This window comes from Nyctereutes procyonoides, unplaced genomic scaffold, assembly GCF_905146905.1.
Source record: "Nyctereutes procyonoides isolate TBG_1078 unplaced genomic scaffold, NYPRO_anot_genome, whole genome shotgun sequence".
NCBI lineage: Eukaryota > Metazoa > Chordata > Mammalia > Carnivora > Canidae > Nyctereutes > Nyctereutes procyonoides.
In genome coordinates, this window is record NW_026575024.1 from 29,683,331 (window position 1) to 29,798,764 (window position 115,434).

At 49.2% G+C, this 115,434-nt stretch overlaps 6 protein-coding genes across 16 annotated transcripts; 1 reads left to right on the forward strand and 5 right to left on the reverse strand.

The window, feature by feature from the left end:
- Positions 1-536: 536 nt before the first annotated feature.
- Positions 537-40,893, reverse strand: UBOX5 (U-box domain containing 5). Of its 4 annotated transcripts, none has more exons than XM_055303643.1 (5): positions 40,794-40,893; positions 9,697-9,791; positions 6,718-7,918; positions 4,228-4,389; positions 537-1,257 (listed from the first exon to the last, which is right to left on the reverse strand). In XM_055303643.1, the coding sequence occupies exons 2-5, from the start codon at positions 9,748-9,750 to the stop codon at positions 1,136-1,138; spliced, it is 1,539 nt and encodes a 512-aa protein (XP_055159618.1). In that variant the 5' UTR covers positions 9,751-9,791; positions 40,794-40,893; the 3' UTR covers positions 537-1,135. The 4 variants fall into 4 exon arrangements, with proteins under 4 accessions (XP_055159618.1, XP_055159599.1, XP_055159608.1 ...); XM_055303624.1 differs by having other exon boundaries at positions 537-1,262; XM_055303633.1 differs by lacking the exon at positions 40,794-40,893 and adding an exon at positions 40,372-40,451 and having other exon boundaries at positions 537-1,262.
- Positions 27,938-40,900, reverse strand: FASTKD5 (FAST kinase domains 5). Of its 2 annotated transcripts, none has more exons than XM_055303607.1 (2): positions 40,794-40,900; positions 27,938-32,402 (listed from the first exon to the last, which is right to left on the reverse strand). In XM_055303607.1, the coding sequence occupies exon 2, from the start codon at positions 32,363-32,365 to the stop codon at positions 29,936-29,938; it is 2,430 nt and encodes an 809-aa protein (XP_055159582.1). In that variant the 5' UTR covers positions 32,366-32,402; positions 40,794-40,900; the 3' UTR covers positions 27,938-29,935. The 2 variants fall into 2 exon arrangements, with proteins under 2 accessions (XP_055159582.1, XP_055159587.1); XM_055303612.1 differs by lacking the exon at positions 40,794-40,900 and adding an exon at positions 40,372-40,430.
- Positions 40,901-42,824: 1,924 nt separating this feature from the next.
- Positions 42,825-52,788, reverse strand: LZTS3 (leucine zipper tumor suppressor family member 3). Of its 5 annotated transcripts, none has more exons than XM_055307677.1 (5): positions 52,677-52,775; positions 47,922-48,106; positions 46,903-47,379; positions 45,721-46,584; positions 42,825-45,383 (listed from the first exon to the last, which is right to left on the reverse strand). In XM_055307677.1, the coding sequence occupies exons 3-5, from the start codon at positions 47,359-47,361 to the stop codon at positions 44,685-44,687; spliced, it is 2,022 nt and encodes a 673-aa protein (XP_055163652.1). In that variant the 5' UTR covers positions 47,362-47,379; positions 47,922-48,106; positions 52,677-52,775; the 3' UTR covers positions 42,825-44,684. The 5 variants fall into 5 exon arrangements, with proteins under 5 accessions (XP_055163652.1, XP_055163673.1, XP_055163646.1 ...); XM_055307698.1 differs by having other exon boundaries at positions 45,784-46,584; positions 47,881-48,106; XM_055307671.1 differs by having other exon boundaries at positions 47,881-48,106.
- A 15,353-nt stretch (positions 52,789-68,141) lies between these two features.
- On the reverse strand, positions 68,142-79,448 carry DDRGK1 (DDRGK domain containing 1). The gene is made up of 9 exons (XM_055306812.1): positions 79,304-79,448; positions 77,924-78,130; positions 76,145-76,257; positions 75,815-75,916; positions 72,714-72,836; positions 72,387-72,425; positions 69,748-69,804; positions 68,988-69,036; positions 68,142-68,615 (listed from the first exon to the last, which is right to left on the reverse strand). The coding sequence occupies exons 1-9, from the start codon at positions 79,392-79,394 to the stop codon at positions 68,449-68,451; spliced, it is 948 nt and encodes a 315-aa protein (XP_055162787.1). The 5' UTR covers positions 79,395-79,448; the 3' UTR covers positions 68,142-68,448.
- Positions 79,449-83,602: 4,154 nt separating this feature from the next.
- ITPA (inosine triphosphatase) lies at positions 83,603-94,585 on the forward strand. 2 transcript variants are annotated; one of them, XM_055306354.1, is made up of 8 exons: positions 83,603-83,710; positions 86,340-86,397; positions 86,489-86,553; positions 87,171-87,244; positions 88,061-88,092; positions 88,666-88,781; positions 92,875-92,951; positions 94,110-94,585. In XM_055306354.1, the coding sequence occupies exons 1-8, from the start codon at positions 83,645-83,647 to the stop codon at positions 94,249-94,251; spliced, it is 630 nt and encodes a 209-aa protein (XP_055162329.1). In that variant the 5' UTR covers positions 83,603-83,644; the 3' UTR covers positions 94,252-94,585. The 2 variants fall into 2 exon arrangements, with proteins under 2 accessions (XP_055162329.1, XP_055162337.1); XM_055306362.1 differs by lacking the exon at positions 87,171-87,244 and having other exon boundaries at positions 83,603-83,760.
- Positions 94,586-97,168: 2,583 nt separating this feature from the next.
- On the reverse strand, positions 97,169-108,396 carry SLC4A11 (solute carrier family 4 member 11). 2 transcript variants are annotated; one of them, XM_055306249.1, is made up of 20 exons: positions 108,255-108,396; positions 106,666-106,713; positions 104,323-104,475; positions 104,151-104,200; positions 103,625-103,856; positions 103,460-103,541; positions 103,163-103,286; positions 100,944-101,159; positions 100,767-100,860; positions 100,532-100,657; positions 100,342-100,455; positions 100,118-100,250; positions 99,809-99,882; positions 99,137-99,395; positions 98,954-99,060; positions 98,687-98,855; positions 98,416-98,589; positions 98,034-98,229; positions 97,780-97,949; positions 97,169-97,618 (listed from the first exon to the last, which is right to left on the reverse strand). In XM_055306249.1, the coding sequence occupies exons 1-20, from the start codon at positions 108,295-108,297 to the stop codon at positions 97,555-97,557; spliced, it is 2,628 nt and encodes an 875-aa protein (XP_055162224.1). In that variant the 5' UTR covers positions 108,298-108,396; the 3' UTR covers positions 97,169-97,554. The 2 variants fall into 2 exon arrangements, with proteins under 2 accessions (XP_055162224.1, XP_055162215.1); XM_055306240.1 differs by having other exon boundaries at positions 99,137-99,482.
- Between the last annotated feature and the right edge of the window lie 7,038 nt (positions 108,397-115,434).

Genomic DNA, 115,434 nt, shown 5'->3' on the forward strand with positions numbered 1-115,434 from the left:
ACAGGTGCTGGTCCCTGCCTGACCTACTCACAAGGGAGCGGGGAAGATCCCGGTGTGCTTTCTCACATGAGGACATTCTTCCAGTGACTAGAATCTTTTCCACACAGTAAACAGTTGTAGGAATAGTTTCTCTCTGGGACTCCATAAACTAAATTCTGAATGAAAAGAATGCAGCCTACTTGTTTAAGTACTCCTCCTGAAACAGGCTGGGTGGGGAAAGCTCTGTCCCCGTCAGAGGGCAGCGCAGCTGCAGCCGGCTGGGCTGAATGCAGTGCAGCCCCAGCCTCATGTGAGCTGGCCTCAGGGAGGACACTCAGGCCACCCCACTCACATGCACGCCCACATGCAAACCCTCATGCGGCAGATGCATCCGGAAATGTGACTTCTCATCCCTTCAGGCCACTGACCTCAATTGTCGCCTGATAGGGTTGTCGTGGCCACTTAAGGTTGCCCTGTGACAGCCCCGCATTGTGTGGGTGCCGGTGGGGGACAGCAGTATGACACAGACAGGCACTTTGTCAGGAGGAAGCCCACAGTAGACGTCAACCATCGCTTTATTAAGGCTCAGAGTGGCCTGCCAGTAGGGAACTGAGTCATTCACTCCACAGCCCCGCCATGGAGCCCTCATGGATGACACTGAAGGCAGAGGCGGTCTTTGAGATCCCGAGCCATGGTCTGTGGTGCTCCACTTGCATCTGCCCTGCAGGACTGGGGTGGGTGCCAGCAGGGTGGGGCCGGCTCTAACAGGCCCTGGGCTCTGGTGGGGCGGGGCGGGGGAGGCAGGGAGGCCTGGGAGGGCAGGAATATGTCCTCCATCCCTCCTGGCCCAGACTATGGCTTTGTTATCCTAGTGCCACTTGAGCAGGAGTGGAGTGCCCCCTCCTACCCCGACTCAGGCCCATGTGCTACACTGTGGAAGGAGACAGAGGGAAAAAGCCCGTGGGAAGAAAGGGCCCCTCTGTGCTTGGGATCTGGCCAGCCCTCAGGGGACCCTGACCCCCCACTCCCTCCGCTACTCCCCTCAATGGGTCTTCTCGGGTTGAGGCTGGTCACTCAGAAGTGGACCCGCAGTACGTCCTGGCTGGCGAATGGCCGCTGGCAAGCTGTGCAGGCCACGGGCAGGGAGCGCTGCTTCTCACCCAGGCAGGGCCGGCATAGCAGGTGGCCACAGGGAAGCTGGTACACAGGCTCCTTTTTGAAGTACGGAGAGAACACTCTTTTGCAGGAGGCGCATTCGGGGCCTGGGATGCTCCCAGGCTGCTCTGGTAAATCAGGGAGGAAAATAGGCCAAGGTTAGGGAAAGCTGCCCCCCAGTGCAGGCTCTGTCCTGATGGCAGGGCCTATGCCTGGAGTGGGACAACAAGCTTCCCTACCCTCCATCCCTGCAGCAGCCTGGCTTTATCTCTCCTGAGGCCCCTTCTGGCTGATCTGGAAGTATGGAGACCTAGGAGGCCTCCCCTCGATTATCAAATCTTGGTGCTCCAATGAGTGCTCAAGAAACGCTGGCTTCTGAGGGCAGGTGGGCCACACTGAGCCCTCCCTCCTGGTCTCTGAGCAGGACTTACTTTCCACTGGGACAGGCTGGCAGGGTCAGAGTGGGGCAAAAGCCCATCCTGACAACAAACTACAAGAAAGGCGAGGTGCCACAAGAAAAGGCAAAAGCTGAGAGTGGAGGCAGCCCGGGTGGCTCAGTGGTTTAGCGCCACCATCAGCCCAAGGCCTGATCCTGGAGACCCGGGATCGAGTTCCACGTCGGGCTCCCTGCATGGAGCCTGCTTCTCCCTCTGCCTGTGTCTCTGCGCTCTCTCTCTCTCTCTCTCTGGTGAATAAATAAATAAACTCTTAAAAAAAAAAAAAAGCTGAGAGTGGTCAAGTGCAGCAGGGTTGGGTAGGTCAGCAGAGGAAGGAGGGCACCAGAGGTTGGGGCAAGGCTGAGGTCTGCCTGCAGCAGACCTGCACGCTGAGCCCGGCACCTGCTTCTCTTCAGCCCGGCAGCCTTCCTCCTGACCTGCCAATCCCCTTCCCATGCCACTGGCACTCTCGTTCCCTGCTTCACGCTGGGCTCCCTGGATGAGGGCCACAGTGGCCAAGACCTGCCACCACCTTCCCAAGCTGTACCTGCTGTACTTCCTTCTCTTGGGGCCTCTTTTCCCCAGTCCACACCCCTCTGGAAAGGGCAAGGGTGGCCTCCTGGGAGGAAGAAAGAGACCAGCCATGCGGAAAGAAAGGGACAGCGAGTACAAAGAATTGGTCCAGAACTAAACCAAACCAAACCAAGAGAATGGCTGGTCCATTAAAGAAAGACAGGAAACAGAGGTGTGACATATGAGACTGGCTTCTCAGGTGAGACTACAAAGGGGGGGCAGGCTGGGGCATGCCACAGGACTTCATAGCAGCGGGAGTTTAGATTTTATTCCAAGTTCAATCAATGCCCTAGGAGGCATCTAAGAAGTGCAGTGCCACAAGCTGGTTGATAGCATAAGAAGATCCCTCTGGCCCCTGTGAGTGACTGGCAAGGGTGGCTGCCAGGGGGCAGCAGGACTGCTCCAAGAGGCCAGGGACACAGCTCAGGAGCTGGGGCCAGGTGGCAGCAGAGAAGAGCACTCTGAGGTCCACTCTGGAGGAGCACCAGCAGGACGTGAGGGTGAACGGATATCAGGAATGCTGAAGCCAGGAATGCTGGATCAGGGCGTGATCACAGAGTCCTGGGTTCGAGTCCCACACTGAGCTCCCTGTGAGGAGCCTGATTCTCCCTCTGCCTATGTCTCTGCCTCTCTCTCTGTTCCTCATGAATAAATAAAATCTTTTTTTTTAATAAATAAAATCTTTAAAAAAAAAAAGGAATGTTGAAGGAAATCAAAGATGATATACACTTTAGAGGCCTGACCAGAGGATAGAAGATGCTGTTCTTTATCCGCAATGGCATTATGGGAGATGGGGAAAATCTCTGGAAGGTGTTTGTAGTTCTGAGTTAGAATTTTTTTTTAGATTTTATTTATTTATTCATGAGAGACACAGAGAGAGGCAGAGACATAGGCAGAGGGAGAAGCAGACGCCCTGCAGGTAGCCGGATGTGGGACTCGATCCCAAGACCCCAGGATCATGACCTGAGCCAGAGGCAGATGCTCAATTGCTGAGCCACCCAGGCGTTCCTAAATTAGAATTTCACTTAAGATACATCCATGGGTTTCTCACGTGGGGGTAGCCAGGCAGCTGTCAGGGAAGTTGGGATCTGAGCTCCCAGGAGAAGGAGTTACAGGTGAGCATGGATAGTCACTGTCCGATAGGCTCTTGCTAGGATAACAGAGGACAGAGAAGAGGGTCCAGGACCAGAGTCTGGAACAGAAGAAAGAGTCAGCAGTGAAAACTGCAAAGGGATGGTGAAAATATACAGAAAAAGAATGTACCCTCTGGAAGGCCAAGAGGGAAGGCCTTTCGGGAAGGATTGCTGGCTAGATGCATCAGATACTGCTGAGAGGGTGAGCGACTACTGGGCTTGGAGTCCATGGAAACCACTGGTCACCTGAACAAGAAGGTTCTTGGGGCTTGCCAGGGTGGAAACATAATCAGAGAGCTAGGGAGGTGGGGATGAGAAGCAGAAGAGGTAAGATGGCCTGGGATCCAGATAAGAGAACAGCCTGGCTTTGGATGGGCAACAGGAACGGAGCATACACCTTATCATGAGCTCTTTCAGGCTTCATTTTGTAAAAACTGCCCCAGCATTCCAGTAGGTTCTCTCTGCATCTTAATTGATTCTATCGTCTAATGTAGTCCCAGATTCAAGGGAGACAAAAACTGGCTCAGTAAGCTGCCCCAGTTCTTTGCCGAAACACCAGTAACAATGTTGACAGGAAGGGATGAAGAGGACAACCCCAGTTATATAAAATAAACAACCCAAGTGTCAGATGGGAGACAGACTAGATCTGAAAACTAAACGAAGGAGAAACAACCAAAAGTTCTCAGGACAGAACAATTAGATCTTACCAGAAACACCACAGAGCTGCCAAGCTCTAAGTCTACAGAATTACTAAGACTTAACTAAAGAAAGTCCTTCTTGTGAAGTGACAGGAACCCCTCAACTCTCCCTGGAGAAGGAAAGAGACTGGTTCTCCCCAAGGCCCGGATGCTGGGGCAGAGGAGGCTGGGCATGGCGGTCCGCAGAACCCTGGATGCGTGGCCCAGCCTCCCGTTCCAGGGCTCCCAGGAGACAGAGGGGGCCCTGGTTACCCGAGCCAGTGGCTGGCCTCCAGGAGGTGCAGCTTTCTCTCGTGCCCAGGTGCTGGAGCTGTCCCCTGGTCAGCCGAGCTGTGAAAGAGGGCATGGAGCCGAGGGTCGACGTCAAGGCAACTTCCAAGCTTTGTGACAGCTTCTGCTCATGGGACACTGGATCTGATAAGAGATGCACAGACCACAATATCCAGAGAGGTTCAGCAAAAGAGAAGACCAAGCCATATGTCCTTGGAGGACTGCGAGAACAGCACTTCCAGCTCTAAATGGACAAGTGTACAGAAACTCCTCCCTAACGTCCACTAGTGGATTGTGATGACAGAACACCAGCAGTGAAGGCTCTGGAGACCCATCCACACGGCTCTCAGGGCTCCTGCGCCCTGCTCTTGCTTTCCTGCTCCTGGACAGTTTGCCGAGCAGGCTTGGGCCACCTGGTGGCTAGCCTGCAGAACTGCACCCTACTTTAGGCAGGTCCTGCAGGCCAAGGAAATGATTGGGCCTACGCCCAGCTTTGAGCCCTTGCTCCCTATCCACTCCCTCACCAGCAACTTCTCCCCACCTTCTCCCTTCTGGGCTCCCCCCACCTCGCAAAGCTGCTGGCCTGCACCTCTGGGCCTCTGTGTGCTCTCTCTCTCCTGCTGAGTAAAGCAAAGTGGTCGTTACTGAGTGAGTAGCAAAGACCGCACCCCGCCTATTCCAGGACCTAAGTAAGGGACCTTCTCTGTGTGGTCCACAGAAAGCCGAGCAGTGGGCTGAAGGTGAAGGCAATGGGGGAGGGGGGAGGCTGTCCCAGAAAAAACCCAGAGACCTGCCTGGTAGCAAGGCTCACCAAACTGCCCCAAAGGAGGGAGTGTCTACAGTTTGTACGACTTGCTCTGGGCCTCGAAGCACAGGACAGCACAGTCCTATGTCACCAACAAATCTGCCAAGGCCAACACCACCGGAGACCTCCCAGACATCAGGGTCTAAGGACCCTTTCCTTGTCTCACCCCAAGGCATCTCAGTTGCTTCCAGAAGTTTCCAAGGGTCATGTTAACGAAAACTTATACTCAAAACCACATGTAACCTTTAAGCATACTATTTGTATAGGGTTTTTACAGTATGAGAGGAAATTAAAAGAATGATAAAACTGAAAAACTAATTTTCATAAAAGAAAAGAAAGTGTCAAAGAGTTACCTCCACAAAGCACCAGGCTTGGACAATCATGGGTAAATTCTACCAAATATTTAAGAGAGTAAATGATTCTAATACTATTGTTCTAAAATTTAGTTAAGGAAAATTTCCTAATTCTTCTTATGGAGCAAATAAATCTTTGATAACAAAACATGACCAAAGGGATCCCTGGGTGGCGCAGCAGTTTGGCGCCTGCCTTTGGCCCAGGGCGCGATTCTGGAGACCCTGGATCGAATCCCACATCGGGCTCCCGGTGCATGGAGCCTGCTTCTCCCTCTGCCTATGTCTCTGCCTCTTTCTCTCTCTCTCTCTGTGACTATCATAAAATAAATAAAAATTAAAAAAATAAATTAAAAAAAAAAAAAACATGACCAAAGATGGCATCTGCCCATGTATACATGCATACATACACATATACATACATACACAACAGTCCAAATTATCCAGAATAAAATGCCATAAACAGAGCCAAGCTGAATACTAAAAGAAGCATAACCAAATGGAGTTTCTTCCAGGAATGTTAAGACTGGCTCAATATTAAGAAGCCTACTAATGTATTTTTTCACATTAAAAGATCTAAGGATGAAAAATCATAGTATCACCTCCACTGACACTGAAAAGGCATGAGACAAAATTAAACCACCTATCCTAGACAAAAACAAATACAAAAACCACCACTAAATAAAATAAGAATCAATGGTGTGGGAGTGTCTGAAATGGCTCCCCATGGGACCCATCTCCAGATACCCATGCCTTGGGTCCCCCCTCCCCTAGGGTATAGGCTGGACTCAGTGACTTGCTTCTAATAGAATATAGCAAAAATGATGGATGTCACCTCCACAAGTGGGTTATACAAGACCGTGACTTCTACCTTGCTTGCACACACCCTGGTGTACACAGCTACCATGTTATGTGCTGCCCTCAAGAGGTCCACACAGCAAGGAGCTGAGGACACACTCTGGCCACCAGCCAACAAGGAAGAGAGACCCTCAGCATGACAATTCAGCCAGGAACTGAATCCTGTAACAACCACAGGAGTGAGCTAGCAAGTGAATCCTTCTCCAGGCAAGGTGTAAGGGGGCTGCGGGCCCAGCCACACTGAGTGTGGCTGCGGAAGACCCAGAAGCAGGTGACCCAGCCAAACCATGCCTGCGTTCCTGACCAGAGAAGCTATGAGAGCATGCATGTATGGTGCTCTAAGCCAGTATATTTGGGGGTAATTTAAGGTGGCAAAGCATAAAGCACAGGGCAACAGTGCCAACTGTCGCCTGGGAAGCTTAGGGATGACATAGGACATGGACGTAGGAAGTGGAATACCTGTTGAGCAGTCCATATGCGTCAGCCCAAGCTCGCTGGCAGCTTTCATTTTCTTGGCGGTGTGCTCTGAGGTAGGGGGTGAGACCAGAAGACTCGTGGTAGAAAAACCGGAAGCACTGATACCAAGGCTACCATCTGGGAGGTGTTCAGGCTGCTCCATCTTCCTTTTCCGAGACGGCAGAGCAATGGAAGAAGGCGTCACTGCCAATGCAGTCTGTGCTCTCCCGAGCAGATGGCAGCCAGGAACAGAGTGCTGGAGCAGGAAATGGTCGATCCGGGCCTTCAGGGAAGGGTGAGGCAGGGGCTGGGAGTGCGGAGTAAAGGCGACCCCCGTGAAAGGGTCGCTGGGCACTCGGCCCCAAGTGGCTTCGCTGCGGTTACACTTCTCCAATGTGCTCTGGTCAATGACCTTGCCCGAGGGCAGCAGCATTGGGCAAGGCATGATCTCTAGGGTGATGGGGTCCAGGAACTCCTCGGGCACATCTTGAATTACCTCAGCCAGCTCCTGCAGGCTGGTGGGGGCCTGCTGGTGCTCAGGCAGGCCCCCAGAATCGCAGTCACTCTCCATGGGCAAGGCAGGAGCCTGCAGAGCCAAGTCCTGAGGGAGGCTCTCAGAGGCAACCAGCATGACACTATCTATCACCTCCTGAGAGCAGGTTTTAGCTGGCTGACCCCACACTTCCAATCGTTTGATGCAAGGGATACCACTGCCTGTCACGTGGGTGATACAGATCTTGAGATGGGCCACGTGGCTGAGGGAAAGAGCCCCTTTATTCCAGAGCTCCTGGGCCACAACCGCAGGAGAGGGCAGTGTGGCTTCCATTGGGCCAAAAGGTGGCCTGGCCTTGAAGCCCCTGTGACTAAACACCACCTGGCTCTGGTTTTTCAGTAAGACTTTGCCTACCAAGGTGAATGCCTCCTTGTCCGGGATGGCCGGCTCAGCTGGGCCCAGGGTTCGGCACTCGGAGGCATTCCAAGATGCTCTGCTGGATAAGGCAGATGTGTACATTTCCAGGCCAGTGACATTCTGGCCTCCCCCAGCTGTGAGGTCTATGTTAATTCTACAGATTTCCACACTGAAGGGAAAGGAAACTGTCACATAAACCGGTGGCTTAATGAAATACTCTGTCCTAAAACCATGACTTCTCTTTGTGAGGTCTTCAGAGATGAGATTTTCTACTTCATAACCATCAGCTGATATCTAGAGTTAATGACAAATAGGAGATGCATTCATTTGATGAGATCCAAATGAAGACAACTAGTTTTCAGGAACTTGCCACTTCTAAGAAAATTATTTAAATAAAGTCTTAAGTTCCTCATTTAAAATGTCCTCTATTACATCAAATTCTCTTGGTTTTTTTTTTTTTTTTTTTTGAAGGGTAGGCACTCAAGATCAGGTCAAAGCAACTTGTTCCCAAGTATGACCCATCCTTAAAAAATATAAGCAACAAAACTCTGCTCAACCCAACCAAAAATCCCTTCAAAATAATGACTCTGAGAAAAAAGGGCAGATATACTAGTGGTTTTTTATTTCAGAGGATGAAACCATAGAGATTTAGGGGAAAACAAAGGTGCCCCTTAAAGTTCTTAATTTGGGGGCACCTGGGCAGCTCAATTGGTTAGGCATCTGCCTTCAGCTCAGGTCATGATCCTACAGTCCTGGGATAGAGTCCTGCATCAGGATCCCTGCTCAGCGGAGAGTCTGCTCCCCCTTCTCCCTCTGCCCCTCCCCCTGCTTGTCCTCTCTCTCTCAAATAAATAAATAATTTTTTAAATAAAATATTTAAAAAAGATAAAGTTCTTAACTTTGTATTTGGACTCTATAAATTGTAACAGGTTCCCTAGCAAGGCCAATGAACAATCTTCTTGTAAATCTATGAGTGACAGATCTTGGTTAAAAAAAAAAAGTGTGTTCAGAAACAAGGACCACAAAAGACTGGAAAATCTAGAATAGTGATTATACTATGGAGTGGGAATGTAACTTTTTCCTCTTGTAATATTTCTTTTTTGAGGGAGGGGGATCATAACTTGATCATGGGATCATGACCTGGAATCATGACCTGAGCTGAAGGCAGATGCTTAACTGAGTAAGCCACCCAGGCACACCCCTCCAATATTTCTAATATCTGTTATAACTTGTAGAGATTTTAAGATACAGGTACTCCCCACCCCATCTGAAAGTTCACATCACATCACTTTGCTTTTACCGAAGACCTATATTAGTACTTGTTTTTGCTAACCAAAAGAAATCCAAAGAGAATTTTTACCTTTACAGAAAAAAGTCATTATCAAACTAACCACTAATGTAGGTCTTTCATAAAAGCAAAGTGGCCTAATGTGAACTTTCAGAAGGCAGGGGATACTCTTCATTTCATGCCATTTCACCTTACAAAAGGTTTCATGGGAATATTCTTTTCACATAGCCAGGTGTGGAGGGCACTTGTGTCTCTGTTGACAGAAATTAGTTTCACAATCTAAGAACTTGATGTAGTATGCTGAATGCAGAAGGTCCAAATTAGGGGAGGGTTCAGTTCTCCCCTTGCAGTTTCCTTACTCATTGCTCCGAGCTGTGCAAAGATAACCTCCTTTGCACAAAAGGGGAAGCAGTTTAATTAAAATAATAAAGAAGGAATCCAAATAACAAATACAAGCTATTATTTCTAGTGAGAAGGGGAAGAACAGCAGGGAAAGAATCTCTACCTTCACTGACTTTGAGTGGAATTAAATTTTATCATCAGAGAGAAGAGCACAATGAGTAAGACCCTCCAGAAAATGAGCCACAGCTCACCTTCTAACAGCGCTGTATGATTCTAGAGGTGTGGCCTGACCCATACTTACCTACGTATCACCTGGTGGGATCTAAAACAGAGAAGGTAAAAGCACATTATGTCCAAAGTAAGTCCACATACCCAGGCAGGAATGGGGAAAAATGTGAAAACTAGCCATTGTATATTTATGTGCATATACTTTTTTGTTTACCTTGTTGCAATAAATTCTTGGTCTGAACTGTGGGAGGCAAAGATTGATGACCATCTTTGTGGCTGAAAGGGTAGCTTCCAAGCATCAGAAATAGCCTTCAATAAAAAACAAAACTTGGTATTAGACAAGTTACAGCTCAATTCTAAAACTTTTAGGAGCTGATTTTTAAGCGAAGAGAATCAAACAGGGTAACAAAGACTTCTATGCACATGACCATGGTCTACATACAGTCTCATCATATTGTACATGTACGTGATGTTGGGGAAGAATGAAAATTGCAGAGGAACTTTTTAAAAAATTTTTATTTATTTAAGTCATCTCTACCCTCAACATGGGGCTCAAAATCACAACCCTGCGATCAAAAGTCCCATGCTCCCCAGATTGAGCCAGCCAGGTGCCCCAACAGAGGAGCTTTCTCTTGCAGCCTGAGCTGTTTGGCCAGGACTGCTGGTTCTCCTGCTGATATCTGAACCCAGTGAAGGCAAGAGCCTGTTAGCTCTGCAAGGGGCTCCCCATGGGAAAGAGAGGGTCAAAAGTGGCAGGGCTCAGAGAACAGAACTACTCAGCCAGAGGTTCTGAAAAGAACAAGTCACAGAAAATAATCATAGTGCTAGGCATTTTTGTCATTTAACACCTACCAATACAATTGCATCTTCTGTCTTTTTAAAATTTATTTATTTATGTATGTACGTATGTATGTATGTATGTATGTGAGAAAGCTCAGAAAGAGGGAAAGAAGCAGACTCCCGCTGAGCAGAGAGCCTGATGCAGGGTTCGATCCCAGGACCCTGAGATAATGACCCGAGTCGAAGGTAGACGCTTAACCAACTGAGCCACCCAGGGGCCCCGCAATTGCATTTTCTTTAAGATTTTATTTATTTTTTCATGAGAGACACACAGAGAGAGGCAGAGACATAGGCAGAGAGAGAAGCAGACCCCATGCAGGGAGCCTGATGTGGAACTCCCCCAGGACTCCAGGATCATGCCCTGGGCTGAAGGCAGGCACTCAACCGCTGAGCCACCCAGACATCCCTGCATTTTCTTATTAAAACGAAAACAATTAGAAGAATCCAAAACACTGTCATTCAGAAACAGAAAATCTAGACTTAGAAAGCACCTTAAAAGGACATATAATCCCAACAGCAATTCAATGACCTATGTCCAGGCTGGGGGAAATGGGTGAAGATGGTCAAAAGGTACCAGTATGTTCTGACGACATAGTGTACAGCATGGTTTACAACACCGTATTGTATATTTGAAGGCTGCTGAAAGTAGACTTAAAAGATCTCATCACAAAAAAATAAAAATTTAAAATTTAAAAAAAAAAATCTCATCACAAGAAAAAAAGCTATTAACTGTGAGGTAATGGATATTTTAAACTTACCATGATAAGCACTTTGTATTATATACAAATATTGAAATCATTATGTGGTACTTAAATGTATTCAACATGATATGTCAACTAATAGCACAATAAAACTGGAAGAAAAACAAAGATCAATGTCCAACAGCCTTTGGTACTCTGTACAGAAGCAGGGAAGACACAGAAATATCCCTCCTAGTGGCAGTCCTTGCCAATGGTTCTGAACTCCTTGGATAAGGTCAGCCAGCCATTCTATGTTTTTTCCATCCGGCAGACAAGACAACAAAAACTGTTAGCCCAAAAGGGACAGGGCCACCCTCTGAGGTCTGTATTATAATGATCAGTAGGTACCCACTTGCAGAGGCTAGGTTTGGGCATCCTATAATATATTTTTTAAAAGATTCATGTATTTATTTCAGAGAAAGAGAGAATGAGCAGGGGGAGGGGCAGAGGGAGGAGACCCTCTTATGATCTCATGACCCATGAGATCACAACCTGAGCCAAACCCTAAAAAGCCTAAAGTTTCCTATTCTTTGTGAACCTGTGTTGAAACTCTTAATACTTCATTTTTGAGGCATCTATGTCATCTCTCTGTCAGAATATTCTAAAATCTGGCCTGGAATCAACATGGACTAGCTTAAAGAATTATTTTTCTTCCCCCAGGGAAGACTGTGTTAACAATGTCTCTGGCTTCTGACATTTTCCTTGTTCACCACAACTCAGAAGTGAGTGTATGAGGAATTGCGTCTGCAAATATTCTCAGGGCCCTTGTATGGCCTCTCTTGGTCAGGAAATCAGAGCACATTCAGAGTAGCACTGCCCTCAATTCTCCTGCCCAATTAGGGCCGTGGCTTCTTGTTATTTTGTTTTGTTTTGTTTTAAATGCATAATTAAGCCAATAACTTTAATTGAACATAGTAGAAGTAAAATGAATATAAAGCCCAGAACAAGGAAACAAAACATTTCTCCTGGAAAAAGCCAGCCTAAAATACCAAAGAAAAACAGATGATAGTGACACAGACGGTGACATAATAGATGTGCAAGTGCAGAACTGGGCTAGCCCTGAGCAAATGGTGAGGTCAGGCACTGCAGCAGGCAGTCCTCTCCTCCCAGCTTTTGTCCTGATGGGACAAAGCTTTGGTAAGAACAACCAAAGAGACAGAAGCTGTGTTGTAACATCAAAATAATGAGAGGTGGTTGAGATTAGTCAGATAAAAGGGCTCTTAGTCCGCAACTGCCTCCACCCCGCTGTCCATTTTTTTTTTAAAGATTTATTTATTTATTCATGAGAGACACAGACTGAGAGAGAGACAGAGACACAGGCAGAGGGAGAAGCAGGCTCCATGCAGGGAGCCCGGCGTGGGACCCGATCCTGGATTCCGGGATCACGGCCCGAGCCGAAGGCAGGCGCCCAACCACTGAGCCAGCCAGGCGTCCCCCGCTGTCCACTTCTTAGGCCTGTTCTCTCCCCAACTTTTAGGGACAAAAACAAACCTACAGGCAAATACTGTCAGTCCCCTTGAAGTGCTGACTTGATTTCCCAGTAGGAGGCACTGACTTCACTAACCCTTATCTTCTTCCTATCTTCTTGGCACATTTCACATGGTGGGCTTCTAACTTTCATTTATTCTACAGATCACAAGTTAATTTCTCTGAGAACTTAAACGCCAGGATCAGAACAAGTCCGGCAGGGGTCGTCCTCTTGAAGGCATGATAAAGGGCTCCCTGTGAGTAGGAAGCCAAAGGGAAAAGCCTTCAAAATTATCTGAGGACCCAACTCAGTTGTAAATGGCAGCGTGAAATGAAGTTGCCCAGAAGTGACCACCCTGAGGACCACCCTGCCTTTTGCCTTTCACCCTGGCTCAGTTCTCACCAGACACCTGTTCCCATGTTCGGACTGGAGAGGTGACCAGGATGAGGGCAAGCCAAAGGGCTTCCAACCTTCAGCTATCTCGTAACTTTAAAAAATCCCTCTTAGACACCTGAGAGGGGAGAATCTGACTGTCCCTCCAATTGGCTTGACAATTTTCAAGGTTTAATCTGCACTTTGTCTCAGCCAACACAAACAACTCCTAGTGAGTTATGACACAAGGACCCTCTAGTAGCAAAACACAACTCCAGCTAGAAAGGCACATACAACTCTGGCTAGAGGAGATCCCCACGGGTTTTATTCAGTTTTAATCATACTAACTGGTTAGCCTTCAAGTGGATACTAATACCCTTAGTTTGCAGATGAAGACACTGTGGCTTAAAGAGAGTAAAGCCAGCTTCTTTTTTTTTTTTTTTAAAGATTTTTTTTATTTATTCAGAGAGAGTGAGAGACAGAGGCAGAGGGAGAAGCAGGCTCCACGCAGGGAGCCCGATGTGGGACTCGATCCCGAGTCTCCAGGGTCACGCCCTGGGCCAAAGGCGGCACCAAACCACCGAGCCACCACCGGGGCTGCCCATAAAGCCAGCTTCTAAACCTTCCAAACCATTCTGGTTACTATCTACCTGGATACTATTTATCTTGAAGGATTTACCAGGAACTTACCTTTTTTCAAAGATTTTTAAAATTTATTTGAGACAAAGGAGAGACAAAGGAGAGAATACTCAAGTGGAGGGGCAGGAGAGAAGAAGAGAATCTTTAAGCAGATTCCTCAAGGAGCATGTACATCATGAACACTATCTAAAAATCATTATGGAACAAAATAGAGTAAAATTAACAAACCATTCTTTTTGGTAAACATTTAGTCTGCTGGCAACTTTTTACTATTATAATATTAAGATAAAAATCTTGGGCACCTGAGTGGCTCAGTCAATTAAGTGTCTCCCTTTGGCTCAGGTCATGATCCCAGGTTCCTAGGATGGAGCCCAGCTCAGCAGGAAGTCTACTTATCCCTGTCCCACTGCCTCAACAACCCCCCAACCCACTCATGCTCTCTTAATCACTTTCTCAAATAAATAAAATCTTTAAAAAAAAGATATAACAATTTTAAGTCAATTTTTTAAAAAAGATTTTATTCATTTATTCATGAGAGACAGAGAAAGTAGAGACATAGGTAGAGGGAGAAGCAGGCTCCCCACGGGGAGCCTGATGTGGAACTTGATCCCAAGACCCAGGGAACCAACCTGAGCCAAAGGCAGATGCTTAACCACTGAGCCACCCAGGTGCCCCAAGTCGATTTTTGTCTTAGTACAATTTTGACTTTTTTCTTAAGATATCCAACATATTTCTTGTTAAGGTGGCTATTTATTAATAGGATCCTTTTATCCCATTAATTTTTCTAACCAGTTTTGCTATATAGAGGAAACTTTTTCACTTGTGTACCTATGATGTGTTCAGTTGTCTTATTAACCCAATTGATTTTAATAGATTTTCAGGGTTTTTTTTTGCGGGGGGGGGGGGTTCTATAATCTCAATAATAATTAGAGTCTCTTTCTCAAAATGGTAATCCTTCTCTCATCTTACATCATTAGCTAGAACTTCCAGAATTATATGAAATAATAATAGAGTTGCCATACTTGTTTTGTTCCATTAGAAAATGCTTCCAGTGTATCATCTTTGAAATAATGCTAATTGAAATATTCTTTTTATGTTAATAAAGCATTCTAACTTTCAGAGTTTTTTTTTGAAAATCAGGGATATGCTTTGAATTGATTTTCTCTATATATTGAGTTTTATTATTTTTCTTATCTGACAGACTAATGAGAGATAGCACATGTTTCTAATTTTAAACCATCCTTTTATTCCTAGGATAGGCTCTATTTGGTTGTGGGAGATTGTTCTTCAAATGTTTTTCAAATTCTACTGAATTTGATTGCTCATATCTAATTTTAGATGAGATATTATTGCACATTCATATAACATTTATAAGCCCCATGCTAGGCACTGGAATATAGAGATAAAAATGAAAGGGTCAGGTGGTGAAACTATTCTGTATGATATTGTAATGGTAGGTAGATATGTGACATTAGGTATTTGTCAAAATCCACAGAATCAACAACACAGTGATCCTTGATGTAAATTATGAACTTCAGTTAATAATAATGTATTAAGAGGATCCCTGGGTGGCTCAGTGGATTAGCGTCTGCCTTCGGCCCAGGGCGTGATCCTGGCGTCCCGGGGTTGAGTCCCTGCATGGGGCTCCCTGCATGGAGCCTGCTTCTGCCTCTGCCTTTGTCTCTGCCTCTCTCTCTCTCTGTCTCCCATGAATAAATAAATAAAATCTTTAAAATAATAATAATAATGTATTAATATTGGCTCACCCATTATAACAAATGTACCACACTAATGCAAGATGTTAGTAATAGAAGAAATGACATGCAAGCAAGAGAAAGTATATGAGAATTCTTCATATTATCTGCTCACTTTCTCTGTAAACCGGAAACCATTCTAAAAAATAAAGGTTTTTTTTTTTTTCATTTTAAATCTTTTTTTTTTTTTAACATTTTATTTAAGTAATCTCCACGCTCAATGCAGGGCTTGAACTCACATGCCCAAGATCAATAGTCACTTGCTCTACCAATTGAGCCAGCCAGGTGCCCCTAAAAAAAAAAGCCTATTAATAATAAGAATGGGAAAAAAAAAAAAGAATGGGGAGAAAAGTGACTGAAACAAATAAAAAACTGGAGACCAAATTGAAACAAATGAGTGTGCCATGTAAATGACAGACTATTTTAAAACACATTACAAATGATAGTATCTGTTTCTTTGACAAATCGTGATATCCAAGCACTATAGGATTCTATAGACTCTGGTTGCCATCAAGGTCTTTCTGTGATCTTATCACCTCTGATTCCAACACCCCTGATCTTTTAAGGTCAAGTTCCTCCTGCCTTAATGCTTAATCCGGAAAAAAAGAATGGTTCAACATATGAAAATGCAGACAGCCTCACCCAGGAAGACTCTCCTCAGCCCTGCCTGAGAAATGGCCGTTTACCTGAACTCTTGCAAATACTTACAGTACTTACTTATACATTTACTCTAGTAAATATGTACAAATGAGAGCTTCTTTTCCAAATTTGGCATCTAAGTAAAAGAGAGACTGCATCTGAGTATCAATTGAAGGCCATGGATCATGGCTAAAGTGCCCTGCAGTTCAGACAAGTAGCCTGGAGCCAGATAATTAAAGCATTAAAAGACAACAAGATAATACAGGTTTATAAACAGATAAGACACAAGTCAATTTGCATTACAAAGATTTTTTTTCCTTTTTAAAACAAAATATTTCAGATAAAAAAGAATATAGTAAACACTCCTATATCCACTACCTAGATTTAGCAGATATAAACACTGCCACATTTGCTTCTCATTTCAGTATTAAGGACAAAACCAACAAAAATCATCACTATTCCCATTTCCTTTCCTTTTTTACCAAGAGGTGAACTCTAATCTGAAGTTGGTGTCTCTCATTCAAATCAGTATTGGTAAGTGTGTATCTATAAACAATATGCAGTAGTCTTATGTATATTTTTTAAGATTTTATTTATTTATCTGAGAGAGAGAGAGAGAGAGAGGCAGAGACACAGGCAGAAGGGGAAGCAGGCTCCATGCAGGGAGCCCAATGCGGGACTTGATCCCAGGACTCCAGAATCATGCCCTTGGCCAAAGGCAGGCGCTAAACCACTGAGCCACCCAGGGATCCCCCAGTCTTACGTATTTTTAATGTACCTTAAGGATATACCATGCACATCATCTTACAACTGGCTTTTCAATTCAGCATTATCATTCTAAGGTTTTCAATTCAGCATTATCATTCTATCATTATCATGTTTAAATGTGGGTATCTGGTTTATTCATTTGAAATTTTTCGTAGTATTTTTTTTTCAAATTTTATTTATTTGAGACACACACAGAGAGAGAGAACATTAGTGGCAGGAGAGGGGCAGAAGGAGAGGAAGAGCAAGAAGCAGGCTCCCCATTCAGTAGGGAGTCTGATGCAGGGCTTGATCCCAGGACCTCAGGATCATGACCTGAGCAGAAGGCAGATGCTCAACCAACTAAGGTACCCAGGTGCCCCCTTCGTAGTATTCAGTTACATGACTAAAACAGTTTATTTTTTCATTGCTGTTTTATGTACGTTTATAATTTTTTACTATGAAAAAAATGCTGTAATAAATATTCTCTACAAGTTTTCTTGTGAAAAAAAAAAGAAGAAAAGGAAAAGAAAAAATAAATGAAATGAAATGGTCTTGTCCTCAAGTCTTGAGGCATGATGGACCTCTTTTCAACAGTGACTATGGAATATAAGTTTGTAACAGAGCTTTCTGCAAATGACTTTCAGTGTAGGAAAGGATGGCCTAAGTGAATGTTATCAATTTGTGGTTTTGAAATCAAGTTATGGGTTGAAGAAAAGAAATATTAACTGGAAGAGAAGATAAAATATCGAAGTGCATATAATATGGAAAACATATGAAATTTTTTCTTAGGATTTCAAGTAATCGCTACACCCAACATGGGCCTTGAACTCACAACCTCGAGATCGAGTAGTATGTTCCACCAACTGAACCAGCCAGGAGCCCCTATTTTATGAAACTTTTGCTTTAGTTTTATACAAATACATATAAGAAATTGTATACTAGGTTCAATATAAAATTTCTTAATGTGGCTCCTCATGAGAAAAATGGATAAACACTGGCCAAAAGTATACCCAGAATTTAGGGAAGAATTCACAGGAGTAATGTTTGAACTGGAGACAACAAAGAACATGTCTGACCTCATGGACAACTCTGAAATGGGACAGTTACTACATACTAATGAACAATGGACAATATGCACTTGACATGGGAGTCAGGAGGCAGAACAGGAGCAGAGGAAGGACACTAAGACAGGAACCAGTAACAGCCAAAGCACAGAGATGGGACAGTGATGTTGGTTTAGGAAATGCTGAATATACCACTTAGCTTCTTAGAAGGGGAGGAGGAGGCAGGGCCAGAAAAGCAGATGCAGTCAGATGAGGAAGGCAGTGAATCTTACACCAAGGGGCTTCAGGCTACTTTACCTGTGGTCTGAGGTAGTATTTTTCTCCCAAACTGCAGATCAAGAATCAAGAACTCACATTACTGAGACATACCAGAATTTTTTGTTTTTTAATGAAGTAGAATAGAGTCGGAGGGCACCATACGTAAGGATGGGCAGTGTTTTGTGAAACTTTTGTTTCAGTATAATTGAAACTATATTTCTAGGGTACCTGGGTGGCTTTGTTGATTAAGGTCCAAAGCTTGGTCTAGGCTCAGGTCAGGATCTCAGAGTCCTGGGACTCCATACTCAGCAGGGAGTCTGCTCATGGTTTCTCTCTCCCTCTCCCTCTGCCCCTCACTCTCCTCTCATGTGCATGCATGCTTTCTCTAAAATAAATACTTTTTTTTTTTAAAAGGGAACTATATTTCTATTATTCTGATTTTTAAAGTAATCTCTACACCCCACATGGGGCTCAAACTCACAGCCCCCAAATCAAGAGTCACATGCTCTATCACATGAAACAGCACCATTAGTCTGGGTTTTGATGTAAAAAGCATGTCTTTCTTTCATTTTTGTATATTTTTTAAATTGGAGTTCAATTTGCCAATATATAGCATAACACCCAGTGCTCATCCCGTCAAGTGCCCCCCCCCCCCCAGTGCCTGTCACCCAGTCACCCCATCCCCCCCGCCCACCTCCCCTTCCACTACCCCTTGTTCGTTTCCCAGAGTTAGGAGTCTCTCATGTTCAGTCACCCTCTCTGATATTTCCCACTCATTTTCTCTCCTTTCCCCTTTAATCCCTTTCACTATTATAAAAAGCATTTCTTACTGAGGACTGTGATTTAAAAAAAAAGTTTGAAAGCTACTGGACAGAAGGAAGTCACAGAAGGCTTATAACCAGGGAAAGAAATGACACTAATGAAAAGCCTGCCATTAACCTCCTAGATGACAAAGCAATTCTGAACCACTTAGAGGCAATTCACCCTTCAAGGAGTTCCCACTATCTTTTTGTTCTACATGAGGGGCTATCTTTGCAAATGGCTTCCTGAAGGCATCAAAGTATACAGTACCAAGAAATACACTAGCAATCTCAGTTTCTCCCTGGGCATTTTCTTCCTTTAATATTTTTCTTTTTGAGGTAAAGGTGTCTAAAGAGGAAGAAGGAGGAAAATGAACTATGTATAACATATTATTGTCTCTCAAAGGTACCTTCTTCAAGGAAAGAAAATTTTTTAAAGTAAACTATCTCCGATGTGGGGTTCAAACTCATGATCTTGAGATTAAGAGTCGTGTTCTCTACCAACTGAGCCAGCCAGCCAGCCTGAAAAAATATTTTACTTTTCAAGATTTTAATTAGACTTTTTATTTTGGCAGCCCTGGTGGCGTAGCGGTTTATCGCCGCCTGCAGCCCAGGGCATGATCCTGGAGACCCTGGATGGAGTCCCACGTCGGGCTCTCTGTATGATGCCAGTTCTCTCTCTGCCTGTGTCTCTGCCTCTCTCTCTATCTCTATGAATAAATAAATAAAATCTTTTAAAAAAAATAAACTTTTTATTTTAAGATCATTGTAGATTGGGATCCCTGGGTGGCGCAGCGGTTTGGCGCCTGCCTTTGGCCCAGGGCGCGATCCTGGAGACCCGGGATCGAATCCCACATCGGGCTCCCGGTGCATGGAGCCTGCTTCTCCCTCTGCCTGTGTCTCTGCCTCTCTCTCTCTCTGTGTGACTATCATAAATTAATTAATTAATTAATTAAAAAAAAAGATCATTGTAGATTCATGTGCAGCTGTAAGAAACAATGCAGAGATCCCATGTACCCTTTAACCAGTGTTGGTTACCAGTAACCACACTTTAACCAGTAATTGCATAGCTACAACACAGTGTGTCACAAGCAGGAAGCTGACAATGACACAATCCATGATCTTACTCAATTTCCCAAGTTTACATGTACTTAGTTAGGCATGTGCGCCTATATGGATTCAGTTCTATGCAATGTTAATACATGTAGAGACGTGTAATCACCACCACAGTCAAGACAGAGAACAGTTCCATCACAAGGATCCCTAGTATTGTCCTCTAAGAAGCCTTTTATTTTATTTTAAAGATTTTTTTTTAAGATTATTTATTTATTCAGAGAGAGAGAGAGAGATGGAGAGAGAGAGAGAGAGAGAGAGAGAGAGAGAGAGGCAGAGACACGCAGAGGGAGAAGCAGGCTCCATGCAGGGGGCCTGACGTGGGACTCGATCCCGGGTCTCCAGGATCACACCCTGGGCTGAAGGCGGTGCTAAACTGCTGAGCCACCGGGGCTGCCATAAAGATTTTATTTTTAAGTATTCTCTACATCCAATGTGGGATTTGAACTTACAATCTCAAGATCAAGAGTCACATGTTCTACTCACTGAGCCCCTAAATTCAACTCTATTATCACAGAAGTCTTAAAGTTCTTTACCCAGAACCTAAGGCCAGAGCTAGGTTCCTGAGGCCAACTCAAGAGTCCAGGGAATCCGTCTACCCACCTTGTGTCACTTCAGTGACACATTTATTCTTGGTATACCTGATACTTAAATGATAGATATGACTATGTAGAAAAACTGTAAAAGTATATATAAAATTTAAAAAAGAACACAAAATAGTATAAGTATTATGATCACATATCTGTTAAAAATCTATATCTAAGGGTGTGCCTCGGTGGCTCAGTTGATTGAATGTCTGACTCTGATTTCAGCTCAGGTCACGATCTCAGGGTCCTGGGATCAGACCCATGTGGGGCTCTACTCCAAGCTGGGAGTCTGCTTGAGGATACTCTCTCCTCTCCCTCTGCCCGTCTCCTCCTAAATAAATAAATCTCTTTAAAAATCTATCATATAGGGATCCCTGGGTGGCGCAGCAGTTTAGCGCCTGCCTTTGGCCCAGGGCACGATCCTGGAGACCCGGGATCGAATCCTACATCGGGCTCCCGGTGCATGGAGCCTGCTTCTCCCTCTGCCTGTGTCTCTGCCTCTCTCTCTCTCTGTGACTATCATAAATAAATTTAAAAAAAAGAATTGTAAAAAAAAAATCTATCATATACATGAATAGTTTGGGAGCAATGGTGCCCATGCAGAAATTTAAAATAGGCAACAGATTTAGAGTGATGGGCCACACTGTTTTTCCTTTTGTGTGTTTAAAGTACATGTAAGTAGTTAAACAATCGGGCTAGGTTCCTGGGGTTGCAGGATGATACCAGAGAGGACTGAGCGTATAGATATAATGCTCTAAAAAAAAAAATGCTCAGAGTATTTCTTGCACTGACAGTTCCTACAGGTCTGGATGGCCAGATAGGGACAGACCTTTCTCCTTTGCCTCCCTGTATGCAGGCTGAATAAGGGAAAGTTCAAGGGAAGGGTTGAGAAGGGATACAGAGGTAGGGTGATCAATCTTCTGGTCTATCCAGGATTGAGGGTTTTTCCAGAATGTGGAACTTTCTGTGCTAATACCAGAAAAGTCCCAGGCAAACTGGAATAAGTTGGTCATCTTTTCTGGAAGGTTTCTATCTGTGCTTCCTTGTAGCTTGAAGCAGCTAAGTAAGCCTTTTTGTGGTTGAGGATCCAGAACATGGGGGTAAGGAGTGTGGGGGGATGATTTAGAAGAGAATAAGGTGACCATGACACTTTCTGAACACCTGAGCATCCATTTTCCTTTGGCCTAAAAAGAAGTTGCCACAGCTGAGTTATACAACCGGATTTCTGAGTCTCACAAAAATGTAATGGCAAGTAATTCTGGCAGATACACATATTTTAAAGACTAGGCTCAAACAGGTTACAGAGGAAAAAAAAGAAGAAAAGATTACCTGTCAAATAAGAGAAAAGCATTTAACCTCAAAGAGTGGGTGGAATACCAATGCACTGAGCAATTTTATAAATTGGGCACTTCAGCTTTTAAAGAAGAACAATACTTCTTATAATTTCTAAATTGAGTTACTTGTCCATCCATGAAAAAAATGTGACTTGTGTTCATTTTTCTTCGAGCTGGTTAAAATGAAAGACAGCTGTCCTAGCACATCCCACAGAGTCATCCATCATGAGAGGTGCACAGAAGACCAGAACAGAGGTGTGCACCCAGAAGCAACTTGCAATCCTATATAGTTGGAGCCCATTTACCCTTCAATGGCCTAATATGTGCAAGGCTCTCTGCTAGGCACAGGTAGACACAATTTTTACTCTTAAGAAATCATAGGCTTGGGGTGCCTGGGTGGCTCAGTGGGTTAAGCATCTGCCTTTGGCTCAAGTCATGATCCCAGGGTCCTGGGATGGAGCCCCACATCAGGTTCCTTGCTCAGTGGGGGGGCTCCTTCTCCCTCTCCCTTTGATCCTACCCCTCTTCTCATGCTTGCTCTCTCTCCCTAATAAATAAATAAAATCTTAAAAAAAAAAAAACCCGCATAAACTCAAATCAAGGCACAAATGGGTCTCTTAATTTTAAGAGACTCACAGTCTCAAAACAAAGAGATAAAGGATTTTGTTGTTTGTTTTTTTAAAGATTTTATTTATTCATGATAGACATAGGGAGAGAGAGAGAGAGAAAGAGACACAGGCAGAGGGAGAAGCAGGTTCCATGCAGGGAGCCCAACGTGGGACTCGATCCTGGGACCCCAGGACCATGCCCTGGGCCAAAGGCAGGTGCTGAACTGCTGAGCCACCCAGGGATCCCCTAAACTAAGGGTTCTTTTTTTTTTTTTTTTTTTTAAATTTTTTTTATTTATTTATGATAGTCATCATACACAGAGAGAGAGAGAGAGAGAGAGAGAGAGAGACAGAGGCAGAGACATAGGCAGAGGGAGAAGCAGGCTCCATGCACCGGGAGCCCGACATGGGATTCGATCCCGGGTCTCCAGGATCACGCCCTGGGCCAAAGGCAGGCGCCAAACCGCTGCGCCACCCAGGGATCCCTAAACTAAGGGTTCTAATACCATTTACTCACCACCTTAATAGTAGAGTCAGCAAAATTCTATGGGACGCCAGGTGGAGTAGCCATGTTCTTCATATATAAATGTGACCATTGGACCTTATTCCATCTGTTCTCACCTCTCTCCTGAATGCTTATCTCTGACTACTGCTGGACCCTCCTCAACATGTAAGTCTCTTCTGCCCTCAACAGCCTCCTCAAAAAAACCTTGCCTTGGTGCTGAGTTTTTCTTAGTGTTGCCAACTTGGCAAATAAAAATAAAAACTGCCCACTTAAATCTGGAAATCAGATGAACAATAGATTTTTTTCTTTAAGAATGTCCTATGGAGCAGCCCCGGTGGCTTAGCAGTTTAGTGCCGCCTTCAGCCCAGGGTGTGATCCTGGAGACCCAGGATCGAGTCCCAGCATGGAGCCTGCTTCTCCCTCTGCCTGTCTCTCTCTCTCTCTCTGTATCTCAAATAAATAAATAAATAATAAATAAATAAATAATAAATAAATAAATAATAAATCTTTTTTAAAATTTTATTTATTTATTAATGTGAGACACACACGGAGGGGGAGAGAGAGAGAGACAGAGAGACAGAGACACAGGCAGAGGGAGAAGCAGGCTCCATGCAGGGAGCCTGATGTGGGACTCGATCCCGGGTCTCCAGGACCACGCCCCAGGCTGCAGGCGGCGCTAAACCAGAGCCACCAGGGCTGCCCTAAATAAATAAATCTTAAAAAAAAAAAAAAAAAAAAGAATGTCCTATGTACTATCTATGACATATGCTAAAAAATTATTTATTGCACATTCAGAAAACTAAGAACAGAAAGGAACTTCCTTAACATGATAAGGGTATTCATGCAAAACCCACAGCTAATATATTCAATGGTGAAAGACTGAAAGAATCCTCCAGAAGATCGGAACAAGAGAAGGATGCCCACTTTTACCACTTCTATTCAATTTCATATAAGAAGCTCTAGCCAGAGAAAGTAGGCAAGAAAAAGAAATAAAAACGTCTCCAAAGCAGAAAGAAAGAAGGAAAACTACCTTTATCCACAAATTATATGATCCTGTATATAGAAAATTCTAAAGAATCAACACATACACAAAAACTCTTATAGCTCATAAAAGAATTAGGCAAAAATGCAGGACAAATCATTCATATTTCTAACCACTTGTAACAAGCAATTCATAGAGATGTTAAAACATGGGTGCCTGGGTGGTTCAGTTGGTTAAGTGTCTGTCTTTAGCTCAGGTCATGATCCCACAGTCCTAGGACCGAGCCCCACATCTGGTTGCCTGTTTAGTGGGGAGCTTGCTTCTCCCTTGCCCTCTGCCTGCTGCTTCTTGCCTGTGTTCTCTCTCACTCTCTCTTCCCCAGTCAAATAAATAAAATCTTAAAAAAATAAAAGAAAAAAAGTGAAAATAAAAATTCCATTTATAGTAGCATTAAAAATAAAAATACTGGGATGCCTGGGTGGCTCAGTAGTTGAGCGTCTGCCTTAGGCCCAGGGTGTGATCCTGGAGTCCTGGGACTGAGTCCCACATCGGACTCCCTGCAGGGAGCCTGCCTCTCTCTCTCTCTCTCTCTGTGTCTCTCATGAATAAGTAAATAAAATCTTTAAAAAAAAATAAAAATACTAATGAATAAATGTAACTATGGGAGAGCAAGAATTATACACCAAAAACTATAAAATGCTGCTGAAGGGGATCCCTGGGTGGCTCAGCAGTTTAGCACCTGCCTTTGGCACAGGGTGTAATCCTGGAGTCCCTGGATCGAGTCCCACATCGGGCTCCTTGCATGGAGCCTGCTTCTCCCTCTGACTGTGTCTCTGCCTCTCTCTCTCTCTGTGTCTCTCATGAATAAATAAATTAAATCTTTAAAATAAAAAAAAATAAAATGCTGCTGAAAAAAATTTTAAAAAGACCTAAATAAATAGAAAGACATCTCCTGTTCATGGATTAAAGACTCAGTATTGTTAAGATTGAAAGATGCTTAGGAAAAAAAAAAAAAAAGAAAGATGCTAAGGGTGCCAGTTGGTGCAGTGAATAGAGCATGCAACTCTTGATCACAGGGTCATGAGTTCAAGCCCCACACGGGGTGTGGAGTCTACTTAAAAAGAGAGACGGAGAAAGAAAAGAAAGATACTAAGCACTATTAGTCATCAGGGAAATATGAATCAAAACCACAATGAGATACCACTTCACACTCATTAGAACAGCTATTTAAAACACACACACACACACACACACACACACACACACACACACAAAATAACAAGTGTTAGCAAAGATGTGGAGAAAGTGGAACCCTAATACATTGCTGTTAGAAACGTAAAATGGTATTGCCACTGTGGAAAAGTCTGGCAGTTCTTCAGTAGGTTAAATATCAAATTAACATATAACCCAACAATTTCATTTGTAGGTATATATCCAGAGTACTAGAAACAGGCATTCAAAAAAATATGCCACATGAATGTTCATAACAGCACCAGTCACAATAGTCAAAAAAGTGGAAAAATGCAGTGTCAATCAACTGATGAATGGATAAACAATATAGGGTATGTCCAAACAGTGGACTATTATTCAGCTACACGTAATGATGTTCTGGCACATGCATAACATGGGTGAATTTTAGTAACATTATACTAAGTATAAGAAGCCACATACTGTAGGATTCCACTTTTTGGAAATATCTAGAATAGGTAAATCCACAGAAATGGAAAGCAGATAGATAGTTGCCAGGGTCTGGGGAGAGGGGTACACGTGGAATCTTTGCTAAATGGGCATGGAGTTTTTTTGGGGGGTGAAAAAAAATGTTCTTGAACTAGACAGTGCTGATTGGTTGCACATCATCAATGTACTGTCACTGAATTACACACTTGAAAAAAATGGCCAATTTTATCCGTATTTTACCACAAAACATTATTACTTATCTGAAATTCAATTTTTTTTAAGATTTTATTTATTCATGACAGAGAGGCAGAGACACAGGCAGAAGGAGAAGCAGGCTTCACGCAAAGAGCCCAATGTGGGACTCAATCCTGGGACTCCAGGATCACGCACTGAGCCGAAGGCAGGCCCTAAACGGCTGAGCCACCCAGGTGTCCCCAAAATTCAAATTTAACCAGGCATTCTGTATTATTTTTTTTTTAAAGGTGGGGTACATTTTTTTTATTTATTTATGATAGTCACAGAGAGAGAGAGAGGCAGAGACACAGGCAGAGGGAGAAGCAGGCTCCATGCACCGGGAGCCCGACGTGGGATTTGATCCCGGGTCTCCAGGATTGCACCCTGGGCCAAAGGCAGGCCGCTAAACCGCTGCGCCACCCAGGGATCCCGGCATTCTGTATTATATTGGCAATCCTACTCCCACTCTGTATCCTGCTCAAGGTTTCCCTTCTCTTCAAAGATTCTCAAGGAATTGCCTCAACATTTGCAACCCATTCCTTAATTCTCAATATTCAACAGGTGTGCAGTCTGGTTTTTGCTCTGACAATCCAATTCAAACTGCTATTGTTAATGTCATCAGTGATGACCAAGTTGCAAATTTACTGGAGATTTTTGGTTCTTGCCCTCACTGCTCTCTCCCTAGCAACTGACATGGTGCAAATCCTCTCCTTTCCTATTGGCTTCTGTGCAATGAAAGGTTAACTCAGCAGGTTTGGCGGCATGGGGGGGGGGGGGTTGAAACCCTGCACATTCCCAAAAAACTGGCCCTTTACTAGCTCCTTGGAGATCATCTCTAAGCCCTTGGAATATCCTTCCTGTTAAGACTGTCTGCATACATCTGAGACCTTGAGCTGCATCAGACAGCTTACACTACCAATGTGAATTATGGTGGGGGCTTGGGCATGTCAGTTGGACCTCTGAAGGGGGTGGGGACTGAATAACTAAGGCCAGCCACGTGGGCACTCCATGCCTACATGACTCTCCCCCCCCCCCCATAAAAACCCTGCACAGGCTCAGGTGAGCTACCCTGATTAGTAATATGGATAAATGTTGGCAAATATCACTGTTGGGATGAAATTAAGACCTACCCATGTGACTGCACTGGAAAAGGACAACTGAAAGCTTGTACCTGGTCTCTCCTAAACTCTGCATTATGTGTCTTTTTCCTTTGCTGATTTGAATCTGTATCCTTTCACTGTAATAAACCATAACTGTGAGTATAACAGCTTTTACAAGTTCTGTGAATCCTTTTTGTGAGGGTAGCTTGAGGACCCTTGACAAACTTGTATGTTACCATTTTCCCTAAGTGTAGTTATTTCTTCTTTTTTTATCTTTATCACTGGGTCCCCTTCGCTTTGCTCTCCCTATAAATGCTGGTATTCTATTCTTGGTTATCTTTTCTTCCCTGATCCCCAAACTGCAATAACATCCTATCCACCTGTCCAGGCGATTTCACTCACTTGTGGTTCTGACTGCCACCTGCCCAGATCCCCATCTGAGACCTCAGCCTGGCTATTTCTGCCTGGAAGCTCATCTTAGCATGACCAGGTGAGATTAACTAACCCTCTACCCAAACACCTTTCCTGCTTTGGTTCCAATTTTAGTTGCTGACTCCATATCAATGTGGTCAGCACTAAAATCCCCATTCCCTAATCCAACCAATTAGCAAGTCTTGCCTTTCTCCTTCCAATCACCTCTGAAACTCAGACTTTCCATTCCCATAGTTCTGGCCCTCATTATGTCTCACCTGAGCTCTTATACTCATTTGTGAAATATTCTCCCTAATACATCTCATATACCCTTCCTCAATCTCATTCTATCCTTTTTACCTAACAGTTCTAAAACATGAATCTGCCCAATTATTCCTACTTAAGACTCCCTTAGAAGCACCCAGCCCCTATATACTTAGGCTCTTTAGTAACGCTGTAAACTGTGACCCAGATCTGCTCTACCTCTCTACCCCCACCCTCTGCCTTCTTTCCACCTCAACTCCCCAGCAATGCCTAACCACTCTAAATTCCCAGACCATATTCACTAAACATTATCATCTCTGTGCTGCAACCCACTACATGCACTGGAGATTAATTAGTTAACAAAACACAGTTAACTCAAAGGGCTATTGTTAATTTTTTTTTTAATTAAGATTTTATTTATTTATTCATGAGAGACAGAGAGAGGCAGAGACACAGGCAGAGGGAGAAGCAGGCTCCTTGCAGGAGCCCAATGTGGGACTCGATCCATGAACTGGGATCATGCCCTGAGCCAAAGGCAGACACTCCACTGCTGAGCCACCCCAGTGTCCCCAGAATAATTTCTGATACTGCTAAGTGCAGTGAGGAAAATGAAGCTGAAGATGACAGAGCATGATCAAAAGGCAACCAAGGTACTGTTTTGCATGGGAAGGGAAGTGACCTTTGAGAGGAAATCTGAATAAGGGTGGGAGGGATCTTTTTTAAAATTCTCACCCCTAAATGTTTACAAAGGTTACTTGTATTAAGTTGCTTACACATATATAGGATCCATATACATAGGATCTCTTTATATATAACCTCTTTATGTTTATGGTGCTAATACAACCAAACCTGAAGCCCACTAGACTTCTTATGGAAGGTAATGCATTTCCTTCTTGTTTGAACCACTTCTCATGAAAAACATTCTACCTGGTCATTGGATTTGGGAATCATTGACCCAACAGACATCCATTTAATTCCACTCTTCTATGTCCAATTTTAGGGAAAAAATATTTGGAGGGAAAGGTAGGGGGAAGAATTTATGCAAGAGAAGTAGAAATGCAGTAGAGGGGGCTTGAGGACATTAAGCTCACTAATTCTGAAATGGCTCTTGAAAGCAGGAAGAACCATCAACTAAGGACAACCAACAAAATCTAAATAAGAATGAGACTTTAAAGGATGTGAAGAAAATATGCATGGGGGGAAAATCATGAAATGTAAATGAAGTTGTAAAGATTCTTATTTTATTTATTTTTTAAGTATGCTCCACACCCAATGTGGGGCTTGAACTCACAATCCTGAGATCGAGTCACATGCTTCACCAACTGACCCAGTTAGGTGCCCCAAAAGATTTTTTTTTTAATATTTTTTCTTTATTTATTTATGATAGTCAGAGAGAGAGAGAGAGAGAGAGAGGCAGAGACACAGGCAGAGGGAGAAGCAGGCTCCATCCACCGGGAGCCTGACGTGGGATTCGATCCCGGGTCTCCAGGATCGCGCCCTGGGCCAAAGGCAGGCGCCAAACCGCTGCGCCACCCAGGGAACCCTGTTTTTTTTTTTTTTTTTTTTTAAGATTTTATTTATTTATTTGACAAGAGAACATAAGCAGGTGGAGAGGCAGGGAGGGTGACTCCCTTATGATCAGGGAGTCCGATGCAAGGCTCGATCCCAGAAGTCTGGGATCATGCCCTGAGCTGAAGGCAGACACTAAGCTGATTGAGCCAACAAGGCAACTCAAAAAAGATTCTTATTTTAAAATTAAGTATAGGGGATCCCTGGGTGGCTTAGCGGTTTAGCGTCTGCCTTCAGCCCAGGGCATGATCCCAGAGTCCTGGAATCAGGCCTAATGTCTGACTCCCTGCTCAGCAGGGAATCTGCTTCTCCCTCTCCCTAACCCCCTGCTTGTGCGCTCTGTCAAATAAATAAATAAAAATCTTTAAAAAAATAAAGTACATGAAAACCACTTTTAAAAAATTGGCTTTGACAATGTCTGGCTACACTTTTATCTTTAAAAATCAAAATCATGATGAAGTAAGGCCAGTAAAGAGAGGAAGAAAAATATGATAGGAATTACTTGAAAATAGGGCATATTAAGAGGTTTATTCATTACCTGCACAAATTAGCAACAACTTGTACAACTGGACCAGGTTACAATTAATTCATGGTAACACACAGTAACTTCACTTTGCCATAGATAAGAACACAGCTAAGTCTCCTCAACAGATGATTTTATTACCAAACCTATATTCTAGCTTTTATAACTGTTTCTGTACAGTGTACCTCTAGGGCATTTATGAGTAACAGTGTCCCTTAAAGCCATTCAGAGAGTAGAGGTGAACACCTTCTCATGGAGGAACATCAGCTTTTCTAAGCGAGTTCGTTTCAGTAGTGGGAGCCACTCCCAGTGGAATAACTCTACCACACGGTACCCAAGCTGATTCAATTGCCGCCTCTTCATATTGTGCAGTCCAAGCAGATCTCTGGAAGCATAGCAATATTGGTTTTTGTTTGTCAACTGAATGGCCAGCTTCACCTGTGGGGCCTGCATGCAGGCTAATCTGTCTGCCCCTAATCTGTCTGCCACACTGCAAGGGGAGCTCCCCAAATGTATGGCTGTCTTCTCTAATTCTCTTGCCCGTGGCTCAGTTTCTGACTCAGTTTCTCCCTGGGTATGTTTTCTTGATTTTCCTTGGAGTAGCTGATTCATCAAATCATCTGTAAGGCTGACTCCCACATGCTTAAGCTTTAATGTGGCTTCTTCTTCAACTGGTATGGCTTCTATATTAAATGGCAATGGCTTCATGTTAACATCAAGCTGGACCTCTAAGTCAGAAGATCGGGTATGAGGCAAAATCATATGGTGTTTGATGTATTGAGACCCACCCAACATGGTCTCAAGTAAAAAGAGAGCTTCTAGGAATTCAGGCTTTGAGCACATATCCTTCCTTGCTAAATTCCACAGCATTTCTGACCCTTCTTGCTGAAGATGAGCACTAAGACGATTGCCTCTGTAATCTAGACACTCAGTGCCAACTATACCATCAAGAGTATACAGCTCCTTAGTGAGTTCAAACTTACTTCTCGACTGAGCTAACTTGACGAACTCTGGACTCAAAGCGAAGTTGATGAGCTCAAATGGAAAGTACTCAGAAAATGCCAGGCCCAACAGGCAGGTGAGCAGGTGCTCTGGGTATCGATTGAACTCAGGCATCTTTCTGTGAATCTCATTTATCAGGGCAGAATAAAACTCTTCTGTATTGGGTGGCTTATAATTCAGAGTTCCAAATGACCACAGGATCTTGGCTATATCTTTACTTCGACAGTATGCCACCCTCGTAGGCAAAGAAGCAGCCACAGCATTCATTAGCCCTTCATCCAGGACACGTAGGGCTGAGCAAGCAAGAGTCAGATGCATGACACCCTGAACTCCAAGAAAAGGAATTCGTTGAGGAGCAATCTGGCCAAAATGCTTCATGAAATTTACGTGATCCACGTGCGTGAAACGGAACATTTTTAGAATATTCACTAAGGCATAATTACTCAGATGCTGCATGTCAGCACAAGCCAAGTCTCCAATTTTCCGCATGACATATTCAGAGAGACTACTACTTGATTTAAAGAATCCCAAACAGATTGTACCAATCTCCTCTAAATTGATCAAATCTATGTATTTGAGAACCAACGATTCCAATTTTTGCATGAGGTCTTGGGGTACCTGACGACTCTCACCTATAATATAAATTAAGTGAATCAGCTGGGACAAGGATAGATCTTTCCAGTGTAAATTAAGATAACTAAAGAAGATTTTTAAAAACCGAGGTACTCTGCGGCCCAAGTAACGCCAGAGGTCAGCCACCAAGAGAAGTTGATCCACACTCATCTCCCACACCTTATTGCAAAATCTGGTTTCATACACACCTAGCATTGAATGGGATGGAGGGATTCCTAGATTGACAAAGGCTTTCAAAATATTGATCAGATCTGGGACATCAAAGAGTTGTATATTTTTCACACTTAGCTGGCAGAGCAAAGCAAAGCTGGTACTAGACAGCACAACATGATGCTGCTCTGCAGGCAGAGAGCTCAGCTTACAGAAATACTCAGCAATGACTTGAGGCTGGAGATTACCTTGATAAACTGTGACTTTGTGCAAAATTAATTCACCTTCTGAAACAGAAAGGGGCTGACAAGTCTCAGATCTGTTATAGCTGTGAAGCTGGTACTCTGGCCTTAGCTGTAGGAAACCTCGGGGGTCTTCAAAGGAATCAAAAATTTCTATATCCTCTTCAACAACTCCTGCAGCCCTGGGTGAGCCCGACTTTAACGTGCTGGCCTGAGAGGCAGGAGCCCTGCTGGTTTCCGAACCTGGGAGGGCACTGCTGGTTGTCAGAAGTCTCTGAGAAGAGGAAGTGCTATTAATGTTCTCAACTTTTTTGGCAGGATGGCAGAGGCTGCTGTGTTCTGGAGGGTCCTGTTCCGTCTGCCATGTGCAGCTTCCCACATTCCAGTATGTCACACTTTGGGTAGCACTGTAGGCAAAAGGGTTGCAAAACGCTTGATATCCTAAAGGTTTTAACAACTTGAGGGTGGCTGCCATTCTGGCGTCAGTACGGATCATTCTGCCAGTCAGAACACAGTCCTCACAGGTCTGTCCAGGCAATTTCTTGTTTATATGGTGCTTGATTAGAGCTGGACGGGGAGGCGTTCCACAGAAACTGCCTGGAAATCTTCGGCATATCGCAAGAGCCATGGGTCACAAATGACTGGGCCAGAATTGGTGCCAGATACTGAAAAAAGGGTAGATGAAGAATAAGTGGCTTCTACCTATCACAGTACCAAAATGTACACATTATAAGAAATGGATTAAGCTACACTGCTCTCCACTCAAATAAGTGCCATGCTGGTGAATGGCCAAACCACAAGACAGCACACATCTAGGATAAACTCCCTTTCTTTGATATCACGGCAGAAAGGGGCCCACTTGGAGAATAAGAAAGTCGGTAAAAGTTATTGTGCTAAAACCAAAAGTAGAAAGTGGGATCTGGTGTAAAAGTTAAATTAATTATACCCACGATAACCCTCCCTGTTCCTAAAGTATGAAGCTTTTGACTATGGGATTGTCTTCTGATGCTGCTCCTACACCTTCTAGAAGGTGCCTGTTCTCTCCAGGTAGCTTATCAGATACTGAATCACTACCACAGAGTAGTCAGGCAATTGGAATGTATACTCAAAAACGCATTTTGGTGGGAGAAGGCAGAAGGCGGATGTGCTCTGCTGTCAATTCACGGATGGGAAGCAAAAAGCATCTCAAAGTCGGGCTCACGGTTCAGGGAACACCAATTCACATGCCTGCCCTGCTGACGTGCAAGAGGAGCAGCACAGCTTTCCTCTGGAGGCTGCTGATGAGCAATGTCGCCAATGAGTCGCCAATATTGACCACCCTGCTTCTGAGCTGTGCAGGACCCACTGTCCCCCACAGTAGAAACCATGAGAGGCTGTGACACTGACTCTGCTATACTCCTGCTTTCTCTAAAGGCTTTTAGTTTTCCTTCCACTTGAGAAATCCCAAAGCCTGAATGCAAAACCCAGTGAGCCTTGAGCTGCCACAATGTGGACCAGATGAGGTTGTTGCGACACATAATCCCTTGTAGGTTCTGAGGGTGCCACAGGGACTTTCAGAAATCCCTGCCTAACTCCCCTGGCAGCCCCTTCCCTCCAGAGCCCACAGGAGGAAAACCAGGTGGCCACAGGGCAGGCCAGTAGCTTTGTTCAGGTAGTCCAGCTATGTAGGCTTCTCTAGATGGCAGGAATGTATGCTCTAATTTCTTTGTAAACCAGAGCAGAATTCTATCACATTAAATCTTTATACACTAAATTCTTTACTGTGGACTATGGACCATTTTGTCTACTAAGTTTCAATCTATGGGCCCAGATACTACAGACCAGGTGTCATAAAACTATGGTTCAGGGGTCCAAATCCACCCCTCCACCTATTTTTTAGGTAAAGTTTTATCTGAAAATAGCCAGGCCACACATTACATGTTGTTTCTGCCTGCTTTCTCAGTACAAGAGCAGAACTGAATAACCATAGAAAAAAATATAATATTTACTATATGGCCCTTTACAGAAAAACTTTGCTATAAACCATTAGTTTAGTCCTATGGATTCAGATAGCCAATCTTTTTTTTTTTTAAAGATTTTATTTATTTATTTATTTGAGAGACAGAGAGAGAGTGATGGGCAGCAATAGAAAGAGTGAAAGAGCACAAGAGTGAGAAGAGAGAGATGCAGGTTCCCACTGAGCAGGGAGTCCGATGTAGGGCTCAATACCAGGACCTCATGACCTGAGCTGAAGGCACTTAACCGACAGCCACCCAGGTCCAGGTGCCCCCAGATGCCAACTTTTTAAAAATTAGAAAACATGAGGAAAATAGTACTAAAATAACTCTTCCTTTAATAGTTAGAGATAATTAAAGATTTTTGCCTCAACCAATCTTGCACCACAGGTATGGTAGGAACAAAACAGAAGTAATGAAACTCTCCAGTTGATAGAATAGGGCTTCAAAAAATTTTTTATTTATTTATTTATTTATTCATGAGATACGGAGAGAGAGGCAGAGACATAGGCAGAGGGAGAAGCAGGCTTCCTGCAAAGAGCCCGATATGGGATTTCGATCCAGGACCCCAGGATCATGCCCTGAGCTGAAGGCAGACACTCAGCTGCTGAGCCACCCAGGCATCCCCCACTTAAAAAAAAAAAAAAAAAGATTTGTCTTTCTTTTTTGGGGGAGAGAGAAAAAGAGAGAGAACATGAGTAGGGGGTGGGGCAAATGGAGAGGGAAAGGCAGCGAATCTCTAGCAGGGTCCACACTGAGCGAGGAACCTGATGTGGGGCTCGATCTCACAACCTTAGCTGAAACCAAGAGTCCAAGACTTAACCAACTGAGCCATCAGGGTGCCACGACAGAATAGGGGTTTTAAGAAGACCTGCTTTAGAACCTGGAATCTATATTTGGCTCAACACAATCTGCAACTAAAGCCTAAACTATTCAAATCTATAGACCTTCATCTCATCTTGGAAACAAGTTTGGAAAAACTGGAAGGAAAAAAAAACTTTTGTTTTTTTAACAAAGTAACTGCTCTAAAGAAAAACTGGGACACCTGGCTGGCTCAATTGGTAGAATGTGTGACTCTTGATCTTGAGGGCTTTAAGTTGAGCCCCACATTGGGTGTACATCACTTAAAAATAAAATCTTAAAACCAAACAAACAAAAACCCTGAAAACAATCCAAATGTCCATCCGGAAGGAGGGGGCTTGGTTTACAGGATAAGCGTGTGGCAGGCATCAATATGAGAAAAAGTACATACAAACATTCACTGAAACAAAGAGAACACAAATGAGTGCCATCACCTAAAATACTTGTATAAAAGGAAAGTAACTAGCTTTTTGGTGGAGAGACTTTCTGCTATATCTTTGATAAACTTTTTTCCCCTTTCAACTGGCATTGGAACTGTTAACAACAGAAGAGTATATGAATTAAACAAATATCTTTATAAATAATTTTAAAAGTACATTAAATAACTTAAATTACTTCAATAAATACTACCTAAGAGTACTTAATGAACTTATTGTGCATGGTCCCCAGATGAACAAAAGAACCATTTCCTCGAACATCAATGTTTGAGTGGTACTGACTCTGTATTTTGAATTAATGTGGCCCTTTTTTGATTTGCAAAAATACAGGTTAAATTCCAAGATAGAAGAAACAACAGCTACAATTATCTTAGAGCCTTCTCTGTGCCAAGCCTAGTATGCACATGTTAAATCTGCATTAGCTCCAATCCTTACAATCTCTATAAGGTAGGTCTTATTTTCTCTACATTGTGGATGAGGAAAAGGAACTTCACAAGACTAAGAAACCTGCTGAAGGCTACACAGCTAAGGGATGAAGTGGAGTTTGGTATCAAAGATTGTCTGATTCCAAAATCCACATTGCTGGTGTATTATAGAGAAGAAGAGGAGTGAGATTCCAGACAAAGGAGTAGGGAGGACCCTAAACAATCTACAGGATTTCCAGATACCAGGGAGCTGGAGGGTTAAAACTGAGTGAACTCAAAAGCCCCTCTCATCTCTAACACCGGCACTTCTGAGGTGTGCTCAGTGTTATTCAGTTCCAGACCACTGCAATAAAGTAAGGGTAGCGATAAAGAGAGTCAAAGAATTTTCTGGTTTCCCAGTGCATGGAAAAGTTATGTTTACACCATACTATAGTCTGTCACATGCGCAATAGCATTATACCTAAAACACAATATACGTATCTTTTTTTTTTTCAATGTATGTATCTTAATTATAAAATACTTTATTGCTACAAAATGCTAACCATCATCTGAGCTTTCAGCAAGTCATAATCACTGATCACAGACCACCCTAACAAACACAATAGTAACAAAAACATGTGAAATATTCTAAGAATTACCAAAATGTGACACAAAGATAAGTGACCAAATGCTGTCGGAAGAATGGTACCAACAGGCTTGTTTGACACAGGGTTGCCCCAAATCTTCAATCTGTAAAAACCATGCTCTCTGTGAAGTACAATAAAGTGCAAAATGAGCTATGTCTGTAGTCTAAGACTTGAGCTATCACTATAGCTAGTTTATAGTACTCACAAAAAAGAACAAAGAGAAGACCTCAAAGACCAAAATCTACAGGAAGGATGGAAGATATTCCATCATCAAGGTAAGGAGATGTACCATAACTGAAGACCTAGAAGTTGGCAGGAGACATAAGGTCTCCTGAATTTAAGGTTCAACTGAGCAGGAGAGAAGCAAAAGGAAACCCCAGGATAATGAAGATCCCAAGACTAGAACTGTGAGCAGACATAGAGAACAACCAGTTCATGCCAGAGGAAGTAAATATTACCAAGGAGGGGAGATGTATACTTCTGAGGAATAATCTGGGGACAGACAAGCAATAGGTAAACAAAAAACCAAGCCCATAACAGTGACAAAAATTATTAACTCCAGGAAAACAAAAAGGTTGTATAAGACAAGAAAATGTTATATTATACTCCCTGCTCAGCTATGAATATTTACATAATTTATAGATATAAACCTTGAATATCAGCTTAACTTAAAAGTTTGAGCAAATTGGGACACCTGGGTGGCTCAGTGGTTGAGCATCTGCTTTTGGCCCACGGCGTGATCCTGGAGTACCAGGATCGAGTCCCGCATCCAGCTCCCTGCATGGTGCCTGCTTCTCCTTCTGCCTGTGTCTCTGCCTCTCTCTCTCTCTGTGTGTCTCTCATGAATAAATGAATAAAATCTTAAAAAAAAAAAAAAAGTTTGAGCAAATTATATATGGAGGATGCAGGGAAAGGAAGAGGAATAGAGGAGGTTGGGTAGGGACACAAGAGACCCAGAGTCTCAAAGCCCATAATAAAGTCGCCAAAGATTTTATAGACACAGATATCTCCTAAAAACCAAGAAACAGCAACACAAATATATTATTCATAAATATACTGATAAATGCCAAAAGAAACCAAGAGTTGAAAGTGCCTCCACAGAATAAAAATTGAAGGAAAAATAAAGAGAATTAATATTTAGTGTCATAGGGCAGCCCAGGTGGCTCAGCAGTTTAGCACTGCCTTCAGTCCAGGGCGTGATCCTGGAGACCCGGGATCGAGTCCCACATCAGGCTCCTGGCATGGAGCCTGCTTCTCCCTCTGCCTGTGTCTCTGCCTCTCTCTCACTCTCCCTCTCTCTCTCTCTCTGTGTCTCTCATGAACAAATAAATAAAATATTTTTTAAAATATTTAGTGTCATAAATCCCATAAAACTACTGGACTGTGTAAACCACGTCCAAGTTTGACAAAAATTAAATTTGTGCATGCACTAACAAGAAATTAAGGTATTCTTCAAGACAATCAGTATTTAAAGAAAGTAACCTTAAGTTTCAAGGAATATGTTGAAGTTTTTCTAGTCAAAGCAATTCCTACTCACTACAGAACTTCCTTAAGGATGCCCAGTAACAGCAATGATGACAAAATAATCGTAGAGGCATGCAGAGCCAACTGCAAATGACAAGTAGGAGCTACTTACTTTTTCACCATGCAACTTTTAGCATAACTGTATAGACACCATATCTACATATATAGGTCTGAAATATAACCACTTCAGAAGTCTAGTCTTGAGTACTGTGGAGAAGGAAAGGAAAGAAACAAAGGGAAGATACAGAACCAATAAAGCAGAACAGTAAGGAGCAAAGGAAAGGCTGCCAGGACATGTTTGTCCAGATAGAGAATAGCTGAGAGAGTTAGTTCCTCCCTACTTAAGGACTCCCAGAGAATCCATAAGAAAGCTGGAAAGGGAATACTATGAGATGCTCAATCAGTAACTCCTGATACCATCTCTAGAGGTTCAAAGACATGTGACATCAGCACAAAGCTCCTTTCCTAGTTTAAGTGTATAAACTTAACTACATGTATATCCTATTCCCCATCTCTCTTTAGGGGGTCTAACAAACCAGCATGGAGCCTCAGAGACCCCTGGCACTGCCTAACCACCCTGAATGATGTTATTTCACAGGAATGAGGACTCTTACCTTTCCACCTTCCAGATACAGGTCTGAGCAAAGCCGAATAGCTTCGTTTAAACTATAGTCCAGAAGTTAGAGGAAGGGAGCCAGATGGTAAAAGACAGCCATGCTAACTGTAGATTAAGTATATGACACTCTCAGCATATTCAATTCACCAGTTACTGGATCTCCTCTCTTAATTCTGATTTATCTTTTTGCTAGAAAGGTTTAACCCCCTTATGTCCTGATAAATTGCCACAAATAAATGGATACTTCAAACTCTAGTCTTGTCTTAGCAAATAATTTGTTGAGCAATCCTGAGAATTGAAAAAAAAACAAAAAATTAAATTTCTCTAGGTGTTGAGAGTTTTCAAAGTTTTAATGCCCCTGATGAGGGCTTAGCGACTGACCTAAGAACCCTTAGCTGTTAATACAAATGCCAACTAGGCTAAACTCTTCCGTGCTTCGGTTTCCACACAGAAGCAGAGCCTACAAGTGAGGGATCTACTAATACTATGAAGGTCAAACACTAGTGCTAAGGTAAGGTGTTCAGGTCAAGATAAGTATCACCCAGAGTTAAGCCAAATCAAAACCAAGTCTAACAGCCCATCCCCTCCACTTCGTTCAAGTTAACATTCTTTTTTTTTTTTTTCTTTTTTTAAAGAGAGGGAGAGAGAGAATCTTAGGCTCAATGCCCAGCATGGAGCTCCACCGCGGCTTGATCTCACAACCCTAAGATCATGACTGAGCCACCCAGGCACCCTCTAGTTTCCATTCTTATTGGAGAAAACAGCACATCACAATTACTTGTGAAATATATACAGATAGCCCTCTCCTACCTTTTTTTAAGACTCCGCTATTCCTCTATCAGAATGGCAAGAAGGGTCTGGCTAGATACAGTCTGATAAGACCCCACAAATGATTCTGTTAGAGGCACTACCCTGAAAGGATTCCTAACACTCTGTCTTTAGGAAATCTCTGGGTTTTACAATATAGAGCAGGGATCCCTGGGTGGCGCAGCGGTTTGGCGCCTGCCTTTGGCCCAGGGCGTGATCCTGGAGACTCGGGATCGAATCCCACGTCGGGCTCCCGGTGCATGGAGCCTGCTTCTCCCTCTGCTATATCTCTGCCTCTCTCTCTCTCTGTGTGTGTGACTATCATAAATAAATAAATTAATTTAAAAAAAAAAACAATATAGAGCAGACACTCATGTCCTCTCAGCCCATGTGAGTGAAACTAAAGGAATGACCAAAGAGAAATATCTGCACCCAAAGTTATGTCAACTGGTCAACTCAACCAAATTCTTGGTTTTTATCTATTCTAGGTTTGCAAGGCTGCATAGTATAGTTTCTCAGACAGCTGAAGGGAAAACTTCAGAATGCTCTGATATCAAAGGTGGCATACTTGCATGACAAATAACAAGACCCTGTTGGGAATCAGAAAAGTAAACCAATGAATGGGGAAGAAAGTGCTACTGTCAAATAAACTACGCCTGCACAACTGCCGAAAGCCTCACTTTCTCCATTGTATTATGCAACACTGAGTCTTCAGATTGTTTTTTTTTTTTTTTTGAGTCTTCAGATTGTATTATGGTCTGTGAATTCATCCCAAAGCTTGCAGCAGTGAATTCATCCCAAAGCTTGCCTGAGGCCATTCAGAGCACTGAGTTGTAAAATCTAGCTCTGGAAAAGCAGCTGTTCTTACTACTCACAAAGTGTGAACAAAGTGCAGAAAACAGGAATTTACATTCCAGCTGCAACGAATGACTTGAAAGCACAGAACACCAGCCACACTGGTGCTAAAGCCCTTGGCTACCCAGCTCAACAGGATGAAGCACTGGCCCATGGTTTACAGTGAGCGAGCAATGAAGCATGGCCTAAGGAAGTGGATGAGTAACTGGTGTAACGAGGGCCCAAAGCTCCCTGAGTCAGGACAGAAGAGCTGTGTCATGATTTGTACAGAAAGAGAAAGGGCAATTATTTTTATCTCTGGAGAAAAAAAGCGAGGAAGGCATCAATAATACCCTCAGGTTTGCGCAACTAGAAACCATCTGTTAAAAATGGGGAATAGGTATACATCGTATTGATATTTACTGAAGACTCAGGTTGACCCGGTACTAAGCAAAATAATGTAGAATTTGCTACTCAAACTGGCCTGCGGACCAGCGGCATCATCCTCACCTGGAAGCGCTGGTCAGGAATGCATAATCCCGGGCTCTGCCACAGGCCTACCACCTCAATCTCCAGATCCCCAAGTGATTATTAGCACGCACGTGAAAGTGTAATGACAAGTGCGACAAAAAACCTCACTGCATTCCCCCCAACGGCCCTATGAGACAGGCAGTTATTATCTCCGTCTCCCAGAGGAAAAGTCAAGGTTCAGACGAACCGTGTGCCCAAGGTCACAGGACTCTGGAGGGGCGGGGTCGCCGAGATACAGCTCGAAGCGTGCCTGCCAGCGGGGTCCGCGGCCAGGCCCGGAAGCGAGCAGCCGGCCTCGGCGCGCGCCCGACCCTGCGCCGCCCAGGACGGGAGAGGCGGACCGAGGCCCAGGTGGGCAGAGAGCAGCCGCCGCGACCTCCTACCCGGCCGCCGCCACTCACCTGAGCCTGGCGAACGCGGGCGCCGCAACACCAAACCCCGGACCCCGCGGGCTGCCGCGCCACTACGACTCCTCCAGCAACCCCCGGACCTCACCGCCCCACTTCCGGCCAATTGCCCGCTACTTCCGCCTGCCGCGCTAGGGACGGGTGCGGCCGAGGCTCAAAAGACCCTATCAGCGTTTTCCAAGGACGTTTTCCAGCGGAGGACGTTGTTGAGAGAACTGGGAAATCTAGGACCTGCGGAGGGGAAACAGCGCCGTGGATGGACCTCTCTGGAAGTCGCTGAATAGCGTAGACAACCGGTTCGAATCTCGGACCACCACTCAAGGTTTTATAGCCTTGGAGAAATCACATCAACTGTCTAAGCCGAGTTTCTCAACTGTATGGTGAGGGTAATCACGCATCTACAAGATACACATCAATCAAGGGCTCTCAGGAGAAGAGTTGGTGATGGATAGCCGAGCCTGTTAGGAGAAATGGACGTGAGGAGCTGGAGCTGGAGGAGGGCTGTGCGCCAAGGTCATCCTTCCCCTCCCTTGTAGAGGGACTCCCACCTGAGCTGCTATCAGCAACTAGGCAAGAAAGAGACGCTCCAGGAGGGCTTGGTCCTGGACCGCTGTTCGGGGGAAACGAGCACTGCTGTATGGTGTTTGTCATACCTTCTCAGTGCCTTGGTTGCTGGTGCACCTATCCTAAGTGCTGTGAAGGAGACTTGAGAACTGACATTCCCTCCAGGGCCTTATCTTGTCGGAAGACAAAAACCAACGCAGGGAGGACACTTCACTGTAAGAAGGGGCAAGCCTGGGTCCCACTTTGCCTGGTTCTGTCACTTAGGCCAGAGCAAATGTTCCTAGTTGCTGACTATGACTTTGCCATTAGAACCCAGAGAGAGGGCAGCCCTGGTGGTGCAGCGGTTTAGCCCTGCCTGCAGCCCAGGGTGTGATCCTGGAGACCCTGGATCGAGTCCCACGTCAGGCTCTCTGCATGGAGCCTGCTTCTCCCTCTGCCTCTCTCTCTCTCTCTCTCTGCATCTCCGTGAATAAATAAATAAAAAATCTTAAAAAAAAGAAAACAGAGAGAGCAGGGGGCCTATCCCCCAGGGAGTAAGCCACATTGCTCCTAGACATCCATGACAATCCTATTCTTCTTTGCCAAATATTCAATTTCCCAGCCTCCCTTGAAGTGAGAAGAGGATGCAACTCAGTTCTGGCCAACAACACTTAAAGGGAAACATACTGGCAGGATCGTGGGAAAGTTTTTACTTTTATGATGAAGTGGTCCTGCCTGAATCCCTTCCTGGAGCTGTGGCAGCCCTCTTGTGGCATGGAGGGAACTGCATGCTAAGGATGGGAGAGTGGGAGAATGAAGTCTTAGGTCCTTGGTGAACCAATCCCAATCAGAATGGGATGCTTGTGACCACAATTGTAAGGTGGGGAAAAATAAACCACTCTTTAGGGTCTTGTAAATCAGGTTACCTGTAATGGGGTGCACTCTTGAGCAGGGGGCTTTGTAAAGAAGACAGGCAATTATCATAAAGGACAACACCTCTCAAGAACAGCTCCCTGCTCACAGCACTCTTGGGTCCATTCCGCCTTTGGGGCTTCACCAATAATTACCTCATTCTCAACCTTCAGGTTTTTGTCTTTTGCCCTCAAATACTGGCCAATTGATTTAAGGTGGCTCAGGACGCCATATCTAGCTTTCCTGCACCACCTGCCTGCCTCCCATCCTGCAGCCTGGGGTCCAGATGCTAGATTGGAACTGCCTGAAACCCTCAGGGTGACGATCTGAGCTGAAGAGAAAGCCCCATCGGGCAGAAACTTGGAACCACGACTCCTCCTGGGCAACAGAGGAGCTTGGGCTTTGGGCCAATCTTCTTGCATGGCCCAGTGAGCAACTCTGGTCTCATGCCTCCTCTGGGAAATGTTTACTCCAGCTTTGCCCTCCACCCCACCCCCACCTCACCCAGGCTTCACCTCCCAAGCCTGCAAAGACCCAAGCAGGCCAAAGAATGCCAGTCAAGAGGCTTTCTCCATTTTATTTCTTTGGGAAAAGAAAACGAAGTCTTTTCATCACATATGGTAGAGATATATATTTATATATATTTATATATAATTTCTTTTGTGGTTGGAAGTCCCAAAGCTGAGTCTGTTCATATTTTTCTATTATTTTTTTCCTACTAATGCCTTCTCTTCCTCCTGCCCCTGGCCCAGGCCCAGGTTCTGGGACAGGTGCAGTGAGGGGTGAGTGGAACAGGCAGTGATTACCAGATGGCCCCCCCACCCAGCTCAGAGATCTGGTGAGGGTCACCGGGAAGGGGCTGTGCAGAGGGATAGAGGCCACACAGAGGGGCACTCTTGTTTTTGTGGGGGACGCACAGCTCATTAAACAGTCACCAGTCATGGGAGGAGGCTGGTCAGGGATTGGGGAACTTGCTCACAGTAGTTGTCAGTTCTCTCCACCCTGCCCTCCAAACCCAGTCTTGGGGGTGGGAGGAAGAGACTGAAAAGAGAGAAATACAAGGGCTGAGGGCCAAGCCTCCTCTAATTTTTATTGCTGGTGAATTAGAAATTTGCCTTTCCCTTCCTATCTTAGGGAGATAGAGGATGCCAAGAGGAGGAGGGAAGTGACAGTGCTGTCCCGACCCTCCACTGATGGCCATGCCAGGCCTACCCTAGGCAAACCCTGGGCTACCTCGGGGTCCTGGGAACTCAGGGGTCAGTGTTCCTCTCAGGTCAGCCTTGTCCTTCAAGGGCAATCACAACCATCTCCCCTTGCCCCCCAAAACAAAGGCCTCTGGCTCAGGCTTGGGCCCATTGGAGCTTGGAAGTGGGCAGTGCACCAAAGATCAAGCAGAATTTTCTACTGGAAGAAAAGGTGAGGTTTTGGGAAAGAGGCCGCCTAGGACAATGATGTTCTGAGCGTGAAAGCAGAGGGAGGCTGGGGGAATCAAGTGGGAGAAGACACAGGAAGACATCACAGACACTCATATGACCTCAGAAACTAGGTGAGGGGAGTGCCTGAGAGGCAGGTAGCACTTAATAGCTGTAGTTAGAGCCGGACAGCGGCCCTGGGTATGGGGTGAGCCAAGCAGATGGGGCTATCACCCTGTGGGATCCTGGCCAAAAGGGTGGGGTAGAGCTAAAAAGCCTTCAGGTGACCCCTCCCAAGAACAGGAGGGCAGATCTTTCTTGGGCACTGAGTCTCCACCTCCAGCCTTTCCTCAGGCCCTATTCGCACATATGGACATACACGCAGGACCACGCCAGGCTCTGAGGCCTCAGCCCAAGAGACCTTGGGGGGGGGAGGGGCTGGGCAGGTAGCCCTCTCAACCACATACAGGCCATCTGCTCCCACTTGTCCTGCCAATCTGCCCAGGGAGGGATAACAGGGCAGGAAGTAGAGAGGCCAGGAGCCCAAGGTCTGTCAGCTTCGGCAGACCCCATGCAGGCCCCCTCACTACGTGGCCTTGAGGTGACCACAGAAAGTGTCACTGGGCACCAGGATGGCCAACAGTAGCAGCCCAGACCTACCAAGGGGCTGGGGCACCTCATGGCACTGCAGGCCTGCCACCTCCCATCTCCAACAAAGCAGTGCCAAGACAGGGAGCATGTGCTCCCCTGCTTCCTGGGCCCTTCAACCCGCACTCACAATGCCTCCTTCTATCCCCTCCTTGGGAGGAGGGTCCAAGTGGGCTGCCCAGAGGGTCAGTGGTAAAGCCCGAAGGGCACCCAGTCTGGGAAGGGGAGGAACCTGGTCACAGCTGCTTTGAGAACTTCTTTGGTCTGGGGACATGGGGGACATGGGGAAGAAGGATGGCAGGGAGGGGACACCGGGGACTCTGGCCTTTGACAGGACATTTGTCAAAAGGCCACGTGCCCAGGTAGGGGATCAGATTTCTGTGGACTCAATGCGCTCGAGGCGGGAGGGCGTCCAGGCTTTCTTCTCCTCGCCGTGTTGGGGGGTGGGTGTGCTAGCACCCCCCGCTGCCCCACGCTCCCGAAGCCGCCGCTCCAGCTGCTGGTTGCGCTGGTACATCTCCACGTAACTCAGCTGCAGCTGCTTCTGGTACTCGATGACCTTCTCCTTCTCCTCCAGCCACACACGGCGCTCCTCTGCGAAGCTGGCCCCCTGGCGCTCCCGGGCTCGCCGCTCGGCAGCCAGCTCGGCCTGCAGCCGCCCCACCTCCCGCCGCAGGGCCCGCGTCCCGCTATCCCCACCAGCATCCACCTCCCCGTCCAAGGACACCAGCGAGGCGGCGGCCGCCACCCCGGCCTGCCGGCGCATCTTGGCCTCGTCGCTCTCGCATGTGGCCAGGGCATCCTGGGACTCCGCCGGGTCTACGGGCGTCAGCGCCGGCTTGAGGCAGGCCGCGGGCAGTTCGGCCTCACTCAGCTCCAGGCTGGCCTGCTTGCTGCCGAAGGAGTCCCTCAGACTGAGCAGCTGCTCCTCCTTCTCCCGCAGCGAAGCCCGGCCCTCCCGCAGCTGCGAGCGCAGCCCCACGATCTCACTCAGCTTCTGGGACACATCGGCCTGCGAGTCCTTCAGCTGCTGCTTCAGGAGGGAGATCTCCCCTGCCTTCTGGCACACCTGGGCAGGGGCGAAGAGGACGGGGGTCACAACAGAGCCCTACTGGCCAGCACCCTTGCCCCTGCATCCAGCTCGAGGCACTGAGTGACCCTTGACGCAGGGTTAGCTCATGGAACATGCAGCAATGACACAAAGGGACCTCCCTGGACTCAGGGCACAACTGGCTGGCTAATCTCACACAGCCCAGGGCCACTCTTATCCTCACGGACCCTCCTAATCACTTTTGTCCCCCTCCCCTTCACGACCCTTGAGACGTGGGCCACCGCTCTGGGTTTCTCCAGAGTGACAGACAGAAGGAAGGAGACTCAGGGGGAAAGCCCAAGCCCCCTGCCCGCACCTCCCACTTAGTTTCCTCCATCCGGGGCAGGAAGTCAGCCTGCTCCTTCTGGCAGGCGGCCACCTTGTCCTCAAGCTCTTCCCGCTGCCGCATCAGCCGAGCTGCCTCCTCCTGCAGCTGCTTCTTGTCCTGCTGCAGCCGCAGCACCTGCAGCTGTAGGCCCTGCTGGGCACGCTGGGCACGGCGGGCCACCTGCTGCAGCTTCCCGCTGCAGCCCTGGCGGAGCTCGGCCAGCTCTCGCTCCCACGCCTTCTGCCGCTCCTCCAGCACCTGGGCCACCGCTGCCTCGCTCTGCTCCAGGCTACGCCGCAGAGCTGCCACCTCCTGCTCCTTCTCCCACAGCCGCTCCTCTAGCTCCTGGATCAGAGCACTGGGCGAGGGTGGTGAGCAGGCCGCAAACGGCAGGCCTCCACCTCCTCCCTCCCCCGATCCCAGATGGCCCGGCCGCCCCATGGAGGAGGATGACCCACTCTTGCTTGAGGCCCGCCCACTGTCAGAGGTCCCCAGGTCCTGGTAGCCCGAACCACCACCGCTGCTGCCGCCGCTGCCACTACCATAGCTGGCAGTGCCAATGCGGTTGATGTGGCTGGTGGAGGCACTGAGGGGTGCCAGGTGCTGGCTATAGCTGGAGCTGTAGGTGGGCAGGCTCGTGAGTGAGTTCCGGCCTGAGTCTGAGAGGCCGCCCCCACCCCCACCTGCTGGGGTCATGGTCCGAGACTTGTCCAGTCCACCCTTGAGACCACCAGGACCCTGTCGTCCCTCAGGAGTACCATTGGTCTGCGGGGGGCACAGGTTCTGCATGGAGTGGAAGTTCTTGGGTACAACAGGTTTGAAGGCCGAAGGCCTAACTAGCGGCTCTGAGCACTGAGTAAAAAAGCAAGAGGGAGTGGGCATCAGAATGGAGCCTTAGTCTTGGCTCCAGCCTCTTTCCTCTGGCCAAGATATGTTCAGCCTCACCCCAATCCTGGAAGTCCCTCCCAGCTGGGTTTCCACCTCATGGCACCCAAAAGCCAAGTCTCTGCCCTGGAACCACCAGTTAGACTTGACCCCTAACATCCCACCCCAGGGCTCCCCAGCCCAACCTCAATTCCGGCCCCTACAACCCAGCCTCCAGGATCCACTATACCTTCCTCTCTGGATTTCCCTCCCCCCACCCCTCAGAAAAATGCCCTGGGTACTGACCTGGTCTAGTTTGCCAGAGGTGGCCAAGAGCTTAGGTGGATGGCTGGGCTCACGATACTGTGGTGGGGCCTTGTCACTGCCACCGCTGCTGCTACTGCCACCACTGCTGCCCACCACATTGCCGCAGACATCAGTGTGGTCACTGCCCCGCAGCTCGCCGTTGAGGTAGAGGGAGTTGGCGAGAGCCTTGTCTTCTGAGGGATAGCGGCTTGGCCTCTCCCTGCCGGCTCCACCCCCGCTGCTACGCGAGCCAGGGAAACTGCCCTGGCTGCCTCCACCCCCTGTGCGGGTGCCCACACTCTTCATGGCGAACTCCTGGGCGTGGGCTACCCCACTGCCCACACTGCCCATGGCCAGGCGAGGGTCTGGGGGTCCGAGCTCAGAAGGCCGAGGGGCAAAGGCCAGGAGAGGATCCCGCCCTGGGTCAGCGCGCACAGGCAGTGTCTCCAGCTTCGCCATGACTAAGCCAGGGGGACACTGTAGGCATAGGTGGAAGGCAAAGATGGGTCAGCCGCACCCCCACTCCCACCATCCCAGCCGAGTCAGCCTCAGCGCCACTTGCACCCTGCCCTTCCGTGCCCCCTTCCCTACAGAGGGTATAAGAGTTCCCAGACACCCGGGATGAAGGGATGGGGCTGGGGTAAGAGTGACAGCTTGGTAATGGGGCACCTGTGGCCCACCTGATGGAGTCCAAGGCACCATGCACATACCCTCCCAGTTTTGGTCAGTTCAGCATTCCACTCCTCAGCTCCTGCCTCAACCTCACCTCCACCATGAGCCCCAATTCTTCACTGTAACCCCCAAAACTCAGGTTTTCTTCACCTTGGGTCTGGGTGCCTATAACCCACCCTTGTGGGCTGGGGAGATGGGGTTGGAAGGGTACAATACTTGAGCTCAGTAGGCTACCTCAGAAACTAAGGGAAGGAGAGAACCCATCCCTCACCGAAACCTGTGAGTAGGGGTCCTTCCCGCCCTAACCTAGGGTGTCGCAGTCAAGGGCAGAAGTGGAGGCTCACTACCAGCGCAGGCTCCTCTCCTTGCCTTTCCACGGGGGTGGGTGGCCGACGGGTCCTCAAGCCTGGGACCCTCCGAGGCCTGGTCTGCAGGGGCCATGTGCCTCACTCTTGCAGTCGGGGCTCGGCCCGAAGCAGCTGTGCGACTTTGGACGGGCGGGCTGAGCCATCCTGGACTGCAGTGTCCTCCTCTGCGAAATGGGAGGAATGAAGGACCTACCTCGTGGAGCTGCCATGTGCCAGGCACCCCGAGGCGGCGGGCGCGGGAAGATACTGGGGTCTCAGTGGGGGGTGGGCGGGAGGTGCCCCCGTGTGCGCCCCTGGGTCGCACGTGGGCAGCACCTCGGGCTCGCCCCGCCCTCAGCGGAAGGCGGGGGACCGTGGCCGTAGCGCGTGGCGAGGGGACCTTCCCGATGTCTTCCCAACGCGGCCTCACGAGGAGCCCCTTCCCCACGGCCGGTGCCTCCGCAGAAGCTTCGGCGGCCGTCTGAGGCCGGGGCGGGCGCCGGCAAGGTGCGGGTGCGGGCGCTGGCGGAGCCTCCCTCGGCTCCAGCGATTCCCACAGGTGGGCGGGGGGAGGGGCGGGGCTTTCGCGCCCGGCTGCGCCCGCAGGGGATTCCGCGCTTCTGATCCCCTCCAAGAACTCACTGCCACCGGGAAGACTTCCTGGATTATTCCCTCTCCCCCACCTTCCCTTTGGACCTTGAACCGTGAAGTCCTCCGAGCCCTCCCGAGAGCGTGCGCCCCCCTTCCCCAAGGCCAGCCCACAAGAGCGGGGGGGAGGGGGGAACGCAAGCACGGCGACAGGGCCTCGGGTTACCTGTGTTCTGGGAGGCCCTGCTTCCTGGTTCCTTTGTCTCAACACCGGGGAACACCTGCCCTAGAGATCTGCATAATCTAGCGGGGCAAAGGCACCAGGCAGTGTCTGCCGCGGATGTAGACCCTCGAATACGTCTGCCAGCGGTGGTAGGGGCACCCTTCAGGCTTTTGCCTTCTACTCCCATGAGAAACCAGGCAAGGATGGGACGCCTGGGTGGCTCAGGGGTTAAACGTGTCTGCCTTTGGCTGAGGGCGTGATCCTGGAGTCCCAGGATCGAGTCCCACATCGGGCTTCCTGCATGGAGCCAGCTTCTCTCTCTGCCTATGTCCCTGTCTCTCTCATGAATAAATAAATAAAATTAAAAAGAGAGAGAGAGAGAAACCAGGCAAGGAGCCCTTCTTCTCTACCAAAGTGAAGGGGTTCAACTGGCACCCCATGCCCCTTGAGTGCCCTCAGACTGTCTTCTACCCAGATGCCCATTCTGATGCCGAGTCCTTCCTATTAGGCCCCAATTAGGCCCCAGATCAGGGGAACCTGACAAAACTCTTGCCCTTCAGGAGTCTTTTGGCCACCACACCTGGAATTACAGCCCTAAGTGGTTGGAAAGTTCACCACCAAGCCAGTCCTCACTGCCTTTGTAAAATTCCATTCCCTCAGCATCTGTCCATCCCCCTTCCAAGGGGTGGAGAACAGCACTTTACCACCTTCTTCCCTTGACCCAATCGTCCCCGAATGCAGGGCTGAGACTAGGGTGAGGCAAGGGAGGCAGGTGGTGCTGGCATTTCAGTGCAGTGTCAGCAAGTGCAGGACCCTAGGAGCCAATGCCTCCTTACCTCTGGTGCTCTAGTGCCTCTCAGGCCCCACTCCACTCTGCTCTGCCTCTGCTCCCCACATTCTTGAGCCCACCTACCCTGCAATTCAAAAATCCCCCTCTCACCCTAAGCAGGACCCTTTTCTCAGCATCCTTGGGTACAGTGTAGGGAGCAGCTGGGGACTAGGAGGATGAAGGCTGAGTGGCCTGAGGCTTGAAACCAGTGGGAAGGCCTGGGCAGGGTCTGGGAGGAAGAAGTGACAAAACACAAAGATAGGGTTCAGAAGTGAGGGCAAGGGAGGAGTCCCAGATGGGGTACCAGGGTGTGTGACTTCCTTAACAAAAGAGGGGGAGAATATCTGGGGAAAACAGATACTTTGGGAAAGACCAGACAGAGATCTCTCTTATATACTGGAGCAGAAAGAGACTGGGGTGGTCAGCATTCAAGGGCACTGTGGCTGGAGCCCAGCATCAAGCTAAGGTGGCAGATCCCCAAGAGTCTGGGGCAGTGTGGATGAAAGAAGCAGCCCAGAAGGCGGCCAGTCCTGCAGAACAAGCTGGGGGGCTTCAAGAATGTGGGAGCAGCTCCCAGTAGATCTGGCAGGTGGAAACCTCACTGGTGTCTATGAGAGAATGGTTTCAGAAAAGTGGTGCATGGCAAAGCCAGACTACAAGAGTAGATGAGTCTGGAGAGAAAGATGGGAGAGTATCCTCGTGAAAGAGAAGGCAGTGATTTAAAGTGGTTTGGGATCCAAAGGCTCTTTTTAAATTTTATATTAAGCATGGTAGAAACCTGAGTATGTTGCTCTGCTGAAGGAAGGCGCCAATAGTGAGATGAGAGATAGAGAGGCAAGGGGGCTCCACCAGAGATGTCTGGATGTGGGCAGGAGCAAACCTCAAGAGTGATTGTGTTGATCATTGAGAGTGACAGGGGAGAGTGTTTGGGAGGATGCTTTATGATATGAAGGTCTGTACAAACATGCCATACTACCTTCTCTGTGATCCAGGAAAAGAGGATCTGACCATAGGTTGAGGCTGGTTATATGGCACTCTGCCCCACTGTTTCCCTGGAATGTGTGTGGTCCCCAGACAAGTTCAATGCCCAGAGTCTTAGATGGAAATGAAGTGTTCCCAGGACTGTCTCCTGGGACCATCTCCTTCTCTACCTGGGGAATCCTTGACTGTCAACCCACAGCAGCTCTCCCTAGAGCCTCATTCCCCAAAGAGTCTCTTGCCATAATTGTAACCTGTCATGAGAAACCCTATGCAAGTGTTCTCTGCCCCTTGCCTCTCCTGAGTTTGGGCTGCTGCAGCTTTCTCAAAACCCCAGCAGGGAGCTGGCAGGACAAAGAGGGGCATTTGTTTCCCTGATAGGCAGAACCTGACCCCAGGGGTTTGAGCTTCCTGGATGGGTTAGGGTCCTGAACTGGCTCACTGTAGCTGAGCATGGTCTGTATAGGCAGCCTCAAGGCATCAGCTCAATAACTGGGGATGACGGCCTGTTGCCCAACTCTGCTTCTATCTCTATGCCATCAGCCTTCAGTGCCTGGGACTTTATGCATAGTCCTGATGGTCACAAAGGGGTCAAATGAACTGTATGTGGGCTGTACATGAGGACATCTCTCCAATCCACTGTGACACTCCACTCCTCCCTACCTGTGCCCCTCTCAAAGCTAAAAACACCCTACCCTTCTCTTGTGGTCTCAGAGGCCCCTATACCAGCCCATTTGTCCCCTAAAGCTTTCAGTAGCCCCTCTTGCCAGCACCCTTGCTGGGGGCTTCTCACTGGCCTTTCCCCTCCTGCACTCCCTCCCACACCCAGCTGCTAAGGGACTCTTTCTAAAGGGCAAAGATGATCTTGTCTCTGCTCTGCTCAAATTCTTCCATGAGCAACACCAAGAACAGTCGAAGAGAGTTCTAGAGGCATCAGCTCAAGTGTAAAGCCCAGCTGAACTGATTAGGGGTGAACGCATGCCGGTTATTTCACCTCAGGTTCTCACACCTACCTTACAGGAATCTTAAGAAGTCAATGTATTATGGGTAAAAGGCCTGGCATTTCTCTCAATCTCCAGAACCAGAGCAGAGCTTGCAGCAGAGCCTCCAAGACATCTCCCGCTACCCATCCTATTTCTCCTGACCCGAGATCCTTTCCACTCCACAGAAAATCTCTTCCCAGCTATGTCCACCCTGCATCCTTCAAGGACCAATCCAAATGCTGCCTCCCAGGACAGCATCCCCGATCACCCCTGGGGAGCAGGGGCCTTGGAGCACTTGGCTCAGGCTCCTCCAGGGAGATTGCACTCTGAGGCTTCCCCAGGGGCTGGCCTGGGGATGCTCCTGGGGCACAGAGGGCAGAGTCCTGAGGGTCTCTGGGCCCTGACCCTGAAGAGATGCAGAGAGAATGCCATGGGAACGCTAGTTATGAGCAATGCAAAGAGGCAAGGAATCCGGACAGGAAAATCAGGAAGGGCTTCTGGGAAGGACTGAGGGTGAATGGGGATTGGGGGCACTGTAGGGCTTTGGGGGTGCAGAGGTCTTCAGAACTTCTTGGTTGGGATGTGTGAGGAGAGATCCACCTTCCCTTGGTGTAAACGGGGGAAGAGAACCATCTAAATTCTGGCTCTGGTGAAGCTGGTGTTTTAAGGACTGAGGGGGCTGACAGCGCCCCCCCACCCCAGCACACACACGCGCGCACACACGAGCTTCCGCGCAGGGGAGTGGGGGTGTTCGCCATTCACCAGCAGTCCACGGCCCGCAGCGCCAACAAGATAGAGACCCCGGCCACAGGCTGTCCCGAGGAGGTGCCCAAGGGTCTCTGTGGTGCAGGAAACCCCTCATGCACCTTCCCTTGCTCCCTACCAGCGCGTGTGGCCCCGGGGGGCGGGGCGCAGAGGGAAGAGGTGACATAATCCCGGCCGCACCCCCTCCGGCCGCCACCTCCCCCCAGGCCTGGTGAAGCATCCATGACATCACCGGCCTTATCTCCACTCCCCTCCCCCGCCCCGGGACCCCAGCAGCGGGACGCGCCCCCTCCCCAGCTCCGGGTCCGGCAGGACGAACACCGCGGTGCAGCGGGCACGGCGACAGGTCGGAGCCGGGAGGGGTGCCGCGGTCGGCTGGCCTCACTTACTCGCTACCTCAGGGTCCAGTGCGGGGTCCTCGGCGCGGGCGCCACCGGCCCGGCTCGCTGGCGCAGCCCGAAGCCCGCCCGGCGGGGCGCGCGGCGCGGGCCCGGCTCCGCTCCGCGCCCCTCCCGCTCCCCGCCCGGGCCCCGCCCACCCGCGGCTGCGGCAAACGCGGGCCCGCCCCCGGCCACGCCCCCCGGGGCCGCCAATCCCCAGGCTGGGGCGGGGCGCAGTGTCTTAACCCCTTTGTAGCTGCGTCCCGGTTCACGCGTGGGACCCCTCTATTTCACCTTCTCCAGGGCTCCGTAGGTCGGCCGGAGCCCCTCTGCTCATCGCCGCTTACTCTCCCAAGCCCCTTGGGTTCGGCCCCCAGGCTCTAATCTCTAACAAATCCAGTGGGACCGCACCCTCCGCCTCTTCTTTGGCCATTGGGAGGAGCCCCTCCGGTTTGGGGAAGGGGCTCGCGACGCCGACCCCGAGCCTCATTCCTCTCCCGCTCCAGCTCTTCCGGACGCGGCCTCCCAGCGGACGCCGTGAGACTGCAGGTCTGCAAGGTGGGGGCGGGGCGAGCCCTCCCGTGGGTATCCGACACCGCGGAGCGAAGACCCGCGCGAGCGCGGGGACCGCAGGCAGGTGTGTTAGAGGCTTGGAGGGGCCGTGACTCAGTCCGGCAGTAAAGAGAGCCGGTCTGAAACTTGCTGCTTGCGGAGGCTCACTGTCCGGGAGGAAAAGGAAGGCGACGAAGGAAAAGATGTATATATGACCCAGCAAGGTGTGAGTGCTTTCACCCCGCGCCCCACACCTGCACGAGACCCGGCCCCGACCCCCACGCTGCAACCGAGGGTGAGACGAGGTGAGGTGAGGACTTCGTCCCTCACCCAGAGCACCAGTTTTGCACGCGCGTGCTTCATTCTGTACCGTGAATGCTCATTCCGCCCCGGTTGGCCCGGGAGGACTGCCGGGAGGAAGCCGGCTCGGGCTGGAGGTCTTAGCCTAGAATACCACGAATATAGCGGGGAAGCAAACCAGGCCTAGGGTTCAGCGTTAAAAAAAGCTGGAGGCACAAAGGGTCAGTCCTAAAAACTTCTGCGCCTCCACTCCAGCTGGGATTTAACCCATTGTATCATTGCTATAATTTGGTCATTGCTAATTTGTTTGGTCATCAGCCATTCTATTTTATAGTATATATTTCTTGCTGTTTTCTGGATTTTTTCCATATTTGCTTTTATCTTCTATAGTAGTCTGCAAGATAGAAAGCCTGGCGGTTGCTTTTGAGTTTATAAAGTAAAAATAATTTTTATTTCACAAATCATTAAAGTCAATGACAAGTCATTCATTTTTATATTCCATTTTATGTAACGAAAATTTTAATGTGCTTTTCTATCTCTAGGCCTGCTGCCCTCACACCTATTTTTATAGGATGATAGACCCAGTTTTGTTTACACTTTTTTTTTCAAGCCACAAAATCCTGTTTTTCAATCATTATCTTTGGCTTTTGCCAACTCTTTAATTGGTATCAATGTCACTGCCAGTTTTCTATGCTCTCATTTTTTTCTCATTCGGACCCATCTCTCATTTTACTGGTGACTTCAGGGAGGGCTCCTGAATGTTTTTTTCCTAGGCCTTTGCCCTAGTAAGAATGCCTTTTTACTGTCTTTACATACTAATACATCTTTGTGGCTTGACAGTTTACAGAATTCTTGAGTGGTCTTTTCAGCTTACAAAAGTTTCTAACAAATTCTAATATGTTCCTGTCCATTCTGTGAACAGGGTTGATTTGGTGTTTTTTTTCTCCCCTAAAGTTATCACATTAGATCAATGTCATTCAAATCTCTTCCTCCTTTTTCTCTGCATCTTGGGAGAGTATCTTATGTTTTTCTCCAACATCACAGATTTAATTTTCTTCAGAGTCAAGGGTACTCTTTGTTTTCTCCAATAAGATATTTAATTCTGCTTGTTTTACCTTCCTTTGATTTTAGCCAATTTCCACTCCACCTCTGTCTTGGTTTCACTTAATCTCTTTATAGTTTTCTATTCCAATTTCATAGAGGATGTGGTTTAACATTTTGAGAATAGGAAAATAAGGGAATACCATAGCTGACTCTGTTCTAATGCATATGAAAGCCCTGATAAAGTGGACCATTTTCTGGGAAATAAAATTTAAAAAGTAAGAACGATGTTGAAAACATTATCTAAGAAATATATTCAAGAAAGGCTCTGGGCTCAGATGGTTTAATGGGAGAATTCTCTCAAACTTTCAGTGAACAGATAATCCTTACTCTGCAAATCTGTATTATAGCCCAGAAAAATTAGAAAGCTATTTCATTTTATGAAGCTATAATTCTCCTTACGCCAATTCCCAATAAAGATAGCATAAAAAAAGAAAACTGCAAACCAATCATACTTATCAATTCAGGGGATAAAATTACTACATACAACTCAAGGAAGTAAAGTTTTATTGTATGTGAAATTAGTCCATGATTTTGTTAAATGAGAAAAAAAATCGTCATAATATATGGCAAAATTGAATTTAAGTATAATATTAACAAATTTTTTTTGCCAAAAAGTCACTAAAAAATCAGTGCCCAAAAAGAACCCTCATAATGAACCAGGAACTGCTGAAATGAAGATTCAATATTTTGGCCTTGACATCTGGTAAAATCTGGAGTGCCTCAAATAGCTTAACTGAACATTGCCCTAGCCAAATAATCCTCCTTATCAAATCAACCAGGTGCATTTTCTGCTTATCTCAGAGCAGGTTTCAGTTCTCTGCCAGCCTTCAGAATCATTCAAACAAGTCAATCATATATCCTGCAGGAACAGCAGGCACGCCTCATTCTCTTGCTGCTATAAAGCCTGTCCTCCACAGCTTCTGGTTGTTCACTACATTTCTGAGTGTAACACCTGGACGGTCCCATGTGGCTTGTGAGGTCCTCCTTCCCAGAGCTATGAAAATATGTGACTAATAAACTGTCAGTCTCACCTGTCCAGGGTCAGGTGCTGTGTTTGGCCCTTCCCATAACCCTAGAGTGGGAAACTCTTCCTCACCAATGAGAAAGAGAAGGCCATTAAAACAAATCTATCATTTCAATAAAATGGGGGTAGGGGGAAGAGTCTATCAGACTGACAACTTAAAAAGTGATATCACATGTTGGTGAAGCTGTAGGGCAAAAGGAACTCATGGTATTTTTGAGAGTATAAATCAGTACAACCTTTCGGGAGGACAATATGTAAAAATTTGAAATGTGTATATCCCCAGACTTCGCAATTCCATTCTGGGAAGAAATGCCATCATGAGTAATATGACAGATGTTCAAAGGTAAGTCACTGCCATGCTGACTGTAATAGAAAAATTTAAACCTAAATACATCAATCTATTAATGGAATATTGAGTAAATTAATCCATGCATCCAGTGCAATGTAACAATAGCAATGTAAAATAATGGCATAGGTGTCTATGTATTGACATAGAAAGATGACTACATTAAGTGAAAAACCAAGGAGCAGAATCATATGTATGCAAACTCTATTATTTTACTTATTTTAAAAATATTTATTTATTTAGGGGCACTTGGGTGGCTCAGTTGGTTAAGGGTCTGCCTCTTGATTTCAGCTCAGCTCAGGATCTCAAGGTTGTAAGATTAAGCCCCATGTTGGGCTCAACGCTCAGCACAGTCTTGCTTGTCCCTTTCCCTCTGTCACCCCCGACTTGCTTTCTGTCTCGCTCTCAAATAAAAAAATAAAATCTTTTAAAAAATATTTATTTTATGGGACGCCTGGATGGCACAGTGGTTAAGCTTCTGCCTTCAGCTCAGGGAGTGATCCTGGAGTTTCAGGATCGAGTCCCACGCCAGGTTCCCTGCATGGAGTCTGCTTTTCCCTCTGCCTCTCTCTCTCTCTCTCTGTGTCTCTCATGAATAAATAAATAAAATCTTTAAAAATTTATTTATTTATTTATTTAAGTAATCTCTATACCCAATGTGGGGCTCAAACTTGCAACCCTGAGATCCAAGTCACATGTTCTGACTGAGCCAGCCAGGTGCCCCATCTTCTATTATTTTAGTAAGAATATGCATATGCATAGAAAAGTGAAAAAATGAACATCAAACTATTAATAGTGGCTACTTTGAGATGGTGGGATTGCAGGAAGGAGGGTGGAAGATTCTAGGCAGTTCTGTAATGTTTGCGTTTTTTTTTTAAAGAGTTATTTACTTTATTTATTTATTTATTTTTTTTTTTAAATTTTTATTTATTTATGATAGGCACACAGTGAGAGAGAGAGAGGCAGAGACACAGGCAGAAGGAGAAGCAGGCTCCATGCACCGGAAGCCCGACGTGGGATTCGATCCCGGGTCTCCAGGATCGCGCCCTGGGCCAAAGGCAGGCGCCAAACCGGTGCGCCACCCAGGGATCCCTATTTATTTATTTATTTATTTATTTATTTATTTATTTATTTATTTACTTACTTATTTATTTATTTATGATAGACATAGACAGAGAGAGAGAGAGGCAGAGACACAGGAGGAGAGAGAAGCAGGCTCCATGCCGGAGCCTGACCTTGGACTCGATCCCGGGACTCCAGGATCGCGCCCTGGGACAAACGCAGGCGCCAAAGCGCTGAGCCACCCAGGGATCCCCCTGTTTGCGTTTTTTTTACAAGTAAGTATTACTTTGTAAAAAAAAAAAAGAAGAGATAATGCAGTTTGCTTGGAAGAATAAACAGGTGAAAAAGCTCTGAAAATTTAGAAAGAGCAAGCTATTAATATATTAAATATCTGCTCAAAAACCCCTGCCCAGTGGGAGTTTGCATTCTAGTGGGAGGATACAGTAAAATATATAGTGGATTAGATAGTGGCAAATACTAAAAGAAGTGGAGATTGTTGGGGGATCCAATTCTGAATGAAGTGGAAGGCCTCCGTAAGGAAGTGACATTCAAGTTAAAGACTTGGAGATGGGGGAGGAAGCCAAGTGTAAATGTGGAGGTTTCCTGGATGCATTTTATCTATAATGAAATGAGCTCTTATTCAGTATTTCCTTGTTTTCTTTTTAAAGATTTTATTTATTTATTCATGATAGAGAGAGAGAGAGAGGGAGAGAGGCAGAGATACAGGCAGAGGGAGAAGCAGGCTCCATACTAGGACCCCGACGTGGGACTCGATCCTGGTTCTCCAGGATCCCGCCCTGGGCCAAAGGCAGGAGCTAAACCGCTGAGCCACCCAGGGATCCCTATTTCCTTGTTTTTATGTACCAACTAAAGCTTCCAGTAGAAAAAGGTACTTAAACGTGATTTTATTTTTTTTTTTAATTTTTTTTATTTATTTATGATAGTCACAGAGAGAGAAAGAGAGAGAGGCAGAGACATAGGCAGAGGGAGAAGCAGGCTCCATGCACCGGGAGCCCGATGTGGGATTCGATCCCGTGTCTCCAGGATCGCGCCCTGGGCCAAAGGCAGGCGCCAAACCACTGCGCCACCCAGGGATCCCTTAAACGTGATTTTAATTAGGTTTTAGCAAGATCAATAACTACAAAAGGAATTAACATTGTTAAGGTTTGCCCTTTTATTATTATTTTTTTAAGATTTTATTTATTCATGAGACACACAGAGAGGCAGAAATACAGGCAGAGGGAGAAGCAGGATCCACACCAGGATCCTGATGTGGGACTCAATCCCAGGACCCCAGGATCAGGACCTGAGCCAAAGGCAGATGCTCAATCACTGAGCCACCCATGTGCCTAAGGTTTACTCTTTTATTTTTATTTATTTTTTAAAAAAGATTTTTATTATTTATTCCTGAGAGACGAGCAGAGACACAGGCAGAGGGAGAAGCAGGCTCCACACAAGAAGCCCGATGCAGGTATTGATCCTGGGACTCCAGGATCACGCCCTGGGCCGAAGGCAGGCGCTAAACCACTGAGCCACCCAGGCATCCCAGGTTTACCCTTTAATTTTATTTTTCTTTTAAAGATTTTATTTATTTATTCATGAGAGACAGAGAGAGAGAGAGAGGTAGAGACACAGGCAGAGGGAGAAGCAGGCTCCATGCCGGGAGCCCGATGCGGAACTCGATCCCGGGACTTCAGGATCATGCCCTGGGCCAAAGGCAGGCCCTAAACTGCTGAGCCACCCAGGGATCCCCGGTTTACCCTTTTAAATGGCACTTGCCCTAGACTGTTTTACAGCTGAGTTCTACCCAATCTATGAAGAAATCATTCTAAATCACAGGAAAAGATGAAAAGCTCCCTAATTTATTTTATAAAGGTAGAATAGAATAATCTTAATACGAAAATCTGAAAAATAATATAAAAGAAGAAAATGGTGATTGATTAATCATGTCTTCCTCACTAACTTGTGTCCATGTAGACAGGATACTTTAAAATTCCATATCCCGAGGTGCCTGGGTGGCTCAGTAGGTTAGGCATCTTTTTTTTTTTTAATTTTTATTTATTTATGATAGTCACAGAGAGAGAGAGAGGCAGAGACACAGGCAGAGGGAGAAGCAGGCTCCATGCACCGGGAGCCTGATGTGGGATTCGATCCTGGATCTCCAGGATCACGCCCTGGGCCAAAGGCAGGCACCAAACCACTGCGCCACCCAGGGATCCCAGGCATCTGACTTTTGATTTGGGCTCAGGTCATATCTCAGGGTTGTGCGATGGAGCTCCAAGTCCAGCTCAGCATGCAGTGGGGAGTCTGCTGAGATTCTCTCCCTCTCCCTCTGCCCTCAAACTTACAAGCTCTCTCTCTCTCTTTTTTTTAAGTTTATTTTTTACTTTTTATTTATTTATTTATGATAGTCAGAGAGAGAGAGAGAGGCAGAGACACAGGCAGAGGGAGAAGCAGGCTCCATGCACCAGGAGCCCGACGTGGGATTCGATCCTGGGTCTCCAGGATCGTGCCCTGGGCCAAAGGCAGGCGCCAAACCACTGTGCCACCCAGGGATCCCACAAGCTCTCTCTCAAATAAGTCTTTTTATTTTATTATTTTTATTTTTTAATTAATTAATTTAATTAATTAATTAATTTATGATAGTCACACAGAGAGAGAGAGAGGCAGAGACACTGGCAGAGGGAGAAGCAGGCTCCATGCACCAGGGAGCCCGACGTGGGATTCGATCCCGGGTCTCCGGGATCGCGCCCTGGGCCAAAGGCAGGCGCTAAACCACTGCGCCACCCAGGGATCCCTATTTTATTATTTTTAAAGATTTTATTTATTTATTCATGAGAGACACAGAGAAAGAGGTAGAGACATAGGCAGACAGAGAAGCAGGCCCCATGCAGGGAGCCCAGTGTGGGACTCTCCCGGGACTCCAGGATCACACCCAGAGCCAAGGGCAGACACTCAACTGCTGAGCCATCCAGATGTCCTCTCAAATAAATCTTTAATAAAAATTCCATATCCCCATCTTAATACTCTGGTAAGCAGAATTAATGAACCCCTAAAGATATCCAAGTCCTAATCCCCTGAACCTGTTAACATGCTAGGTTACCTGGCAAAGAATTAAGTTTGTAGATAGAATTAAGGTTTCTAATCAGCTAACCTTAAAATAGGGAGATTAGAAGTGCATGGCTGGCTCAGTCAGTACAGCGTGCGATCCTGATCTTGGGGTTGTAAGTTTGAGCCCCATGTTGGGTGTAGAGATTACTTAAAAATAAAAATCTTTATTAAAAAAAGAGATTATCCTGGATTATCTAGGTGGGCCCAATGTAATCATAGGATCCTTAAAAGTGGATGAGGGGGATGCCTGGGTGACTCAGCAGTTTAGCACCTGCCTTCAGCCCACCATGTGATTCTGGAGCCGGGATCGAGTCCCACATCGGGCTCCCTGCATGGAGCCTGCTTCTCCCTCTGCCTGTGTCTCTGTCTCTGTCTCTCTCTCTCTCTCTCTCCCTCTGTGTCTCTCATGAATAAATAAATATTTTTAAAAAAAGTGGATGAGGAAGGCAGAAGTCGGGGTGGGGGACATGTAACTACAGAAGAACAGTTACAGATGCAAGGTAGCTAGCTAGCTTTACAAATGAAGGAAAAGGACCACAAGCCAAGGGATATGGTTTGAAGATGGAGTAGAGCCTTCAGAAAGAAACAGCTCTGTGTTGATTTCAGCCCAGTAAGACCCATGTTGGACTTGTACAGAACTAAGAGATAAATTTGTGCTGTTTTATGCTGCTAAGTTTGTGGGTAATTTGTTACAGCAGTACTAGAAAACTAATGCAAAAGCATAATAGACACTCAACATTCATTTGTTGAATGATGAATGAAATTGCAAAAACCCTTGGGTCTACTGACAAATGGGTAAAAGATAAATAAATCATTCACAGAATACAAATGTCCAACAAGCCATTCAATATATACCCAGCCCTGCTGATATTGAAAAGACGCAAAAGAAAACCTACCAATTAACAGACTATTATGATCCTTTAAGGTCCTACCCACCAAGTTATCCAGACTGGAACATGGGGCTTCTCTGGGATGACTGGGCAGTGACCTCCAAATGCCAAACAGGGGCGTGGTGGGGGGTTGGGTGGGGGCAGACAAGGCACTGTAATCCATGCTTAAGTTTGGATGTTTGTACTAAAGCTTTTTACAGTTGTGCTTGCTTTATGGAGAAATAAAAACCTCTGGAATTAGGCCAAAAATTCCTGGGCATGACTAGTAAAGGTCCTAGGGGTTATCCAGACCAATCTAAAACTGTAACTGAAACATTTATGATTCAAGTCTGCTGGGGTCTTTTACACTCGGTTTTATAAATTGATGAGCTGATGTTTATACACACACTCATGGGACCCTTGAAAAATAAAAGTTAAAGAGAAAAATATTAAAAACTTATTAGACTATATTCTCCTTTTAACCACTCTTCTCTACTAATTGTACATTCTTCCCAATAGAACATGGTTTTTGCTTTTATATTCTCAAGGGTCTCTAACACTTTTCTTTTGTTTTTACATAATTGATGCTTTGTTTATATAATACTAACAAAGAAACTTCTTTGTATCTATATAGTGTAAACCTTATTGCAAGACATTTAGAAATAAAGTATAAAAGAATATAAGCCACCACCCTACCACTCACTATCTTAAGTGAGTTTTATGAACCCACATCTATTTGTGCAGCACGTTGTTCTTCCTAATGTCCTAAGCAGAATAGTAATGATTATTGCATCATGGAATTATAGTTATACCCAAATCGTTAATTAATTTTACGGAGAATGCAGACTCGAAAAATGTTCCCAGATTTAATTTTTGTAAAAGCTGGAGTACATTTGTTTAGCAGAAAGCCTTCTTTGTAAACTTTTTTTTAAATTTTTATTTATTTATGATAGTCACACACAAAGAGAGAGAGGCAGAGACATAGGCAGAGGGAGAAGCAGGCTCCATGCACTGGGAGCCCGACATGGGATTCGATCCCGGGTCTCCAGGATCGCACCCTGGGCCAAAGGCAGGCGCCAAACCGCTGTGCCACCCAGGGATCCCCTGTAAACTTTTTTTATGTTTCAGATGATATTATCGTAGACAAAATGAAACAGCTAGGTGAAACTTTTATTACCTGCCTTTGGGGTAAGTAATAACTTCCTACCAGATTTCCCATGCGTCCTTCCCTTACCACTCGTCAACTTTTCCTCTCAAGTTACTACAATCCAGCAATGATGGATTATATGTTCAATAATTTCTCATCTATTCATATTTGTTACTATGGTCTATTTTGATATGAGGCAATATGCACAAGCTACAAAATACATAAAGACAGCTGCCAAAGTAGACATCAAGCCTGCGTCCACCCAGCTACACTGTTCTGTAAATTGTAGGGTTGAGCTTAACAGCAAAATGGCCTGACTTACCTCACTGATGAGAAATGGTCAAAGAGAGAAAAGAAACAAAGGAAATAAATCTGTTACTCAGTTACAATACAGTTGGAGCATTACTAGTTGTAGTTTTTGTATTACAATTATTACAGATGTGACATTAGGAATGCAAGTCAAGAAAGTTAAAATGAGGGATGCCTGGGTGGTTCAGTGGTTGAGCATCTATCTGCCTTTGACTCAGGGTGTGATCCTGGAGTCCCAGGATACAGTCCCACATTGGCCTTCCTGCATGGAGCCTGCTTCTCCCTCTGCCTATGTCTCTGCCTCTCTCTCTCTCCGTGTCTCTCATGAATAAATAGATAAAATCTTAAAAAAAAAAAAAGTTAAAATGAATTAAAACCAGCTAGTAAGTCTAGCAGGTTATGTCCAAAAGGTTATATTTAAACAAGTTTAATGTTACAGTATTTGTATTTGATAGGTTCTCTTCTAAGGTTTGCCTTATGCATTTTGCCACCATGAGTAATCAAATAACATATAATAAGCCAAAAATTATGGTATCAGGGTAAACCAAGTAACAGTATTTTTCAGTGTCACTACTGTAGTCTAAATTGCTTTTGGTACAGCTGTGTGACTAGCAAGTTATATATGACACACAACTCTGCGCCCAGATATTGACCCTTGTTCCTGTCCTCAATGTAAAAGCAACAGGCTCCTTAGATCCCTATTATTCAAACTGTTGGCTGAGTTCTGTTAGTGGTTTATGAAATCAATGGAGTCACCATCAGTAGTGGTACAAAATAGAGAAGCAAACATCAACATGGATCAACCACAGCTTCAATTATCTCTATGCATGGGTATACAGACATGGACCAAGTCTTCAATGAAAAATGGATTTCTTACTAAGAGATACTGTCAAAAACACCGCCTTAGTGGAATAGTCATTTCCAATCTTGGGGCTGGGGCTTGGGACTGGAGATGTCTGGGGCAAGCACTCATGAAGGCTTGGTGTGGTATGCTCTGATGTTATAATGAAGGTGAAGGGAGGGGGCTGATGGTGTAATGATGATTTGTAGGATGATTGCAAAGAACGGTTAAGAAATGAATTATTGATTCAAAACACTAATTAAACACCCCCCCCCTTCACCAAATACAACCCGTATTTCTGGGCTCAGCAATCTCTTCCTTTCCACCTTCTCTCTTCTTTGCCCCAGGCTTTCCTGTTCCTCCAGCCAACACTTCATGTCCCCTCAGTGAATCCTAAGCCTTTACATTCTCATACCTGTCCTCCCCTCAGCCCAGAAGGCCTCTCCTTGTAAGCCACGGGTCCCTTTCATGTATCAGTTTGGCAGTGCACTTGCTGGCTGGCTGGTTTCTCTTTTTTTTTTTTTTTTTAAGATTTATTTATTTATTCAGAGAGAGCGAGAGAGAGGCAGAGACACAGGCAGAGAGACACAGGCAGAGGGAGAAGCAGGCTCCACGCAGGAAGCCCAACGTGGGACTCGATCCCAGGTCTCCAGGATCACACCCCAGGCTGCAGGCGGCGCTAAACCGCTACGCCACCAGGGCTGCCCCTGGCTGGTTTCTCTATCAGATTAGTACCACTGCCCCATTCCCCACCTGTGGATGGGGTCATGTTTAGCATCCTGCCTCATACTCAAATTACAGATTGTTAGTTTTGCTTTTTTTTTTTTTTTTAAGATTTTTTATTTATTCATGATAGAGAGACAGAGACAGAGACAGAGATGCAGGCAGAGGGAGAAGCAGGCTCCATGCCGGAAGCCTGACATGGGACTTGATCCCGAGACTCCAGGATCATGCCCTGGGCCAAAGGCAGGCGCTGAACCGCTGAGCCACCCAGGGATCCCCTAGTTTTGCTTTTTTAAACCCACTTTGAATGTGTTGAATAATTTGTTAACAAAGATCCAACATGCATCCTACGCTGGTGCCAGTGTGTAGCCTGGGGGTCACTCAATTGCCAGGTTAATGAGGAGGGGCCACTAGTGGCCTTACAGGCCCAGCTTTTTTAGCCTCTTTTCTGAAGCTTACCTAGAGTCAAGATCATGAGGCCATCTAGAACTCACTGTGTTTATTTACTATATTTTTTGTTTTTTGTTTACTTTTAAAAAATTTGAGAGAGAAAGTGGGAGGGGAAGAGGAAGAGGGAGAGATAATCTCAAGCAGACCCCATGCCAAGTGCAGGGCCCAACAAGGGGCTCAATCTCATGACCCTGAGATCATGACCTGAGCTGAAATCAAGAGTCAGATGTTCAACCAACTGCATCACCCAGGGACCCCTATTTAATTTAATTTAATTTATTTATTTATTTTATTTATTTTATTTTTAGGGCCTACAAATTGTCTTCTCCATGAATGGGAATGAAGAAAAGGACCACTCATTTTTTAGAAGGTAGAAATGCTGGCAACAGGAAGACCAGATCAATAAGCTTATTAGAAGGATGAAGTAAAGCATCTACTGCTTTTATTTCTGTAATCTGGTCAATTAATAAACGGCTACTTTCAAACTGAAAAAAAAAATTTATTTTTAAGTAATCTCTATACTCAACATGGGGCTCAAACTCACAACCCCAAGACTGAGAGTCACACACTCCAAAGTGAGCCAGCCAGGCCCCCTCACTGTGTTTAAGCTTTTAGTTATGAGAAACTTTTTTTTTTAAAAGATTTTATTTATTTATTCATGAGAGACACATGGAGAGAGAGGCAGAGACACAGGCAGAGAGAGAAGCAGGCCCCGTGCAGGGAGCCTGATGCGGGACTCGATCCGGGGACTCCAGGATCATGCCCTGAACCAAAGGCAGATGCTTAACCACAGAGCCACCCGGGCGTCCCGAGAAACTTTTTTTTTTTTAAAGATTTTATTTACTTATTCATGAGAAACACAGAGGGAGAGAGAGGCAGAGACACAACAGAGGGAGAAGCGGGCTCCACGCAGGGAAGCCCGACGTGGGACTCGATTCCAGGACTCCAGGATCACGCCCCAGGCTGACGGCAGACGCTCAACCAGTGAGCCACCCAGGCATCCCTATGAGAAACTTTCAATATAAAAATAAAGGAAGATAACTTCCATGTACCCATTACTCAGTTTTTATAATTTTTCAACTCATGGCCAATCTTATAACCACTTTTGAAATGACAAGTTGTATTCTGTGGCTTCCTAACCATGGGTAATCAGTATTAGGCCTTGAAGGTCCATAAAAAAGAAGTTGTAGGGTGCCTGGCTGGCTCAGTCAGTTAAGCATCTGCCTATGGCTCAGGTCTTGATCTCAGAGTCCTGGGAGTGAGCCCCACATCAAGTTCCCTGCTCAGCAGGAGTCTGCTTTTCCCTCTCTCTCTGTCCCTCCCTCCCGCTTGTGCTTGACTTCACTGTCTCAAATAAATAAAATCTTAGAAAGAAGGAAGGAAGGGGAAGGAAGGAAGGAAAGAAGGAAGGAAGGGAGGGAGGGAGGGAGGGAGGGAGGGAGGGAGGGAGGGAGGGAGGGAGGGAGGGGTTGTGATAGAACAAAACTGAACTGGGCTGGACTCTACTGGGGGCAATTGGTATCAAACCAGGCCTGTTGAGCTGGCCCATAAAGACAGGCACCTAGAACAAGCAAATGAGCATTTTGTATATTGGGAGCTCCAAAACCAGAATTAACCCAATGAGTTGGAAACAGTCAAGTGTTTCTTATGGCGACGGTGGGGGGTAGGGGTAGGGGGTAGGGGGTGGGGGGATGCTAACCATGAAAAAGGGGCCACACTACTAAAGGACTCAGGGCCACAGTCAATGTAAAGTCCTGGGTCCCTGCTTCTGAATCACCATCCATCATATATACATCCTCAGCCACCTGAGATAATCACCCTGAGGCTCCAGTACCCTCAGGAAGAGGGTTTATTTCAAAACAGAGCTGGTGAATTAGCAAATGTAAATCCATGGTATTGAGAGGTTTATAATCAGCTTCAATATTACACATACAGATCAATAATGTCATTGTTACTACTACTACTACTACTACCAGATGTATCTGGTCTACTTTTTGAGATGTGAAAGTATTTAAAGTAATTCCATCATTAATTTGGGAACTTTATTTTTTAATTTGGGAACTTTAAATGCTAAGAAATATTTAAGTAATAACTTTAAATTAAGCTTGAAAAATTACAAGTGGTTAAACCCAAAAGTTTTCATTTATTGAGAATATATACAAACTTAGAAAAATGTTAATCACTATTTCAAGAACTGCTTATTTGAGAAATTTATTAGATTAGTGGATAGATCACTAAAAAATGCACAAAGGTCATTTTTGCCCCCTCACCCCCACTATGCCCTTGGGATACAAAGGGTTTTAAAAGGCTTCCAGGACATGAGAAAGGGATGTGCCTTTTCCTCCCTTCTGGCCTGTGGAATGAGGAGGTGGGAGTGCTACAGTCCTCCTGCCATCTGGAGGTGGCAGTGGCTGAGGACAACGGAAGGAGAAGGAGACCTGGAGCTGCTGTCTTGTTTTGGGAGAATCCCTTTCCAGTGGGGATTTTAATTACTTGTAACTTGATGGCCTGTCTCTCCACTCCACCCCCACTGCCTTCTCAACCTAGGCACACACTGGAATCTCCGACTGATGCCTCCTGGGTCTCACCCCCCAAGATTCTGATTCCACTGGTCTAGGATGCAGCCTGGCATGAGACTGTTGACAATTTGACAATTCCCCAGGGGCTTCTCACCACCTCTCAGGGGCTTCTAATGAGCAACCAGGGTTGAGAAACATCACTTAAACTGTAAGCCTTCTTTTCCCTTTATAATTTTGTTTCTTTCTCATACTATCAGTACCTTTACCTGTTTCTTCCCTCTCCTACTGGACTATGGGCTCCCAGATGGCTTTCCAAACAATGCACGTGGCCCTTTCCAGCTCCAGGTGACTCCAAATGCCTGTTGCTGACAGAAGCAGCAGTCATGTCTCACTTGGAATTTTAAGTACTATAGCTAATGTCTATAGCACCAAGTGAATCAAAATCATCCTTGATAACACTCAGGAAGGCTCTACCCTACAGCCTGATGTCCTGTCTCCATCACCATCTATAGGCAGTGTCTTCCAGGGTGGGAACAGAAAGCTGCCTCCCCTACCAGGCATCAGAAGTGGGTGGTTTATGTTTAAGGGGTACCTTGTAGAAAAATACACATTTAAACTCATGCCTCACCCTTAGCACAGCAGGATGCTCACACCACCAAGAGCCCACAGGAACTAGAGTGACTGACCCTATAGGAGTTACACATCTCCCATCTCACACCCACTCCTGAGCATATGGTCCTTACATCCACCAGTGGGTGGAATCACCCACACCGTTTAAACTTTCTGTCCAGGATGGAGAGCTAAATTCACGTAATGGACCGTAGAAAGTACATCTCTCTACTGCAGAATTCAGCTCAAGCAGGTTCCTCGCTTCCTTCTACCTGCCCAGCCTCTGTCCCTCCCTGACCACCCCTCTCTCCTTCTCAAAGATGCTTAGGACTCTACCTTGGCACTTCCCTCTCCTCTTTAAGAGCTCTCAGCCCTCTGTGGGGCTCCTAAAACCGTCCATATAAACAAAAGTGAGACCTCCCTTGCCAGTTAGGGGAGATGTCCTAAGGTTTGCTCTGGGACATGGGTAAGGAAGAGAAAGAATTCATCTTTGTAGGATACAAAGAAACACAGTAAACACTCAATATTCTTTTTAAATAAATGAACACATAAGAATGGAACTTTCATCTGCCTCCACAGGGCTTCTCCCACCCATCCCCCAGAAATATTCTGAGCACTAGACTTTAGTTGATCATCTAGGATCCCAGGCCAGGTCTTCTGTCACACCAAGCCACACCAAGCTCAGCAATGCTCACAGGGCTTTAATCTAGAACTGCCTGGCCACATTCCATCTCTCCCCCAGGGTGGTGGGGAGGGATCAAGATGTATGGCCAGGTAGGCTGTGCTAGCTCCCAGTCCAAAAGGGAAGGGCTAGGTCATGCGGGGGACTGGAGAGAAGGCTCCTGGCCCCAGGAGATGAGGGAGTTGCTGGCCTGGGCAAGCTCAGTGATGGACACCCGGCCCCGCTGTCGGATGAAGTTAGCCACAGCAGCCAGTTCCTCGGGAGTTATGTAGATGAACTTGCCCCGGTCGTCAATCACACCTGTGGGGACAGGATGGTTGTAGAGCTGAGCCCTCTAGGGCCCTCTCCCCTTGCTACCAGAAAATGCCCACCCAGCCACCTCTTCACAACTGGCTCAGAGCTCTCCAGGCCTGTGTACCTGCCTAGTCTTTCCTGGCAACATCCAATCCTGGCCTATGTGAGTCAAATCAGGCTTCCTTGCCTGTCCCTGTCACCCTGAGCCACTCTCAGGCCTGGGCAAGTCCCTCTGTTCAGTGCACCTCCTGCACACCACCCCCTGACCCAGGGCTGGGAGAGGGGTCATCCTGCCTCTGCAACAAATCCCTGCAGGCCCTCTGTGACAAGACACTCCCCAAGGCCAGGGCCTACAGTGACTGCTTCTCATCCCCTCACCTGTCAGAGTCCCCTCAGCCAGCAGATCCTGGATGCGGTTTATGGTATCCTATGAGAAGAACAAGTCTCAGAGCAGAGATGGGCACTACCGTCCCAGTAGAAAACTACACTCTCCCTCCCACCACCGCCAACTCTCCTCTCCTCTTCACGGCCACCCCCAATGTGACTGTGTGCTTTTGCAGAAGGGCTCAGAGGACACAGGGCTCTGATCCCAGGGTACTGGAGGACCTCTGAGAGAAGCTTTCTTCAAGGCAGGAGAGGAGTGGTGGGGACATTTGGCCGTGAAGGCTGGCACACACAGCCTGTTTGCAAGGGAGTTGTCAAGGTAACTGGGTTTGGGCTGCCTCGGTGACAGGGGTTGCTGGAGTGATGGGAGTTTGGGCTTTTTTCTTTCCTCTGTCTAGTAGAAAGACAAGATTCCTGAGGTGCCAAAAAATACCTATAGTCTACTCTTGCTTGAAGGCGGTAAGACTCTCTTTGGGACGCCTGGGTGGCTCAGCGGTTGAGCATCTGCCTTCAGCTCAGGGCATGATCCTGGAGTACTGGGATCGAGTCCCACATCAGGCTTCCTGCATGGAGCCTGCTTCTCCTTCTGCCTGTGTCTCTGCCCCTCCCTTCCCCCCCCGCCACCCCTCTCTTTTATGAATAAATAAAATCTAAAAAAAAAAAAAAAAGACTCCATCTTTAAGCCATCCCCCTCTGACAGCTGTACAGACCCCCTGGCCACATTCCACAGAGGAGGCCACCTTCAAGTACTTACCTGCGTCCGCAGGCCCACCTGGGAAGCCAGGTCTTCCAAGAGCACGACCTTGGACTGCTGCGAAGGGGAGAAAGGGGGACCTTGGGCAAAGGCTCTCCACATGGGAGCCGTCTAAGGTTGGCACACCAACCTGCTCTGCTCTGGGTGGATGGCTAAGCAGGCTACGTGCTCCCAAGGGAGAACCTCGTTCCCTTCATATACTATTCACATGTTCTCCCAGCCGCCTGGACACAGATACACACACTCTCATGAACTCTCGTGTCCCTAATTACTGGGAAGGATGTGCCCAAACCACCACCTGCCCCAAGTAGTCATGTCCTGGCCTAGAGACTACCCTAGGACCGATATGCATGGAGAGCTAAGCACAGCTGCTACCTTCCTCCTCTGCAGTCAGCCGTATCATTTTATCATGAATGGCTGCAAGGGGAAGCGCCACAGAGATGAAAGGGCTGACAATTGCCAAAAGCTTACTAAAAAACTGTCACTAGGGCCTATGTTTGCTGAAGGTCTGCTAGGACAAGGAGCAGAGAAGGTGTGGGGGGTACGGTGGTCAACAAGACACAGTTCCTGCCCTTGAGCTCACAGCCAGTGCAGAAGACAGATGAGAATATGGACAAGAAGAGAGCAGATGGGAAGCCCTGACGAGCCAGGGTCTTGGTGGGAACAGTATAGCTCATTCGTGTCTCACCTTTGTTCACTGCCCTCTCTGCCTAGAGATCCCCACAAGTCTGACATGCCACACTGTGCACCACCCTCTTCAGGCTATTGAGGTACTGCATCTACCCGTAAGATAACTATCACTAAATCTGCTCAGTGCTTCCCTCACACTCTCAGTAGAAACTTTGGTTCCTAGTTGGGTGGGTTGGGACAGGAGGGGAGTGGGGGTGTGGCCGAGGGTCCACTGCCGGGTCCTACCCATGCATCTGCCCTGCCTCCCCCCCACACAGACAGCATGTGACTTGAGAGAAGGTGGTCTGTTGCGTTTCTAGGAATCTTCCACAGCAAATGAGCTGGGGGAGGAGTGACATGGTGACAACTCCTCAGCTGCAGATGGCATGTGACTCTTCAAAATGCCAAAATGAATGTGCAAGCAGGGAGGTAAGGGAGTCGCAGTTGGGCCAAGAGGTGGCAAGCACAAGGTGACCTGGTCAGCTGGCCTCTACCTACCAAGCAGGGAGCAGACACTGGGGTCTTAGGACAGCTCAAAATGCAGAGTCACCCCAGGTGTCCCTGAAGACCTGGCCTGGGGGAGCTGCTGGGCCAAAAGTGTGCTTGGAAAAACAAACCAACCCACTCAGCTCTGCTCAGAAAAAAAGAGGGAATCAACAAGAACAAGTTATGCCTACGCTGCACATAAACTCTGCTTGGCACAAAAACATGCCTCCAGTTCTGAAATCCTAGGATTACAGGGCCCATTCCCCTGGAGCCTGGAAGAAGGTAGGTGGGCTGAATTCTGAAGTCCTCCTTCTCCATGTAGACAGCAACTCTAGAAGGACCAGCCTGCACAGGCTGGAAAGACCTCTATGGTCCAGAAGAGTCTGGAGAACCCCCAGAAAAGGACCTCTCCAGAGAGCCTCTGAAAGCAAGGGCTGGAACTACCCCTAGGGCCTTTACTCAAATGTCTGCAGAGAAGAGGGGAGATGAAACTGGTGGAGGAGACCTTCCTGGAGGAAGACTCAAGGCTGGGCTGGTCGCAGTCCGCTGGGGAGGGGGGGAGGGGGAGTTCCAAACAGCAGCAGGAGAGTGAGAGAGAGAGAGATCTTGCCAGCCCTGAGGGTGTCAGGGTGGAGAAGGGGCTGTCTCCCTCCCAGGAATACCACTGGGCCCCCAGGGGGTGAGCCCCGCCCCTCACCACTGGGAGGAGTTCAAATTCTGCTCCATTTGGAAGAGGCAGGGGGAGGATTATGCAAGGCCTGGCTCCTTGGCACCCCCTAGGAGCACCCCCACTGCCGCCCCCACTCCCTCTGCACGCCTTCCCTCAGCCGCCTCTGCACCTCTGAGCTGCACTTGGAAACCTCTCCCCTCTCACATCCTTCGTGGGAGAGAAGTTGCTTAGCAGCATAGCAGAGCAGGACGTGCTTATGCAACCTGGAGCAGTATCCAGTGTGGCTACAGGCAGAGGGGGACACACGTGCTGCCCCGCCCTAGATTCCAAAGGAAACATCATCCTGTTTCCCTGAAGACCCAAGTCTCTGGTCAGGAACACGTGGCAGGGGATGCTTGTTTCAACTCAGTAGAGCCTCAGTGTGACAGAAGTGACAGAAAACACATATGAAGAAACTTGAAAACAGTGACTCACTGAGCGTGGGGTCTGAGAAGCAGGAAGACTGTCAAACCCTAAATGTGAGAAGAGACTGGGGGCTCAGGCCTCCCACACAGACTGGGTCCCTCCTCACTGTCAAGGAAGAAAGGGCTCTCTTTTGCCCAGGACCGGGCAGGGCAGCTTAGATTCTCAGGTCCCCTGCCCTCTCCTGCATGAGCTTCAGCAAGCCGCCTAGAACCCTGCCTTGGATCCACTTAGTCCCCTAGCCCCAGAAAGTGCACGCATGCGTACACTCTCACACACCCTACACCCTATACATAACACACATGCGTGAGGCAGGGAGCTGATGTCCAAGCTCTGTCCTGCAGCTTCTTACCTTAATGTAGTTGATGAATTCAGTCAGGAAGCTGTGGGACTAGAGGAGTAGAGAAATCAGGGTAAGTGTCGCCTTTTAGGGGCCACGGGGGTCTATGCCTACCCACCTGCTTGCCACCTGCATGAGCAGAGCTCCCCATAGTGAGAGATTTGGAGGCATGGCCTCTCCAGAGGACGAGGCCTTTGGCCACTAGAGCCTGCTGGGCCTGCTGCCTACCCACCTCTCAATGCCTGACAAGGGCGGCAGGCAAGGAACAATTGGGTATCTGGGATGGGGTGGCAGGCTTGGTGGGCACAGGGATGGGCTTCCCAGGGGCTGCGGGCCCACCTGTTCTTCAGTCATGGTCTCGCCCACACCTTCCTCCTCCACCACGAAGGCTTCCTTCAGTTTCAGGTACTCCTCATGCTCTCGCTGGGCCTGCTCCTCCCGGGCCTTCCTCTCTTCCTCCTCCTGTGGACAAGAGTCGGGTACTTTGGGGCGGGTGACCACTCCATCCGTGTTCTGGGCTGTGCTGCCCCCACAGGGCACCAGGGCATACAACCTGGCCCTTTCTCAGGAAGACAGTTCCTTCAGGACATTGTTCCTTCTATCCCAAGCTGAGCTGTAGGCAGAGGCCCTTGTTTTCATCAGTTCCATCACCTCCCAGACGCATGCTGTTCAGCCCCCTCACCTTTAAAATTCTGCCAATGACCTCACTCCACAGTATCTTGCTATCACCTTCCTTCCTCCTCTTCCTGTCACATCTAAACTTCGTGGACACTCAGGCTACATTTCCTCATCATCCATTCACCTTACCTGCGCACTCCAGTGGCTTCTGATACTCAATTCTGCCAAAACAAGTGCTACGGTCTCACCCAGGCCCTCCATTCCACCAAATCCAATGGGACAACTGTGCCTCATCACCCTGTCGTCTCGGTGTTGCTGAGAGAGCCAATCATTTCCTCTTCCTTCACTTGGCTGGGACACCCACCCTCTTGGATTTCCTCTTGCTCCTTGGGCCATTCTCCCCACCTCCTCCATTGCTCAGTCCCTCCTCCATCCTTCTTCCTCAGGTTACCTGGCATGCATCACACAACCATCTCCTTGCCCGTGACTACCACAGTGGTACCCCTGCCCAAATCTCTCTTTCCATGTGACACACCCACTGGGCCACCTCACAGGCACCTCAAATTGAGTATGTCCAGAAAGATCTGTGATCTACTCCCCACATGTCCGGTGTTCCTCATGGGTCCCTGGCTCAGTGAGTCACACAGCCATCTGGCTAGCTGGTCAGAAATAAAGTCCTATCTACCACTTCTGCCTTCAACTTCCGGAAAACTTCTCAGTCCATCCATGTCACTCTACCACCACCACCACCACCAGAGCTTCTCTCCAAGTCATCCTATTTTCCAGAGTTCTCAAAAAGATTTTTTTAAACCATGTAGCTAAAGCTGGGACAGAGAATATACAAAATAAGCCTGGAGCATCTTGGCAGTGCCAAAAAGTAAGAAAGTACTCAGAAAACAAAACAGGTTACATCAAAGGTACACGGGGCCCAGCTGCAAGAGCTCCTGATGACCTACATAATAAAGATAGTACCTGACTGCAACACAAAATAAATATCCATGAGTCCATGTAGATAAAGTTAAATTTATACGCAGGGCAGCCCGGGTGGCTCAGCGGTTTAGTGCCACTTCAGCTCAGGACGTGATCCTGGAGATCCAGGATCAAGTCCCATGTTGGGCTCCCTGCATGGAGCCTGCTTCTGTCTCTGCCTCTCTCTCTGTCATGAATAAATAAAATCTTAAAAAAAAAATTTTTATACGCAGAGCAGAAAAGAAGGTAAATCTTCCATACAAAGCAATTCCGGATACTTTGCATACTCATCTCTCAAGGAGGCGGAGAATAACTCCCCATTCCATTAAGTGTGGGCTATGTACAATAACTGTTCCTGTTTCCGAAGAAGTACAGGAAGGAGGGAGTAACATTATAGCGGAGAAATCTGGCAAGTAAAACCTGAGCCAAGCAATCAAGGTCAACATCAGTTATGAGAAGTCGACAACACATAACCTTCACATGCTGCGTTGAGAATGGCACTTCACCTGTGATCTTCTGAAAAATCCACAACCTCAGTCTAACCATGAGGAAAAAAAAATCAACTGAATGCAAACTGAGAAATATTCTACAAAATACTTCTCAGTACCCAATACTCCTCAACGCTATCAAGATCATTAAAAGCAAGGAAAATCTGAGAAAATGTCATAACCTGAAGGAGTCTAAAGAGACACAGTAACTAAGTATAACATGGTATCCTGGATGTGACTGTGGAGAACTCTGACATTTATAGTCCATCAGACAGGATCAATGTTCAGAAAGGCAGGGATGCCTAGGTGGCTCAGTGGTTAAGCGTCTGCCTTCAGCTCAGGGTGTGATCCTGGAGTCCTGGGATCGAGTCCCACATTGGGTTCCCTGCATGGAGTCTGCTTCTCCCTCTGCCTAGGTCTCTGCCTCTGTGTCTCTCATAAATAAATAAATAAAATCTTAAAAAAAAAATGTTCAGAAAGGTAAAAAACCCTCTCCACTGGGGCACCTAGGTGGCTCAGTGGTTGAGTGTCTGTCTGCCTTTGGCTAGCTAGTGATCCTGGGGTCCTCGGATCAAGTCCTACATCAGGATCTCCACAGGGAGTCTGCTTCTCCCCCTGCTTATGTCTCCGCCTCTCTCTTTGTATGTCTTATAAACAAATAAGATCTTAAAAAACAAAAACAAAAACAAAAAAACCAACCCTCTCCACTAAGGCCTCCTCTCTGCTGTGCTCTGGCCCATCTGCTAGTGCACCCAAAGCCAGGCTTTCTGCCATCCAGGGCCAGTGAGAGGCCAAAGGCACCAGCGAGGTCTTCCTAACTGGGGCAGCCCTGTATACACGTCACACCTTTGTGATGTTCTGATGTGGGCATCGGTTCTCAGAAAGAAGGAAGCATCCAACTAACAAATGCTCATTAACCACCTCTACCTTCTCTGAGCATCTATCTCCTCCATGCCAGACCCTGAACAGGACCCAGCTCAGGCAGGACCCACCAGCTCTTATGATGACCTTTAACAATTTTAAGGCTTTTAGGTTACAGATCCCACTCCCCTCTCTGACCCCTCTCCGACCCTTCTCCCTCTTCCTTATCTTGTTTCAGCCACTCCAACCATCTCAATTTTCTTTCATTGCTCTGGGCATGTTCAATAAATCACATACACAAAAGTTCCCACCTCACACTTTGCTTTTCAGCAGCAGTTTTATACAGGTTGCGTTTAGAATCCAGGAACCAAATAAACCAGAGCCTGTTCCTGAACCCAGGATGAGTCTGTGGCCCATCTTCTAGGTTAGAGGTGTGAGGAACTGCATGAGAAGCAAGGCTGCCTGGGCAGGGGTCAGAAGTCAGGAGGGAAGGGTCCGTCTCACCTTTTGTTCCTCCTCCAGACGAAGCCGCTCCTCCTCTTTCTTCCACTCTGCCTCACGCTGGGACTCAAGGCGTTTCCGCTCCTCACGCTCAGCCTCCTCTGCCTGGAAAGAGGCCTTCATTGGGAGCACATCCCCATCCCAAGCTAGAGCTTTCCAACCTTACAAACAGGCCACAGCAGGCAATGACTGGGTCAGACCACGGACCAAGGCTGTAGGAGACAGTCAGGCAAGCAGCATGCAAAGAGCCCAAGAGGAGGGACTGACACAGGGAACAAGGAAGGCAGGACCCTTTCCCATTTCCCAGAGCTGCACCCCAACCCTTCTGCTTGCCTCACGCTGGGCTTTTCGCGCCTGTTTCTCCTCTAGTTTCCGTAGTTTCTTGGCTCCAATTTTCCCTGACAGGTGACTTTCCACCGGCTTCTCAATACTTTCTTCCTCCTGGGCTGCATACAGTCCAAAAAAGGCATTTCAGGTCCTGGAGAGGGCTGATGATGATGGGTTCATCCCCTGCCTCATCCCTCTCCGTATGGTGGCAAATCCTTTCTCCCATCTGTAAATATCACTAGCCCAACTCTGTCCTCCAAAGACATCTACCATGAATGCAGAAATTAACACTCTGAGTGTGTGTATGTGAGAGTGTATAAGGAGTGTGTATGTGTTGAGGGTAGAGGATTAGGTGGGAGAATGGTGAGGGAATTATGGGGCAAGGGAACAGATAGTAACTTTGGATGCTGCATAGCCACAAAAAGGGAGGTGTCAGGTTCCAATATCTGAGTGTCTGAAAATCACAGGCAGGGAGGTTTGGGCTTGCAGAGTTCTCTGGTTTGTCTCTGAGCCAAACCTCCTGGGAAGGTTGGCCTCATGGAGAAATGTATCCCTGCCTCATATCTGAATCTGTCCTCACTGCAGTCAGGAACTGCAGTGGGCTGGCCTCAGCCCCTGGCCAAAAAGACAGCTCCAACCCCAAGACTACCTAAAATTAGGGTCAGCTAAAAGTTAAAGACCTGTTGGGGCACCTGGGTGGCTCAGCTGGTTAAGCAACCACTCCTAATTTTGGCTCAGGTCATGATCTCACGAACCCCTTAGCCCTTCCAGCTTGTAGAGTTTGCTTGAGATACTTTCCCCCTCCCCTTTCCCTCTCCCTTTCCCTCACTCCTGCCCCTGCCTGGGCTCTCACCAGGCATGTGCGCACGCACACTCCCTCTCTTTCAAATAAGTAAGTAAGTAAGTAAGTAAGTAAGTAAATAAATAAATAAATAAATAAATAAATGGTGCCCAGGTGGCTCAGTTGGTTAAGTACCTGCCTTCGGAGCAGATGTGATCCCAGAGTCCCAGGACTGAGCCTCACATAGGAGCCCCTGCTCAGCTGGGGATCTGCTTCTCCCTCTCCCCTTTTCCACTTGTGTTTTTTCTCTCTCTCTCAAATAAAAAAATAAAATCTTCAAAACAAAACAAAACCTGTTGATGATCGTGCAGCAGAAATGTCTGATCCCAAGTCTAAGACAAAAGGGATGGCACTACAGTGCCTCCTTTTTGAGCCAAAGGGGCTAATTCCCAAAAGTAGAAGGGTAAAAGGCCCAAATGCCCCTTCCTCAGGCTCAAACCAAGAGAAGATATATTTTTCCCCCACAATCCCAGGGGCTCTGTTGGTCTGCCAGGGATATGGAAGCTATGCCAACAATATGTCTCTATCTCCAAATTCTTTCTCTAGGGTTACACATGACCTCACTTCAGAAGCTCCTGGCTAGGCACTCTGGCCCTAGCGTGAGGCTCTCAGATAATGCATGTGCCCATACCAGTAAGGTGCTGGGATATAAGAAGTGGTCTGAGGAACTCTCTGGGTCAATCTGAAGACCCTACCCTCTTACTTAGACACTGAAAGCCATGAAGGAAGAGGGGGCTGGCCCAATGGAACAGGGGTCAGGGTCCAGAATTGCTGCTCTCTGTGATCAAAGGATGGGTCCCAAGTCTCCCCTTCCCTAACTCTATCCTGTGGCTCCCAAACATGTCTCTTATAGTGTACCTTCACACCCCACTCTTCCACCAACTTTGGAGGTCCCCTCATGCCCTAAACCAGCCCCTGTCTCCTCCAGGCTGGGCCCCACTCACCTGGGATGATGACCTCCTCCTCATTCTCCTCCACCTCTGCCCAGGTGACACGCTGGGCTCGACGCTGGGCCTGCAGGCGGCTGCCCAGGTCCCTTCGGCGCCGGGGCCTGCCCCCGGCTCTCTGCTCCTCAGGCTCCAGGGGCCGAGGCTGGGCCACTGAGCCTGCTACTATGGGCTGCTCCTCATTGTGCAATGGGTCTTGGCCAGCTGTAGGGATGAGAGGAACAAAAAAACTGTCTGGCAGCTCAACCCACCTGATGGCAGACGACTAGCACCCTGGAACTCAACTTTCTCCCGACTCCAGCTGCCCAAAGCACAAAGCCTAAATTTCTCAGATCAAAGAAAGAGGCCTTTATAACCCAGACTCACGCCTTGGTCCTAATGCAAGAAGATCACCAGTTCACCCTTGACTTTGTTGATACCTTTCCAGCTGGCATGTCAGAAGACTACCAGCCTACAAGAGGAGATGAAGCCCTACCTCCTCCAGGAAGCTCACCCTGACTTCTCCAGACCACATCTGCATGCCTACTGCAAGACTGCATTTATTTCTTCCCTAAAACCACCTGCCGTAGTTTTATAAAGCATCCCAACGGGGAGCACAGCTGGGAGCTGAGTCTTCCCTTTCAGGAAGATTTCTTGGCTATCTGCCTTACTTCAGCTTTCTCTCCCCTGCACTTGGGAGCATGTAGGTGCTCTGAAGTTGCTTGTGGGCTCAGAGACGAGGAGAGATGTACACACAAACCTACCGACTGACAAGAAATAGAGGATGCAGGGTGACAGGCATATCTGTTCTGTACCCTGGCAAAAGACACGGGTTCTTGGTCGGGGTGCAGAAGAGGGAGGAGGGCGCATTGGTGCTGTCTTTGAGGGGGAAGGAAAGAGCTTCAGGGAGTAACAGCTCGTGGGTAGAAACAAAAGACTCAGGTGCTCCCTTCTTGGCACCTGCTCTGGAGCCAGCCTGGGTAGGACGGGACACCCCTGCGGCCTCTGCTAGGGGCGCACAAGGGGACAGCCCCAGTGAGGGATGGGAGAATGTCCGTCAGGAGATGCCCGGGGGGGGGGGGGGGGCGGGGTAGGGAGGAGCCGAGAAGGGGATTGGAGCGAGGCTCTCTCTGAGGCTGGGAGAAAGGTGTAGGAGCGGGGCCATCCCGTCCGGGAGTAGGGCTGCGGTACCGCAGCTAGCCGCCGGCTCCCCAACGCGCAGGTACGCGCACGCGCGCAGCTGGCCTGAAGCGCGACGAGCGCGATTCCGCGCAGAGCTTTCCGTCAGCCCAGCCAGCAAGCCGGCGCATGCGCAGAAGCCGCGGTGCGAGGGCCTACCAAGCCTCAGGAGGCCAAAGAACGCGGCCCCACCGGCCCTGGAGCGGCGGCATCTCCTACCTGCTGCTGTCCGGCCCCGGCTGCGAGTCAGAAAAAAGATAAGGCCGACAAGCAAAGCCGCCGCCACCAGGTATACCACGGGGGTCACCATGACAAGGGCTTCCAGTCTGAACCCGCGCGTCCACCCAGGCCCCGGATCTCCCGGGCCCCGCCCAATGCCGCTTGGCTCCTCCCACCACAGGCTCCGCCCACCACAGGCTCCGCCCACCCAGCGGGGCCCCGCCCAGGCCGCACACTCCAGACGGACGCCACCGTTTTCTAAAAGGAATTTGGGGGGCAGACGCATACTCATAAACGATTTTATGCGGTGCAACATTTATACATGCTTTTAAAAATCGTTAAGAAATATCAGCGTATTTATGGAAACACATGTAGAAAAAGTAAAAAAAAATGCGTAGGAATGATACACATCAACTTCAGGACGGATGTTAGGAAGAGGAACAAGAATTAATGGGATTAAGGGCAGAGCTTTGCCTGTATCTGTGACATATCATTTCTTTAGGAGAGGGGAGGGGAAGAGACCAAATCTTATATTTATTTTGGTTTTCAAGTCTTCTATTTAAATAAATTGTGATATAGTTTTGTGACCAGACCTGCGATTTTAGACCTATTTTAGTATAAAATTAGCCTTATTAGACTAATACAAGAATTAGTAACCCAGTTTTCCAGAATAAACACTCAAAATTTAAGTACCCACGGGGAATTTAAATTTCCCTGTTTTTTAACTTAAATTAACCAACATAAATTAGTTTCAGATGTCGTGTTCAGTGATTTATCAGTTGCATGTAATAAATACCCAGTGCTCATCACATCATGTGCCCCCCCACTTAATGCCCATCACAGAGGTACTCCATCCCCCTCACCCACCTCCCCTCCTTCAACTTAGTTAACAGTCTCATGGGTTTTCTCCCTGATGACTTTCTTTTTTTTTCCCTGATGACTTCCTATTGAGTTTTCTCTCCCTTACCCTGTGATCCTCTGCACTTTTTCTTATATTCCACATAGGAGTGAAACCATATAACTTTCTCTGATTAAGTTATCTCACTCAGTTCCTCCGTTCCATCCACATCAATGTAAATAAATGGTAAGTATTCATCCTTTCTGATTTCTGAGTAATATTCCATTGTGTATGTATATATATATATATATATATATATCACATATTTATTCACTCATCTGTCAATGAACTTCTCTTTAATTCTTAAGAATTATTTAGAAACTAGGAACTAATTATACCTCAGCAAAGTTGTTTGGGAAAAAAAAAACGGGACAGGATATAAACTCAAAATTTTTGAAAAAGCAAATAGCAACTACTGGGAATTTGCTGTAACAGCAATATGAAACTTTATGTGTGTGTGTAACACAAAGATCCAAGGACAAACGATATGAAGTGGAAGATTTGAAAAAAGATGGCACCATGTGAGCATCTCAATATTTGTTAAACTGGAATAGTGGGAACTTCTGCATCTATTTTATTATTTTCTCTAACTCTGGAATATTTCATAATTTACATTTTTGGGGGCACCTGGGTGGTTCAGAGGTTGAGCCTCTGCCTTTGACTCAGGTTGTGATCCTGGGGGTCCAGGGATGGAGTCCCTGCATCAGGCTCCCCGCAGGGATCCTGCTTCTCCCTCTGCCTATGTCTCTGCCTCTCTTTGTGTGTCTCTCATAAATAAATAAAATCAAAAAAAAAAAAAAAAACCTTACATTTTTAAATTTGAAGCAAGCAAATAAGCCAGGATGGGTGAAATGAAAATAGCAAATTTCAAAATTATTAAAATTAGGTAATAGGTATATTTGGGCTCATTATAGTGCTCTTTTCTATTTTTTGTTAAGTTTGAGATTTCCCATAATAAAAAGTTTTATTAAAAACTAAAAATTAGGGGATCCCTGGGATTGAGTCCCACGTCGGGCTCCCTGCATGGAGCCTGCTTCTCCCTCTGCCTGTGTCTCTGCTCTCTCTCTCTCTGTGTCTATCATGAATAAATAAATAAAATCTTAAAAAAAAAAAAAACTAAACTAAAAATTAAGGACTCCTGGGTAGCTCACCAGTTGAGCATCTGCCTTCGACTCGGTCTGATCTTGGGGCATCTGCGTGGCTCGGTGGGTTAAACATCCTACCTGCAGCTCTGGTCATGATTCCAGGGTCCTGGCATTCAGCCCTGTGGGCTCCCTGCTCAGCGGGGAGTCTGCTTCTCTTTCTCTCTGCCCTCCACATGTACATGTTCTATCACTTGCACTCTCTCTCTCAAAAAAAAACAAAAACAAAAACAAAACCCAAAAACCAAAAACAACCACTACATTCAGACCACATTGCCTCATCAGACTGCCTGAACTTCAGGACTACCTAAGGACAATGCGTTTTGGCCTATGCAATATCTTGCTATGGTAAGGTCATTGAGCAAAGGTTTTTTGATATTCCCTGACAAATCCTGGGGTCTACAAGATTTTGAGATTATCAGGAGACAAGAACATTAAGCAAAATAACTCATCCAGGCACTGAGAGACCTCTGACTTGAGTTTCCTCTGTCAGGGGTTTCCTCACCAGGAGAGAGGGGCCCTGAATCTGCCCTTGCTGTTAGTCTGTGCTTGCTGAGTCCCTGGAGGAAGGAGACAGGTGGCTTATTCAATGGGGGTGTCAGCAGTGGATCAAGGCCTGTCACAGGTGGGTCTGCTGAGGGCACTTTCTACCCTTTGCTACTGTGGTGGAGGGGAAGACTTTCTCCTCTGCCTCTGGTCCTTCTACCTGGACTTACAATCAAATTGACAGGAGACAGATTAAGAGGAGAAAATCAAATTTAATAGGTGTGTGTAAAAGGAATCCACGAAGACATTCCAATGACAATGAAGCAACAGGATGCTTACAAGAACTAAGGAGAAGGGGTAGGGGCTCAAGCATACAAAGGGGAAAAAAATTCATTAGAAAGAAGGTGAAAAGGGATGTTTGGGAAACAAGGTTGCTCCATTATGCAGATAATTACTTCATGGTGTGTGGGTGTGTGTCTGTTAATACTTTTCTTCCAGTTGCAAGTTCTCCAATGTAAATTTTTGCAGTTATGGTGGAGGCAAGAGCCTTTCCTGCATCTGCTGTTTTTATTACTTTTAACGCAAAATAATCTTTATGCCAAAGGGGCACATATTGAGGCATCTCATTCTGCACTCCTCCACTGTGTTTGGGATGCAAAGATCTGGCTGAGGGAGCGGGCATGGAGAAGGCATGATGGATGCGAGAAGGTGTAGGGATGAGGGAATGAGGGAGTTGAAATACTGAGGTCCCAAGCCTGGAAGATGGGTGAAAAGACCTGGCTTGCTTTAGGCTGTGCTAAATTTAAATTCAGAGGCAAGTAGTCATCTAAAAAGAAAATAATTTCAGAGATACAGAGAACAGATTGGTAGCTGGGTGCTGGGAGAATGGGTGAAAGAGGATGAAAGGCATAAACTTCCAGTTATAAAATAAGTAATCCTGGAGACGTACAGCGTGGTAGCATGTTGACTGTAGTTAACAATATTGTACTGCATATTTGAAGGTTGCTAAGAGAGTAAAATCTAAAGGTTTCATCACAAGAAAAAAACAGGCAACTATGTAAAGTGATCGATGTTAACCAGACTTACTGAGGTGAATGCTTCCAAGTGTATACAGATACCAAATTATAAACCGTACACCGAAACTAACATAGCGTTATATGTTAGTTACATCTTCATTTAAAACAAATTCCTTTTTTAATCCACAAAGTAATCAGAGCTGGCGGGCAAGGAAAGAACGGAGTGGGGCTGGAGGTGAGGTCAGGATAAAGATCCAGATTTGCAGCCCCTGCCCAGAAGGACACAGCTCTCGCAGGTAGATTTGGAGGTGCCCGCGGAGAAGGCGAACCGCCCAGAGCACCGGACAGCAGCTCATTACCGTGCGGGTTCTTTGCTTCCCTCGATGCCCCCTTCCCAGAGAGGGGAGAAAGCAGAGGTGGGGCCGGTGGCTGCAGTGGTCTCTTCTGGTCTTGGAAGAGACGTCCCCTTGGCGGAAGGGCATGGTCTCAACGCGCTCGACCGCCAGTCTCGGGAAGACCCCGCCATTCCGGCGCAGACGGAATCCAAAGTTCCTGCTCCTGGGAATCTTGTGGCTAGCACTGAGGACGGGAATGGCCGGGCCGTTCTCCCTTCTAGCGCTCGGGACCCCAGGCTGCTCAAGCGGAGTGCCCTGGGTCTGAGCAGGGAAGCCGGACGCCCAGCGTTCCCCGGGCTGGGGCCCTACGCCGGAAGCTGCGCCGCCGGGTTCCGCGTCAGCGGAAGTTCCTGCCACTCGAGGCAAAGGGCTTCCGGTGGGTCGGCTTGGTAATCGGAGTCAGCATGGCGGCCCCCTTGGCGGGGAAAAAGATCGTGTTTGTCACCGGGAACGCCAAGAAGCTGGAGGAGGTGCCGGGAGGGCGCGGGAGGCCGACCAGTGGCGGCTGGGGTAGCGCGTGGTAGGGCCCCCTGGGGATCGGGCGGAGAAGCAGCCTCCAGGCGGAGTGCGCATGGAGGGGCGGCCCCGGGCGCGTGGAACAGGCTGGGCCGCGCTGAGTGAAACGGCCGTGCGTGCAGAGTGGGGACGGCGGGTGGTTGGCCTTGATAGAGCTAGGGCGTTGACAAATCCGGCCGTGCGAGCGCGGAAGCTGCGGGAGCCAAAGGAGTGCCAGGTCCTCAGTACCCAAAGATCCCCGATTAGGCTGGACCCCACACCGGGGCTCTTGACACAACTCTGGAGCTGATCCAGACCCCGCTGCCGACCTGGGGTGGCAGGGGTCAGACAGAGCGTGGGTCGGGCAGCCAAACTGGGCGGTCCACGCCCCACCCCTGTCCAGAAATGTGATCCTCAGCCTCCTTCCTCTTCTGTGAAATGGGGATGATTTGGAAGATCTTTTTCACAGCGCAATGGGGAGGAGTGAAGAAGGCAAAAAAAAAAATCCAAAGTTCCTGCTTCTGGGAATTTTGTGCCTAGCAGTGAGGATTCTGCGGGTGGATTGATAGCCTTTGGGTGCAAGTAATAGAGACACACAGGGAACTCATGTAAACCACCAGGTGATTCTTATGGGAATACCAGTGTAAGGATGTCCCCCCATGACTTGAGTGTCCCAAGGGCCTATCTTGCCTTTGTAGTTCTCTGAATGCTCATCCCTTTCCTAGTAAGCGTTTTTCTGCTTACTTCCCTCCTGGTGGAGTGGACAGTGAGGCTTCTGCCATAGATTAACTCTCACTAGCCTTGCTTGGGAAAAGGGTTTGTCCGTGCTCATTTATGGCCAAAGAGGTGGGTCATGGTGCAGAATTGTGTTGACATCCACTAGGTATGTCTGAGGCAGACGAGTGGGACTTAGTCATTAGGGTACCAACCCCTTGATTCTTCACAGCATAGGTAATGATGGCACTTCTGTGCCAGTACAGGGTGTCCTACTCAAGAACCAGAGCCCTGGGCTGATAAAAAGTTTGGGATCCTGAGGCCGGGCCAGGCCAGTCCAACAGACAAGTAGTGCCACCCTGAAAAGAGCCCCATGCAGGATAGTGGATGCCCAGTTCCCAAACCCGTCTCTGGTTGCGAATGTGGCCACCTACATTTTAAGGGGCTAGAATGGCCAGAGGAGGCTTACTGGAGAAGATGAACTTGAAGTTGTCTTAGAACAGGGTGTCTTGGGATCCCTGGGTGGCGCAGCGGTTTGGCGCCTGCCTTTGGCCCAGGGCGCGATCCTGGAGACCCGGGATCGAATCCCACGTCGGGCTCCCGGTGCGTGGAGCCTGCTTCTCCCTCTGCCTATGTCTCTGCCTCTCTCTCACTGTGTGACTATCATAAATAAATAAAAATTTAAAAAAAATTTTTAAAAAAAGAACAGGGTGTCTTAACTCTTTATCTCCTAGTCTTCCTTTTTTTTTTTTTTTGAGATTGATTTATTTATTCATAAGAGACACAGACTGAGAGAGGCAGAGACATAGGCAGAGGGAGAAGCAGGCTCCATGCAGGGAGCCTGATGTGAGGCTTGAACCCAGGATCCTGGGATCTTGACCCAAGCCAAAGGCAGGTACTTAACCAACTGAGCCACCCAGTGGCCCCATCTCATAGTATTCCATTGACAGGCTGATGAAGGGCGGCCCCAGTGGTGCAGTGGTTTAGTGGCACAGCAGTTTAGTGGCACCTGCAGCCCAGGGTGTGATCCTGGCGACCCTGGATTGAGTCCCACGTCAGGCTGTCTGCATGATGCCTGCTTCTCCCTCTGCCTGTGTCTCTGCCCCTCTCTTTCTCTCTCTATCTCTCTATGTGTCTCTATGAATGAATAAATAAAATCTTAAAAAAAAAAAAGGCTGATGAAGCCTATGGACCCTTTTTCAGGAAAATATTTTTAAAGGTACAAAGTAAAATACATGCAATTATAAAGGAAATTCTCTTAAGATACAATTCTCAATGTAAATATTTGTGATCTAGTTAACATATGCTTTATTAATGTATTAAAGGAGTCAGTCTACCCATGTGTGTAGTTACTATAATTTTAAAATAGGGTTGAAAATATTTTGAGAGAATCTACTACAGCTGTAATGAGATACATCTGTGATTTTAATGGATTGAAAAGTCACAGGAACTGCTGATGCTATTTTGGTTTTTCATATTCACAACTGAAAGATGCTAAATTCAACTTGGGTTTAGTGATAATAAAGGCATTTTTTTTTTCTTCCATCTGGGTTCATAGGCCTCTTGAATTCTGGATAACCCCTCATGGAGAATTGCCAGAATAGGAGGTTATGTAGAGTTTTAGGGAGCAGGGAGAAGGGATGAGGGATTTTGGGTGGGGATTTAACATTAGCAGAGAGACCTAAAGTAGGAGGGGTAGGAGACTGAGGAATTGGGGGAGCTGGCCTGCTAGAGTGGGACCATGCAGTCTGCAGTGAGGCCCCTGGGCCTAACTTGCTAAGCTTTACGGGGCTGGCAGGAGAGTTACCTGAAAAGAAAGGTGGGTGACAGCTTCTGTAGTAACAGGGAATTGTAACAAATGGTGATAAATATTCTTTCATTTTGGAACAGGTCATTCAGATTCTGGGAGATAAGTTTCCATGCACTTTGGTGGCACAGAAAATTGACCGTATGTTTGTCTTTTGTTTTATTTTTTGAAAGATGGTTTGATTTCTGTTTCCCTGTGACCTGACTCTCTTTGTATATGTTTCTCCTATAAGTGCCGGAGTACCAGGGAGAGCCTGATGAGATTTCCATACAGAAGTGTCAGGAAGCAGCTCGCCAGGTGCTTGCTCCTTATGTGTCCCATACTTGCCCCTCTTGTCCTGGTGGCTTCTGGGTGTTGTGCCTGCTGGGCTCAGCAGAGAGTAGGGTGGGTACAGTTGGTCATAACTTCAAGGACCTGTCTAGGCCTAGCTAGATTGGAGTCAGTTAATGTCGACCCAGGAATACTACCTTTCTTTCTCCACCTTTACTGCCTAATTCTCTTAGATCAGCACTTGTGTGCGCTCACACACACGTACACATGCATACACTTGTCTCCAACTTCAGATACATATATTCCAATGCCTACATTCTCCCCACACACATCAACCCCTGCACTCACACATCTCTGGAATTGGGAAGAGCACTTTATGGAGAGTCACAGTGTCTGAGTGTGAATCCCACTGCTTTTGCTGTGCCTGGAGTAAGCTTTACAATCTGCCAAGTTTTTGGTATTCCTATCTGTAAAATGAGGATAAGAGATTAGCCAAGGGCTGTTTTCTATAGCTGTTAACTGCTACTACTATGGAACCCAATTAGCCGTGGGTCTGGCCCCAGCTGGGGTGGCCTGAGAATTCAGGTTCAGGGCAGGGACTACTCTTGGTCCCAGGTCCCAGGCTCTTGTCCCCTGTGTTGCAGGTACAGGGGCCTGTACTGGTGGAGGACACCTGTCTGTGCTTCAACGCCCTTGGGGGCCTCCCTGGTCCCTACATGTGAGTGGTCCCTGACCCCCTTGTAGGGCCCTGGCCACAAGATCACCCAAACTTTGAACTGATTGGTTACCTGATATTGTGGGTCATTCATGGCCTTGGTGTCAATACCAATATTTCACATTGTCCTGAGGAAGGATTAGGGATTCGGGAGAGGCATGCCTTTCTCTCTTTTGTAAAGTGTGAGAATGTGATTGTGTAATTGGAGATGGGCAAATGGAACCCCCACTCCCCCCCCCTAGAGAAATCCATTCATGGCAGATCAATTTCAGGAAAAAGGAAATAAGGAAGTTGATATCTGAAAATGGATTTCTTTAAAACTATCCAATGCCCTGGACACCCTCAGATGGTCTTTGTGTGTCTCTAGGGTACACATATCTCCACTTTAAATATTCCTTGCTGGGGTTGGAAGGCATGTGCACAGAGGTGCTTTTTGGGTTTTGGGTATGTTTAGTTTGAACTTCTGGATTGCCAGTATGTTTGCCAAGGCAACAGCACCCATATGTATTGCTCCATATCCTCACCAGCACTGAGTATTGGGACTTTAGTGTTCTGTAGTGTGGGGAATGTGAAATGTTACCACATTTGGTTTGGATTTGCATTTTCCTAATTACCAATGAGGTTAAGGCCTTAATAGGTTTTATTGATTTTTCTGTGCATTGCTTGTTTACCTCCATCCCTTTTTCTATTGGGTTATTTCTCTTCATTTTGAGCTAAGACATTATCATGCCCCCCCCCCCGGGGGGGGTGCAGCCTGGAGAAGATGGTAGGAAGATCTGTCTGCTCCTGGTGTCTGACTCACCTTTATTTCTCTTGCAGAAAGTGGTTTCTGGAGAAGTTAAAGCCTGAAGGTATTAAGCTCCTTTATTTCTTCCTTTATCTGTTGGGAATTGAGAATTCAGAAGTGGTCCAGGGGAGGGGTCCCAACTAGTAATCAGGAATCTCAGGTTCCAGCCCCCACCACGGAGCCTGTGTTCACCTCAGTTTCCCCATCTATAACCTGTGGCTTAGACTTTCCCCACATACCTGGCTCCAGGGAGCTCTGAGATGTGTAAAGAGTGGATGGGAAGGGTGTTGGGGGCTGTGAGTTTGAAAGGCTGCAGTTGATTCTGGCTGAGAGAGCTAGTCCTACTGACTGCTGGCCTGTCTGCCTCAACCAGGGCCTGGCCGAGGGGGTGGGAGCTGGCTGCCTCTCTGGGGCTCTGACAGTGCATACCCTGTCACAGTTGTGGGCCAGAATGTTCCCTCCTTGGGTGGTTGTAAAAACACTTTAGGTTATGGAGCTTTTCAGACATGTAATAGAAGAGAATCTATCTGATGACATGTAAGCTCCCCAAATTTGGTGACTACCCCTCCAGGACCTCAGGGGTGGGGAGTAAGGCTGGGAGTTGAGCTGAATAGACATCACTATACTCCTCTCGCAGGTCTACACCAGCTCCTGGCAGGGTTCGAGGACAAGTCTGCCTATGCACTTTGCACTTTCGCATTCAGCACCGGGGACCCCAGTGAGCCAGTGCGCCTGTTCAGGGGCCAGACCTCCGTGCGTACCTACTGTGATTCCCCCGTGTGCCGCTAGAGGGCGCTGCGGCACGAGCCAATGGCACAGGGCTGAAGGCAGGAGGGTGGTGGGAAGGTCCCTGGTGGCCAGTTAGTTCCCAGAGCTTTGCCCAGACATGTCCCTGGGCATCACACCTAGAAGTGCTGTCAGTCCTGAAATCTGTCTGACCTCTGAGGCTGGCGTTTCAGGGATACACACTGGCTCATGGCTGTTGAGGGCTGGTATAGCCAGAGCTCTGCGCTGTGTGCCTTCCTAAGAAGCAGACGTGAAAGCTGAATAGAACTACATGGACATCCCAGTTTTTTTTCAGCTCACATTTTATCCAAGTGCTGAGGTTACGGCTTCTCGTAAGAATCTCCCATCCTTCCAATTTTTCATGTTCCCGTAGAATCTTACTTTCCTCTGCTCATTCCTTCCCTAGCTACCCTTCACCACAGCCACGTCTGCCTGTCAGACCCTTGTGTTCAGTCACTTCTCCCAGAGTGCACACCACCCTCAGAGCTGGCCTGCTCCCCACCCCCAGCACAGCCATTCCCACCTTTTTTTTTTTTTTTAAGCCATTCCCACCTTGTGCCTTCTGGCACATCACTCCTCCACCAGTCCCTTCTGCTCATGATAAAATCCAGAGTCCTGAGTAGCCTACAGAGTCCTACCCCAGAGGCTCCACTGGGGGTTGTCCACAGACATTTCGTGATGCCCTGCTTGGTTAATGGTTCTTTTTTGTTTTTAAGATTTAATTTATTTATTCATGAGAGAGAGAGAAAGAGGCAGAGATATAGGCAGGGGAGAAGCAGGCTCCCTACAAGGAGCCCGATGTGGGACTGGATCCCAAGACTCTGGGACCACGCCCTGAGCCAAAGGCAGATGCTCAACCCCTGAGCCACTCAAACATCCCATTTTTTTTTTAATAGTGGTAAAAAAAAAAAAATAAAAATTACCGTCTTCACCATTTTTAGGTGTTCGGTACAGTAGTATTAACTATATGTGCACTGTTATGCAACAGAGCTCAAACTTTTTCCATCCTGCAAAATTGAAACTATACCTATAGAACAAAAACTCCCCTTTCCCTCTCCCCACCAATCCCTGGCAACTGCCATTCTACTTCTATGTCTAAGAGTTTGGCACCTTCCAACCCCTCATACAATTGGAATCTTTCATACAGTATTTGTCTTTTTGTGGCCAGCTTATTTCTTGGCATGATGTCCTTCCAAGGATCATTTGTGTTGTAGCTCGTGACAGAGTTTCTCCTTTTTATTGCAGCTGAGTAACATCCATTGTATGTATATACCCATTTGTTTTGTCCATTTATCTGTTGATGGACATGTAGATTGCTTCCACATTTGGCCATTGTGAATAATGCTGCTATGAACGTGGGTGCGCCAGTTATCTCTTGAAATCTTGTGTTCGGTTCTTTTGGATATATACCCAGAACCAGGACTATTGGGTCATACATAATTGCTGGGTTGAATATAGTCATTTGCTACTTTGACAAAAATATTCTTTAAAAAATCAGAAGTGTGAGCAACCACAGTCCTATCCCTGCTGATGGGGCCTGCTCATTGAGGTGACCCACTATTAGGGTCCCCACTATGCCTAATTGTCTCCCCAGCTCTGGCTGCTTCATGTACTTTGTTGCTTCCCAGCCTCTACTTTACCTGAGGTGGCTTTGTTTCTTTTTGTTTTGTTCTCACTCAAGCTTTATAAACCCAGTCACATTGTCCGTTCAACAATATGTATGCTGAAGCCTTGCCCATCTTGGGTCCCAACAGCAGCTGTGTCCTCCACCTGGAGTGTCCTCCACCTGGAGTGTTCTTGCCCATCACTTTATGTGGCCAAAGTATCTCCTCAAAGCATCTCCTGAGTTCCCCATTTGGGTCACTCCATCCTGTTATTCCTGAGCCCAGCTCCCTGTTCCTTCTAAGGCACTTTGCATTTTGTAATTGTTAATTTGTTTACTAGTGAAAAGCCTGTTTTGCTTAAGAGGTCCATTTGATGAGGGCAGGGCCAGGTTTGTTATGATACCAGTGCTGAGAGCACTACCTGCCCCACTGTGGATGTTCAAAACCCTTTGTGGTGTGGATGAGGTCCAAAGTGGCTCAGTTATAGGCCTCAGTCACGTAGCTCCCCACCAGCACTAGCAGAATCTGCCTTGGTTTGAACAAGGTGGCAGTTATGTGGCTAATCCCCATTTTCTTCCCCTTCCTTATATATTTAAAAAAAAATTTTAGGGCAGCCCCAGCGGCCCAGCGGTTTAGCGCCACCTTCAGCCCAGGGCGTGATCCTGTAGACCTGGGATGGAGTCCCACGTCGGGCTCCCTGCATGGAGCCTGCTTCTCCCTCTGCCTGTGTCTCTGCCTCTCTCCCTCTCTCTGTGCCTCTCATGAATAAATAAATACAATCTTTATTTATTTTTTATTTTTATAGCATTTTATATAACCCCTAAAACAGTGCTTGTATAAAAATTCACACAAAGTTGCTAGAGAGCATACAATTTCCAAAAATGTCCTGGGTTTGTTTTGTTGGGTTTTTTTTGTTACATTCAGTTTTCTTTTTCTTTTCTTTTTTTTAATTTTTATTTATTTATGATAGTCATAGAGAGATAGAGAGAGAGAGGCAGAGACACAGGCAGAGGGAGAAGCAGGTTCCATGCACCGGGAGCCTGACGTGAGATTCGATCCCGGGTCTCCAGGATCGCGCCCTGGGCCAAAGGCAAGCGCCAAACCGCTGTGCCACCCAGGGATCCCAACATTCAGTTTTCTAAGGATGCACTCAAATCAATGGTAAGATGCAGACATTATGCGGTATTTCATTATCTTTGGTAAAACTATGCTCATTATTTTGTCTCCTTAAATACAATCTTTAAAAAAAAAATTTTTTTTTTTTAAGATTTTACTTATTTGGGATCCCTGGGTGGCTCAGTGGTTTGGCGCCTGCCTTTGGCCCAGGACGTGATCCTGGAGACCGGGGATTGAGTCCCACATCAGGCTCCCTGTGTGGAGCCTGCTTCTCCCTCTGCCTGTGTCTCTGCCTCTCTCTCTCTCTGTCTCTGTCTCTCATGAATAAATAAATAAAACCTTAAAAAAAAAAAGATTTTACTTATTTGAGAGAGCACATGTGCATAAGCAGGGGAAGAGGCTGAGGGAAAGGGAGAAGGAGAAGCAGACTCCCTGCTGAGATGGGCTAAATCCTGGATCCCAGGATCATGACCTGAGCTGAAGGCAGACATTCAGCCAAGCCACCCGGGTGTACCTCCCTTGTATTTTTTAGATTTTTATTTTTTAACCTTCATGGCAACATGACCTCTCATGGTGTTGAATTAAATTGGTTCTCTTGGTATCATTTTCCTGTTGGAATTTGCGTATTATAGTCAGTATTTACTGAACTCATTGATGTATTGGACATTGTGGTAAATAATTTGTTTCTTCATTTAATTGTTAGAGCCTCAGTTGCATTTTGAGAAATGTAGCAATTTATTTCACACTTAACATAATAAAAATGAGTAGCACGCATAGGGCTTGTCTGTATAGTTCAGGGCCTCAAAACTTCCTTTTTTTTTTTTTTTTTTTCTTTTTACGATTTTATTTACTTACCTGACAGAGAAAGGGCACAAGCAAGGGGAGCAAGAGGGAGAGGGAGAAGCAGGCTCCCTGCAGAGCAGGGAGCCCCACACAGAGCTCCACCCTAGGACTGTGAGATCATGACCCAAGCCAAAGGCAGACGCTTGACCGACTGAGCCCCTCAGGTGCCTCGTCATAACTTCCTAGGAAGAGAAAATGTTTTCTGTCAGTTTTTCCAAGCTGACTCTCTTCTTCAGTGAGTTCACAGTTTGTCAAGCTGTAGAGACGGAGAGCAGCTCCAGGGACACCAGTGGGCTGAGCACGTTTGTGGTTTTCTGTGTGTGTGTGCATGTGCGTGTTTATGTGTGCAATGGGAGAGGGTTGTCCCACAGTGTTTTATTTATATACTTGGTAAACATTTTCAGGTACCATGGACCTCTTGAAACCACATATTTTGAGTAAATGCTTAGCCAAATACATAACCTAACCAGACTCCCCCCCCCCTTTTCCTCTAGCAGGGCCGGATTGTAGTGCCCCGAGGCTGCCGAGACTTTGGCTGGGACCCCTGCTTTCAACCTGATGGATATGAGCAGACGTAAGGAGCCACATTTTCCTCCAGGGATATGGGGTTGGGAGAACCACGGTTGGGGCTGGCTCAGCACCCTGTCCAGGTGTGGGCATGCATATCCGGGTGGGAACAGGCTCGAAGGTGCTGCTCCAGCTGAAGACGGTTCTGCTGGGGTGGATGCAAGGAATGTGAGTGGGCCAGTCTCCAGTGTAGGCGGCAGCCAGGCACAGCTGGGAGCTCTTGGGCTCTTGGGCTCTTGGGCTCCAGTTCGCCACATAGCAGCTGGGTGACTTTAGTGTCTTCTGCTCTCTGCCCTTGGCTTGTTATGTATGAACTGGACAGTTTCATGGGATGATCTGATCTCCCCGTTCAGTTTGGAAAAATGTTAACACTTGCAGCCTTTAGTGGGCACCTTGTGAAACCCCCACAGTGCCAAGAGTTCTCAGTACTTCACACTGACCCCTCTACCCCCCTCTACTTACACTGGCCATGTACATTGGCCATTATTAGGATCAAGTGTTCCAGGGGCCCTTAGGGAGGGTGACCTGAGGCCTCACAGTAGCCAGACAGGGTTGAGGGTAACATGAAGTAGCACCATCCAAGAATGCAAGATAGAGAAGTGCTCTATCTCTACACTGTTCAATCTAACATGTGGTTAGGGTGACTTAGGAACCGAAATTATTTTTATTCAGCTCTGGTTGATTTCAGTTTACATGGCCCCTTGTGGCTAGTGGCCACATACAGGACAGCACAGATCTGAAGCACACAGTGGCGTGTGGGATTCTCACCTCACTGAAGTACTGATATGGAGGCGAGGCCGCTGGCCGGCTGTCCCATGCCACCCCCACAGTACAGGAGACTGTTGTGTTTGCTCTGTCAGGCCCCACTGCTTCCTGTCAACAGATGACAAAGCTGATCAAACATGCAGCTCATCCCCCTGTCCCTAGCTTCCCTTAATGACTTTTGGACACACTAGAGCAAGTCTAACATCCTTCCACATTCGTTAATACGGGTTTCTGCCTATAGGGGAATTTAAAACTCTCTGGTTTTTTAAAAATTAACTCTGGCTACTGGGAGCTCATGGCCCCACCACCCTTTCGTGGCAACTCCTGGAGCTTTGGGCTGCAAGACAGGTGAGGGAACCCTGAATCTAGGCTCCTCTGAACTGCTGTTGTCACCCCTTAGGTATGCAGAGATGCCCAAAGCCAAGAAGAATGCCATCTCCCATCGCTTCCGGGCCCTGCTTGAGCTACAGAAATACTTTGGCAGCCTCACTCCTCCGGTAGTTGGTGATGATTGCCCTGGCAGGGGATCTGGGGAAGGCTAGCTTGCCATCTCTCCCATCAGACAGGCAGCCCTCCAGGTACTGCCTTCAGGGTTAGACCTTCCTAGGGGTGTTGAGACAACCTCACCAGTCCTGTTTGGAGGAGCAGCTGGCTCTGCTTGGAGAAACTTGGGATAAGGGACACTATTTTCTTGCCCTCGGGGATTCAGCGGTCCCTCCTATAGCCTCCTGGCCTGGGATCCTGAAAGGACCTTGGATGTTAAACTGGTCATGGCAGGATCCAGAGTATGGAAAGAACCACACAAATAGCCCTTAACATTTTTAAAGTGGAAGAAATAAAAATACTGGAAGGCACTTGCCTCCAGAATAAACTGGATATATCAGCTTTGAAACTTGCTCCCGGAGGTTGTCTGTCTCCTGAGCCTTCTTGGCAGGAGCAGGAGACCTCTAGGGTCTGGGGGCAATGGGACAAGAGTAGCAGCCGAAGGTGTTTGCATGACCCTACTCGCTGGAGTACTGCATCTGTCTCGGCTCAGGCACTGACCTTTTCTATCCCAGACCTGTGGTGCCCACCCATCCATGGAGGGATGCCACCCTCTAGCTGATCTCCATGCTTTTTGCTGGGTTGGGGCTGGGCAGTACAGGATGGTGAATGCTTGGGCTGTATTTCATTATAACATTAGAGCAGCTAAAATGTTGGAGTGGGGTTTCTCTTTTTTTTTTTTTTTTTTTTTAAAGAAAAACAGTGTGTAGTGGGTAAGGGCAGAGGAAGAGAGAATCTCAAGCAGGCTTCTTGCTGGGCGCAGAGCCGTACGTGGGGTTTGATCTCGTGACCCTGAGATTATGACCTGAGCTGAAATCAAGAGTCGGATGTTTAATTGATAGAGCCATCCAGGTGCCCCTAAAATGTTGATTTTTGATCATAATGCCAAGTTTGTTTTTATGGAGGGGGTGCATGGAGTCCCGATCCCAGTTGCATTGACTTGACTTGGTTCAGCCCCTCAGGAAGTGGGTCTCAGCTGCCCCAGGTCCTAGGAGGGACCTGAGGGACCTTTCCTGCAGGTGTTTCTTTGGTGAGGAGGAGGTCCCCACCCCAAGGATATTCAGAGAAGCCTGTTGTATGCAATGTGGGAGGAGGGAACGCAGTGCTTGGTGAGGGGTGTCACTCCCAGGCATATTTTCTTTGCTCGTAGTCAGGTCCAGAGAATGGCACTTCCAGTCTCTGTTGCTCAGTCCTGGCAATGTGGCTGGGGCCTGAGGTTTTTGTTTTTGTTTTGTTTTGTTTTGTTTTAGATATTGTATTTATTCATCAGAGACAGAGACAGGCAGAGGGAGAAGCAGGCTCCATGCGAGGAGCCTGATGTAGGGACTTGATCCTGGGACTCCAGGATCACAGCCTGGGCCGAAGGCAGCCGTGCTAAACTGCTGAGCCACCCAGGGATCCTCGGGGCCTGAGTTTATTTTTATTTATTTATTTTTTTGGGGGGGGCCTGAGTTTAACTATAGTTTCCTCCCCTAAATTGCAACCGTGTGTGTGTGTGTGTGTGTGTGTGTGTGTGTGTGTGTGTGTGTGTGTGTATGAAGAGAGAACATCATTCCTTTGCTTCCCATTGGCAGTGAGGCTCAGCTGGGTTGTTTCCCCAGGAAGTGCCAATGACCCAGTCTCCTCTGAGTCGTCTTCTCCCCACCTGGTGATGCTGGATATGGTTTTACCTGGAGGGAACACCCAGGCCACTGGGGAGAGGCCCCCAAGGATCATGTGCCACATGGGTGGGGTAAGGCCCCAGGCACTGTCCCCCTCTGTTAACTTTCAGCCACCCATCCCTGTGAACACTGTGAACATGCTTGTCCCCACACCCACCTGCCTGGGAGCAGAGCTGCACAGTGGGAGGATAAGCGATGTTGATTGGGTACCGGCCTCTACTCCCCTCATCTGTGCACCAGGGCACACACCTCTCCCACTCGGCCACCCATCTGGACTTGGTAGGCTTGTTGTTGCCAGTTACAAGTGGAAGATGCCATCTCACTGTTGGGCTGCATTCCTCAAATGGCCAAGGGCATTGAGAATTCCTGCTGCCCCTGTTACCGTTTGGGTGCCTCCTAGGCCCCACCCCTTCACAGGTTTGCCTCCTCTATTGAACTCGGAGTCTTTTTAAATGTGTTGGCTTGCAGGAATTCCTAGCATATCCAGATATTAGTCTTTTTATTATGTCTTCCCCCGTCTACTTCTGTGGTCTGTGGTGTATCTGTCAAGCCAAAGTCCTGTAAGGACTGTGAGCCCTTTGCTCTACCACTGCTGGTGCTCCCAGATGTGCACAGCACAGGGTGTGCTGAGTCCCAGATCCCGATTCCCTGCTGCCGCGGACTCTGGCCAATCACCAAGTGACCAAGCCAGAAACATGGCACCTTCTCACCTCCATCAAACCAGTCCTCACATCCTGCCATTGGATTCCTCCACTTCTGTTCACCCCCACTATCCGTGCCCTGGTGCAAGGTGCAGCCCTTGCATCGCCCCCACCATGCTCCCTTCCCTGTGCCTCCCCTCTGCACAGAGCACCTAGCAGGGCATACGTTGCCGTGGTGGCTCTGACCTACATGAGGCTGTTTTTCAATCTGTTGGGCTGTTCTGCAGCTGCCTTTGGGAGCCCAGGTCCAGGGCTGTCAGCCCCATTTATCTCTTCACCAGCAGTGGCTCCTCACTGGCCCCAACCCCTCTCCTCAGGGCCCTTGCATGTGCTGTTCCTGGAATACTTCCCCTGTAGTTTCTTGGCATTATGGCAATGCTGGGGCCTCCCGGATCTTCCACCATTCCCCACCAAGCCAATATCCACTGTGTGGGGTTGGAGGTGACAGCCTGTGGCACTCCACTAACACTGGTCCTTTTCATTCTACCTCCCCTTTACATTCTACTGTTATTCTCCAGTGGCCCTCAGGCTGGGGCACGACGGGACAGCAGAGATGAAGCATAGAAATAGGAGCTTTATTCTCTAGTGTGCATACAGCAAGTTCCTTACACAATCAAGGAAATGGTTTCTCTTTCAGACATCTGACTCTTTTATCAAAAGAAAATCCGTCCTGCTTAGTCCCATTCTGGACAGAAGTTGTCCTGAGCAGTGTTAGAGATCCAAGCGAAAGGCTAATGGGGACTGGGATAGGCACATACTGTGGGAACCCGCCCTCCCCCATGCCTAGATGCCCTAGGCCTGTTGGAGTAGCTGGGAGGGGGTGCGGCAGAGAGCAACACCCCAAAAGACACCCAAACCTCTCCCCACATGGCCAGAATCAGCCTGGGAAGAGCCAGGGGGACAGGTGAATGGAATATGTCTGGCCCTTCCAGGTAGGGCCTTAGTGTTCAGCATCCATGGCATCCAGATATTTGGCTTCAATGATTCGGGGCAGCAGGTTATAGCTGGGGGGAGGGAGAACAGACCCCAAGATGAGCGTTGGGTCAGATCTGTCCCAGCTCCCCTCGCAGGGCCAGGCTGGGCACATCCTGCCCCACTGCCCCTGCCCTAACCCATTCTTTCCCCGCCAGCTGGGTCCCTCCTGCCACTGCCCATCCTCCCGTACCGGATAGGGATCATGGCAATCATGATGAGAGGGAAGATCATCTTCATGTAGGGCAGGGTGCTCATGCCAAAGGCACAGAGCAGCAGCAGCTGTAGGACCTGCAGGCCTGTGAAGTAGTGGATCTTCCTCTGGGGCACTCTCCGGATGTAGTGGGTGGGCGGGTACGAGGTCTGCAGGTGGCAGGGACCAGCTGTGGGTCTGGAGCCATACCCGCCCCGCCCCCCCCCCCACCTCTCTCTCAGCAGAACACTAACCTGGTCCTTGAGCAGCAGAGCCACACGTTCAAAGAGCTGGTTGCCATCAATGGATGTGAGCGCGATGTAGAGGAAGAGACCATAGAGCACGGGCTTGGGGATCCACTGCAGCGGAAAGGGTAGCAGCAGGAGGGAGAAGCCCACCAGGATGCTGGCACCCAGGGAGGTCAGCCGTGTCTCCTTCACATTCACAATCCTGCATGGGCCCAGAGCACCAGATCGCCTCCAGCCCTGGTCCACGGGGCCGGGTCCCATCGCAGGCCACATATTGCTCCCTGGCTCTTTCACTCCTTCTGAGGTCACATGTGGCCCAGGGCTACCCCGCCCCCCTCCCAACCTCAGGGTCCACGTGACTTGCCTCCCATCTCAAGGGACCACTCACGTCTCATAAATGTGCCCATTCTCCACACGTTCCTCCACCAAAGCCAGTGCCCGCACGTGCAGTGGGGAGTGGGGGTAGGCAGCATGGATCCAGGGCAGCCCAAACAGAGATAGCCCACTGTTGATGATGGCGATGAGCAGGAGGTCCCAGTGGTAGGCAGTGCCCTTCACCAACCTGCAGCAGACAAGGGCACATGTGGCCGGACACCTGTGGCCCCTTGGAGGACTGGCTGCACACTCCCCTCTCACCGCCCCACCCGGGCCCTGCGAACCTGTTCTCTGGGGCGTTAGCCAGGGCAGCCACCAAGTTCTGCTCAATGAAGAAGAGCAAGGAGAGCAGGAAGCCCAGGCCCATGGCGCTGGCGATGGCCCCCAGGGACAGGGAGTGCATCTCGGCTACATCAAAGAGGCTCTTGCTGGGGTTGTAGCGGAACTGGCTCACTGCAGCAGAGTATAGGCCCCTGCTCAAGCCTGCAGTTCCCAAGGGCAATCCCATGGCAATCCCATCCCACTGCACCCCCTGCTTGATCCTGACTCACTCTTAATTTCCCGGAAGCCGTAGGAGCAGATGAGGGAGAAGGTGAGCACCGAGATGGGCAAGGCACAGTCTGACAGGATCTCCCGCATGCAGGGGTGTAGGTAGGGGCTGGGGACACAGGTGGGTGTGTCAGTGTGGCCCGGGGGCTTGTGCTTCCTTCCCATCACTCCTAGACCCCCTTCACCTCTTTTTGAACTGGTAGAGGGTGTAGCTCAGCCACAGCGTGCCCAGCATGATGAGGAGGCTGAGCACAGCGGTCTCCCGGCCTGGGTGCTCGGTGTGGCGGCCCATGGAGGTCAGCTCTGATGGGCTGGCGAGGAGGCTGGTGTTGAGGGCAGTGTGGAGGGTTGTGTTGAGGCTGGTGCCGAGGCCCAGCAGGCTCACCAAGGAAGTGCTGTCTGTGTTGTCGTCTCCAAAGTTGTTGTCATAGTACTTCTGGAAGACTGTGGATACAGGCCACCAGGCCTCAGCCATCTGGGCTCTGGGGGGCTGAGGCCCAGCTTTCTCCTGGATGTGGGAGAGAAGGGGCCCTGTGGGAAGAAAGGGCTTCTGGGGGGAAGGGGAGGGAGCTGCCTCTGTCAGCCAAGAGGACCCCACTGACCTGCCTGTCCATCCACCCCTCCCCATCTCTGACAGTGCCTCACACCTGGCCTCATGCCTCTGATCCTGCCTGAGGCAGCCCCGTCACCCTCCAGCCCATGACACTGCTGCTCTCTGCCGGTCAGCTCCCGAGAGCACCCTGGACCATGGAAGTAGTCGTAGCTTGCGTGCTGCTGGGCTGCTCTGGCCACAGGCCCAAGTCCCCCAGCTCAGCTCCGTTTCCCTGGCAGCAGGCAGCCACCAGCTAGACACTCACTTTTGACCATGCCCTTGACAGCATCCAGCATGAATGTGATGGAAATGAACAAGGCAATTATCTCTTCTGTCGACCTGCCGTGGAAGTGCAATGCTTCATCAAATGGCGGGGGGGGGGGGGTTGTCAGGGAGCCAGGAGGAGGGGGAGGCTTCCCTGAGGCTCTACACAGCCTCCCACCTCGCTTCTCTTGGGCCAGTGATATAGTGGGGGCACAGGACCTCGGCGGGTGGCATGGGGGCTGATCCAGATCCCCAGCCTTGGTCTCCCTCCCGCTCCAGGATCCCAACAGCTCGGAGAAAGCCCAGTCACCTCTTGAAGAGCTGCATGATCAGACTGAGGTTGAAGATGGCATAAAGCACGAGAAAGAAACTGTTCCACAGGCCCGTCCATGCGTAGAAGGTGTTGAAGTCCAGATTGTAGTCGTCACAGATGCCACAAATTACTGCAGGCAGCAGGACAAGGCGGCTGGTCAGGGCGGGCTGGGACCAGGGACCTCGGGAGCCACCTCCCCGCCACCCCAAGTGCCACCGCACCTTGGATGTAGAGAGCCAGGGGCGCAGTGGTCAGCAGCACCACCAGCGGCTGCCCAGAGAAGAGGGCATATAGGAGGCCTCCAATGCTCTGCCCCGCTATGGTCTTCTGCACATCTGCACCAGTGAGGAGTCAGGGGGACACTGCAGCCTCGGGGCTCCCCCCACACCCCCACAGCCTCCCGCCCCTCACCGATGGCCCCGTTTGTGTTCTCATCGTTGAGGGACCCAAAAGCGATGGTGGGCAGCAGGCAGGCGAAGTAAAGGAACAGGGTGGTGGTGATGTATTTGCCCACAGCCTTGTTCTTCCCGATAATGCCTAGGACAGGACAGGACGGAAAGTGTGCTGGGGGTGCAGGGCAGGCACATGTGTCATCCAGGGACCTGAGCCACGGCTGAGCTCTGATGGGGACCACGGGGCCACGTACCGTCTGTGAAGTCCAGTGGGTATACGGGGAACCTGCGAGCGATATCCTCCCGGATGCCCTTCCCCACAGGGAGGAAGTCCTTGTGCTTCAGGGGCTGGGGAAGAGGACAGACGTCTGTCAGCTGGGAGGTCCGCGGCCCAGGCCCCACACCCCTGCCCAGGCCGCCTCTCCCAGTACCTGCGGGGATCTGTGCACACAGATGGAGTTCATGTTGTAGCCCTTTGGGCCCAGGGTCGGACACTGGCTCACCATGGTGAGCAGCTGCCTCTGATGGACCAGAGCCTCCTTGAATTCTTCCTCCGTGCGGGTGTTCAGGAGCTTCTGGCGGAAAGTGATGTCCAAGAACATGGTGGCGAATGTGCGCCCCACCTCTGTGGCTGTCTTGGTGCTTTTCTGGGGGCAGGAGACAGGAGAATCCCACCTGGAGCTCCTGGACAGTGGAGGGCACCCCTCCCCGGCCCCGGCCGTCACTGACAGGCCTGAGCACGCAGCAGGTGCCCCCATGTGAGCTGGCAGCAAGTTTTGTCCCTCAAAGTTCAAGCATCAGTGGAGTCTGCAGTGATTTCCACCAGGTTGGCAGATCACTAGAGCCCCCAAATTTCCTTAATAAACTCATGTGCCCAGAAACTGAGGTATGGGTATGGTCCCGAGGAACACAAATATGTATAATCGTGGATAGAGATCACAGTGATGGAGAAAAATGTTTACCCAGCTCCACTTGACTAGTGGTATTTGTAGTGTCTGCTGGTTGATTTGATTTTTTCAGGGGGATTCCAGGCCTGTCAAGCCTGCTCTCTCCTGCCTGACCAAAGTCACCTCTGTCCGTGAACCCAGGGCCCAGCCTCCCCCACGGCAACCTGTCCTCTGGGAGCAGTGTCCGCCCCTAGGTGTTGCCTGAAGCCGCAGTCACAGGGCTGGGCCCACCCACACCTGGCTTTCCTGTCAACTCAGTCAGGCTCATTTTCTGCAGGAGCCAGGTGCTGGGCTGGTTGGTCCGTCACAAGGCCCAGTGTAGCCACTCAGCCCCCCGGGCTACTGCCCCTTCCACTTCCCTGTCCACCTCACCAGCTGTCACTCCCTCTGACCCATGTGCTGCCCACTTCCCTAAATATCCTTTCCCTCTCCCCAGCACTGCAGCACTCGGGGAGGTTCACAGCACATCTATGAAGTCCCCGGAGGGCATTCCCCTTGGTGCCCACTTTGCCTAAGAGAAAACCTGTTGAGGAAGCCCGTGCAAAGCTTTAGCCTGTATCAGAGGCCTGGGCAGGATCAAGAAGCTAGTGGAAGTTAAGCCTCTGGGGAGAGGCTCTAACCATTTTCTTTCTTTCTTTTTTAAAGATTGTATTTAGGGGATCCCTGGGTGGCTCAGCGGTTTAGCGCCTGCCTTTGGCCCAGGGTGCGATCCTGGAGACCCAGGATCGAGTCCCACGTCGGGCTCCCTGCATGAAGCCTGCTTCTTCCTCTGCCTGTGTCTCTGCCTCTCTCTCTCTCTCTCTCTCTCTGTGACTATGATAAATAAATAAATAAATAAATAAAGTTTTAAAAAAATAAAGATTGTATTTATTCATGAGAGACACACAGAGAGGCAGATACAGGCAGAGGGAGAAGCAGGCTCCCTACAGGGAGCCTGAGGAGGGACTCGATCCTAGGACCCCTGGGTCACACCCTGAGCCAAAGGCAAATGCTCAACCACTGAGCCACCCAGGTGCCCCACCCTAACCATTTTCTGTTTATGATTTTGAAATTGTTTTCCCTTAAATAAGACTCCCCAGACTATATCAGTTTCAACTACCACAAAAGCCAGACGCCTGACCAGGGGGTGTGGGACCTGGGCAGAAGTGGGGATCCTTGGCCAGCAAGTCATAAAGCCAGCCAAGTGGAAGAAGGATCAGGGTCCGGGCAGGCCGATGAAAAGCCCCCACGTTTGACTAATACTAGTCTTAAGAAGTGGGACCCCTGAGTGGCTCAGCAGTTGAGCATCTGCCTTGGGTCAGGACATTTTAAAATCCCGGGATCAAGTTCCACATCGGGCTCCCTGCATGGAGCCTGCTTCTCCCTCTGCCTGTGTCTCTGCCTCTCTCTCTGTGTCTCTCATGAATAATAAATAAAATCTTTTGAAAAAATAATAATCTTAACAAGTTATCTCTTTTTGGCCAAGAGGGAAATATAACTTTCTGGGCAACGACTAGGGAAATGAGGGCTTGATGAGGACGCAAGGAGGCTTTGGGGAGACCCAACAGGGCAGAGAGGAAGGACAGTGTGAGCATGAGGCCTGCAGGGGCCTGGTCTATGGGGGCCTCTGGGACATGAGGGAGATGCCCCCAGGAAGAGGGAGGGCCAAGTTCCCTGGAACCTTCCTTCTCTGGAAACAGAACCCCCTGCAGGCCCCTACTCACCATCTTCGGTGGAGCCAGCACCAGGATGACGAACCGCACCTCACATGAGTTTTCCCCCCAGTTCTGTGGGCGAACCAGGCGGCTGATGCACACGTGCCGCTTCAGCAGGGCCTTGGAGGTACAGCTGCCGGGGGCAGGAGTGCATACAGTTGCCACCCTGGGAGCTGAGCTCCCCCACACCCCAGGACCCCAAACTCTGACCCCCCGCCCCGTGACCTCTTAGGGAGCGAAGACCAAACAGAATAGAGTGCTCACACTCTCCACCCCCAAACTGGGTGGGCCAGGCTGACCACTCACATGATGCAGATCCAGGACTGCTGGTATTGCACCCCTGTGACTGTGGCAGTGACCCCTTGGATGGTATCTGATAGCAGGTGGGCTGAGGACAGAGTGAGGGGGGTCAGAGGATCTGCTGGCCCACCTCCCTGTCCTCCTGTGCCCCACCGCAGAGCCAGGTCAGACCTTTCCCCTCCGTGGGGGCCCCGGCATCGGTGAAAAGCATGGCCATAAACAGGTCCACGTTGCAGTCAGGCTCGGTGTTGTTGGGGTCGTGGGCCAAGCGGCAGAGCATGGCCCGGAGCACGTCATCCAGCGAGGTGGCCGTCTCGTTCAGGATGATGCTGGCCCGAGCCAGGAAGCCATCCAGGTCCCGGTGTGCACGTATCTCCAACTCAAAGTTCTTTAACTTCAGGTACTGCGGGGACCCCCGCGCACAGAATCACGCAGGCCCATGAGTGAGATCTGTGGCCGTGACCTGGGCCCCTCCTCCATGGGGGGGTCCCCGGCTGCCTCTGCCCACTGGCACCAACACCCCCTCCGAGAGGGAGGGGCCAGCCTGGCTGGCCCAAGGCCAGGTCAAGGGCTGGCGTGGAACACCTGTTTGGTGTGAGTGGGGGCAGCAGGAGCTATCCCAGGGAAGCAGCCACCCCCCCTGCCCCCAATTAGTGGCCCAGGACCAAGCGTCTCCTGTCCTTGAAGGGCCGCTCACCTTGCGGGAGGTGTGTAGGAGCCCACAGCCGCCAGGCGAGTCACTCTCAGCTAGAGGAAAGCAGGAGGGCTCAGGGTGCCACCCCATCTCTCCAGGCCTCTCTAGGTGGAGCGGGGCCCAGTCCTCAGTCCCCTGTCCTCCCCCAGGCAGGTCCCTGCTACAACCCCCATACCAGCCTGGCTGGGCTGCACCTCGAGGTTGACGTTGACAAAAAAACGGACGCTCTCGCCAGACACAATGGAGGAGTTGACCGTGTCGAAGGCCTCATCCCCCAGGCTCTCCTCACGGGTTTCAGAGGCATCATCCATGTCACACTTGAGGTAGCCTAGAGACCCAGCCACCACCGAGAGAGACCCCCCCGGAAGAGGACCCGGCCGTCAGTGCTACACACCAGAGGGTGGGAGTCCCAGTCCACGGAGCAGGGGCCCCTGGGCTGTCCCAGGGAGTGGTGACGGAGGCCTCTCGTCGGCCAGGAAGGAAGCCTCAAGCCGGGGGAGGCAGACACCTAGTCCCGGCCCGGCCCCCGTCGGAGAACAGCGGCCGCCAGCCGGCAGCCCTCACCCGACGGCTTTCTCCAACAACCGTGAGCTGCAGGAGCCAGGGCCCTGCATGCTGACCCACGGGTACCCACCAGCTACAGAAACATACGGTGGCGCCACAACTCTGGGCCAGGTAGGTGGTGCAGTGGTACAGTTAAGCCTGGCCCTGCCCTCCCAGAACCCCCAGTTATGGGACCCAGGCACCCCCGGCTCCCTGGGTGGAACCCAAGGGGAGCCAGAACCACTGTGGTATCCAGCCCACTCCCCACCTTATGGGCACAGGGTTTTCGAATGCTTTCTTTCAGTGAGGGCATGTGGGGCAAGGCATGGAGGCTGAAAGACTCGGTCCAGACATCTGACAAGGCCCCGGAAGCAGGGGAGCCAGAGGTACAGTCGGGGACTAAATAGGAGGGAGCCCCAGGGGAGACCCAAGGGTGGGCATGAGGAGTGTCACAGCATGACTCCCTCCAGAGCAGAGCCTTTCGAGGGGTGGGGGGTTAGCTCCTACCACAGCTCGCAGCCCAGGCCCCCTCCTCCTATAGAGGAAGCCTTCCTGGTGACATGCAAATGTTCCACTCTTGCTTGGGCTCCTCTCGGCCTCTGAGATGACAGTTTGTGCTGGCCGTGCTACCCCTGTCCTGACCCCTGGTCCATCAAGCTTAGGCCCACTCGCCACGGCTGATCTGTCACTCCTTAGGCCAGCTGGCCAACACCCAGGCATGCCAGCGCCTGTCCTTTGAACAGAGGGCTTCCCTCCCCAGAGGGCCTTCTCTGAGGTGCCATGGAAGCTTCCTCTTCTGGCAAGTCCTCCTAGGGCCCTGCTGGCACTCCCTCCTGACTCCCGTGGGTCCTCTATGGTTTACCACTTGCGAGTGCTCCCATGAAGGGGGTTCTGAGAGCCCAGACCCCACCAGTGCCTGACAAACACCTGTGCAGGGACGGGGAAGGGTCAGCAGCACGCCTACACCTGCCAGGCAGTGACTCACCCTGACTCACTTCCACTCTGGCCCGCCGGCTTCCTCTGCACATCCCAGGCCCTGTCCCCCCAGTGTCCTGTGCTCATCCTGAGCCCTTTGGGCAGGAGGTGCTAGGTCTGCACTGAGCTCAGAGTGAAAAGATGTCCTTCCCATTTTTGTCATGGAGCTCATGTCCATGAAAATCCCCTTCCTCCCCAGTCCCAGGCCTGCTTTGCTTACAATACCTGGCTCCCCAGCCTCCTTCTGTCCCCCCACCAGCACCCTGTTACTCCTGGATACTGCCCTTCACACCGCCCTCTTCTCCCCCTATTCTGGGCTCTACCTAGGGCCTGCCTAGCTGACACTACTGGGTCCCTACAATGCTCCTAGGAGGCCATATCCCCACCTCCATTCTATAAGCCCAACACATAACCTAACCTGCCTGCCAGCAGCCTGGCACACACAGACCCCAGCCCTGGGGAGGATGAGAGCATATCACCACTCTTTCCAAGCACCATCCCACTAAACACCTCAGCGATGATCAGGCCAGCCTCCAGGTCTGGGCACAGGAAAACCCAGAGACACGGAGAAAAGGGAAGAGCTGGTCTCGAGCAAGCAGGAAAGCTGAAGTGCAGAACTGTTAGGTTGCATTTCTTTAGAGGGGCGATGGCAGCCTCAGAGGGCTGGGTGGGGACTGAGGGGTATGGGCATATACGACACGACCTAAGGCGGGCCAGGTAACCAGAGCATTCTAACAGCGAACCAAGGGAGGTCACCAGATGGTCCACACACCCGCCTGGGACCACTGGAGAGATCTGTCCATGACCGCTAAGGTGGTGTCAGCTGCTCCCCTGACCCTACCACGACCTCCTGGAGGGCAGGATCTAAAGGCATCCCAGCACCAGCAGAAGACCACAGCTGGGTAGTCAATGCCCTGTGTACCCAGGTGGAGGGACTAGGTCTCCTAGAGACTTCTGACCAAGGAGCTCTCTATATACACACCCTCACAGAGGTACTCACCTACATCCTCAAGGTATCCATTCTGCGACATGATGGAAGGCGAGTACTCTGTAAGGGAAGCCCAACAATTGTTACCAGCTACACGAACCAGCCCTGGACGTTGTCCTGTGCCAGCTGCTCCCCACCCTACACCAACCCTGCGGACTCCTTCTTACTCTTCCCAGGTACCCAGCACAGGCCGACCGAGGCGAAAGGGAGCAGGGGCTAGACCTAGGCAGGGGCCCCTGTGGAGCCAGAGGAAGCCAAGCCTGCTATCCTCCAGCCTGTGTGCTCCAGTGGGAGTGAGCCAAGCCAGGGGGAACCTCAGCATGTTTCCTCCACGAGCTATTATTCACAGTACCCTGGCACGATTCGTGGACTGTGTTACTCGGCCCGGGCAGCCAGGGCTGGAGGGAGGGGGCCTGTCCCTCCACTCTCCTTGGGGTGGCCGGCCTCTCTGGCCTCCCTCTCTCGCTCTTTCGCTGCCAAGCCCAGGCCCTGGGCGGGGGGCCTCCTGCCCGCACATCGCGCCTTTCACTCTCATATCGGTCCCTGGGGCCATCAACACCCATCACACGTGCCGTCGCCCCCAACTGCGCGCGCCCGGGGCCACAGGGGGCCCACTTGGCAACGGCCTCCTCCCCTGGGTGCTACCCGCGTCCCAGGCCTCCTGGGAGGCGGAGCCGTTGGTCCCCCGGGGAGGAGGGGGCGGGGAGCGCCGGGCGCGCTCACCGCGCGGGGCCCCGGATGGTCCCGACTGTTTGCGCGGCTCAGTGCGAGGAAGGAAGCGACGGGAGGGGCCGCGTGCACGAGAGGAAAGCGCCTCCAGACGCGGAGACCCTGGGGGTCGGAGGGGCAGGATGCGAACCGACGCGCGGGACCGGAGCCCGAGCTGCATCCAGGAGGGAGGGCCGGGGGCGGTGAAGCTAGCGTCCGAGGCCGCAGGGATGGGCCGAGGACGACGGGGACGAGGGTCCGGAAGGGCGGGGCCGGGGCACACCTCACTCCCATCCTGGGCCCCCCACGTGCCGGTAATAAAACGGCGGTACAAACCCCAGCTGGCCCTCGGGGTCAGAGCCGCGAGGTCAAGAGGTAAAGACCGCTGCGGCCTCGCAGGGGGCAGCCGGGGGCCCGGGATCCCGAAGAGCGGGCAGGCTTCCCCGCCGAGCGGGGGGCGCGGCGGTCCCGGCGGTCCCGGCAGAACGTGACGCGAGGCGGCAGCGCCCCCGCTGGGGCCCCCGCAGCCGCGTCCCGCCCACCTGCACGCCCCACCCCGCCCCGGGCTACCTCGCCGGTTCCCAGACGGAGAGTTTCAAGTCGGCGACGGAGCATTAAGCCAAGCCCGCAGCGTCCACGAGGCCCCCTGAGCCCCCCCACCCCCAGCGTACCCCCCGGGCTCCCGCTGTCTCCGCCGCAAGCACACCTGGTCCCAGGCCTGGGAGGCTCCCACGAGCCCCTCGCCCACCGCGGCCCGGCGCCGTGCAGGCCGCCGGCGGCCGCTTTCCCCCGGTGCTCCGACGGCCCCGCGTCCCCGCCTGGCACCCGTCTGTCGCGGAGAACGACGGCCCTCCCGTCGCGTCCCCGCCGCGCCTCCCGGCTCGGGCACCCACCGCATGGCTGGAGGTGGAACATGCGCTGGGTGGCCGCGGCCATGGCCCCGGCGATCGGCCCGACGGCTGCACGCGCGTACGCCCGGGCTCCTCACTCCCGAGCCCCGGGACCCCGAGCTGGGCGTCGCGGGCGGGCGGCGGGAGCCGGCGACACACCTCCGCGCCGCGCCTGGGTCCTAGTGCCGCCCGACGCCCCGCCCCGGTGCCGCCCTCACCAGCGCTCGGGTCCGTACCCGGCTGGCTGCTCCCGGGAGCCCGGGGCGACGCGGCCAGAACGTGTAGATCGGGCTCCTAGGAGCCCGCGTGCCCGCCCAGGCGTCGCCGGATTAGGGGCTGGGCGGGGCCGGGAAGTTTCTGGGGGAAGCTCGACGGGCCCAGGGCCCCCACGAAGTCGCGCCTCCGCCGCGGGTCGCGGGAGGACCCCCCCGGCGCCGGCTTTAAGCGCGTTGCCCGCCCCCCGCCCCCCGCCCCCCGCCTCGGCAGGGCCTAGCCCGGGCCTAGCCCGGGCCTAGCCCGCCAGCTGCCCCGCCCCTTCCATTCATCCCGGCCGCCGGGTGGTGAGGCCTCCTCCTCCTCCGGGAAGCTCGCCGCGACTAACTAGACGGGCCGGCGCGCATTCCCCGGGCGACGCCCTCGCGCGCAGAGCCTGAGGCGCTCCCCGCTGGGCGGCGTCGGGGCTGCGCGCTGCTGCGCGCCTCGCGGCTTCTCTCCTGGCCTCCGCGCGCCCGCAGCTCTCTAGGGTCGCGGGCTTGGCTCGCAGCTGCTTTCCTTCCCGAGGTGGGCCTGCCGCCGGCTTTCCCTTCCCGAACAGGGGGAGCCCGACCCGGGGACGCGCGAGCGTGTGTGTGTGTGCGCGCGCGCGCGCGTTGGTGTCGGGAGGCGGTGTTGCGCGCGGGCCGGCCGGCGTGCCCGGCGACCACCGGGCAGATCCAGCCCACGCCACGAACCCCGGGCCTGGCCCTCGGGGTCTTCTCGGCCCTTGAGCCCCGGTTTGACGCAGGAGCTCCCCCCACCAGTGTCCGCCCCTCGCCCTCCGCACTCTGGCTGCCAGCGATCCCCCCAACCTCCGCTGGCAAGGCGTCCTCAGCCACCGTTCCCCAGGCGTGGAAGGGGGCAGAGCGGTCGGGTTCAGCAGTAGGCGGGCTTGCGCTTCTGGCGCGTCGGGGAGCCCCATGCGCACCCGGTGGGCCGCGTTACCCATTCCAGCCCCTCCCGCGAGCCAGTGCACTGGGACGGAATGCAGATGGCCGGGAGTCGGGAGGGCGGGGAGTACCCGGCGACATGCCCCAGAAGATCGCCACCACGTGCAGAGGACTCACTGGGGGTGGGCCGCAGGTTCCCTTGGGGCTGAGCAGGGCCCGGGAGAGACACAGGATCTTCCTGGGGAACCCCTGTACTCCACCCTTGGGACCTTCTTTCCACACCCTGTAGCTAGACCCTCACCATTGCACAGACTTCCAGAGTCGTCCGGGGTGGGGGGTGGGGTGGGGACAGAATGACAGCCAAGGAAGTAGCAAGGTTGGATGGGGGGGGGGGGTTGGGTACCAGGGCTGGACCCCTGAAAAGCCACCTGTTTTGCCCCCAGCCTCTCCCTCCTGGGAATGTCTAGGCTTCTGCATCTGTCTGCCTGCGTCAGCAGCAGCTCTCAAATACCCAGACCTTCCAACTCTCTTCCAGGGATTGGGGGGGCAGCCTCAGCCCTCATTTGGGACCTCACCATTAGCTCACTGAGGAAACAGGAGTCCCCAGCTACCAGTTCACCCAGTGGTGGATGGACCTGACTCTGAACTGCCACTGAGCCTTCTCTGTTTCCTGCCCTCTGTGCCTGCAGGTCCCGTCCCCCTAGTTGCTCTGGAGAGAGCCCCAGAACCCCTGTAGATCCCCCGGCCTCTCAACATGAGAAGCTGTTGCCTTTGGGTCTCCCACCCACTACTTTGGTGGATCAGAGGCTGGGGGCAAATACAGGTGCCTTGGCTGTCAGCACCTGTGCCCCCCTTGGGTCCTTACAGGGGCAGGGAGTTATGGATCCAAATATAGGCACACACAGTTCCTCTCATCCCCTCCCTTGGGGTCTTAGTCTTTCCTGAGTGCTGGGTTCCACAGGGCACTTAGTGGCTTTGCAAAGGAGTTTCCACTATAAGCCTCTTGGGCCTATAGATTGTGGAATCTGGAGTGAGAAGTAACTCTATCACATCTCATTCAAAAATACAAAACAAGACAGGGGCATGAGGCTGGCTCAGGCTGTGCAGCATGCAACTCTCAATCTCAGGGATGTGAGTTCGAGCCCCACGTTGGGTGTAGAGATTACTTAAAAATAAAATCTTTAAGAAAAATAAAAGCACAAAACCAAAACCACTCCCTTGGACACCCTTCCCCTTCCAGGTACCATCCGATTCCTCAGCCGTGCGTCACAGAGCACATTTCTCCAGAGTTATCTCTGCTCTTCTGTCTTCGGGCTGTCTCCTTACTTCTCTTCCACCCCCTCATAGGGCTCTGGTCCTCACTCCTGCACTGGAGCTGCCTCAGCTCTCCCTCCTCCCCCAGCAGGACCCGATGCCATCCATCCCTCCTCCTGGACAGAGCTCTAGCACGGGAGAGCTTCCCCTGGCCCCGTGGCTCTCGACCGGACTGGCCACAGCCAACCTTCAGATTTCATGAGTCCTGTCACTGAGCTCCTGCCTTTAAGGCACCACAAGTACTTCCTCTGTCCCCCCAGCCTGGATGGCTACTAGGCAATTCTGAGGGAACCCAGGCCAAACAGAGCTTCCAAGTCCACCATCCACCTGGCTGCTCTGGACCTGGGCATCCACGTCTGATCCATAAGCAAATTTTGTGGGGTTTACCTTCAGAACAGAGCACAGTCCTGCCCACTGTCACCTCCAGCCCCGTCCACCAACAATGGCTTCTCATGGTGGTTAGGAAAAACAAAACTGAATAAATACAGCGAAGGAGTCTCACTGCTATAGGCCTAGGGGTGTGGCATAGGGGGTGCGGTACAACGTGGCCTGGGCCCATTTCCCACCTCATCCTGTACCTCCTGCTCCCTGGGGAGCACCGTTTCTGCCACACTGGCTGCCAGCTCTTCCTTCAGCACAGCCAGCTCTAGGCCTGCCTCAGGGCCCTGATCCTCTGGGTGTGCAGAGGGTGTGTCTGGAGCCCTTACCACCGCTCCTGTCATGCTTCGGCTCTTGGGGGCCTTCCCTGCTCGTATCACCTAGAGTGGTTCCCGTTTCCTTTCCTCACACACCCCCATGGCCCCTAACTCCAGCACATCCTTCTCCATCGCTTCCCACTTTCCTGCCAGGGCCCCATCTCCCCGGCCAGACGGAAGCTCCCTGAGAGCAAGGCTGTGTTGCCTTCCCCCAGCATAGCACGCAGTGGAGGAGGTGCTCAGTAAACCTGTGCCATGTCTCCACCTATAGCTCCCCAGTTCTCAAGCCAGCGCAGCCTTCCATCCTCCACCCTGCTCTAGTTTTCCAGCTGCATGTAATAGGGGGCCAGCCGGATAGCCCTGATTCCTGATGGCTCCCTTCCTCTCACCCCAGACTCCTCAGTCAGGGCACCAAAACCTTTTATTTCTACTTCTGGTCCCCCCATCCCCCTGCTTTCCCCTTCCTTGGACCTTTGGCAAGTGTGGCTCCCCACACCTCGCAGCCATCAGGCTTCCCTGGAGTCATTTGGGGTTTTACAAGCCTCTTGGGGTTCCTGCTGCCCTGACCAGCCTTCCTAGCCCCTCACAATCCTGGGAAGAGGGATGTTGTTCCCACATTATCCCTTGCTGATGCTGGTGGCCTGGGGGAAGGAACCTAGTCTCCACTCAGCCTCCTCTCCTGTGGGCATCTCCAAGCCCCATGGGCAGTGGGTGGAGGGAGACCTTTTAGTGCTCAACTAATACAGCATTAAACCCTCTCCCTGTTGCTCTCTATCCATACTGAAAGATCTAAGCTCCTATGAGGGCAGGCAGGAGGGCAAGAAGCCCTGTGGAGGCCAACAAGGACCTCCTCCCCTTAGCAGGACATCTCTTTGAGCCACCCCTGACCCCATCAACTTACAGTCACAATCTAGAGGTTGAAATGGAGTCTTTTTAGCTAGAAAATTCCATGAAGTCTTGGTTATCAAATCATCTTTCCTCTTCCTGTTGTCCTTATTTTGCTATTGTACATTCATCCAGGCATGAAACTTTTTTTTTAAGATTTTATTTATTCATGAGAGAGAGAGAGAGAGCGGCAGAGACATAGGCAGAGGGACAAGCAGGCTCCATGCAGGGAACCCACTGTGGGATTTGATCCTGGGACTCCAGGATCATGCCCTGGGCCAAAGGCAGGCGCTCAACCGATGAGCCACCCAGGCGTTCCCAGGCATGAAACTTCTGAGTAAATATGTATAAAAAGTTTCTTAAAGATTTGCAGCCATGTGAGAGAGAGAGAGACAAAAAAACCCTCTTTATTAATATGGTAAAAGCAGTAATAATTGTAGGCTAGAATGGACACATACATTTTATTTGATTAGCAGCTTTTTAAATTTATTTTAAAGACTTATTCATGAGAGACACAGAGAAAGAGAGGCAGAGATACAAGCAGACTCCATGCAGGGAGCCCAACGTGAGACTCGATCCCAGGACTCCAGGATCACTCCCTGAGCCGAAGGCAGACGCTCAACCATTGAGCCACCCAGGCGTCCCTGAATAGCAGCTTTTAAAAACAGATTTATAGCCATTTATTAGTTTGACATAAAATGTATTGACCCTGATCCCTTTTACTAAATTATTTTGGCTGGTCACTTTAGCACTTCAGAAGCCTGGGGAAAACAGGAATAATTTGTGGATAAATTTATTTTTCTCCAAATTTTTGGATAATAAAAAAAGTTTTTGGAAGTGTTTCACAACATTGGGTTTTTTTCCACTTTGGTTTTTTTCCACTTCTACCTGGAGGTCACCCCCTCACTCCCGTCTAATTAATCATTTTGACTTGTCAATTGTTCCTTCAGAATCACTCTCCAGTTAGTCCTCTTCTCATCCCTGGCAGTGTGGAGCAATGGGTCCACCCCCACATTACAGTCTATATGATCTTTCTTTCCTCTTCTTTTTCTTTTTCTCTTTTTCTTTTCCTTTCTTCCTTCTTCTTTTCTTCTTTCTCTCTTTCCTTTTTTTTTCTTTTCTTTCAAGATTTTATATTAGTTATTCATGAGAGACAGAGAGAGTGGCAGAGACACAGGCAGAGGGAGAAGCAGGCTCCCTGCGGGGAGCCTGATGCAGGACTCGATCCCAGGACCCTGGGATCATGACCTGAACCGAAGGCAGACACTCAACCACTGAGCCACCCAGGCGTCCCTATTATTTAGGGGAAAAAAAAAAAAAGATTCTCAAAACATGTTCCTGTGGAACATCGGTGTCCCTGAGTATACTAAGGCACTAGAAAACCACACAATGGTGGTCTTTTCTCAGTTTGCAGGGGGCAATGGTCCTATTGCAGAGAATGTTTTTGATGAAAATATTTTTTCCCTCTGGTTAAAAATCACTACCACCACAAGAGGACAACTTTGTGCTTGCTATCATTTGTACTAGAAAAGACTAGCAGAAAGCAAAATTTAAAAATCAAGTATGTATTTGATTTTAACAGAGAAGCTCAGAAACGGCCTGCTATGCGGGTCTAGGGAACAAGGCCTGTTTTGAGGGCCTGAGATTCCCCAGTGGGCCTGATATTGGGGAGCCCTTGCACAGTGACCCATGGTCAGGCCAGTCAGAATATTCCTGACCATTGTGACTGGTTCAGGGATGGGAATGTGATCCCAGACTTTGGTGCTGCCTCTGGAGGAGGCTGGGTCTTCCCTTTAGGGTGTTGGAGCTGCTGGTTGCATAAAGGAAGCTCACTGCTGCAGGGGCGGGGAGGGGGTAAGGCCACCAAGTATGGAGAGAGGCTCTGATGACATCTGAGTGCCTAGGGCCAGCTTGAAGCTGGGACCACCCTAGACTCTTCTTACAGCAACGGAGCCATGCCCTTTCCATCATGGGCTGGCAGTGGGGCATACTGCCATGTTTCCTTTGGGCATGACTGTTTCCTAGACTGTGTGATAGAAATGAATACATAACTATTTCTTGTGCTCCCAAGAGGGCTCTGTGATACTCCGCAGCTCCACCTGAGACCCTCTGCTCCAAGTCACTTCCCATCAAGTGGGGACAGGCCCCTTTCCCAGTTTCAGGCTTCCTGGCCTCTGAGTCTTCTTGGCCCTCAAAGATCATCCCGTCCAGGAGCACCCCCCCCCACATGTACTGTTTCCCCCATCTCCCTGAGGACTCTGAGGGTCATCCCGAAACCCTGGTGGTTTCCTAGCAATTCCAAGCACAGGAGCTCCTCAAGGTTCACATCTGGCCTTGCGGGACTCCAGGTGGGAGACTCTGGGGAAGGGGGTTGTTGAGGAAAGGGATGCTTCTGCCACCCCCTCTCTCCCAATTCTCTGGGTTTCTCACATGCAGTTTTGCCTTGGTTTGTACATGACTACTTGAGTGCACAGAACCTCCAAACCTCAGACTACCTTCCCCACCATCTGAGGGAGGCTGCCTGCAGAGGCTGCCTCCTCCCCTAGGGCCAGATCTCCATCCCCCTGTGGAGCCCTTCTCCTGTCCGGAGGCCCCTCGCCTCAAGAGCGGGACAGAAAGCAGGGTCTCTGCTTGGCAATCAGCTCTTTCTCCACAAGGCCAGAGGCCAGAGGAGGGTGTGGGTGGCGCCTGCCTCACCGGCTTTGGGACCCCTGCCGCTCTCGGAGAGGGGTGCTGTGAGCACTCTGTTAGAGATACGGGCCTGTGGGCGGCCTCTCTCTGGGTGGGCATGTGTGGCTCCCAAGCTCCTGGGGCAGGGCAACATCAGAGCAGCGTCCTGGAAGGACCCTGAGCCAGGGCAGTGGCTCGGGCCCACCCCTCCACCCCCTGGGCCCTTCATTTTCGATTGTTCCCATTTGTAAAGGGGTAACAAGGGCCATCTCATGGAGCTTTGGCTGGAGTTACCTGGGGCGTCCAGCTTGTAAAGCACCCTGGCCAAGTTGGGGTGTGGGTTGCGAACTGACACCAGTGCCCCGCTATCCAGGAAGAGCACAAGGTCAGCCATGGATGCAGCTCCTCCCAGGGCCCCAGCCAGCTTCCTTGATTCCCTCTTTGGGTTCTGAGAGTCGAGAGTGCCCGCTCCCA

Excerpts from the sequence above, each read along its gene's own strand:
- UBOX5 (XM_055303624.1), bottom strand. The coding sequence starts at position 9,750 with ATGGTCATCAATCTTTGCCTCCCACAGTTCAGACCAAGAATTTATTGC. Across the intron at positions 7,919-9,696 it reads CAAGAATTTATTGCAACAAG|ATATCAGCTGATGGTTATGA; the intron begins GTAAACAAAAAA and ends CATTAACTCTAG. Across the intron at positions 1,263-4,227 it reads GAGGCCAGCCACTGGCTCGG|AGCAGCCTGGGAGCATCCCA; the intron begins GTAACCAGGGCC and ends CTGATTTACCAG.
- FASTKD5 (XM_055303607.1), bottom strand. The coding sequence starts at position 32,365 with ATGGCTCTTGCGATATGCCGAAGATTTCCAGGCAGTTTCTGTGGAACG.
- LZTS3 (XM_055307693.1), bottom strand. The coding sequence starts at position 47,361 with ATGGCGAAGCTGGAGACACTGCCTGTGCGCGCTGACCCAGGGCGGGAT. Across the intron at positions 46,585-46,902 it reads CCTCTGGCAAACTAGACCAG|TGCTCAGAGCCGCTAGTTAG; the intron begins GTCAGTACCCAG and ends TTTTTTACTCAG. Across the intron at positions 45,384-45,720 it reads TGGAGGAAACTAAGTGGGAG|GTGTGCCAGAAGGCAGGGGA; the intron begins GTGCGGGCAGGG and ends GCCCCTGCCCAG.
- DDRGK1 (XM_055306812.1), bottom strand. The coding sequence starts at position 79,394 with ATGGTGACCCCCGTGGTATACCTGGTGGCGGCGGCTTTGCTTGTCGGC. Across the intron at positions 78,131-79,303 it reads CCGGGGCCGGACAGCAGCAG|CTGGCCAAGACCCATTGCAC; the intron begins GTAGGAGATGCC and ends TCATCCCTACAG. Across the intron at positions 72,837-75,814 it reads GTCTGGAGGAGGAACAAAAG|GAGGAGGAAGAGAGGAAGGC; the intron begins GTGAGACGGACC and ends TCTTGTCCACAG.
- ITPA (XM_055306354.1), top strand. The coding sequence starts at position 83,645 with ATGGCGGCCCCCTTGGCGGGGAAAAAGATCGTGTTTGTCACCGGGAAC. Across the intron at positions 88,093-88,665 it reads GGAGAAGTTAAAGCCTGAAG|GTCTACACCAGCTCCTGGCA; the intron begins GTATTAAGCTCC and ends CTCCTCTCGCAG. Across the intron at positions 92,952-94,109 it reads CCTGATGGATATGAGCAGAC|GTATGCAGAGATGCCCAAAG; the intron begins GTAAGGAGCCAC and ends GTCACCCCTTAG.
- SLC4A11 (XM_055306240.1), bottom strand. The coding sequence starts at position 108,297 with ATGGCCGCGGCCACCCAGCGCATGTTCCACCTCCAGCCATGCG. Across the intron at positions 100,251-100,341 it reads CCTGGCTCTCTACATCCAAG|TAATTTGTGGCATCTGTGAC; the intron begins GTGCGGTGGCAC and ends TGCTGCCTGCAG. Across the intron at positions 98,856-98,953 it reads CGGCTTCCGGGAAATTAAGA|TGAGCCAGTTCCGCTACAAC; the intron begins GTGAGTCAGGAT and ends ACTCTGCTGCAG.